At 41.8% G+C, this 144179-nt stretch overlaps 4 protein-coding genes across 4 annotated transcripts; all 4 read right to left on the reverse strand.

Moving 5' to 3' along the window:
• Positions 1-39134: 39134 nt before the first annotated feature.
• On the reverse strand, positions 39135-54975 carry OMA1 (OMA1 zinc metallopeptidase). Its single transcript, XM_054398387.1, has 8 exons — positions 54467-54975; positions 53843-54071; positions 52588-52761; positions 52360-52467; positions 50653-50781; positions 47817-47891; positions 45419-45568; positions 39135-39347 (listed from the first exon to the last, which is right to left on the reverse strand). The coding sequence occupies exons 1-8, from the start codon at positions 54973-54975 to the stop codon at positions 39135-39137; spliced, it is 1587 nt and encodes a 528-aa protein (XP_054254362.1).
• Positions 54976-71301: 16326 nt separating this feature from the next.
• MYSM1 (Myb like, SWIRM and MPN domains 1) lies at positions 71302-89082 on the reverse strand. Its single transcript, XM_054398386.1, has 20 exons — positions 89003-89082; positions 87278-87353; positions 87010-87080; positions 85483-85560; positions 85324-85350; positions 84553-84631; positions 83477-83575; positions 81636-82399; positions 80409-80539; positions 79122-79225; positions 78097-78174; positions 76972-77060; positions 76631-76685; positions 76496-76546; positions 75739-75813; positions 75266-75454; positions 74928-75060; positions 72583-72688; positions 72409-72466; positions 71302-71548 (listed from the first exon to the last, which is right to left on the reverse strand). Exons 1-20 carry the CDS (start codon positions 89080-89082, stop codon positions 71384-71386), a joined length of 2508 nt encoding a protein of 835 aa, XP_054254361.1. The 3' UTR covers positions 71302-71383.
• A 1950-nt stretch (positions 89083-91032) lies between these two features.
• LOC128979986 (CARD- and ANK-domain containing inflammasome adapter protein-like) lies at positions 91033-93294 on the reverse strand. Its single transcript, XM_054398385.1, has one exon. It carries the CDS (start codon positions 93292-93294, stop codon positions 91033-91035), a length of 2262 nt encoding a protein of 753 aa, XP_054254360.1.
• Positions 93295-112851: 19557 nt separating this feature from the next.
• On the reverse strand, positions 112852-114399 carry JUN (Jun proto-oncogene, AP-1 transcription factor subunit). The gene has a single exon (XM_054398382.1). It carries the CDS (start codon positions 114347-114349, stop codon positions 113405-113407), a length of 945 nt encoding a protein of 314 aa, XP_054254357.1. The 5' UTR covers positions 114350-114399; the 3' UTR covers positions 112852-113404.
• Positions 114400-144179: the final 29780 nt, after the last annotated feature.

Genomic DNA, 144179 nt, shown 5'->3' on the forward strand with positions numbered 1-144179 from the left:
TTTTTAAGGTTTCTGCTCCAAGGTCTTTGTTTAGAATTGAGTGGCCACACACTCAAACATCCAGGCCTGACCAGAAGTCTGTAAAACTGATTTAATTGTTTGCCCACAGATGTGAAGAAAAGTCAGACCTTGTGAACAGGAGAAAATGCAAAGGCGGCAATCTCTCCAGAGGGTAGGAGAAGCACTGCAGAAAAGTCTTCTTGTAACAGCAACATTTGTGGAGATGGATTCCCAGCCCCAGGAGAACTATTTTAGCCACTTCCCAAGAGAAGAGAAGGCATCTTCTCCCCCTGTGTGCCGAACAGAAGCCTTTGGGAGAATGCCTGTGCTAGAGATGGGAAGATGACTCATGCTAGCAGCGGGAGTGTGCTAGCAGAGAGAAAGGCTGCAGTGGAAGAGCTTTGGTAGAATGACAGCACTCCTGTGACCAGCTATCAACCTCACCTTTCAAAATAAGGAGAGGAGACATTTCTTGGTATTCAGCTACAGTGTGAGGCAACAGCAGACACAGGATCATTTCACAAAGTCCCCACATCCCTTTTGCATGTTCTCATAATGCAGGGAGACCATATCCACCAAGGTCCAGGATTAAGACTGAAATTATACTAATCAGACCCATCAAAATTGCTTTTTTTGGGTTTAATTTAGGACTGCCTTTTCAAGAACAATCACTTTATTTATGTTTCAGTTCAAAAAACATGTAAATAATTTGCATAACCTGACAACTGTTTGCAACTCATTTTTCCTTTTTTCTCTTCAGGGGAAACCTGAGAATTCAATAATTCATCTGGTTCTTGCTTTCAGAACAACAGTTCCCAGGCAGTAAAAAAAAATCCCATCACTGAGGAACATTAATCTGAAGCCTGGTACCAGAGCAGGGACATGCAAATTTCAAAAGACTGAGTCAAATTCTCATTATTATTAAGCCCTTTTTAAGAAATCTGCATCCAAGGGCTGCAAGCAGGGTGGCTGAAATAGTACAGAACATCCTGGAATTCTTCTAGTCCATCCCAAGTTACAGATAAAGATATGCCACTGAATAATACCCTACTGACCAGCTCTCAAGGCATTCAATTAGATAGCTTCAGGATAATGTCTCAATATAGATTCCACAATACAATGGCATGAACCCACTCGTTAAGTACCAGCACTACCCAACCTGACTCTAATGCAGCAAATAAGACCAAATTGGTCATAATTGCAACATAAAACTCCTGTTAAGTTGTGGTTAATTTAGTCTTCATTCATATTTGTAGCTAATGAAATTAACTTGCAGTGATGAATAATTCCTCAAAGGCTCACCCCAGTGAAGAAGAGAAGAGGCGTGGCCCATGTCCCTGGTACTTCAGTTGTCCTGGAGATGAGTTTTAATTTGCCATAAATACTTTCTGCTGCATCCTTTACTGCTGCATTATTCATTTCCTTGCAAAATGGAGGCAAGTAATCTCGTATGGGAAAAGAGAGTGGCTGGATATTAGCCAGGCCTTTTTTTTCACCTTTTCCAATCAGCCTTTTTTGGAGAGCAGGAAAGGCTGCTGTTACTGGGGGAAACTGGCAAGATTTCCAAGAAGTCTGTAGGAAATATTTTTCCTCTGCTGAGAAATACTTCAAGATTTTTTGGGTTTGCCAATCCAGATTAAAAGAGAAAGTCAAAATGTGAATGATATAAAAAAATAAATTCCCTTTCAGCCCCACGAAACATTTCATTTAGACTTCAAATATTCTTTAAATTACTCCAATAAAACTTTCAAAAGGAGTCAGTGTTTCACACTAAAAAACCCAAAACCCTATTCATTATCCATAATCTTCTATGTTAACAGCTTTGAGCTTCTCCTCTAAACTTTGCCATAAAACCAATCTTGCTGTAATAAACTGCCACGACAAAAGCTTCCAGCACATGAAATTTGTGGAAAACCAAACAAAAAAACAAACAAACATACAAACCAAAACAGAAGCCTTTAGGGTGATTTGTTAATGCCAATTGTATCTTAAAAGTGCCCCCAAACCCAACAACAATTTGAACCTCTCTCTGTTCTTCCTCAAATAATTTAACACTTTAATCTTTAGGCAGCTCATAGCACAACAGTCCCCGTGGGCAAGAGACTGATGCACTTTCTCCAGGAGAAAGTTCTTGACTTAATATTAATTTATCTTGACAAAAAGCACTTTAGACCTAGCTCAAAGCACACTGAAGTTATTTAGAGAGATTTTTTTCCCTATCTGATTATTTGGATCTAAATGGACTTCTTGAAAAAAATTTAAATTAAAATTTTAAAAAAAGAAAAAAGAAATAAAGAGAAAAATGAAAAAAAAAAAGAAAAATAAAAGGGAAAAAGAAAAAAAAGAAAAAAAGAAAAGCCACCTACTATTTCCTAACAAACAAGGATCCTTGGTCACGGGGCTCAAAAAACTCTAATTAGAGTTTAGACCTTCCAGCGTGTGCTGGGGCACACCCATCCTGGATGGGGCTGAGAAGAACCCAGCCCCAGGTGGACAAAAGAAATTTAATCTGGGGAGGGCTTGGCCCCTCCCCTGCTGGGAGAAGGTGGTCCCCTGACTCAGAGGTGGTCTATTCCACTTCCCCTTCCTGTCCAGCAAGCCTATAAAAAGGGCGGATATCTTGCTGCTCTTTCCTTTTTCCTGCCTTGTCTGCTCGAGAGGACTTCCTGTTGCTGTCGCTGTCGCTGTCTCCTGCAGCGGACCATGTGGCTGGGGCCCTTTCTCTCTCTCAACTGAATCCACCGACATCCAGGGGAACACAAGGCCATCCAGGCTTGGTTTTGTATATTTTTTCCCACTTACCCTCATCCCTCACCTCTGTGAACCCCTCCCTGTTACTGATATATATATATGTAAAAAAAATTTTTTTCCTTTCCCTTTTGTGAAAAAAATTTACTCCTCCTACTTCCAAACCGACTTCAGAATATTTCTTTCACAAATTGTTTTTTTTCCTTTTCCTTTCCCCTACCCCTTTTTTTTCTTTTTTTCCTTTCTTCTCTCTCTCCACCCTGCCAAGAAAAAAGGGAGAGGGGGCAGGGAGAGGAATTTATATCTATTATCATTTGAGCTCATAAACTCAGAGCTCAAACTACCACAATATTTCTTTAAAATCTATGCTGGTTTGAGGCCAGCCAGAACATCTCTTGCCCCGAAAGGGACAAAAGAATGACACACGCAAACGGATTGGAGAGTGATGGAAAGTTAAATGGAAAAGCAATTGGTGAAACTACAGAAAAACTACACAGCATAGTGGCAAAGAACATCCTAAAGCATACAGAGTCCCTTACATAGTACCCAGAGGTTTCCCAATCCTTCCCTCCTCCCACCTGAGGGTCTACTCAATCCCTCAGGGCTCTTTCTTCCCCCTCCCACTGCTAGGCAAGTCTCAGGCTGGCCAGGTCTGAGACTGCCCCCCCCTCCATTCTCCTCCTGGCAACCAGCACCAGAACAAGAGGACACAGTCTCAAGCTGCACCAGGGGAGGTTTAGGCTGGAGGTGAGGAGAAAGTTCTTCACAGAGAGAGTGGTTGGCCATTGGAATGTGCTGCCCAGGGAGGTGGTGGAGTCACCATCCCTGGAGGTGTTCAAGAGGGGATTGGACGTGGCACTTGGTGCCATGGTTTAGATAGGCATGAGGTGTAGGGTGACAGGTTGGACTCGATGATCCTTGAGGTCTCTTCCAACCTTCTTGATTCTTGATTAGGCCTAGTCAGGCCTAAGAGGCCTGAGATACTCCCCTGGCATTACCCGATAAGAGAGGACATCTCCCATGGGAGCAGAGAGGGAAGAAAGAGGAAGAGAATGACTCTGCAGATGGCTTTATAGGGCGCAGGATTTATGTGTAGAAATACGTCGTTTCCTGTGTCCACCCCTGTGGGTGGGCACCCAGGACACCAGAGGTGTATCTCATGCAGCAGTGGCAGGGGGCACCCAGCCCAAACTGCCACATTCCACCCCTTATTTCATACCCATAATTCCTGCACCCAAAACATATCATCAGATCAGAGACAGTTCTTAGATGACATGTCTGGCAAAGTCTAGGTCCTCATCTGGGCGTCCTTCTGAAGAGTCTCTCCCTCAGGCTCAGGTAACAGTTCCAGTTCATTCCAGCTCTTCTCCCTCATCCTGTGGAACCTCCCAGCACCGCAGAGTTCATTCTTCTGCATGGTGAACTCTTCATGGATCCGATGGACATCCTGGCCACCTGGAAACATCCTCACAACTTCTCAATCAAACATCAATCTCCATCTGCTCAAGCGGCATGTCTCCACCCCTTGGGGCAATCGAGTCAGAACAATCAGGCTCCTCGACTCAACTCCTTCCACCCCTTGCAGGCAACAACACGCTGAGACTTTCCAAAGCTGCACGGACCTTTCCCAAGCCCAGTGCTGACCGCTTCCAGCCGTGGCCTGAAGCTAATACGGATGCACACCACGCACAGGCACACCGCTCCCCCTGAGCGCACGCATGCCGAGGCATGGAGGCAGCTGGCTACACAGCCCTCCCCCGGCATTACCCGATAAGAGAGGACATCTCCCATGGGAGCAGAGAGGGAAGAAAGAGGAAGAGAATGACTCTGCAGATGGCTTTATAGGGCGTAGGATTTATGGGTAGAAATACGCCGTTTCCTGTGTCCACCCCTATTGGGCAGGCACCCAGGACACCAGAGGTGTATCTCATTCAGCAGTGGCAGGGGGCACCCAGCCCAAACTGCCACACAGAGCACTCTCCAACCTCTTGGTTTTTCTCCTGTCCTGCTCAGATCCTTCTCCTTGCTTTACTCTGACAAATATCTGTAAGAAGCCCTTGCCTACCCTTCTCAGTGTATCACAGAGTCCATCCTTGTAGCTGCTCTGCAGATTTGCACATCTCAGCCACACTGCCTTTGGAGGCAGGTCAGAAATAAACAGATACTAACAACAACAACAACAAAAGATGGAGTCCAGGAACCTACTGAAATTTGTTCCTTTTGAGCTAAGGGCACAGGTCCCCTGTATGATCTTTCGCAGAACAACTGACAAGAACAAAGCTCACAATTATTAACCTTTCCACTTGTTCCCATAGTTTATTGTGACAAGACAATGCAATAAGCTTGAAGGTAATCAAAAAGCAATTTTGTAGTAGTGAGCTTAAAATGACAAACCTTTCCTTTTCTAAATAAATCACCATTATTCCCACATGGTCCACGCTTGACAAGTTTGTTTCCTTAGTAACAGAGTACTTAAACAGGGTTTGTGTGCTAAGATTATACCTTTAGCCACACAAGTGAAAGAGGAGACAAGAAGTGGTCCTCCCACTGAAGTCTGTGATTTAAATATTTAGCAGCTGGGTAATGACAGAAGCTGTAGATGTGCAGAAGCTCAGCTCTGCCTGTTCCCTCCGTGCCTATTGTGTGCTCAGTGGAGTCGGTGGACTCTGAGGGGTTTTCAGACTATGGTGCCTAAGCTGAATTTAACACTCCCTGATGTTTGTTCAATAGCTCACCTAACGCTGGGGTCAGCTGTCTTATAAATTATTGAGCAGATTAACAGAGTTAGGACTACAATATAAATAAAGGGTGTGGACCAGACAAAGGAGACACACAGCGTGTCTGGCTCAAAGACAAAAGAGTGACCAGAGAGAAGAAAAGATTAATAAGCTATGGATACATGAAGAGCTTCCTGTTTTGTTTCATCAGTAATTAAATGAATGATTGCTTTGGAATAGTAACTGTGTTTGACTGGATACACAAAACCTGATGTGGTGTGGAGCTGGGCTCAGTCCACTGGCAGAGAAAATCTTTCTGCCCGTTCCATTTGTCGATGCCTAATAAATTCCTAGTTCTCTTCCATCAAAAGTAGACAAGTCAAGTAAACACTGGCTGGGCAGGCCTCTGAGAAATTTAACTTGCTCTGTAATTAAACAAGGACAGCTCTTCCAGCAACAAGTGAAGTCGGTGCAAAGCAGATTAAGTCTTTCAGCCATGTTTTTAATATATTTCTCCCCTTGTCAGGTGATGGGTTTCAAATTCTCCTTGATGAGCAAATGTCCTGAAAGGCTCTGCATGGCCAGCACACTGATAACTCTAAACCAGATACTACACAGCCCATCATTTTTACAGTCCTAGACTCAGCTGCCAGCCACTGATACATAAAAACACCACTGAGCCAATGTCTATAAAAACTCCCTGTGCACCCAAAATACACTTCCCTTCTGGCCTGACCATTTCAGCAGCCGTCCCAAAGAACCAAATCACAGTATGTTGTCAAGTGCCAAGCAACTTAATGTGTTGGAAGACAAAGAAAAGGGCATTTTTCTGCTTCCTGTGTCAACATCCACACTCGAAAGGTAGTGTTGCTTGCTAACTGTCAGTGGCAGAGGCCAAGATCATTTCTGCAGAGAAACTCTCTGAATGAGTTTAAGCCCATGTTCAAAACTTAATTTTGAATAAAGCTGGTGAGACTGCAGTGATGATGAATTAGATCTGTTGCTTACAAGTAACTTTTTTCAGCATACAGACACTAAACTGAGTGGCAGTGTTGATCTGCTCAAGGGTAGGAAGGCTCTGCAGAGAGATCTGGACAGGTTCAGTCAATGGGCTGAGGTCAATGGGATGAGGTATAATAAGGCCAAGTGCTGGGTCCTGCACTTTGGTCACAACAACCCCAAGCAACACTCTAGGCTTGGGACAGAGTGGCTGGAAAGCAGCCTGCTGGAAAAGGATCCGGGGGTGCTGGTGGGCAGCTGGGTGAACATGAGCCAGCAGTGTGCCCAGGTGGCCAAGAAGGCAAACTGACCTGGATCAAACCCACTGTGTCCAGCAGGAGCAGGGCAGTGATGGTGCCCCTGTGCTTGACCCTGGTGAGGCCACAGCTTGAATACTGGGTTCAGTTCTGGGCACTACAGGATAGGAAAGACGTTGAGGTGCTGGAACATGTCCAAAGAAGAGCAACGAGGCTGATGAGGGGTTTGGAGGGCACCATATGAGGAGCACTTGAGGGAGTTGGGGTTCTTTAGTCTGGAGAAAGCTGAGGGGAGGTCTTCTTGCCCTCTACAATTACATGAAAGGAGGTTGGAGTGAGGCTAGTGTTGGTCTCTTCTCCCAAGTAACCATTGACAGGACAAGAGGAAATGGGCTGAGGTTGTGCCAGGGGAGGTTTAGATTGGACATTAAGAAAAATGTTTTCACTGAGAGATTGGTGAGGAGCTGGAACAGGCTGCCCAGGGAGTGGTGGAGTCACCATGCCTGGAGGTGTTCAAGAAGCTGTGCATGTGGTGCTTCAGGACATGGTTTAGCGGTCATAGTGGTTGGGTTATGGTTGGACTTGATGATCTTAAAAGTCTTTTCCAGCCTTAGTGATTCTATAATAGAAAGGGATGTTAAATGTTAATGAATGTTAAAGGTGTGGTTTATAAAAAGGCTCTATATATTCTAGCAGAGATGGCTTATTTGAAATTCCAATCAAAAGCAGCAGACTCCAACATTCATTATGACTGGAAGTATTATGCATCAGCACTTCTAAATTACCAGGATTAACAGGATTCACCCTTTTCCTTAACACTTCCCAGCATCCATACAGCTTGCTCACAGGACTGAACAAGCTCCTCAGGATTACCAAACATGCTGCTACCACCAGTACTGCAAAATGCTGCTGGCCAGGGGAGGACAAGATGTTGAAGGTCACTTGATAGTTTGTTGTCATGAATGAGGGGATGAATACTGACAGTTAAGTTACTTTTGAGGAGAGATTTCTTCCCTTCATCAAAGTCATCTGAAGTGTAGAGGCAGGAAGGATTTCTGCAGTTCATTTTTGGTCCATCAGGAGTTTTCCCAGAGTGGCCCAGAAAACAAAGCTCACATGCTGAAAGAAGAGAGCTGCAGATGAAAAGTAAAGAGCTGCTGGCTTCATCAGTTACTTAGAATTACAAAGAACAGTGGAGACAAACCATTTTACTTTCTTATTTGCCTTCAAATAGTGACCACAATAACTGTAAGATCACTGTAAGATCTCAGTAGCCTAGTCCCACAATCACAAAGCTCTTTTCTTGTATCTCCTACCTCTTGAACCCACTCTCCCCCTTGCATATTCCAGTGTAAGCAACATTCAGTATTGAAATGTAGGAGGAAAATCAATACAGAGTTTAGCTGGTAAACCAATTTACCTCTGTGCATGGGAAATAATGAGCCCTGCTCCTTTAGCTGGGGAATCAGGCTGTCTGATTTTAAATGTACTGGAATCTAAAACTTGCTAAATCTAAATTACTGCCTTAATAATGTATTTGCCCAAACATTCTTGGATGAAATATCAATTTGGAAGAGGCGCCAGATTAGATTCATCAGGAAACATGTTGCAGAGTAATTTAGAAAATATTAAAATGTCAGCTTCTCTCCAATCCTCCCTCTGAAATGCAAGAGAGGATATTGTTCAGCTCAATAATTCTATAATGCTGGGTTGTTTTTTGGTTTTTTTTTTCCTTCCCCCACATTATGTTCCCTTCTTAATTGTTTCCTGCTACAGGAGAGGAGCAAAATGATCCATTATTAAATGTTTTTGCTGAGTGGTTTGGGAAGGTGAAAGTTGTACTTGGGAGGAAAGTTTCACTCCTGATCAGAGAGAGTAAAGACAAAGCACTCAGCAAAAACATTCAATAATGGATCATTTTGCTCAGTTCTGTTGTGCACACTCAATGAGAACTGAGGAAAATGAAAAACAGTTGCATAACTTTTAAGGAATCCCATTTTGATCTTCCATCTGGGCCAACCCAATGTGTCTCAGGTCTTTCCGTAAGAAAGCAGCATTCTGCATTACAGGACTGAAGTGGGTAGACACAAGTTCTTTACCATGAGGGTGGTGGAACACTGCAACAGGTTGCCCAGGGAGGTAGTTGAGCCTCCATCCCTAGAGGTATTCAAGGTGAGGCTTGACAGGTCTCTGGGCAACCTGATCTAGTTGAGAATGCTCCTGTTTACTGCAGGAGGGTTGGACTAGATGACCCTTGGAGGTCCCCTCCCACCCAGACCATTCTATGATTCTACGATTTGCCAAAAAAGCTTTCCTGTTTGCATCAAATACCAGAACTGCAGTGCAGATTTATGCATTCCCTACTGACAATTCGCATTAGCAATAATCAGATGAAAAAGCAGGAGCCTGCAAGAACAACATTTCCTTCTGCACTTAAGAAATCAAGTATGCGAAGGTATTTTTTTATCCCATCTATGATAGTCAAAGGTACCTGGAGACTACATATTTAACCTCTGGTTTAGAATGCTTTTTCATTAACAGTTCATCAGTTGACTTGGTTTACTTATTTACAATATTTTAGGGAACAGAATCAAATGAACAAGGACTCCAGGTTGCCATTTCTGACTCTTCTGTGGTTTTCCTGTGGGACCTTTGGTAGATTACTTACCTTATCTTTAAACATGAATATTTATACCAAGTAACTGTGCAGAGTATTCAGTAGGGAAGTGACCAGACCACCAAAGTAAATCTTTAAGCATGGAAAGGATAACCCACATTCAGATGTCAAGGTCATCAGAAAGCCTCTGAACTATACTGGCAGGATTTAACCTCTGACAGGTAGATCCTAGAACAACTGGGAAAGTGATAAACTGATTTAAAACACTCGGCCTGAATCTCTGATCTTCTGACTGCAAACGATTGATGCCAGTAACTCACAAGTGTCAGGAGAGATCTCTCATCCATGTATTGATTGAGCCTGTTCTCACCTTGCTGATAAATCCTGGGAAGGTTCTGACTCTGGGAATAAGCTATCTTTCTACCACAGCCTGTGTGCCACTCTGCCTTATTGCACCAGCAGTGCCCCTCTTTACTGTGGACTCCAAAATTTAGCCTGCACCAGACTTGTATGGTGGACACTCCTCTCCCCATCCCAGCATCACCCACCCCCACCTCTCAGCAGCCCTTTCTAATTGCCATATTGAGTCCAGCCCCGGAGCAGGAGCACAGGGCTGCTGAGGGCTTCATCTGCTCTGGGGCAGGCAGAGCTTTGCCCTAAGCAAGACCTGCTATGGAAAGGCAGCAGCTTAGTTTTCTGATACCCTTCATGGTACAAAAACAACTGTGCTGAAAGCCACTTGCACAGAAGGAAGAGCTAGCATCTGTGCTCAGGTCCTTGAACACTCATTTGCCAAGTAGCAACTTCACTGTCCCATGGTGTGTTTTCAGGCTGCTGTGGTAGGAGCCTGTCTCTCTTCAGGCAGCAAGGAATGGACTTATTGCAGATATCACTCAAAGACAGAAAAACTGCTAAGAAGCAATCCCGTTGCTTCCTAGCCACAGAGATGATAACAACTTGAAGCCTGAGTGCCCTGCTCCACCTCTCCTAAGACCACAGTGTCCTGGTTTCACTGGGCAGCCATCATCTACAGGCCTTTAGCAGTTTGGAGTCAGCCAGGACAGATGACCCTAGCTGGATACAGCTGTATCCCAGACCAGAAACATCACGCTTAGTATAGAGGGGGAGGTTTGCTGAGGACAGGGGGTTCTCCTGCTCTCCCTCCATGGAGGTATTTGCTTGCCATTCTGCTCCCCAGGACGGCTTTCCTATTTATTGTGATGGCTGTACACTTGCTGGGCTGAGTATAACTTTGTCTACTTCATATTTGGTTTAGTCTGTCTTATTAAATTCATTTGTATTTCAACCTGCAAGTCTCTTGCCCTTTCTCTGCTGGGGAGGGTTCATCAGGTGATAGAGCAACTGCTCTAGTTTAGCTCCAGATATGGGCTGAATGTAGACACACACTCAAAGTCTTCTGTTTACCCATAGAGACATCTGAGATCTTCTGCAAAGTTGTACTTTAGATCTCAGGCATCACAACTGCACTTCACAAGAAATAAGGGCTGTGACAGGAACTGAAGTTTATAGACACATCAGTGGCATCAGGCTATTAATTACCTACTGTCTGTGAGTCTCTTTGAAATGCAATGTGCAAGCTGTAAGCATTATTAATAAATTCTCAGTTACCAGGCTGATGTGTAGTTCAAATGGGTAGAAGAAACTGTTATTCTAGTCATTATTCAAATCACCAAACTGGAAGATACTAGAATAGCTTTCCTGAGTGTCTGGCTGGAATCTACCATCTTTTACAACTGCAAATAAAGTCTTCTAAATGTAGCTGATATAGTGGTGTCCATCTGAGTTTGCAGATACCTTGAGACAATAAGAGACAAAAGAGATGTGGATATCCATGGCTTCGGGACTTGTTAGTCTGAAAGCTGATCAAGAGGATTGCAAACTGCAGGAGAGCACACTGGTGACAGTGCAGCCAGCCCAACCCAAACAGACAATTTTCAGCAAGCCCTGGGTCTCCTTGCTGCTTCTGATGTCAGCTCAGTGAATGTAAACCAGAGGAAGATGCTGCAACACTGCCTCTGTTCGGGAGCACTGCAGCAGAGAAGAATCAGACTGAGGAGGGCTGAATCACGGCAAAGACCTACATGCTGTAGAATTCCTGATGCCCTGAACTGCTTTAGTCATCACTTTAGTCTCAACTACTTTTAGTGAGTGCTTCACCACTGTGTGCCAGCCTTTCTTACGCAGATATACCATTTTAGATTCATTTCTTGATTAGAAGCTTACAGTTATCCAAGTCCTATGCTCATCAGTAGTGTGACATTCACAATCTGCCAACACACCACTCTGGGAGATTAAGTAGAATAGATTTTAAATGGCATGTTATTGACATTTCAATTATTTAAGCTTTGGCAGAAAGTGACCAGATGAGGTTTAGATGATATGATCTGTTTCCCAAAGAAGTTCTGTCAGAAAGGAGGAGATGAAGACAAGGGGTAAGGGGTGGCTCAGATGGCCATGGATCATAGCTGAGGTGGAGAGTTAGAGAGATTCACTGAGGGGATAGATCCAAAGGGCTTTATAAAGTAGTCAGTGGTACAAATGCTGCTTTTAAATGCCTCAGGATGACAAAAGACATCAATGAAGAAGCATGAAACAAAAGAGCATTAGCAGCAAGCATAGCATGAAAAGGTGTTATCAGCACAACAACTGTTGGTATAAATCAGCCACCAGCAAAATTAGGAAACTCGTTAGGTGGCTTTGAATCTTGAGAAGACCATGATTCTGGGAGACTTCCACTGGAGGCAATGCAACATAGCTACCTGTGAATGGGATCTTAGGATCATAGAATTGTTTGAGTTGGAAATGACCTCTAAGATCAGTAAGTCCAACCATTGACCTAACACACCATGGCCAATAAACCAAACTGCACTATACCACCTCTCTGGGCAGCCTGTTCCAATGCCTGACCACTGTTTCAGTAAAGACATTTTTCCTAATATCCCATCTAAACCTCCCCTGGCACCATTTCAGGTCATTTCCTCTTGTTCTATCACCTGATACTAGGGAGAAGGGACCAGCCCCCACCTCACTACAACCACTCCTTTCAGGTCATTGTAGAGAGCAAGGTCTCCCCTCAGTCTCCTCCAGACTAAAGGACCTCAGTTTCTTCAGCTGCTCCTCACAGGACTTGATCTCTAGACCCTTCACCAGCACATGCTTGCCAAAATCAGCAAGAGGCAGGACTCAGGGACTCAAGGATTATCTTTTTTATCCCCATTTTTTCAAGGAATAGAGCACTACATTAAACCCACTTGTCATATTACTATTGCAAAAGTGTAAGATAGAAAACTGTAAGTGATGTAAAAAGCAAAGATTCCCTACTCATAGAAATTAACAGAGGCTATCTCAGGGTTACACAATGTTCTCTGTGACAGCACCTGCATCCTGGATGGATGGCCCTGGCACAAAATGTCAGAACCACTGAAAGTCTGTCATTATGGATCCCTGATAAAAAGTCTGCCACAGTTTGCTTTAATTCTGCAAAGGTTCTGTGCTGCAGAAAGCCAAAACAGCTGGCCAGCAACATTTATTTTCTTATTATTACTTTTATTTCCACTGAGAGAATCAGGCAGACCTTCTAAACAAGAATAAAATGTCTGAGGTTTTTGCTTTCCATCTCCTGGGGGAATCTTTCCATTTCCATATAAGTACAGACACACTGAACCTCCTGATAATGACTGCAGAGTGGGGAGGAAGCAGTCAAGTGTTTTTGTTTTGGTTTTGGGTTTTTTTGCTATTAATAATTATAATAATTAAAACTGTCACTGGTAACCACTGAAAACAGGATGCCCAAAACATTCAGCCCTGGCTCTCTTAATCCAGATATCTAAATTCAAATCCAGCCAGATAGGCAAGGGACTTTTTTTTTTTTTTGCAGCTGAGCATCTCTGGCTGATCTACTGGAACAGGTTGCTCAGGGAGGTGGTTGTGGCCCCATCCCTGGAGATATTCAAAGTGGGGCTTGACAGGGCTCTGGGCAGCCTGATCTAGTTGAGGATATCCCTGCTTACTGCAGAGGGGGTTGGGACTAGATGACCTTCTGAGGTCCCTTCCAACCCAGACCATTCTATGATTCTATTGAAGAACTTTGAGAATCACCTCATTTATGAAGTGGGAAATGAGTTGTCTTTTCAAGAAACTGCTTCAGCACGCACTCAAATGCTGATGTAAACTGGGGCATTATTTGGGAAATGAAACAGAGTTAGGTGCCTAATTTAAGCATATAAGTTAAACCACTTTTGGCATAAATGATGCATTTCTGGAAAGATACTCTCTCACATAAACAACAAATCAGGTATTTTCCTTACACTGTAAAACTTCTAGCTAAAGAGTGAAGATGAGGATATGCCTTCAATTGTTAGTGATTACCTGAGGCACATTAACTATCAGACTAGGAAGAATTCTCTGCCAAAAAAACAAAAAAGCAAAAGATTGTCCAAATTTGGTTCCTGGGGCAAAAGTTTGCCATGCTACCTGAAGCCAGGAAGAGAAAACAGTAAATACAATGAAGCATTAACACCCATCAGGCAGCATGTTTAGAGGCAATCATCTGCTTCACACACCTTGAATTGTATAATGAGACCAAGTGAGTTTTACTACCTATGAAGTAGAGTAGTCATCCTCAAATCAGCTGCCTGGAAAGTATTATTGTTGTTATGAAATGGAATTGATATGTAAAAGCAACAACAGATTTAAGTACTAAGTAGGTCCTTGCTGACATGACTGGAAACAGTGGAAGCCAACCAGAAATTGCCTGTAATTCATGACAAAAGAAAATGGCATCCAGGAAATCACCTTTTCACTCTTCTACAGAAAATACACAGACTTTTTCCCTTTTTATTTTTAACTTGAACCTTCCCTGATTCATCACCCTTAGGGCACCATGAGGTGTCCATTAGTAGCTAATTGCAAACTTGTCCCTACCTCAAAATTAGTAAATTCTTCTTTGGTCTTAGCTCAGACTGAATTCTTAGAAGCCTTAAAACAAGGTTCATAAAGCAGACAGTGAGTTGAATGACAACTACAGAGACTCAGTCTCAGAGGAGTGCAGAAAGCTCACAAAATATCCCCATCTGGAGAACCAGAAGCAGGCCACAGACAGCAGCTCACCACCAATCCAAAAATGGCAGCATTACAGGAAGGATAATGAAAGAAGAAAGTAAACCAGGCATCAGACATGAATACCAGGCAGATTTTGGCTGCAGGACTGGACATCACTTTTTACAGCTTTCTCCAGAAGGAGATCCGTGATGCAGGGATGAAAAAACGTGTGTAACAAACCAGCGGCTCAGATGTTGAAACCACTCCTCTCCTCCCCTTTTTTCCTTGGTCTTCCTCACCTGGGGCTTACCCAGTTCCCTGTTCATCCAATTCGCTTAACAAAATGGCTCCTTTCCACTTTATGGAGAGTCACAGATTGCTATCTATGAAAATTTTCAGAGGATCTAAAGAAAACCCAAGATGAATAGTTGAGGCTGTGAGAGGAAGCAATGAACCTGCAGCTAAGTGCCATACCATATATGATCCACAAGAATACAGGCTTTTCACACCTAAGGCCTTCAACTTTAGCACTAATCCCTTTCCTACCAGACTCTGGAAGATCTCTTGTTTGCACTACTGGAAAAAAAGACACTTCTAAGTTTACTGTAAAAGAAAGCCCAGACATAGATAACCATAAATGCAAGTGCAGAGGAGGGCAACAAAGCTGATGAAGGACCTACAGAGTAAATCTGATGAAGAGGAACTGAAGGAGCTGGGGATGGTTAGTTTGGAAAAGAGGAGGCTGTGGGGAGATCTCATGGCTCTCTACAACTACCTGAGAGGACACTGTGGAGATGCTGGTGCTGGTCTCTTCTCACAGGTAATTAGTGATAGAACAAGAGGGAATGGCCTCAAGCTACAATTGGGTAGGTTTAGATTGGACATTAGGAAACTTCCCAGCAAGAGTGGTTAGGGATTGGAATGTGCTGCCCAGGGAGGTGGTGGAGTCACCAACCCTGGATGTGTTTAAAGGTGGTTTGGATGTGGTGCTTGGGGATATGGTTTAGGGGTGAACCTTGTAGAGTAGGGTTGTCAGTTGGACTTGGTGATCCTGAGGTGATCCTTTTCCAGCCTGAAAGTTTGTGTGATTCTGTAAATGATTACTCAGTTGTTAATTATGGTGTAAAGATGTTATTTTCCTGCAAAATTTTCCCTTGGCAAGAACAAAGAAATAAAATTTTGTGTTGGACTGGATAACAGATGTCTGATTCCATCTTCTCTTTGGTGGGTGCACTCCAAAAAGGATTAACTAAGAAGGGCATCTCTGGTCCATACAAAAAAGTGGGTAAATGACCACATTTTGCCCCAGATGTGGCACTCTGCGCAAGTATGAATTTTCTTTATAGGAACAGCAGAGGAGGAACCCAAGTGTTGTGAGCTGGGCCAGCTGTCATATGTAAAGATGTCATACAGCCCACAGGATTTGTTTTCCTAAACAAACTTGCAATCATCTGTCTTTCTACATAAAACTTCTGTGACATGCAGAGGAAAATCAGAAAGCGATGCTGAAAGCTTTCCATGCTCTATTAATTTTATTATGTAAATCCCCTCCCCAACTGATATTTTCATTCAAAACTAGCACAAGATCCATCATTATTCCTTAATGTAAAAGGAAGCAAAACAAGCAGCATTCAAGCAAGTGCTCTCTTTTGGATTATTATTTTAATACAGCTCTATTGTCCGTAGGTAATTTTTAAAGCGTGTTTGCATAGCAGTTCCAGGCTGCTCCTTCCCAGGGGCTGTTTAGCTTTGTCAATATTTATTACTATTGCTTTTGTAAATATAAGAGAAATCAGAAATGTTTGACTTTAAGTTAATAAGCAGATTTTGAGAAATGGACAAGAAAATCACTTTTCAGCTTTTTGAGTTATCTGTCTCCATACCCAATAATGCAGCACAAAAGGGAATGAGAAAATCAGCAAGACTGAAACCCATGGAAATACCTGCAAAGCATCCTCAGGGGTTTAGCCTCAGTTCTAGTGCCATAAGTAAGCACTAAGTAGCTGGCTAAAAACTGCTTTTAAGGTAGTTAATGTAACACACACTCACCTAGGCCTTTAGACACAGACAAACATACACATTTCCTTTCATGGAATCACAGTATGATAGAGGCTGGAAGCAACCTCCAGAGATCATCAAGTCCAACACCTCTGCCAGAGCAGGATCACCTAGGGCAGGTCACACAGGAATGCATCCAGGTGTGTTTGAAAGTCTGCAGAGGAGACTCCACAATCTCTCCAGGCAGCCTGTTCCAGGGCTCTGTCACCTTCACCATTAAGATGTGTCTCCTCATGTAGAGGTAGAACCTCCTGTGTTCCAGCTCATACCTGCTGTTCCTTGTCCTATCACTGGGCACCACAAAAGAGAGCCTGGCACCTTCATCTTGACACCCACTCCTCAGATACTTATAGAGGTTGATAAGATCCCCTCTCAGCCTTTTCCTCACAGCCCCAGGTCTCTCAGTCATTCTTCATAGGAGAGATGTCCCACAATCATCCTCATAGCTCTCTGTTGGACTCTCTCCAGCAGATCCCTGTCTGTCTTGAACTGGGAAGCTCCAAAATGGACACAGTATTCCAGGTGTGGTCTCTCCAGGGCAGAGTAGAGAGGCAGGAGTATCCTTCTCTGGAGACTTTCAAACCCACCTGGCTGTGTTCCTTTGTGACCTGCCCTGGGTGATCCTGCTCTGGCAGGAGGGTTGCCTGGATGATCTCTGGAGGCCCCTTCCAGCCCCTAACATTCTGTGACTCTGTGATTCTGTGAAACTAAGACAAGGCTTTTGTTAATAACCTCAAAAGGAAGAGGAGCTTGGAAAATGAAATCTTCAACCGCAGTGCCAAGTGAGCCAAATACACTGCTTCTAATGCTGGCACTGAAACCTTACAGGACAGGTGTGCAAAACAGGAGGTGTTTGAGGCCAAACCTGAAAAAATTCTTGTATATGGGAAGGGAAAGGTTGGTTCCCTATAGAGCCTGTCAAAGCTGAATCAAAGCAAGAGCATACATCCCCATTTGGCACTGGGGAACTCAAGCCACTCATCTTTTTCTCAGCTCTGTTCTCAGCCAAGTTGTGAGTAGGAATTAGCTGCTTATGGCTGCATTTTGCTTATCCTTAAATGCTGTGAGCATGTTTTGGGTGTCTGGATTTTATGGCTCAATTATTTTACTATGGAACAACTACAACAGGGTCCACATCTTACCAAAGGAAAAAGCAAGTAAATTTTCCAATTACCAAGGCAATGTAGCACTTGTATATCATTATGAAGCTGTTAACAAAAATGTTACATTTTCATTAGCTAAAAGGCTATTTATCCCTAATGAGTTGGTAAAGACTAAGGGCAAAATTCTGCCTTCAGTTACACCAGTGTGTAAATCTGTAATCCATTCGAGTGCCTCTGGATTTATACTGGTGTCACTGAAAGCAGAATTTGCCTGAATGCTCTTGGATTTGACTTTGTAATCTGTTTCTACTTTAAGAAAGTAATTATTCACCAGTAAGGACCAATTAATAACAGTAATACTAGGGGGAAGGAGAAGTCAAAGGGACTTCTTTTTTTCCCCCTATGCATATATCAGAACACAATGCATTCATTGTAGTACAACACACAGCCTAACGTGTGTACAGCAAGAAGGTGTTTCAAGACTGCTTTGCCACCTAGGTGCTGGTGGACATCTACACCTGAATGACTCAGCAACTGAAGCTGGCCCATTTTTAGGTCTTCCTTTTTAAATTAATAGTAACTGCTAAGTCCTATTAATTGACTAATTGTCAGTCAACAGTTGAAATGCATCCTAGGACCAGTAAGAACCTTCTGAACTGTAGCCTACTGCATCAGAACACCTTTGGCACAATATTCAGTCTTATTAAACATTTGGAGAGAACTTCTGAGTTGTGGCCTTTAAATTGGACAAAGCTTGCACATGGTGAGAGTTTGTCATTGGCTTCAGTGAAGCAGGAACCTTGCCTTGCAGCATTTATACTGAACTGGTTGTACCTGGCAGATTCACCCAACACAGCACTTCACAGGTGTGTCAGGGACTCACAGGCCATAACAGCTCCATTCAAGTTAAATTTGCTGTGACACTGATGTTTAATGACTAATATACGGAAATACTTCAAGGGTCGGGATTTTGGAAAATTACTGGAAGAAAGAAATTTTAAAAGCAAATTCAGAGAATCACAGAGTGGTGGGAGTTAGAAGGGACCTGTGGAGATGATCTAGTCCAACCCCCTTGCTAAAGCAGAGGCACCCACAGCAGGTTGCACAGGATCACAATGCCCAGGCAGATTTTGAATCTCTCCAGAGAAGGAAAGTCCACAACATCTTTGGGCAGCCTGGTCCGGTGCTCTGGCACCCCCAGTGTAGACGAGTTTTTCCTTACATTTAGCTGGAGCTTCTGTGTTATAGTTTGTGCCTGTTGCCCCTTGTCCTGTCACTGGGCACCATTGACAAAGAGACTGATCCCATGCTCTTCACCCCTGCCCTTCAGATACTGATCAGCATTGATAAAATATCCTCCTAGTCTTCTCCAGGCTCAACAGCCCCAGGTCTCTCAGGCTTTCCTCTTAAGAGAGACGCTCCAGTCTCCTCACCTCCTTTGTAGCCTCCACTGGAGTCTCTCCAGTAGTTCCCTGTCTCTCTTCAACTGGGGAGCCCAGAACTGGGCACAATACTCCAGATATGGCCTCACCAGGGCAGAATAAAGGGGAAGGAGAACCTCCTTCAACCTGCTGGTTACTCTCTTCTTAATATACCCCCAGGAGATCATTTGCCCTCTTGGAAACAAAACCACACTGCTGGTTCATGGTGAACTTTGCTGTCCACCAGCACTCCCAGGTCTTTCTCTAGTCTTTCCAGCAGATCAGGCCCTCACCTGTACTGGTGCAGGGGATTATTCCTCTCCAGGTGCAGGACTCTACACTTGTTGAGCTTTATGAGGTTCACTCCCACCCAACTCTCCAGCCTGCCCAGCTCTGGCTGAATGGCAACACAGCATGACAGTGTGTCAGCCACTCCTCCTAGTTGTGCGTCATCAACAAACTGGCTGAGGGTCCACTCCCTCCCTTCATCCAGGTCATTGATGAAGATGCTGAAAAAGACTTGACCTCATACAGACCCCTGGGCAATGCCATGGGTTCTGTACAGCAGTAGCAGAGAATCTATACAAATAATCTGAGAGGAAGCAATGTCCTACCTCCTGCATAGAAGCACAGCTCTGCTAGGGGCTGACTACAGAAACCCCAGCAACAAACTCTTTATTGATAGCTACTGATATTGATAGCTAGTGACACATATAGTATCAGTAACACCATATGTGGTATGGACTCATGATCTTCACAGCAAACATTCTGGGTTTATTCTTCACCGTATTTCTTTATGTTGCTTCATAACTGTAGCATGTTATACCTGATTAGACAACTCCTACATCTGGTCCCTGAGATGAATAAATACATGACTGGTAAATGACCTTCCACAGCTGTTAGTGGTACTTCTGCATCCTATGTTTTTGTTGCAGCTCTAAAATATTTGGAGTAACAGCAAAGATTTTAAGGCAATGACTCCTTACTAATACAATAAATTTATCCATATTTTAGCATTACATATACCCAAGAAAGTCACTTGTCATTATATCTGCAGGGTAACACGTGAAAGTGCAACAGGGGTTAATATTGAGGATTGGACACAACAGACATGGGCATTAGCTGCAAGTCTGATCCTAATGTAACATTCTGGGGGGACTTTAGAACTGCCTTCCAATACCTGAAGGGACCCTACAGGAAGGCTGGAGAAGGACTTTCATAAGAATGTCTAGCAACAGAACAGGAGGAAACAGTTTTAAGCTGCGGGAGAGCAGATTTAGACTGGATCTTAGGAAGAAATTCTTCAGTACAGGGAAGTGAGACTGGAACAGGCTGCCCAAGGAGCTTGTGGATGCCTCCTCCCTGGGGATGTTCGAGGCCAGGTTGGATGAAGCCTTGAGCAGCCTAGTCTAGTTGAGAGGTGTCCCTGCTCATGGCAGGGAAGTTGGAGTAGATCTCTAAGGTCCCTTCCAACCTGAGCCATTCTGTGATTCTGTGATTTTAATGAAGATTTAATAGATGAAAGAGCAGCTGCAATGACCAAGGTTTTTAGAACCTGTAAAAAGATCAACTTTCTTGTAGTGTGAACATTTTCTTTCCCACACTACCTGTTAGGAAGTCTGATGACTCTACAGATTATTTAAACCAATGAGATTTGACCACCCTAGGATTCCAAGGTGCATGTTTGGTCAGCAGTGACTCTTGCAGAAGGCAACACAGCCTTCCCTCTCCCACCCTGACCTCCTTTCAGCTAAGCTGACAGGTCTGTTCTTCCTTTAAAAGCCAAGTTCTGCATGCTGTATTGGTTTCTTGTACAGTAACAAGTGTAACCACACAGTATCAAGTTCTTGTTTGCCCCAGTTTTAAAAAAACAGCAGATTGCTGCTAATACACATTGGGTTTTTTTCTGTCTTCCATGATTGATTCATCTATTCCTTTTATCTACTTTCATCTAGGAAAGCATTTGCCACCAGTAAACAAATAATATCAATATAATTAAATACAAAAGAGAAGGGCGATGCCTTGCATTGTGTGACTTATTACCAAGGAAAATATTATAATAAGCATTAATAAAACAATGTTTACTGTAAAAGAAGTAGAAACATGCAGCTGCATAAGCATTTCTCACTGTTAGCAAATGTATGACTTCTTACTCTCTTTTATTTAGTTGAATTTGACTCTCTAATCCCCTAAGCCACTAAACCCTGGAGAGTGTAAACAAAAGGAGAGTCACTGAAGGCTAGGATAAATTCCCATTACATGACAGAGCTACAGGTAAAATATTAATTTACAGTGGAAGAATTAATTTACAGTGGAAGAATCTTTAGGAACCAGTGAGTCAAATCTGAAGATCTGCATGACAATCTTTCAAGTTGAAATGTCCCAGCATCTTCCTCTGACATATTCTGACCTTCTCGTGTTCTGATCCACAGGACCAAAAATTTGCAAGCAAACAGCAAGGAACTAAGATAACAATGCCACCAAACACACTTTGGTTCCTGTCCACACCTATCAGCCCTGCAGATTGCAATACAAAGATTTTCACATTCTTTGGAGGAAAGAAGCAATTATGCCACTCTGCTGCTGGACTGGAGCACAACTAAAGGAACTCATGTCCCTGGGTTATGCAGGAAGCCTGTGATTAAGCAGTGAATTTAGCTTAGGACTCTTAGATGTAGTCCCTGGCCTCTGAACTATTTATTCTTCCACTCTTTGGGGTCACAGTGTGGGAAAGCAAATCTATTTCTCTGATGGTTTCTAAAGGAGAAAAAGGGAACCCAGTACACATGGTGATAAGGCTTGTTTTTGTTGTTTGTGTTACTGGATGGCCTGCAGCACACGGGTTAATCTGTTACCTGTTTTCATTCTGTGCAGAAATTCTGTTTCTTTTGTTTCCACTTGCTTGTTTCTCCATTTTTTTAAATCTTCACTCCACTCTGCATGTGGGATACGTCTTCTTTTCTTCCATTTATTCATTTTTCTCCCTTTTAGCATATTTATCACATCTTTGGATGGTGTCTCAGGGCAGCAGAAGCCAGAGGAGGAACTGTGCACCTACTGCTGATGTGTAGCACACACAGAGGACAGGATGAACCTAATTCTTCTTTACATCTTAGGTATCTGAGCAAGGAATAAACAGGGACTCCAGCAATCTCTGTCTCTCACAGCTGGCTGCCTGGTGCTTGTGTATCAGGGTTTAAAGTCCTGGGAGAATATCAGCCACTGTAGAATTTCCTTTCCAATTCAAAGTGGAAAAAAAGCAGCGTCAGTATTCTGTCTATAAGGAGAATGATGATTTGAAAGCCATAGGGCATAAAGCTCCAGCCTTGACTGTTTCCAGGTTGTGATGAATATGAATGTCACAGCAAATTAGCAGATAGTCTTTGCAAAGCATAAGTGAAGAGTCAGCCTTGAAACACAGTCCATGAAAGTGTTACTGAAGGCCATGTAAGTGAGCAAAAGTACTTTAAAATCAATGTTAAACGTCAATCATAACAAACAGATTTCAGAACTGTATTTATGGCTGACATGAGAAGTGAAGCCTGGAATCAAACAACCAAACTAACTGTTACTTACGACTTTGGAGAAGATCTGGCCCCAAGCCTCCTAAGTCAAAGCCTAGTGCAACAAATATTCAGGTCCATACATTGTTTGTCTTCCTTCCTCATGCAGTTTAACTTCCAAGTCGCATCTGCCCTTTAGAAAGCATTTCTTTCTTCATCTCTAACCTTAAATAACTTATGTGGGCTTCCAAATGCCCTCACTGCTTTATCAGACAGAAAGACTTGTTCCAAAGCACCCTCACAACCCCTTTCAGTTGCCGTCTTTTTACAATTCCTTTCCCATTAGTTTCTCGGGCAGATTAAAAAGCAGGCGCCACTGACAATACTTCTTGCAGAAGTCCATGAAATGAAACCTACTATTTCCCATAAGGATCCTAGCACATTTACTTTAAAATTTCAGAGGGAAGCTGAATCCTATTATTGATATGCCACTGATTTATATCAGGAAGGCTCAACATCCAGATATAATTTATCTTGGCCTAGTGTTTGGAAAATGAAGCATTCAATATTGTGTCCTTTGACAAATGTATACAGGCACTGGATCCCAGAGGTAGCTCTAACAAATGGTTTTACTCTTGCATCTTTCTAGAAATGCCTAAACCCAGCAGCCTCACAGAAGTGCTTTTGTAGGTTCACACTAAATAGTCTCCGTGCTTTTGTTGAGAATTAAACCCAAACCACTAACCCTCAAGCTCAAAAGCTGCAGAACTCATTTATTTTCAAGCAAAATAATTAAAAGGAAAACGCTAACCACAAAGAAGACTTCATCTTTAGAGTCAGACAGCCTGACTGAATTTGCCCCTGGAAATCCTACTGCAGCAGGGAAAGAAATGCACTTCAGTGTTTCCCTTCCAAGTTAAGGTTCCACCGTGAAGTGAGAATCTGTTTGCTTTGGATGCAGTCATGTATCTAATCCTGCCATAAATACTGCATGACTGTGTTAGACTGATTTAATGGTAGCTCTATAAATAACCCCACCTTGACTTAACGTATCAGCTCTGCTGCTGCCCTGAAGTCAAGATGCCTGCTGGAGCTGAAGGTGTGGGGTGAAGTCCCCGAGCTGTGTCCCAGCTTAGAAGATGTTATTAGCAGGAGAAACTTGGACCCCTCCTTCCCCAAGTGGCTCACACTGAGCTGGGAGAGACAGGTCTTGGAGAAATTCTCCTGTGGCAGGACACAAGTTGTGAGTTGTTTATGAGATGCAGACTGCAGACAGATGTACAGGGATTGCCATTAGGATGTTGACATTTAGAGTTGGAAGTGCTGTGTGTTACCATGGTATTCAGGGTACTTGGGGCACTGCAGTAGCTGTGCCTGCATTTTTCTCAGAGGACGCTGGGCATCTGCTCATTAAAATCTAGTTGTTCTTGGCTCCACAACAGCCAGCTGGCTGGTTACAGTCACCTATATTCCATGGTACCTGGGGAATGGACTCACCCTTCCTTACCCTTTTAAATTGGATTTTCCAGACCACAGCTTTAGTCATCAGCAGAAACCACAGAAAACTCTCTACTGGTGACAGCCATGGAGAAACAGTGACATAAGAGACCCAGCCCTGCCTGTGTCCTTCCCCAGCTGCTGCCTACCTGCACTATCAGCTTTCCCAGAGACTTTATTTCCCATGCACATGTTTCCTGCCAGCAAGACACTAAAGGGACTCAAAGGATACAAACATACATTGCATTTGCAGCCCAGAGAACAGGACTGGGCTCAGAAAGGGAAGCTGAGCTTACAGTGCAGGATGGCAATGTGTCTGGCCACCAGGCTAGCTTGGGTAGTGCTGCTTGGTTCTGGCTTGGCATTCTCACTAAATTCTCCAGACAGCCTCAATATGCCTCTGTGGAGATGACATCATGATATCAAAATGAAATGAGACTATTTAAATGCAAGACTATGGGTGGTTCTGGTAACAATGTGAAAATGAAACTAACTCTATGTAACCCCACAGGGAGCAAGTTACAGTTTGAGAAAGAAATAAAACAATGTAAATGGATGTTACACTGGACTTAAAGAGCCCACTGAGGCGAAGGTCTGTTGCTGAATTTGTTCGGGTGTTCAGCTTAATTTGAGCCATTTATTTTGAGCCCAGATGCATTGTTTTACTGAATAGCTATTAACTAAAATTAACATGCAGGAAAGTATGTTGGTGTTGAAGCAGGGTTTGACCTAAGCTGTGAAAAGCAAAGACACTTGGGAAGTCTGGCATTTCCTTCTTAGGGGGCAAATGTCACTGAAACAAGTTGGAGGCATGGAATCACACAGTTATGAGTATTCAAAGAAAGATGCTGACAAAGTCACTGAAAACTAAAATGCAAAAACATGAATGGTATGGGGATATGGGGATCCAGTCTGAATTGAGGATACCAGAGTAGGGAGGACAAAGTGAAAATGCAGTGTCATTATCAGGTGTTTGAAAGATGTGAAAGAGCAAAAAGCTGTTTTTTAGGGGAGCTGGCAACGTGTAATGGTGCAAAATTGAGAATAAGAACTATCAGTGTGATTACCAGAAATGGTCTTCCATTAGTGAAATCTGCTGGGCTGTGACAGGGTCTCCTTTGGAAACAGGAGCCTTCATCTGGAGCTCCACTAGGTGTGCTGAGAATCCTAGCACATCTTTATGTGCTGCTTAGCGTAACAGCAGTGATACACTCATGAAGCACACACATACTGCAGCTCTCCTAAGCAACAGTGACACAAAGAAATGAAAAATGGCATTACCATCACCATACTGGAGGTGATGTTACAGACAGTTCACCAAACACCTTGAAGTCTCAAGGTCTGCTTGAGCAAAACTTGCAGTCCGGCCCAGAGGAGCGCCATCCTCCCACTTCAGTGCACCCCTAGCTCAGCTTTTTCATATATTTACTAATTAAAAAAATGCAAGTAGATAATTTCCCAGATGATCATAAACCTTAAATGAATTAATAAGCAACAGGTCTGCAAGACACAAAAAGATTTTTTCATAATTTTCTGAAGAAGAACCTGAGATTTATCAGGAGTCTCATGGGAACATGAAAGAACACTAACATTTCCTCTCTGCTTACTAGTGATAAAAAGAAGGGATGGAGAGACAGACAACTGGAATTACCTAGGTCACCAGAGCTCTTTTATTGACATGCATTACTACAGCGACAGAATACAGATGCTCCCAAAGAAGTATTATAGTTCACAGGGCCCATAATGTCAGCAATACTGAGGGAATCTGTAATCCAAATAACCAGAAGTATTTCAACATGCCCTTAAAAAGCACTTAATCCATGACAGTTGGCCTCACTACAAAATCTCTGGGAAAGTTTGGCTTAGGGCTGCATGCAGCCACTATACAATTGCAGCTCTGTTGAAGTTAAATATTTCAGCTACTCATTTAATAACAATAATAAAAATCTTTAAAATATCGAAAATTAAATAGATCTCAATTAGCTTAGATTATGGATCTAAACCATGATGCATGTTAGAGTAGTTTTTAGGATATAGGAGAGTAAAATATCGTTTAAACTTATTTGCTGTCCAGCATCATCACTGACTCTGCAGAGAACTACGAAAACTACAAGGAAACACAGCAGGATCTGAAAGCACTGAATTGTGCAAAGGGGCAAAAAAAACCCCACCTTTAAGATCCAAACCAGGTACGGTTGTAAATTATCATCCTGACCATGATTAAGAAACTTACTAAGGACTAGGAAACAAGTAGGTGTAAACAGGCTTTGGAAAAGATGTATATTCTTAGCTTTCCAGGGAGCAGGAATACAAGTGAAAACAGAAGAAACCAAACCAAACCAACCAACCAAACCAAACCAACCAACCAAACCGAAAACCCAAAAATTAATATGCAGCCAACCAAAAAAACCCTGCACCCTGTACCCCTGCAGTTGTTTGGCATCTGAAAGATGGAAAAGATACAAATTCTTAGCTTTCCAGGGAGCAGGAATACAAAAGAAACCAAACTAAACCAACAATCCAAAACCCAAAAATGAACAACAGAAACCCTGCACCCTGTACCACATGCAGTTCTTTGGCATCTGAAAGAGCTTTACTTGGGGCAGGGGGTCAACTCAGGTAGCGTAGCTCTCAAAGAGCTTGTTTGTCATCCTAGATTTTGCCTAGACATTAGCTCAAATTTGTAATATGACTTACATGCCCTTCCATTGTTTTTTTTCTAAAGTAAGGTAGCAGATGATGATTCAAGAGAAACAATTCCAAAACCACTCAGCTGAAGTGACTGTCTGGTTCTCAGATAAGAACGAAAAACGAATACAAAGATTAAAAGCTCCTGTGCTGCAGGCTGTTGCCCACCAGCTGACTTCAGGACACTCAAACTCTCAATTCCACATGTAGGTTTCAGATCCAGCACCTCCCTCCTAACCGGCAAGGCCTGTTATCAGGTACAGGCAGCCTATTTCCAAGCCATCAAAGGATCACACTATGGGAAGATTCTGATCTCTGGGTGTGTGACAGTTACAAACGATCTGTGCAGGCCCTGTGACAGGCTGCTCACTTGGTAACTGATGAGCTGGTGTCCTGGAGAGCAGAGCCCATGTATTTAGCAAATGACAGAACTGCTATGTTGATCAAATCTATGTGTATAGTAAAGAAAAGCAAATACTGGCTTTACACTAAATGCCCATGATGGATAGATTCATCTTGCTGTGTGCTGCTCTGATTCCAATGTATTCATTCAAACTACATGTGTAATTCAAAATTTGCCTTGAATTTATTCATGTTTACAGGAACTCTGAAGCACTGTGCTTCCAAGTGTTTGCAAATGACAAAGTACTGCGCTCTGCTCCAGGGAAGGATTTGAGTCCATATCCTGAATTAAGTCTGCAGCACACTCTTGCTAGCTGCAATAAATAAAGGGTAGGCTTTGATTTGTCTGGGTGACAGTGTAATTCAAAAGAAGTGGAGGAAACAAACCCCCAAACACAACATCTCTGAAATAAGGAGTGGGGGAGAAGGCGATTCTGCTTCTTCCACAAAGCTCTGGCCAAAAGCTAACGGGCTTTAAGAGAGCAAAAAGCTCAAACCTCCCTCTTGGAGGGACTTCAGACACTTCACCTTTGTGTTTCACAGTGTGTAAATCAATGTGTTTTCTTTGTGGCTGGACTCTGGACTAGGCTGCCCAGGGAGGATGTGGATGTCTCTTCCTTGGGGGTGTTCAAGGCCAGGTCCTATGAGGCCTTGAGCTGCTGAGTGTAGTAGAGAGAGGCATCCCTGCCCCTGGCAGGGAAATTGGAGTAGATTATCTCTGAGGTCCCTTTGGACCTAAGCCATTCTATGTCACAATTCACCACAACACTGAGGTTTTAGGAAATGATTTACATCAAAAGAGGAAATTTTGCAAGATCTTGAGTTTCCTAGGTGACTACTTTTGAGCCTCTGAAGCCCATTTGTGGAGGATGAGAGACACAGATTCCCTTTTTTAAAAAACACTCTTTCCTTTCTACAGATCACACACAGCTTTGTGCGCCTTTGCACCAGAGCCTCTAAAGCCTCAGGAAGCCTGAATAAACTGTAGTTGTGCCAAGGGTTTGGGGGGTTGGGGGTTTTTTGTATTCTGCATTTAGGTAACTTTTATAGAAGGAAAAAGTCCTGATTAAATTATCTCAGTAGTGCCAGTTTCTTTGTCACATTTTTCCTATTACCTTTTCATCAGGTCAGCCTGATGGACTGGAGCAGACATGTGAAAATATAACCTCATTGAGTCCAGTGAGGTACCGCAGAGCGGAGGCATCACCATACTGATCTTGAAAGTGTTCTGTTCTGCAGTCAATTTGCTTTTAGAAGATGCAGGATTTCCTGTGTTAGCCTTTTAAACTAACACAGATACAGAGCGGCCTTCCCTCACTGAAAACATGAAATCGCTCCTTTCTGCTTCCAAGACTGGTTCCAGAATTTAGCTTTGCACAGGCCAACCTGCCCATCAGTCTTTGTGACCTGACAAAGGTCATTCTCTTGGTGGATGAGTTTTCTGACCTTCTAAAGATGAGAGAATCAAGTTCAATAAGCAGCTTCAACAGCAAGCCTTTCATCTCTGACCTCCAGGCTGGATTACTGCAACTCATTAGACTGTTACAGTGAAACATGCTAATAGATTGCACATTAAGAACCATTGATGTATCAGTACCTGGGGTGAAAGTCTCTATGGAAGAGTTCAAGATGTCATGCATTACTCGCAGCCACTGGAATACTCCATGGGTCAAGCCACCTCTTCTTGCCTAGGCTCTAAGCAGTCAAAGCTCTTCTTGTCATTTTAAAACAGAGGCAGAAAAAAGAGTAGTAGCTAAAGCAGCTATCTGGATTTACCCTTACATTTTTCACAAGCAACCAAGTTTAAAGTAGAAAAGCAGGGAATAAGAAAAAAGGTTAGATGGAAGAAGCTTCAGAGGAAGAGAGAGGTCACAAAGCAGCTTCATCTAGTGTTAGAGAGGAAGAGCTTCATGGCTCCTGCAGAGGCTTGAGTGTGTGGATTTTGTTCCTATAGTTCCAGGAGGCAGAACTGGGTGCAGAGTCCATAAAAATGGCACCAAATGACTCTAAAAACATTTTATCAATATAGGGAAACTTGTAAACCATCTGGTAAAGTTGTATCTGGCAAAAGTGCTTTTAGTTTAGCATACTAAAATAAAACAAAACCAGTATATTTGTGTGGGTTTTTCTTTCTCTAAAAATAGCAGTGCTTTTATTATGGCACCTTGGTGTGATCCCTCTGACCATCTGCAGTCATATCCCTCCACACTCACACCTGACACCTATGCTGGCAGCTGCTGGCAATGAGTTACAGCCTGACTCCACACCAGTGGAAATAAAAGGCAAAGTTAAAAGGCAATTGCTGGGGAAACCAGTCAGTATATCAGATATCATTGCACGAGAACCTTCTGAACACTTGTCTTTCCTAATACTGTGCTCATTTTATTAGCTGACCTTGTCATCCCCATTAAATTTCAAGGCCCTCCTTCTTGAAGTCCTAGATGTATTAGTTCATGATAGCCATTAAGAATACCCTGCAAGATGAGATGCCTCTTGTCATATATGTCCCACAGGCAGGATGAAACATTAAAAGAATAAAACTGGAAGTCCAAAGTTAAGCAATGGAGATGACTTCAGGGATAGCCTAACAGACTGGGACTTGGGTACAGAGAAGTCCATAGGTCTCAACGGCTTCCATAGCCACACAGAAAAGTAATTTGAGTGTAGCTTCTCTATGCCAACAAAGATAAAGAGATCAACATGTCAGAAGTTGCTATTAAAAACAGTTTGCCAGAGTGATAAGATACTAAACAATCAAGAAGAACTAAAGCTGGGGCACATTTAAATGCTACACCCTGAGCAGATAGCCATGGGAAGTTCTCCAATACCAGAGAGGGAGATGTTATGTTAGCTATGCCCACAAACTTTAATGACTGGAGAGTCATTAAAGCTGCAGCCAAAGCAGGAAAGAGCTATAACAGAGGTGTGGGAGCAAGAGATGATGCAGGATGAGCAGCATTCATGATAGCAGTCACTACAAAAGACAGGGTGGTACTCTTGGCACAACCCCCAGACACAATTCCCCTAGCTTCAGCTAAAATACAAGAATTGTTTCTTTTCATGCCAGCTGTCATAGCCCAGCCTATTGTCCAAGACTGTGTCCACCAGAGTTATTCACAGTAGTGAAGGCTTTAGAGAAAGCACTAAAGCCTTCCACAGACTTCTCCCAACTCTGGCTTACTGGTCAGTGTGTCATCAGGTTGTGCCATCACACCCTGAAAGAGCATGCAGTAAACAAGTCTTGGAGTACCCAGCAGCTATGATTTGGACACACAGCAGCATGCAGTCACTTCACCTTGGTTAAAAAAATAATATACATCATCTGGGGACAAGCTAGCTTCCTTGGCACCAAACCATCATAATTAATTTAACCACTATCATTACAGCTGAACTTTCCAGCCCAGGCAAATAAAGTAAGTCAATTCCTTCTGTGTACTACTTTTTTTTTTTTCTTTTGGGATGTTTTCCTTCCTCCGTGGCTAATTATTGAACACTTTTTCTAAGCCCTAATTCATGCCTCCTTCCTGCTTTCTGAAGATAAAATGTCATCTGTGCAGGAGCTCATAATCAGCTGATTCTGACAAGCAGAGGATAAAGCACAAAAGGAATAATATTGTTTTAAGGAGGGAGAAATCCAGATCTAACTACTGGGACCTTTGCCAGGGACTCCAGTGTGAACAGAATAGAGGCCTCATTGTTGACAGTGAAAATTGGACCCTGTTGCTTCTCAAGGATTTTGTTTCTTTCTGGCTTGTTGGATTAAAAAAAAAAAAAAAAAGTGAAACAGAAACCAGTGTAGCCTCATCTGTGTTATCAAAGTAATGGCAGGGTGATACAGCTAAGGATAGAGGAAAGAAGCAGGCAAAACTCTACCACACACAGTGCCAGCTGAGGTTCTGGTTGCTTTGAGAAGCATTCACCATTTAAAGTGCTTAAAGAAGACACTGAAACCTTCTCCAGGCTCAGAATTCAAAGACATTTCATTTACATGGCAGTCTCTGAAATCCAGCTGACATTCAGCCCCTCCAAACACTAAGCTCAACTACTTCCCCTCATCTTTCTTCATTCATGAAATACCTCAACATAGAACAAGGGAGAGGAAGAGAGAAAATGAAGTACTGAGAGACTACAGAACAAATCCAGAGTCCTCTCATTCCACCTGCTCTTCCACTCTCTATTATCCCCCATACTCTGAAAGCAAAAATCTAGAGAAAAATAAACCCAGCCTATTCTATTACTTTCTCCTCCCCTCAGATACATAACCATCCTGACACATCCTTGCCACCCTTGGATTTATTCTCAGATTTGTTTTTTTACAGAAACTCACACACTGAAAATCTAAATGACCCTTGGAGGTGGCATTTCCATTCCATAGCTAGGGGCTTTGCCATTAGTCCATTCTTACATGACACAGACTCTCCTGTCTCGGTATGGTTGCATCAGAGCCTAAACATGACAGCAGGCCTGAACTGCCCTGGACCAGATCTGTCACCTAGAATTCACTTGATGATCAGTGGACATTGGTCAATGGGACCCAATTCCATCACTAACTCCCTGTTGCTCACTCAGCTTGCAGGATGACTAGCCAGTACTGTGGTCTCCCTCAGCTCCCAGCTCCCTTTCCCCCTCAGGGAGCAGCCTCACTCTTGATGTTCCCTGACAGGTTCTAAAGGAATTAAAAAACCAAGTCCCAGGACATGAGACACATGTGGAAACGTATTTCCTATCTCCTTAGAGCACAAATCTTGCTTTAATCATTAGACGAGAGACAAGCACACCATCAGTACCAAAAAAAAAAAAAAAAAAGAGCTCTGTCTTCATGTGTTACACTACATGAGAAGGAATGCAAGCAAGCCAGATCTTCAAAACTGGCTACTGCAAGTGTAAATACAATGATGCATACTTAATCCTCACATGTACAATGTTTCACTCACTCAGTCACTCTTTTCCGATGATTTCTGCTCAGGAAAGTCAAGTTTCCCAGACAGCAGCTTTCTGTAAAGGTATCCATTATCTAGAAAAAGAACTGAAAGCCTTCACCAGAACCACATGAAATTCACTGGCTCACAAGGATGACTTTTTGGAGTCGACTGCAGGGAAGACTCAGCTAACACTGAAAGGAAAAATCAGCCTGGTAATTTACTAAAGCCAGACTAAAAACGAAGGGGTTGCAAGGCTTCAGTTTGCCGATGAGCTCAGGCAGCCCAGCTGCCATCATGTGGCTCACACGACACACTGCTGAATGTCTACTACATCTTTCCTTCCCCATTTACTGCATTGTTTATTCCAAGCACATATGGAATGAACCCAACAATGACATATCCCAAACAGGAATAAGGAGCTCTGCTTCTCTGGAGTCCAAATACACAATATAGATTAATGTTGCTAGAAGGGGAAAAGAGATAAATTTAATTAACTCAAGTCTTAGATTGCAGAGAGTGGTAGGAAAGAGAACAACTGGGTTGGGGCAGGAGTCATCTAAAATTGGGTAGTATTCTCTACACACTGATCTGACAAAAGGAAACCTAATTTCAATATCTAGATGAAAAAAATAATCTTTTAAAAGTTTGGGGAAGATATGTCATCTGACAGTTGGGTTAAGTACCCAATCCTCTATGCAAAAAGTAGGCAGCAAGGGAGTTAAAAACACCAGTTCCACAGCAGATTCTTGCATCTTTTTGTGGACTGATCTCAACCACCATATGAAAAGGTCAAAAGAGGTATCTGAGATTATAAAGAACCTGCAATGAAACTTGTATGAAAGCTATAGATCTTCCTAGAAAGTTTATCAAGTTTTCAGCACTCAGTATCTTCTCTTCTGTCACTTCACACCCTTTCTTCACAATGACTTGGTCTTGGTTTGGCTCACCCTGGTTCTGTGGCACTTGATGCATTTGCTACATTGGACTACAATGATATGAAGCTGTTGGAGTGAGTCCAGAAGAGGACCACAAAGATGATCCGAGGGCTGAACGCTTCTGCTAATAGGATAGGCTGAGGGAGCTGGGGTTGTTCAGCCTACACAAGGGAAGAATAGGAGGGACCTTAGAGCTGCCTTCCAGTACCTGAAGGGGTCCTACAGGAAGGCTGCAGAGTGACTTTTCATCAGGGTATCTAGCAACAGGACAAGGAGGAATGGTTTGAAACTGAGGGAGAGTACGTTTAGACTGGATCTTAGGAGGAAGCTCTTCAGTACAAGGATGGTGGGACTCTGGAACAGGTTGCCTCCTCCTGGAGGGTATTCAAGGCCAGGCTGGATGAGGTCATGAGCAAACAAATGTAGTTAAGAGGTGCCCCTGCCCATAGCAGGCAGGTTGGAGTAGATGATTTCTGATGTATCTTCCCATCTAAGCCATTCTAGGATTCTGTGAATGTGTAGAAAAGCCTTGATGAGAACCTGAGGGAACTGGAGGAAGCCCTTGACCATAGCGTCCTTCAGAAACAGGAAAACAAAACAAAACCCCAAACCAACCAACTTGTATCATTTTGATGGAACTGACTTTGGAGATCAGTCTTTGTACTTGCCACTACAAACAGAAGGCAGAATGACTACAAGGCTGTCCATAGTTTGTCTCAGTACAGTTATAGCACACACATCTTTCTCACAAAAATCTAGGTGCCAGTGAAAGCTGAAGGCAAAAGCAGGCAGGTCAGATCCTACTGCATATGCCACAAAAGCAAATTTAACTTCTACTCATTAAATGAATTGTTTCTAAGATGAGTTACCAGAGCCTATTCCTGTATGTGCCTCCACTGACTTTTCCCAGGAAGGCAGCAGCAAAATGACCAGGTTCCAAAGATTACTTTTCTCCTTGCCTGTTCCCTGCAGTTCCCACTGCAATTCCAACAGTATGAAAGAATGCATTAAGGCCATTACACAGGTGATTAAGTTCCACATCAGGTTTCTATCAACTGTTGTCCCACCAACTGTTGGCTATGATTTGCTAATTAATCCAGTGTTGTCAGAGCCCCATTTTCAATTGAAATAGTTTAGTAAGATGTAACAGAAGGATTAGGAACATCACTTTTAGAAGGTGATAGGTATCAACAAATAGATAGATACCAACAAACAGAAGACTGCTTGCTTGAAAAATGACTATGCTTAAAATATAATGACTCCTGCACATATTCTGTTCAACTGTTATGCTGTAGTCAATGTGTTATAATTGAGCTGTACTGAATTACTTTTCTAGTGGATAAATACTGTACATGCTGTAGTGTGAAGAAACATCGTGTAATGTATACTAATTAAGCCATTATATCAGTAGAGAAGATTGTATCTGAAATATCAAATTAGCAGGAATTAAACATCTCAGAGGATTAATGAAATGTTATGGAGCCATTCACTTCCAGGTCAACAGGTTCAATTTCAGCTTAGTTTAATAGTTACAAGGAATTTATGTGCTGGAGAGAACAACTCTCTGCATCCATCCATTCATAAAGCAGGGTAAGAACCCCCAGCTGGTCCCAAGCACAGCAGGCTGTACCCAGCACATCCAGAACAACATAGTGAGGAATATTCTGCTAGGCCTGTACTTGGCATGTTGCCTGAGGCTGCAGGAGATCAAACAGCACATTTACTGGAGGGCTGCAATATGTGTAGGCAGCAGTGAGGGACACCAGAGACACTCCGTCAGTTCTCTTTACAGACCTGCCAACAATTGCCAACCCCAGCAATAAAGTTATCACAGGCAGAACATTCAACTCCAGCTTTTATTTGATTCAGCTAAGAGGCCATTCTGTTCTTCCTGACTCCTCTCTCAGCAGCCTTTGCTGCTTCTAGCAGGGGCACAATAAAAAAGATGGGGTGGGGGCACAAGAAAGGAAGAATTGTAGCCAACTTTTATGCAGCATTATCTCACAGCTGAGGTGACAGTAAATAGACAACAACCCCTGAGATTTTGGGGTGGAATCATGAATGGAGGCTAAACTTTTTTTGAGATTAAATAACCACAGTGTCCATCAGCTCCTTACTGATGACAAGCAATAACCAGTTTACAGTAAGAGAAAGAAGTTAAGGAATAACTACATCAAGAAGAAACAAGTACACCCAATCCCTGCAGAGAAACACTGAATCATAGAATCGTTTGGGTTGGAAGGGGGCTCCAATGGTCATCTAGTCCAATCCCCCTGCAGTGAGCAGGGACATCCTCCACTAGAGCTGGTTGCCCAGAGCCCTGTCAAGCCTGACCTCGAACATCTCCAAGGATGGGGCCTCAACTACTTCCCTGAACAACCTGTTGCAGTGTTCCACTACCCTCATGGTAAAGAATTTGCTCCTAACATCCAACCTAACACAATCTTCTAAACGTAGCAACCACCCAAACCCTGCTATGAGGGCTTCAGACACACGGAGACTCTGCAGTGTGCTGTAGGAGGCTAAGGAATGATTCAGAACATCAGTTCTAGCCCCAGATATTCTCCCTGTCATGGGCTGAGTTAAATCTACTGCTAATATTCAATACCACACTGCCATCATGCCAGCTTCAAAATTAAAATTTAACATTTATCAGGTGCTTCAAGAGACCAGAAATACAAGTTATTGATATCAGTCCTTACTGCAGGTGACTAAACCACATTGCAATATAGATTGAAAACCTCAAGAAGCCACAGTGTACCACTGACAGGAAAGTCTTCTGTTACCTCTACTACCAACCCCACTATGGTCATCCTGTTCCTTCAAAAGCTCCAAGATCTGGAGAAACAAGGAGGATTTTCAGCAGAGAGAGTTTGGTGACATTAAAACAGCTTATGACAGATGATACCAGGAAAAGCTTTTCAGCCAGGGGTATGGAGATACCAATACCACACTGAAAAAGAGAAAGCTGTGGCAGCCTACATAATAAATGAAAAACAGCATCAAGATTGCAGGATTGTTCTCTTTTAATGACTACAAAGAATTCAACAACAAAGAGCATTCTAACAGCTGTTTGCTTTGTTTTCCTGGCACTCAGGTGTTTGGAGTTAAAAAAACAAACCAAACAAAAAACCCACCAAAAAAAAAAAAAACACAAGGAAAAGAGTAAACGTGACAACCCAAAAGTTCTAAGGAGCTGGTTTTTTTACAGGACTGCCTTGAATGCACATCCCCTGCTTAGCAAATCTATCAACACTCCCACTAGAGGAAATACATTAAGAGATTTAGTGAAATTTGTATTATGTATTTCCTCTTTCAACAGGAAGCTCTCAAGTACAGTGTGGAGTATTGGTGGTAGAAATGCAGAAGCACTTTTACTGATCATGGAATAGCTTAGATTGGAAGGGACCTTAGAGATCCTCCCCACCATGGCAGGGACCTCTCAACTAGACTTGGCTGCTCAAGGCTTCGTCCAACCTGGCCTTGAGCACTGAAGAACTTCATCCTAAGATCTAGTCTAAACCTACTCTCCCTCAGCTTGATACCATTTCCCCTTTTCCTATTCCTAGACATCCTTGGAAAAAGTCCCTTCCCAGCCTTCCTGTAGGATCTCTTCAGGTATTGGAAGGCAGCTCTAAGGTCTCCCTGGAGCCTCCTCTTCTCCAGGGCTGAACAACCTCAGCTCCCTCAGCCTATCCTCATAGCAGAGGTGCTCCAGCCCTTGGAGCATCTTTATGGCCCTCCTCTGGACTCACTCCAACAGCTCTGTGTCCTTCTTATGCTGAGGACACCAGAACAGGATGCAGTATTTGAGGTGGGGTCTCAGCAGAGCAGAGCAAAGGGGCAGAACCCCTTTCTCTTGCCCTGCTGGCCACACTCCTCTTGACGCAGCCCAACACATGGCTGCCTTCTGGGCTACATGAAGGCACTGCCAGCTCATGGTAAGCTGCTCCTCCATCAATGCACCTTTCTTCAGAGCTATTCTCAACCCACACTGCACCCAGCCTGGATTTGTGCCTGGGATTGGCCGAACCAGATGCAGGACCTTGCACTCGTTGAACCTCACACAGTTGGCACTGGTGGTATCATCTCTCTGTGTGTATGCATAATGTAAGGTTTGAAAGGAGACAGAGAGATGTTTTACTAGACCAGTACACTTAAAAAAAATTGGTCTAAAGCCAGCTACTACCTCTCCCCCCAAACCTTTTCTTTCCCATCAACACGACCATGGTTACAAGAACATTCACATACAAATTAAAAATCTTCCCTCAGTGAAGTTACAAACTTGTATCTCCAGCCTTCCACTGCAATACTGAAATCCCTTAAAACAGACAACAGAGACACGAAACTTGTGGAGTTTCAACTTCATCTTGCATGCTCTAAAAACTCTTTATGTTCTTCTCAGTCCTAACAGAGACAAGCATTAAGCTGCATGTCAAGCAGGAGCCCTGGATAACAAAACAAGCTTTGACAGTGGAGGGGGAGGCAGCAGCATTGGGGTCCTGGTGCTGCAGTGTAACCTATCGGGTCTGGAGGGAAATCTAAATGGTGTATTTTTCTGTTTACCTTGGGATGACAATGTCCAAATGCTTCAACACATCTCTGAATGTCTGTTACAAAAGCTCCTGTCACTAAGAATAAAAATAGATGAATAATGGTCAGGCAGGACCTTCTGCCTCCTGCCAGCAGTATGGAGCAGAGATTTAAAAAAACAGCTTATAAGCAATGTGCAGCCAATCTAGACCCATATATTCAGATCTAGAATCATGAACATTACAGATACATCACCTTACCTCTGAGTAGACACAAGGCAGGTTATTGCTGGTGTTTCTCACAGGACCCTGGTTCATTGACTGAAGTCAGTAAAGGAATTACTTGTTTCACATTCTTTTTTTTCCCCCAACTGTATTCACTGACAGCACTGAGGAGGTGATTTTTTACCTTTTTAAAAACTTGCATTCTGATTTTATTTAAGAAGTATGAAGAAAACTTAAGAGCAAGTACATCTTAAGATATAAAGGAATGGAATTTACTTTTTTTGTTTTAATTAACTGTCACTCCTTTCTAAATCTTCCTGCAAGATCAACATTTTGATATTTTCATCAACTGCAAAGCAAGGGTAATTCCAAGGTGCAAATAAGAGATTAATCTACTGGCACTACTGGTTAGTTCATGATGAAAGCAGAGCTTTACCTATCTTGAGCATACTGCTCTCCACGCTGTATAGTGAGTGGCTTCAGGGGGATCTGAAGGTAGGGATACTCAGCATTAGATGCCAATTTCCTGAAGAGTAGTCACCTTTTAGGATAAGGTGCAGCTGCAAAAGCCGTGCAGTCAAGAACCCTTGTGGTCTTCATCTGCTATGCAATGTATTTGCACATCTGCAATCACTTCTATCCAAATGGATACATTCAAATCAATGTCACTGCAGTGAGACTGACCTCTGATGAGGCAACCTGATCATTTAAAAAAAGGCAGCAGCCAACCTTGCAAAGCATCCTGGTGCTACAAACCCATGGTTCCTACACAATGTTTCCTTCACAAGAAAGACTTCCTTGAAAATTATTTAACTCCTTTTTTTAAATTGAACTTTGTGCAACCCTTTCAGGTTGCTTTGAAGAAAAAGTTGAATCAATCCATATTCTAAAATGCCTCAGAAAGAAGAAAAATCCCAGCAGTAAATCCACCTAATTAAGAGGGGGCGTATCTAGCCCATAGGCTATTACCACATCTCAGCTTAGTATTTTTAAACACACTGTATGTGGAGCAGGAGGTAAGTAAGCTCTCCTCATTATTTCTCAAATGAAGCTGAATAGATCTAACCCAAATTACAGCAAGATAAGCCAGACAACTTAAGTGAGGAAAAACTGTACTTTTTGCTCTGCTGTAGGGATGCTTCTGGCTCCTCTGTCCTCTGATCAAGGTGAGCCTGATAAAGCTGAAAATTACACTGTGTGACTGGATTTTATGAGATTATCTTTCCCCTGAGAAGTGATTTATTTTAGTAACTCTTGATGAATAAGAAACTTGCAGCTCCAACACGCTGCTCTTCTTGTGTGGGCATGGCTCCTTATTGCTTTGAGTGAGAGATCACATGAAAGAAACAGAATGAGTGGCTTACATCTTCTTTATGGCTCAAAGGCAAATTTGCATTATAAGATAGACCTTCAGGGACCACCAGTTTCAGAAAAAGTGAAAACTTATCACTAGTTTGTAGGTTTAATTGCAAAAGTTACTGGCATATTTTCTACTTTTTGAGGAAAATCCGGTTTTGGTTTTGAGAGCTCTTGCTTTGTAGAATTTGAGGTTTCTTGGTCTTTGGACAATTCCAGAAGATACTTTATGTTATGTTTGAAAACGAGGCGAGGATCTGGTCCAGAAAGAGATGGGCAGTTGCAGCTCTCTCTTATTTTAAGAGCCTGTGAATACATAGGAAAACAAATCAAGCTCATTTAAACAAGAAAAGCAGAAAAAGGTTTCAGTCAGTGATGGGGCTTCCCTGCAAGGTCTGCATTTGCACACAAACCTTAGTGGGTACAAAACTGAGTTGTTACTGAATGACTTTCCAATGGAAACCAAGAATTCCTGAACAGAAATGTGGCAGTATGGTTAAGACAAAGGAAAAAAAAAAAAAAGAATTAAAATCTCAGTCTCTCAAAGAATGGATACTTTAAAAGTATCACAATTAAGTGATACTTGTCCCTATCAGTACCTTCTACCAATGACTGAAGCAAGAAAAACAGGGCTGTGAATAATTTACCTGATCAGATATGTTCTGGTGAAATAACTATATGTAGATGCCTGACTTGAAAGAGGAGGGAAAATTTCCAGTATCATAACAGACATTTAACTGTTTGGCACAGAGATTCAGAAGGGTGATCAGTATAGTTAATGCCCAGTTACACAAGTGACCTTTTCTCCAATAATGAAGGACTGGAATACACAGCTTCCAAACATTCTGAAAAATAATGTCTCTAGAATATAAACCTTTATCTAGATAAAAAGATTAGCACTGAGACCAAACTTTCAGCAACTCCTGCTCACTGAGTGCCATTGTTTCCATTCGGCAGATTAGAGGCATGGAGGAACCAAAGAATTTCCCAGATAATCAAAATCCATTAGCAGAGGCACTCTTGCCCTAGATCATCCTGTCCTGTGGGCAATCTGAGAAACACATGACAATGGATTAATCTAATGTCTCAAAGGCACTGTGGGGAAATTGATATGAACCTGCATGAAGTCAGGTGTTAGAAAGGATGCTGAAGTTGAAGTTCATGTGAACAAAACTGAACTACCTTAGTTAGTCCACACAAATAGGCAGCTCACTTCAGAGGTCAAATAGATACTATACAGCTAAGTCTGATGCAGTACTTTGCTAGAGGTTGTACACACCTGTTAGCATCCAAGGACTCTCCTTACTAGAAAAATAAGATCCCATGTACCATATAGCAAAATATTAGATTTAGAATTTCAGAGGGTTCTGAATGTCCTGAATTACAGCCAGGTGCCCTCTGACCAGTACTAGGGACTCTCACCTGAAAGCTTTGGGTGATACATCTATTCTTGATGGATTGAGGAAAAAACTAATGCCCTTTCCATAGCAGTACTAGCACTGCAATTAAAAAAAAAGAGCAGGAATTTTTAACCTGCTTTATATACACTAACCTTGACTGAACTATCAAATTCAATATTTCAGTACACCTATGCTTAAGTATTTGCCTATCACATTGAAATGCTTTGGTTATCTTCCACAGGAGACATTAGAAACATCTTACTACAGCAAAATTTTAATATAGAAGAGCAGAGCTTCTTAACTCATTCCTTTGTAAAAGGAGGCAGCAAAACATATTTTCTCCCTAACTTTACTCCAGTGAACTGATGAAGAGTTTGCTGTAAATGACTAGAAAGAAACAGAATTTAAATTTAACAACTGGTTTTGGAAAAAGACATTCCAGTAACACAGCATGAGTTTACCCAGATGTTTCTTGATGAAATGTAACATTCAAATTAATGGATACACAAGTCTGGATTAGGCATGCAAATATTCCTCTTGTCTAACTTGAATAAAAACATGAATAAAGCTTTCAGTATTTGCTTTTCTGCTCTGATTGTCCATGTAGTCACCAAATGTAACTGTACTGCTGAACATTCTTCTGCTTCAGTGACCAATTAATTTCTAAACTGACATTTTTGATAACCAAGAGTTTCTCTTGTTCCTTTCCAGAACGCAAGCTGCTGCAAGACTGCATTAATGTCAAGCAGCATTATTCAAGGCAAATGAAAATATAAAGATTTAGGCTGTATTCTAGAAAGGGCAATGTAATCCTCTTTTAAACTAATTTAGCAGGTTTATATCTCTGGGTTTTGTGGCTACATGGTGCCTGGCCTATTTCCACAGTTTCACTTGTCTAAAATACTGAAGTGACAACAGCAAAGGTAAAACACAATACTTCAGAGTTAACATTTTTACCCTGTTGATGTTGCTGAGTTCTCACTAGCTGTAAAGCTGTCCAAGGGGGTAGAAGGCATCTATTCAACACCATCAACTCACATGCAGTTAAGAAGGCTACAATTACGAGAACAGAAAGCTATGCTGACATCTCATCTCATCTCACTGTGCAAGACAGCTATGACTACACACTCTGGTGAAAAAAGCTTTTGTATGTACATTTGTGACTGCCATGCAAGAGGCAACCCTAGTCAGAAAGTGATCTTTTCTTTCATTCACTTGACTGCTGCCATTTTGTTCTGTGCCAGGTTTGTATCATCATTAAGATGCCAGGGACAGGCTGAGGAACTTACAATTTAATTTTTCCTGAAAGTGCAGTCCAATGTGGTCAGATTGTACCTCTAAAATCAGTAGCAGCTTCAAATCCACTCATTTAATATTGCTCAAGTATATTGGTTTTTGACAGAAGACAAGTAAAGGCATTAATGAAGCACATAACTATTGACATTGTAAGAACATGATTCATTGGTTGTTTTTACTGAAGAGTGTTCTCAATAAGGATTGACAAATCTCAGACAAGATTAACTAAGCTAGAGCACCTAGAATCACCTGGAAAGTGAGAGTACATAAGTGCTGCTCTTTTCAAGCTAACCTTCAGAGAGAAAATACTGCTGCTCAGAGTAAAAATCATCTGCATGTTTATTGCTTCAGAGGATCTCAAACACAATATCAAAACTATTTGTTTGCAAATGAAGCTGGTTTTCTTATCAATACACCTGCAGTCACCTTCTGCAACATGCTGGGACAGGGGAATGTGTAAGAACTGGGAGGTCTGCCTCATCCTCGTTTTCATATAAAGCCTACCAAAAGAGACAAATATGGTAACAAGCAATTTGCAGCTCTTAGTATTAATCCTTCACCACTGTCACAGACACGAGGTTAACTGCTGCATCTCTACCCCCTCACAGTACCCCTCTGAAGCACACTCTACTTCTTGGCTGTCAGATCTCTCAGTATAAAAGCCACATCATCCACTGGTCCTCAAACCAGGCCAAGGGTTGTAGTCTCTTGCGTATTAACTGTGATTACCTCAGCAAGCCTGACTTATGCTCTGACCTTGCAATTCTGATGAAAACTAAGACACAGCACAAGCATGGAGGGAGGGGAAAAAAAAAAACCCTGAATATTTAAATAATTAAAAAAAGAAGCACTGAATTCCAAAATTAATTACAAAGAGCAGGCATAGGGAAGCCAACAGGTTCCACAAATGAAGTAGTGGTCAAAAAGACGATTGAAAGAATGGAGAGACCTTGTTATTTGACGGAGAATTAAACCAACTTAAATATAGTGGCAACACTTCAAATCTGATTCTGGTGGCACAGAAAAGAAAAATGGTGACAAAACATTGAAAAACTTTATGGGAATGATAGGTCAGTCATTTTCATTCTTATTTTCCTTGAAATTTTCATGTTGATAGGCCTTAATTAATATATTTTACTACTAGAACTCTCTGAAGTAATCTTCAGATCATAAGCAAAGAGCAAATATACCAACCTGGTTTTGATAAGGAATTGGAATAAATGTATATTCAATAACCCAAAGGCAGCAGACTGAGGAATAAGTAAAAACTGTTATAAGAACAATGTGGATTTGACAAGAAAAAGTCCTGCCAAAGTGAATTAACTTTTGCAGAAATTAATTGACCTGGAAAACAAAAGAGAAGCAGTACAAGTAAGGTATCCCAACTTTCTGTTACTCTTGAAAAGATCTCAACACAGCACTTCCAAAAGGAGTGAGAAGCAGGAGTCACAGTGAATCAGAAATGGGATCTAAGCCAACAACATAATGACAAAAAAAGCAAATGTCACATCAAGATGAATTTTCGTGTCACCGGCAAAGCTCAGTAGATAATCTTCTGCTTTATTCAGTATCTGTGTGGCCTGAGAAGTTCAAAAACTTGTTTCTACGTTCCCCAGCCACAGGAGCTGGCCTAATAACAGAAGTTGCATTGTCCTGAGTCATTTCAGCTTCAAAGCCATCAGTATATGACACACAACAATGCTCACAATGGTCTTAAGGAATAGAGTTTCTTCAGAGAGAGATAAAAAGGCCCTTCTCCAAATCTGGTTTGTCCCCTGGGCTCTGAATATCTAACAGCCATTCATCTATAGTAAACATCCTGTTCTAAAAGGCTTTAAGTATCTGAACAATGAAACAAAAAGGTGCTGATATTGAACAACAAGAAGGCCCTGGGATTCCCTTTAAACACCTGAGATCCACCTTCAAGAAGGCAGCTCTCAGATGAAGGGGTCAATGCTTCAGAAGTGAAGCTTCCAACAACACCTCTGCACCCCTTCTTTCATTTTGATTCCACTTCTATAGAATTAACCTCATTTAGGCAGTGAACTTCTGTTCAGAACAGGAAGCCTTCCGCTGCTGTTTTCTCATCCTAACTCAAAAGAATGTTTAAGGTAAAAGGCAAATGAAAATATCTCCTCCTCAATTATCTCTTTGGAAGATAATCTAAGCCTCCACTGCTCTTGGAAGTGAGAGTGGCTGTAAAAAAGATGAAGGTTGCTCCACTTGCTAAGTTACAAGTGCTAAGACAGAATAACTTGACTGCCACTTCTACACAGCTGCTCAGTTATTTAACTTGTTTGCTCAGTCCTGGAAGAAATAATTTATTTCATTACCACTTCCTAAGCTAGCCAATAACTGTATGAAAATCTTGAATCTTTTATGTTCAGTCTAACTAAAAACTAAGGCTCCACAACAAGTATTACTTTCCATTCAGCTGCTCTAATGCATTAGAAAAATCAAAATAGTCTCACAATCTGTTTTTAAAAAGTACAGAATTTGCATATGTTAATTTAAAATGTTCTGTCTAGCCAGTCTCCAACCTCGTATCCCTAACACTGATTCTGATTTATGCTATCATCTAGAATACTTCCTGCATTCATTCTCAAAGGATTCATGCAAACACCTCAACATTTAATACTCCCTCTGCCAATAAATCTTCAGCTGTCTGTACAATTTGGAATTTAGAAATACTTCAAGCAACTGAGAGTTTAAAAAAAAAAAAATGCCACTTGGTTATAAGAAAGGGAAATTCCAAACACAGTTTACCTAACTGAAAAACTACTGTTGTGAAGTGCTTTAACACTAAATTTTGAGAAAAAAAAAAAAAGTAGTCAAGAAACAATCTACACTATTGTTCTGTGGTTAAAACCTCTACTATTTAAAGAAACAGTAAACAAACAAAGATTACTAAACTTGGGACAGTTCTCTGTCCTTAAGCTACAGCAAAATCCCCAAGCAGCTATCATCCACTTGGCATTCCTCTAAGAAGACATCTGAAAGAACAGAGAAGACCACAGATTGATGGGTAATTGTGTGGATTAGCTCAAGTTCCTTGGAGTGGGGTAAAATTTGCTCTCTAATGTGATGAAAAAAAGCAAAATACAAACCCTACAGAGACCTATCATAAGCAGGGCGATTAAAGAATCTTTTACTGAAGATCTGACATTCTTCTGAGGCAGGATTATTTGAGGTGTACTCAATCCCATATCAGTAAGAAACAGGGTATGATGGAACATTCTTTATTTGACAGCCTAGGGCTGGCTATCAAAGCAAGAAAAGTCAAGACAGTTTAGAGATCCAGCTTAAAAAAAAAGGCTTCCAAAATGGTAAAAAAAAAAAAGGAAGAAAAAGGAAAAAAAGCTGAGATGAGATCTGTGACACTGTCGCATCTATACCAGGAAGGCCATATAAAAACAAGAATATTGCACTTCAATCAGAAATCAGAAAACATCTCTTGAATATAATTACATTTTACCTGTGGATTCTTAACTTTTCCTCATTTAATAAAAACTTTAAGGTGGAAAGCTTTGTAACAGGAAATTTCTGTAAGGCTGAAGAGAAAGATAAGCACAATGCTGAAAGACTGGGTTGTCAATCAATATCGAAGTAGCTTTTGAATCAATACCAAACTAGGCAAACCTTCCTAACAGCAAAAGACACATTTCCCCCAACGCTGCTCACCTCTGGGATAAGCCGGTCTAAGTGCTCAGCTCTGTTTTCATGAGAGGGGTGTGTAGAGAGCCACTCTGGTAACTTGGGCTCCCCTTGAATGTTTCTGGCTAATTCCATCTGTTGCCAAAACACACTGCTTGCTCGCACATCCACACAGGCCTGCGGGCAGAAAGGAAATGCAGACACCACTGTATTTTGGAAGCAATATAACGCACATTCCAACAGATACTGAGTTACAAAAGACATCTTCAATTTGTACCTTCCAAAGCATGTTTAGATGGCCCCCTTCACACCTGACAGGTAAAGGCTGCTTTAAGAGGAGCCTGAGGGGTGCCCTCATTCATGTTTATAAAGATGAAGGGCAGTGTTGGGAGGACAGAGCCAGGCTCTGCTCAGTGATGTCCAATGATAGGAGAAGGGCAGTGGGTGCAAGCTGGAGCAGAGCACGTTTCACAGGAACATAAGCAAACCTTTTTCAGTGTGAGGGTGCCAGAGCCCTGGAACAGGCTGCCCAGAAAGGTTGTGGAGTCTCCTTCTCTGGAGACATTCCTGGATGCATTCCTGTGTGACCTGCCCTGGGAGATCCTGCTCTGGCAGGGGGGTTGGACTGGATGATCTCTGGAGGTCCCTTTCAACCCCTAATATTCTGTGATTCCATGTAAACATGGTGAAAAACTAATCCAGATAAATACTGGACTTGGTCCTTCACTATCTTTGCAATTCCACTTATCTTAAAAAATTTACAGTTGAATTAAACAATTCAGAAGAAAACCAGATCCACAATTTCTGGCATTTCTTTAAAGGCTCAGCTGCTTATTCTAAGGGCTATTTGCTAGACAATGCAGAAGCAGAACAGATTAATTATCTCCACAGATTTAAGCAAATTTACAGGAAGAAATTTAGAGTCAGAAATATAAAGTGATAATAATTCAGACCAAAATATCTCTAAAAGTGAGCTGCAAAGGCTTTTCTGTAAGTGATTACTCTGCCTTTTTCAAGGCTGATCTGTGTAATCCATAATAGGTTAAAACAGTAATTCTGCAGAACTAGGACTCTCATCTCTCTCCATCCAAGTATATATTTAACCAGAGCACTCTTGCATCTCTCTCTACCCAAGTACATATTTAACCACAGAAAGTCATATAAAAATATCATTCAAAAATGGCATTTGTATATCACCTACAGACTCCTCTACTTGCATTTAAGTGGAGAGGAAAAAAAAAAAAGAACAAGATTTCTTACAGTAATTTCCATTTGTTTAAGACAAAAAGAGATGAGTGATCAGAAGGTAAGAAAATGTCTTATTTTTTCTCCTCCAGGAACACAGAAATGATGGCCTAACCTTTGAATTTATTTCTTACAATTATCTTAATAAAAAAATCATGTGCAGAAGCTAAGAAATGCTGAGATGCCACTTTGCTTGTTTCTCTCTGGCATGACCCTACATTCAAGTATTATGAAGCAGTGAGCACCCATGCAATGATGAACTATTTTTTTCACCATGGACTGCATTATTCCCTTAAATGACTTCAAACTACAAATTCAGTTTCAGCTCCAAAATCAGTTACTTTTAAAAACTCTCCCTTGAAAAAGTATTAGGAACTATTAAGAGAAGGAAATTTTCCTTATGAAATATTAACACTAGATGGTGCTGCTCTCATTGTTATATAACACTTTTCTAGCTCTATTACACTTAGCCAGCAATTAAAATGTTTTAGTTTTTCTAATTTAGAATTAAAATCCACAGGGACTTCAATGCGGGGTGGGGGGGGGGGAAGAGGGGGGAAAGAAGATAAGTAGTTTCTGACCAAATTTTTGCCTGATATTAGCAAAGCTGCTTTACTGTTATTACTGCAATTAGATTAAATCTTTAAATACTAAAAGAATATTGATATACTTTGCAATTATCAGCAAAGAAAACATAACCACAACATCAACAAGTCCTTCAGTTTTACTGAATTGTTGAGGATATTACAGATTAGAATATTCTAGGTGCACTACAATATAGTAAGAGCATTCCTCAGAACTTCTTCCAGTGAAACAAAAATCTCAAGGGTAATTTCTGTCTTTACATACAATCCCATGTACTCTGCTTATGGATACTCACTAATGGGCATTCTCTTAATAAATATATAGCTTTTTATTCTAATAGTAGTAAACTACATAGAAAGTAGACTGTGCAGTTAATAAGGCACAACTTCACAAAATTCCATTTTACTACGTATAATTCAGCCAGGATGACTTCGCAATTTCCTACAAACTGTTTCATTGCCCACTACTTTATCAGTCTACATTTCCTAAACAATTTAGGAACCCTCCCACTCACCCACAGTGTGAAACTCCTTGATTTAAATGGAAAGTGGAAAAGTCCAGAAAATTCCTAATAAAACAAACAAGTTGTAGTTACCTTTGCTGCAAGCTCAAGTCCCACTTTATCAGCTTCAGCTTCCAATATTCTGCTGTATGGTCTGGCAAACACAAACTGCAAGGAAGCACATCAAAGCTCTATTTCTTGAGTTTCAATGGATACAAAACTAGAACACTGTAGCTACTTTTCTAACCTCATAAGAAACTATGTTTAGCCATGTTCACATTGCATGGGATCAGCACAAGTTTTCTTAGTGTAACCTTTAATTCCACTATATGTAATTCATTGATCCTGTATTTGGTGGAAATTAATTCAGCTTATACATATTTCCATGGTCCATCTCAGCAGCTATTCTCACAGCATTTTGTAGCAACCAAAGAGTCAATGCCAACTTTAAATTAGAATTTGTTTACTTCACTTTTATTCACATAAAGATTTCTGATGTAGCAACAGTAACAGACATAAGCCTAAGAAGACTCTGATATGATTCCACATAGCAATTCTCATTCCAGATACTGCTTATAACCAAGCAGGGTTCCAAATTGTTATGTTCTGATTGTTACCAATATTTAACTAACATACAAGAGACTTAAAGTGTCCCCCTTCCATGTTGTAAGAATCCTGTGTGTTTCTTTTCAGATCTAAAATTAAAACCATAAGATAGTCTGAATCTCTTGAGAAAACTTGAGCTCTCCTTCAGCGTGCTTCTAGCCAACAAAGCCTCAGCAGTGGACACTTAACAGGGTCTTGAGGCGTTTAACATATAACATTACTCTTCTGCTACTGAAAAATGAATTAATTAAACGAATCATAAATGATAAATGAATTAACTAAACGAATGTGCTAGAATGAAAAATTACATTTTTTTCAACTCTGATCTAAAATTCTTGTCAGAAATTGGATATAAGACAGATTTGATTTTTCAAATCAATTTTCAGAGCTGCTTGTGTATGTTAAAGAAAATGAAGTTCCAGAAAAGCTGACTATCCAAAATTATCAGTTTCCACATGAAATTAAAAGTTCATGGTGTGAGGTGGACAAGAAACGGAATATTAAGTACTGTATCTAGTGTGTAGTGATCTAGCACCATAAGTAGGTACATACTAGTGTGCAGGACATGAAAATCATGAGGCATGCTTCGTGCTATTCCAAGAATAAAGCTCTAGTTCCCTTATAAAAAGCAAAGCCAACATGTTTTAGTTCAGAAATAGATAGCCAAAGAACAGCCACAAATGAATCCCAGAAGAGAACTTAATTTATTAATGCAAGCAAACCTCACTAGCTTTTCAGAAAGAAGGCAGAACTGGTGCTAACATGCCAAAAAACCTACAGAGGGTGACTGGAAACTGCTTATAATCAATAATAAAAAATAAACAATGGTGAGCAGATTAAAAAGTTAAGCCTCTGAGGACACAAAAGAAAACTGAAACAGGAGCAATTATTGCAATGTGGCTTACATAACCCTTTCAAAGAGTGCAATGCTAAAACTTAAAAAAAAAAAAAAAATCAAGCTCAGGAACAAGAGGAAAAGAAACATCCTGAGATGAGAAAACGTGCAGAAAGATTCATTTTCATGTAAGCACAACAGGCAAGCATTGAATGGAGGAAAGCAATACTGCACTCCTGGGGGACTAACAGAAACAAAAATTTCTCTTCAGCACCTTTTGTACATAGATGAAAGTTTTGCCAGTATTAATCACCTCTTTATTCTGCACTGCATGGATATGCTTAATGTTACTGAAGAGGAGTTTGATCAGTTTCAAACCAGGACATTACCGTATGCTACCTCTATGATAGATCTTTTGTACAGCACAGGGGACTGCATTTGCACTCTACAGCACAACTCCAATCCGTGATGCCAAAATACCAGTTGCAGTAAGCTTAGAAGAGGAGAAAAGATGCTGACAGGGAGTTAAATCTTGCTGTCTAAATTATGAGCAGTCTCAGGATTGATTCACACTTTGTTTTTTCCAAATTCAGCTCTTCAAAATGCTGGCTAGCATTCATCAATGTATTGGTTTCTTAGCTACTTGTACAAATATCCAAGCTCTTTAGAGATAATTTATGTTCAGAATCCACACATTAGCATAAGAACTACCAAAACAGATTGCTTATGTTTAATTTCATGGTTTGGAGGAACCAGGGGAAATCTCGGGAAAAGCATCAAGAGAAGTCAAAGAAAGCAAAGAGTTCTTTCACTTAAATTCAGATTCAAGTTTTATGATGTAAGCAAATTTCTTTTTTAAAAATCCTACTGAAAAAAGAAGGATTCTTAACTGTCAGGAGACAGTAAATTAGACTGCTTTAGAAAACTGGCACAACAAAGCCTCTGAATTTTACTTTAGTGGAATATAGGCTGTCTGAAAGAATTCTCAGGCAAGTTTTATTATAGCATCACTTATACTTTAGAAGTGGTTAGTCTCAATTTTCTGATCTTGGAGACCATGATTACTACTAACAATGTATTTACAGAAGTCATCCACATACTTTATTTGGTTTAGAAATTATTTAAGAACTACTAAAAACAAAATCATGGCATTTCAACATAACTTTAAAAGGTGAGATCTATTTCTAGCTAACAACTATGTAGCTTAATTTATAGGCAGATTATCAGAGCATGCCCAGCTAAATCCAGTCATTTAAGGAGATCTAAAGTTCTTCAAGATAACAAATGAAAATCCAGGTAAGCTAAAGCAGATGCAGAATAACAAAAGTGTATTTCGTTAAAAAACTTACTCAAACACTACTTTTTGCTTATAATACTTCTCCTCTTACCTTTTTTCCCCAAACATACTATTTAATGGCACTACCTCCTAAAGACAAACTGTGTTTTAACATGGAACTCAAGAAAGATAATATGAAACATCACTCTCACCTCCTTCAGCTTGCTCTGAATCCACTGGCCAACAACTGCCAGACTATCACGAGGACAGATGGCCCAAATCAGAGTGAGAAAGATGAGTGACAGAAAATCCAAGAAGTGAACCAGGCTGGCTTTCTCTGCCTGTAAATAGAAATTGTCCAGTTTTCATTTCCTTCTGTTAGACATTTCTTTACAATATAACAGAATTTGCAAACACTTGAAAAATCATTTGGGTTTTTTCTTTGTTACACTTCCTATGAAGCCACGGAAGAAAGCAAGCACAAGCTCCTCTGCTTGCACAAAAAAACCCAATACAGTTGGATACAAGGTACTTTCAGTCTAGAATCCACACCAACTGCATAAATACAGATGGAACAAATACATTTTGACTATTGAGAGATTCAAAGCTCGAGCTAAGATGATGGCAGAATGCAGACAGTTCTTTAGTAAAAAGGCGATGAAACATCTCAGTTGGGATGAAAAAAAAAAATCTACAGAAAGACCTACAAGACTGTTCTTAATATTAACTTGAGAAAAGATAGGTATCATTTAGACAGGAACACTAATGGGATACGGGGACTCTAGGCATAGTATTTTTTTTTTCTGTTGCACCCATTTTATTTCAGAAATTGAGCGATCTTGGAGAAAGAAACTGACATGCTTTCGATTTTCAGAGCTCGCTCTGACATGAAACTTGAGCACTTAGAAGCCAGATCATACAATGTTTCCCTATGTCAGTTGGGTGACACAGGTTCCACACAAACAAGGTAAGTTCTTTTATACTATTGAAATGTTTTTTATTTTTGTTTAGAAATTTAACACATTAGTTGGCTCATCTGAGCCCAAGAAACCATGATATGATCTGTTGCTCATCCAAAAATCACGCAACATGCAGTAAAATAACTCTCCTATATTTCCACTGCCTTTACAACATATTTCCCATTCCCAGATGAGGTTTGCAATTTCAGCAGGGTCTTTGTGTTTACAAGCTACTCAAGCTGATGGATAGGTAATAAATACAATTTTTTAAATTACTTGCCCAGAAAGAAATCAATTTGGAGGCAAAGAAGCACTTGCTAGTTAATCACTCATTCTAGAACATTATAAGCCATATTTCTACACCTTTTCTTTTTCCATAGTTGCAACTACAAAGCGCAACAAAATTAATACATCCGTTCTGTTAAAATGCTGACAAACTACCAAGTTCAACACATCCATGTCAAGATATGAAAAAAATCAAGTCTGTGAAAGCAATCATCTGTAAACACAGATCCAAGTTCCAGGCATTCCAGAATTAGGCATTCTAATGCTGGTGTGCTACTATAATAAAAATATTATGTATTTTAGAATAATTTATTAAAATATATCCAACTTCTGTAGGTACTAACAAGTGTAGTAGTAGCAAACTGAGTTGCTGAGTGTCTGTAGTTCCTTCTGTGTGTACTCCACGAAGAGAGGCACCTGCAGACCACCTTCTAAATGACTGTTAATATCAAGTCATAATCCATCTGTAGAGCTACGAAAAAAGCCCTGGCAGATTTAACTAACACTATTACAGGACTTCCAACAGTTACTGAGAACATGAGTAATACTGTAGCAGAACACTCCCATTTCAAAGTCAGTTTTTCTTAAGGGCCACACTCAAACTTTGATTGGTAGCAACAGGAAAAATCTTAATTAGAATTTAAGAATTGTAGACAGCTTTCTTCAAATGCTTACTGCATGCTCCAGCACAGCATGAGCTATTTCATGTCCCAGAATGAAAGACAGCTGATGAACATCAGAAACTGCATCTAGCAACCCCGTGAAAACAAACACTTGACCATTCTAGGAATAAAGAGAGAGTAAAAATTAAGTATATGACACAAATAAAATGCTGTTTAAACATTACACAAATAAAATGCTGTTAAAACATTACTAATGATTTCTGTATTGGGTTCAACTTACTGGAAGCACAAAAGCATTTATATCTGGTTCATCTACGACATGGATAACCCACTGGAGGGCCGAGATCTGTGGGATGTCCTTATTGCTTTCAGATAAGTGCCCCAAAACCGTCTCCACCACCTGATAGCGTGCATCTGTCTCAGGTAACATTTTACTTTGGAATTCTTCCATCCACTAAAAAAAAATACCCAAATAAATAATTTATTGATTGCCATGAAGCACAAACACAGTAAATTACTATTTGGTAAACTAATTTAGTGGCTACACACAACTTAGTTGAATCTAGGTTTTAATATATCTTTCTTTCATATAATCTAAGCTAATATATTGCAATTCAGGTTTTCAGACCCACAAGTTAAGGATTAACAAACTGAAAAAAAATTAAACTAACAACATATCAAACCCAAGTCAGCATAAAATTAGTCATACAGCCCCCTGTATCTGGCATTTTCTTAAAATACAGTTAAGCCTGGCATCGCCATTTGGCAAATCTTTCTATACCTTTCTGGATTCCCATCTGAATTTATTGCTTTTCTGTAGAGTTCTGTTGTAATTTGTAAGGTGGACAAATTCATACAAAAGATTTAATTCGAATATAACTTTGTACTACTTCTGATCTTATCCCCCATTCTCTGTCAGACAAGAATACAGTGACATTTGGATATGGATTATCAAGTTTTACCAGCTTTAGAACAGAAAGTCACAGAACTCAAAGTTAAAGAAATTAGTTCACTGGACAGTTTAAAAGAAAGCAATTAAAGAAAAATGAGCTGATCCAATGACTAAAAAAAGGAAGAAACAGAATTGAATCCAAGTGGAGAGTATTACCTTACAAAGTAACAATTTAAGAGCAAGGACCTTAAACAAGTGCCAAAGAGTGCTCAAATCAACACAGAAAATGAGACAGAGCGCAGCATATTCCTATTAACTGTGCTTTTACTGCCTCTGCCAGATTTCTATATCTCTTGTTATATTACAGTGTCACAGTTATAAACCTGTGCTACACCCATGGAATGTGCTCTTTATCTACCCTGGGTCCCTGAGCAGTTTGCTGATGGAAAAGGAACTCTTGAAGGGGGTGAAGACAAGAGGAGGAGGTAACTGATGGGGATGCTCTGCAGGGTTCTGTGCATGAAGTTCAAAACTTAGCAAGAATACCACAAGGTTGGTATGCCCATCTCATTAACTGGACTACAAAAAACCCTCCAAACATTAACAGTTTTAGAGTATTTTGAATTTGTCTTTAAACTCTTACCATATCATACTCCATCTGTGACAGCTCCCTAAAATGCTCTTTTCCAAACACCAACAGTCGAGGACGCCCAGTCATGGGTGTCTCCTCTAAGTGAGTAAAATAAAATACGACAAATAAAACTCCTAAGCTACTGACACCCAGGAGTATCTTCCACTTATTTTTTCTTGCTCTTTCTTTTAAAAGTTCCCGTTTATTAGAAGGAAGTGCCTTCCACCAATTTCTTATGCTCCTGTAAGATACAAACAGTGTTAACTTAGGACATTCTCCGTTACAGCCTCTCCTCATGTAAGATCTTATGGAAGGTTATAGGTGCAATTGGCTTCTACTCCATTTTTCCCCTCCCACAGGAGAGTAAGGAATGCCCTTTTAGTGTCTTTGTTCATGTCTCTAGCACATGTAAATGAGAACGAGAAGAGTAGAGGACACATTTAACACCTCCGAAAATGGAAGCAACCTTTTGTTGAGCAAATTATCAATCTAGGTAGGCCCCAGTGCTTCAAAACTTTGCACAGATATCGAAATGACAACACTACTACAAACACGCTACTATTCTCTACAAACTCACACATACATCTTTCCATAACAAAATCTTACACTCAGAGAAGAGGCAATACTGTATTTTACCTGCCAAGAATGATAGCAAGCAACTTTTGAGCTGGCTTAATAATAATCCAGAAAAGAGAAACTGGTGCAGCCTGAAACGATGGTGATATGTGAAAACACCTGAAGATATGAATGTTCCAAGCTGAAAAAGGATGTGGGTGCTGCCCTGCAGAACTGATGTGGAAGAATGGGGCCTTCTCCTGCTGTGTCCGAGAAGACTGGAAGCAAAATCTTCTCCAACTGTGGTGTGCATTCTTGTGTACTTCTGTATTTGAGGCATTCAAAAGCCATCTCTGTCCTTTACTGATTAAGTCTTTATAGTAGTTAGGGCTTCCAGTCAAAGCAGAGTTTCTAGCAATTCCACTCAAATCCAGCCTTTGACGTATGTCTTGTGTAAAAGGGACCTGAGTTCGGCAATGTCCTGCATGGGATCTGTAGAGATTATTGCACTTCCCCTGCTTGGTCAAAGAAGCCAGATGAAAGAAAATACAGTTCCTGCAGGGCAACTTTAGACCCCAGATGATATTCATAACTTCTTTGGTTGGTCACCCTGAAACAAATGGGAAAAGAATAGCATAGAAGCAGTAAGAAATCCAGCTCGGGTTAGTGCAAAGCTTTGAAACATTTTTTGATCTGAACAGGTATCAGGTGTTTGCTTGCCAACAACTGAACTGCATGATTTTTTTCTCTTTCACTTTTATTACCACCAGATCAGGCCGACTGCAAGTGCCCCTTATTGAAGGTGTATGTCTATCATCACCCTTCCGTGCTGTGCTCCTTACCCCAGTGTCATTCCTACACACTGAGGAAAACCAGGATCTGTTCAGGGTGTTGCGAATAGTTCGCAGCTGAACGCAGAGTACGCAACTGCTGCACGAGGCCTAGAAACAAAACTCCACAGCGAAACACTGTGTGTCTCTGCCGGTATCCTCTCACTGCCGGGGCACGCAAACCCCCTCCCGCCCGCCAGGGCCCGGCACTCAGCCTCCCGCGGCGGTCATCCACCAACGGCCTCCACTCCTCCCCCTCCACTGCAAGCATTGCTACCCTCTGAGAAAAGCCGCACTCGCCTTTTGCTTGCGGCCCCTTTCTGGCAGCGGCCTGAAGCCCCGAGCCGCCGTTCCTGACCTCTCCTGTCGCCCTCAGAGCCTGGCATCCCGCATGCGAGCAACACCCTCCCGACCTCGATGCTTAGCACAACTATCGTGAGGGGCAGGCGTGAGGAGGCGGGGGAAGAAGGAGAGACGTGTCACTGAGGCCGCCTTGTGATCTGCTCCGGGCAAGACCTCCTCCAGCGGGCTCCCCTACTCACCACCCCGAGAGGCGGCGGAGGAGGGAACAGAGCAGGCCGAGGCGGAGACGCCGTGACACCGGTTCGCGATGGACAGCGGGAAGAGACCACCACAGCCCCAGCAAGCGCCCAGGCTCCGTGCCCCTTTCTTCAGGCAGCGGCGGCGGCCACCGCTCCCGCCACGGCCCTCGCGCAGGCTCCGCCCCGCGCCTCAAACCCCGCGCGTGCCGTGAGGGGGCGGCGGCGGGGGCCCGTGCGCCTCCATTTTGTTAGTCAGCAGTCTGGGCCGCCGGTGGTGGCTTAGGGTGCAGTAAGAAGATAGTGACCAGCAGATTGATGAACGTTCTTACCCTTTATTCTGTCTTGGTGAGGCCACATCTGGAGTCTTGTGCCTAGTACTGGGCTCCCCAGTTCAAAAGAGACAGGGAACTAGCGGGGAGACTCCAGTAGAGACTACAAAGGTGCTGAGGGGACTGGAGCATCTCTGACAAAGGCTGAGAGACCTGGCGCTGTTTAGCTTGCGGAAGAGAAAACTAAGAGGGGATTTTATGCTGATCAGTATCTAAAGGGCAAGTGCCAAGAGCATAGGATCAGTCTCTTTCTCAGTGGTGCCCAGTGACAGGAGAAGGGGCAGTGGGCTCAGACCAGAACACAGAGGGTTCGACCTAAACATAAGGAAAAACTTTAACTGTGAGGGTGCCAGAGCACTGGAACAGACTGCCCAGAGAGGTTGTGGAGGCTCCTTCCTATGTGACCTGCCCTAGATCCTGCTGGCAGGGGGGCTGAACTGGATGATCTTTCAAGGTCTCTTCCCAACCCCCTGTGTGATTCACATAAGCAAATGTCAAGTCCAATTGAAGTGCAGAAAAATGTTTAACTGTAAAGACAAAAAATACTTTCTTGTATAGTCAAGTTGAAACAATTTGGTACTAAAGTCTCTCTGCTACCAATTTTGATCATCACAATTAAAAAGTTGCCAGATAAAATGTACGGTCTTCAGCTTCAAATGAAAAAGCTTACTGTAAGAGAGTAAAACGTTGGGCTTTTACATAAATCTAAGTAAAATTATTAGGTTTGTGAAAATTTCAGTGCAATTCACTTCAGCTGTAGTGTTGGGCTAAAGTCTTGGCAGAACGAATTAGTGTTTTCCAAGTCAGAAATTGGATTTAAAGCCACTTAGCCTGTTTGGACAGTTGAAATCTCAGGAGTTAAAAGACTAGGTGATACTTTTCATAAATACCAAGATTTTTCTGAATCTTCTTCACTAGAACACCGAGTCTTGATCCTCTGAGTGTACTGTATTGTGTGCCAACTTGTCCTTTGCCCCACTGACATACCAGTTAGTAGATAGCATTTAAGAAATTAGTAGCTAATAATTATTACTGCTTATTATCTATGTTGTTAATGTAAAAAAAAAAAAAGTAGATTCAGTATCCCAAAGGTGAAGTTACTCAAGCAAACAAAATTTTACTGCAAACTGTTCCTGTAGAGGTTGTTATAAAATTCAAGACGCTCATTTCTTTCCAAAACACGTCTGAGGAAGTTGTAAGAAAGGAGTGCTCTTTGCTTTATATGCTGCTTTACAGTATTTTAATGAAAGACTCTCAAAAGACTGTTGGATCTCTTCCTATTGAGGAACTGATTTGGATATCTCAGACGACCTGTTTGTTAGTGCCATTTATTCAGCATGGGCATTTCTAAGAATCGCTTAATGCTGCCAGTCTTAACATTGACTTGCTACCAGTGTTGAGCAGCTTGCTGGCCTAGGGTGCTAGCAATCCAGAGTTAAGTGCCTTAGCTATTCTTCTCCTTCTCTGGGGTTAGATAAATATATACGAGATACTGAGAGTTAAGGAACTAAATTTTCAGATCAAATGCATTTCTGGAACTTCTGGTATTGAGGGCCTTAATAATGAAAATGCATCAGATATTGCTTTCAGCTTGCTGGAACTCACAATCTCTTGGATGCATAATAGTTGCAAACCCAGCAGAAATTCTGAGAATCTACCACTTAATTATCTTTATTCTTCTGGCTTCTAATTCTTGTACATACCTGTAAACTGCTCTTAGAGCAGGTGACCTGCATTAAAGCATCAGTGAAAATAGTATCACAGAGTTTTTCTGCTTGCTCTCAAAACCACAGAAATTATTTGGAGTGATTGAAAAAAGGGAACATTCATTAACTTCTTATAGTCAAGAGATTTTGCTTAAGTCCTTCAGCAGAATTGAGACAATTATAAAGCTACCTTCTTTCCAACAAGACAGAAGAGCATGTAAGGATAGGGGAAAAAAAAGGAGAGCTCAACAGGCCTGTGCTAAAAAATGAGCATGTCTGTGCTGCAGTGTAGTGGCCAGGATATAGCCACATCCAATTACTTTCTAGTTCCACTTAGCTTTTCTGGGTGCAACCAGGCTAGCAAAAGTGCTGAGATGTCTCATTTCAAGCCTTCCAAGAACAGGTGTTTATTTAAAAAAAAAAAAAAACAAAAGCTGAAAAAGATTGGGTCATCTGCCAGCAGGACTATTTTACCCACACGTTAAAATCTCAGTGGAAAATTCAAATTGCAATCTCATTCCATCTTTCATTTGGATAATACAAAGTCTCCGTAATTGTTTCTGTGGTGCTTGATTTGTAGTGGAGTAGGACTGTGAGACTGTCATCCCTCAGGGAATAGGGATCCTCATGAAAATGAGATGTGAATCTTGTGAGGCTGCCTGGTGCACATGAAATTTTAACTAGATAAATCCTGGTTCAAGGAATTTTGTTAGAACTGCTGAAGAATAATTGCAAAAGTTCTGGAAGTTGATTTTTCTTGCTCTGAGAGTAATTGTAATGACTTAAGATTAATTTTATCTTAAAAAAAATAATTGCAGTACTTAAAACCCTGAGGCAAATCAGCTGAAATGCTTTGGAAAGGATAATTACACCTGCATGACTGTCTGTTTAATAGTATTAACTGGTCCAATTAAGGAGAAGTGGAAGAAGGGCCAATTTGTTACTTCTGTAACTATTCTCTGAAAAAGTGAGTTTGATTTGCAAGCAATAGAAAATTATTTGATTTTTCTAAGGTTTAAACACTTTAAGGACTACTGGGGGGGTCTTGTCTGGTTGTCATTAAGTGCTTAACATCACCAAGGTGTTGGTGTTTTACCAGCTAAACAAGAAGAGGGTGTGCATAGACACACATCCTTAATCTAATCTGGCCATAGTCTTAGTCTAAACAGCTGTAAAGAGATTATTCTTCAGTTGGGGAAGATAGGACAAGAAGAAGATTCTTTGTTTTTCCAAAACAGCAGCAGGTTTGGGCTATTTTGCCACTGATAAGAGCTCCAGCTGCAGGCTGGTTGAATGCAGTGTAGGATCTGTTACCACAAAGATTTCCCTAGGGCTTGCCTGTTGTAACATCTAAATGGAGATGTGTCTTTAAGTATAGGTGGGAGAATGGATGTGTGCACACACCCCAGTCATTTATAACTGTTGCAGGGATTTGGGGTCAAGGAGTTTGAGGACACATACTTGCATATATAAGCAGGCATGGATTTTACCAGTGGGAGTAGAAGGAACAGAGTTTAAAAGGGGCTTAATCCTTCTGTGAATCCTTATCTTTCATTTCCTCGCTGTAGTGCTGCCATTGCTTCTGTCGCCGTCCTCAGATCTCAAGTGGTTAAAAAAAAGTTTTAACTAGAAGTAAACAGCAAAGGCTAAAATTTGGTTGGTACAGTCATACAAAGGCAGTAGCACTGCATGGAAAAGGTAGCATTATCCTCTTCAGAGCTGTAACACAGCAACAGGATTTTTTTCTCTGCCAGTGGTCATTTTGACTTTCTAAGGCAGTTCTCCCACCAGCTGGAACTGCAGAACAGAACTTGGGCAGCAGACAGTTCTACTTTTCTTAAAGCAAGCATGCCCTCAATTACATAATCCAGTTAAGTAACAGCACCAAGGCACCTCTTCATACCAGCTGTGGGTTTATTTCAGTATCTACCAAAGAGTAGATGCTTAAATATGTATTAGAATATAAGAAGAGCATTCCAAAACAAACCAATCCCCTGAATACATTTATGCCTGAGCAGACCCCCCCAGAAAATGATACATGATTGATATTAATCACCTTGTTCAGAGCACTGCTTGAGAGCTGTTACCCAGTGCCAACTGGAATGTAAATCTACCGTGGCTTTCACCATGCTGCTACTCACAGAACCCACTGCACAGGGTAGAGAGCCTAACTGCTTACATACAGTGAACATTAAAACAGGATCATAGAATAACGGAAGGGTCTGGGTTGGAAGGGACCTCCAGGGGTCATTTAGTCTAAACCCCTCTGCAGTGAGCAGGGGCCTCCTCCACTACATCAGGTTGCCCAGAACCCTGTTGAACCTCACCTTGAATATCTCCAGGGATGGGGACCCAACCACCTCCCTGGGCAACCTGTTCCAGTGTTCCACTACCCTCACGGTGCAGAACTAATTCCTAACATCCAATCTAAATCTACTCTTCTCTAGTTAGAAGCTATTGCCCCTCGTCTTATCACTACAAGCTTTTGTAAACAGGATGATGTAAGCAGGAGAAGAGTAATTGGACACTTCAGAGAGAGAAATTTCTAAACTAGAGTAATAAAAAACATTTACATTTTGCAAAATTTAAAGCTGATTATTTTTTTCCTTTTCAGTAAGGACATCAGTGGACACAAATAAGCTGAATATCATGGACTGCTCCTTGATCTACCACATGCAAAAAAGATATCAATATATAGCCTTAGCCTGACAGGTGGTATGACTGGAGCAGCAGGAGAGAAATGAGTGTTTAGCAGGAGCAATGGGTATGTTTGGTTCATTAAAGTTCAGAGCCCACAGTAGCTTTATATAGCTTTATTCAAGCAGAAAGATCTAGTCCAAAGAGAGGTTCTCTGAGCTCTGTGCTGCAATTAATCTTCCCGTTCTTTTGATTAATTGCAGACATGCACCTTATTAAATGACCCCAGTGTGTTTCTAGTCCCCTAGCAGCATGCAGTCTACTGGTGCTTGATGACTAGCAAGGAAATAACTGACCACAGCACGTCATTTTCATGGGGCAGTCTTTTAATGATTAATAAAACCATAAATGGCACCACAACAGCTTCTCTTCTCAATCTCAGCTTTGAAAAAGAAAAGCAGGAGCCACAGAAAGATGCTGAAGCTGTCCCCTGTTAAGATGTTTTCAACAATTAGTTACTTTTGCCTCACCCCATCAAAATTATGCCCACATGTTTATATTCTATTTTAATAGAATATAATTTTTTTCTTATAACAGAAATGAGACAAATGCAGTGATTTTGCAAGAATGTTGAAACCTCCCTTTAGATACCCAGAAATTATTGCACATCTCTTGATCTCTGATGAAAGGACAGCACCAGCCTCTCAGACACTTAGCTTGTGTCAGCTTTGCATAAGGTAAGGAAGTGGTTAAGCAACATACTTGGAAGAAATTTATATTTCTTCAGCACTGAGTGCTGTTCAGCTCCTGATTTTAAATGTAATCAATTTTATAAAAGCCCAATTGCAAAATTGTGTGGAATCAGGCTACGTTCTGAATTTTCCTAAGACTTGGTAAAATACATCCTAGATATTGAAGTCTCACTTCATCTTCTATCAGTACTAATGTAGATGCTTGACTGAAAAAGAAGCAGCTTGGATACATATTGCCATAAGGCACATACTAAATTATAGACCCTGCTCTAAAACTTTATGAATGTATTAATACTGCTGATGCAGTTTTTTCCTTTTTTGGGAGGGAAACATGATGCATCTGCCCCATTCTATGCTCCAAAGCCCACTTTTTTCCAGTGGTGAATAAGAAGGTGGTTAAATGGAAACGGGGTAGGTTGAGCCAAAAAACATTGAACAAACAACCCCTCCCACCCCCAAAACAGCAGATCTCTTCCTTTTCTATATAAGCAAAAGCAGAAACAGAATCCAAGCATCTTCCCTTTTTCCTGGTATGGTTTTCTCTCAGCAGAAGCAGAGATGCATGTTTATCAGTTTGCCTTAGAAGTAGCAAATTACTGACAGTTCCTAGAATTACAAACTAGTAACAGTGAGCCTAATAAAAGAGCTGACCGTGCTGCAGTGCCTGGGTGCAGCAGCCTGGTTCTGGGCCTAAATAGATTAGACTGATGGGACTTCAGATGTCCACATGCAGTACAGAGAGTGCAAGTGACAATGTTTCAACAGTCAGCAACTAGCGTTATTTTCTTCAAAACGCCCTTCATGGTGGATACAACCTCCTGAACAAAGAGGCACAGCAGATGAGTAGGTAGCAAAGAAGTCCAGTTCTAGTGTCTTGGCCCAATTTCAACCAGTACTTCACTCTACTCCTAAATTCCTCTTGCAGCTCTGCTAGAATAAAGCTGTTTCAGCTTGTCCTGAAGCATTGTGTAGTACTTCTGTGAAGCTATACAACACTAAAAAATATCTCCTCCCATTAAGATTGCAAGGGAAATTTAGGTAGACAGAAAGCTATTACCAGGGTTTGAATTTGGGCAGAGCACCAAGGTTAACATACACTTGCACTGGGGTCAAGGGATCGTGGCTGACTAGGATTGTCAAACCCTTCTTAAAGAGCACAGGCAGCAGTAGCTCACTGTGCTGCCTGAATACAGACTCAGAAACCTGGGAGCTCCACACCTGGAAGTGACTGCAGGAATATTTCCTTGAAAATCACTCTGTATGAAACCTTCTGGTGCTGTAGAGCATCTTATCACAACCTTAGTCAGTTATTTGGGAATACTTCTGAAATTATTTGCTGATTAAAAAAATGTTCCAGGAATGTTAAATAGAACAACCCACCTTCACCAAAGTCTTTACCAAGAGAAAAGCAGAAATCATACCAAGTACTTGGATCTCAAGAACCACTCGAGGTGTACTTAAGCAGGCTGCACCAGGCCTGGGGTGCTACTGTTATGCTAAACAGACTGCTGTAAGTTTTCTTAGTCTATATTTGGGTAACTGACTCCCAAATTAGCTTACACCCAATCCCAAAAAAGTCATTCTTGCTAAACTAGAATAATTTAGAACAATCATTGTACAAATTCCTGTAGAAAGGACAAAGGTCTCTCCAAGTCCATCCACATACACTGAGTCTGTTGTAGCCTTTCTTTTTTTCAGGGTAGAGCAGCTGAAATCTTGGTAGACTTATTTCACCCATTTCAGTCTCACCTCTGTGCCCTGTAAGATCATGGAGCAGATCCTCCTGGAGGCACTACTGAGACAGAAGAATAGTGAAGAGGTGATTTGGTACAGTCAGCATGGGTTTACCAAGGGCAAATCCTGCCTGACAAACCTGGTGGCCTTCTATGAACAGGTGACAACATTAATAAATGAGGGGAGAGCAACTGATGGCATTGACCTGGACCTGAGCAAAGCCTTCCACACTGTCCCACACCACATCCTGGTCTCCAAACTGATGACACATGGGTTTGATGGGTGGACCACGAGATGGATAAAGAACTGGCTTGATGGCCACACCCAAAGAGTGGCTGTCAATGGGTCCATGGCCCAGTGGAGGCCAGTGACAAGCAGAGTCCCTCAGGGCTCAGTCCTGGGACCAGGCTTGTTCAACATCTTTGTTGGTGCCATGGACAGTGGCATTGAGTGCACCCTCAGCAAGTCTGCTGATGACACCAAGCTGTGTGGTGCAGCAGACATGCTGGAGGGAAGGGATCCATCCAGAGGGACCTGGACAGGCTGGAGAGGTGGGCACAAGCCAACCTCATGAGGTTCAACAAGACCAAGTGCAGGGTCCTGCATCTGGGTCAAGGCAATCCCAAGCACAAATACAGGCTGGGCAGTGAGTGGCTAGAAAGCAGCCCTGAGGAGAGGGACTTGGGGGTGCTGGTGGATGAGAAGCTCAACATGAGCTGTCAATGTGCACTTGCAGCCCAGAAAGCCAACCAGAGCCTGGGCTGCAGCAAGAGAAGTGTGGCCAGCAGGTCAAGGGAGGTGATTCTGCCCCTCTGCTCAGCTCTGGGGAGACCCCACCTGGAATACTGTGTCCAGTTCTGGAGCCCCTGTTACAAGAGGGATATGGACATGCTGGAAGGTGTCCAGAGAAGGGCCACCATGATGATCAGAGGGCTGGAGCACCTCTCCTATGAGGACAGACTGAAAGAGTTGGGGCTGTTCAGTCTGGAGAAGAGAAGGCTCTGAAGAGACCTTCTTGTGGCCTTTCAGTATCTGAAGGGGGCTACAAGAAAGCTGGGGAGGGACTTTTTAGGCTATCAGGTAGTGACAGGACTAGGGGGAATGGAATAAAGCTGGAAGTGGGGAGATTCAGACTGGACATGAGGAAGAAGTTCTTCCCCATGAGAGTGGTGAGAGCCTGGAATGGGTTGTCCAGGGAGGTGGTTGAGGCCCCATCCCTGGAGGTGTTTAAGGCCAGGCTGGGTGAGGCTCTGGCCAGACTGCTCTAGTGTGAGGTGTCCCTGCCCATGGCAGAGGGGTTGGAACTGGCTGATCCTTGTGGTCCCTTCCAACCCTGACTGATTCTGTGACTCTGTGATTTCTTCAGTCTCAAATTTCAACCCTTTCCTTCTCTGCAGCCACTTCAGCAGCAGCAGCAGCATAGCGATGCCAAAGCCAGCAGTGTTACTGCTGTCCCCACAGCACTAATGCCAGCACCCTGGAGAACTCCTGTGGCTTTTCATCAACATGATAAATACGTAGATTTTCACTATCCAGAGCATCTCCATTGACAGTGAATGCACTGCTCCAATTAGACATGGAGTCACCTTTTACAACCTTCATCAGCAAGCACTTTGCTGTCAGTGTTGCTGTTTGAACCTCACAGCATGCAGGTGCAGTTCCCAAGTGTGTTCTGGGTACACACTGTCCAGTGTTGGTCACACAGGTGCAGTTCTGCACTGGTGAAGCTACCACCAGAAGCAAAACCAGCAAATCCAGAGAGGCTCCATGTTGCAGGTGAAAAGCATGGATGAAGTCCTGAGTAATGGTGGGCAGTGTCTGAATTCATTAGAGTCTACTCTTTTCTACAGGCTGGTGTGCTGCTGTCTTTATGAAGAGCCAAACCAGACCCACCAAACAGCTGCACTTTCATCCCTTACTTAATAGGGAGTGAAACCAGATGCCTGCCTCTAGCTGCCTGCTCTCTCTCTTAACTTCATGAAGAAAGAACCTGAGGCATAGCTCCTACCTTGGCTTTCCCTTGAGAATAAAGCACAGGCAGCTTGGGGTTGTTCACCCTGGAGAAGACAAGGCTGCAGGGAGACCTCAGAGCAGCCTTTCAGTATTCAAATGGACCTACAGGATAGTGGGAGAGGGACTTTTGACAAAGGTGTGTAGTGACAGGATGAGGGATGATGGCTTCTACCTGGAAGAATCTCAGTTTAGACATAAGGAAGAAAATTCTTCATCATGAGGACAGTGAGGCACTGGCACAGGCTGCCCAGGGAAGTTGCAGGTGCTTCATTCCTGGAAGGATTCAAAGCCAGGCTGGATGGGGCCTTGAGCAACCTCCTCTTGTAGGAGGTGTCCTTGCCCATGGCAGGGGGCTGGAACTAGATGATTTGTAAGGTCCCTTTCAACCCATTGTACGATTCTGTGATTCTTATCAGTAAAGGACTTCTTCCTCTCTGCTTTCATACGCTGGTAACATAAAGCTTTTTGGAGATTTATGTATGCTGCCTGGAGCAGCTGCCAATTCAGGAGGAATGACTTCATCACTTTGATGGCTGCTCTCCTACTTGGAGAGCACAGAAAGCTTCTCTTCCCCCTCTCATTTGGCACACACTCATCCCAAGGCAGCACTAGAAATTATGATTTTCACACTTACATAACCTTTACCAAGTTGTTAGCTGCTTCTGAAGAAATTTTTCAATCTGAACTTTTGAGTAATGCCCTTTGAGAAGCACTCCAGTAGCTCCCCAGTGTCCCAGTGATCTACAAGCATGAGTTAAACATTTCCATGTGTTTTGGCAGCAGCTGAAAGATATCTTGCAGTTTGCACGAAGCAAATCCCATTCATCTGATTTGTCAACCACCACCAAACACTTTATAGGTTGTTATTTTGGGATCTGTAAGGATCACAGAACAGTGTGTATGCCATTCTCCCAGCCACACAACCTGCATGCAGCCTTGCAGTCAGCTCCTACCTGTGCTGTGCTTTCCTGAGGACCTCCCTGCTTCAGATCAGTGTGAGCTCAATGACTTGTAATGATGGCTCATGCCTGTGTGAGCAGTGGGCACTCACCCCAGCTGCCAGTCAGTATTTGTAATGAGGTCTGAATGAGAGCTTCAGGTGTAAATACCCACTACCACTAAGGAAGGGCACAGGCTGGAGTTGAACTTTGCAGTCAGATCTATTTCCAAATAAGGCACAGAAACACAAGCTACTTGAGGGAGCAAAGATGAGACCATGGTTGCTCTACAGCACAGGATCACACTGCTCCATTTCTGCTTCCTTCAGGTAAAGTAACAGTACAGAATCATAGAATAGTTTGGGTTGGAAGGCACCTTTAAAGATCATCTAGTCCAGTCCTTTGCAGTGATCAGGGATGTCTTCAACTACCTCAGGTTCCTCATAGCTCTGTCCAACCTGACCTGCAATGTTGCCAGGGATGGGGCTTCTACCACCTCTCTGGGCAATCTCTGCCAGTGTTTCACCACCCTTAGTGTAAAAAATGTCTCACTTCAATCTAGTCTAAATCTTTCTTAAAGGGGCCTCTAAGAAAGGTGGGGACAATCTTTTTAGCAGGGTCTGTTGTGAGAGGACAAGGGATGATGGCTTTAAACTAGAAGAGATTCAGACTAGAGAGAAGGAAGAAACATTTTATAATGAGGGTGATGAAACACCAGCAGAGGTTGCCCAGAGAGATGGTGAAAGCCCCATCCCTGGAACCATTTCAGGTCAGGTTGTTTGGGACTCTGAGCAATCTGCTCTCGTTGCCGATCTCCCTGCTGACTGCAGGAGGTTGGACTTCATGACCTTTAAAGGCACCTTCCAACTCAACCCATTCTATGTGTCTATGACATTTACAGCTCTTGCTTGGTCTCAGCCTGTTAGCGTTTGAGTTTCCCCTCTTGCAAACACAGTAGAGAAAAAGGGGTTTGTCAAAAGTAATGGATGAAAGAAAAATCATGGGAACTGAATGAGATGGTCTGTTCTCCCTTCTGGTGGAAGACTCACTGCTGTTACCTTAATTTAAAACTGCATTCATTGTCTCTTCCCTCACAGGTGCCCAGAAGCATGATGACAGTTTTATGATACACCCCTCACCAAGCAGCAAGTGTAGAATATTGGCAAGAGAAGGGGAAAGGATTAATTGTGAGTTTCCCTGACACAGCTGCATAAAGTGCCCAGATAAAAGTGCACTTTTCCATTGACTTTTTTGTCCTGTTGTTTTTTTTTTACCTCTCTGTAAATAAGGAGCCAACAGACTTCAAGAAAAAGTCCTTCCAAATATCAATATAGATACACATGTCATGGCTCTATGACACCAACAAAATAAGCAGTGTTATTTCGTTTAATCCACACTAAGCTGTAACAGCACTACAAGAGTTAATTATTTAGAACAGCAGGCTGTAAAAGGAATAATCCTGCAGGAAATGTGGAGTTGCATTATTTCTTTAGTGATCTCTGCTTCCATGGAAACAATTTCTCGGTACAATTCTAAATCTCATAAAAATAGGGCAGTAGGTCTATGTAAACCAGCAAGACATTTCCAATTAAACAGGCAGAATGCTTTTATCTAGGCAATTAAATACTTTGTTCAGTATCAAATATGATTATGGTGTTCACTGGGATGTTAACAACCAGCTCCTTCCCCTGTGCTGGCTCTGTGGGGTGGGATGAAGTCCCCCTGCACACATCCTGCCATCCCTTGCTGCTCGGCGGGTTCCCAGCAGCAGGCTTCCTTCCCCTGCACTGCTCTGCCACACCAGGCCTTCCTCCCGAGGTGTGCTCTGCACCTCCCTGCTGCTTGCTTTCCACTACCATGACGCCTCTTCCCCCTTCACGTCACCATGTCCTCCTAGCTCAGTCATGCCCAGCAGACCAAGTGTTCTGCTAGCACAGCAGGAAAGAGTTCATGTGGATCCCGCTGCTGCCCAAACTAGAACTAGAACCAACACACTTGAATCAAAAGTGGGTGATAAATATAGTTGCTTGAAAGACAATCTGATGATCACCTTAAGAATTCACTGGAGCTGCCCATGAAAACAAACCCATTACACTGCTTCAGTGATCCTACAGCCAGGATGCTCCCTGTGAAAGCAGTGTGGGAAATACTCATCTGCCATCCTTGCCACAAGGTACCACTGGATAATTTTCTGAAGGACACTAAAGCAGTGGATTTGTAAAAACAAACGAAGGAATCAAATCTATACCAAAGTAGGTGGCTACTGCCCATAACATTTAATCACTAGCCCGAAGTTTACACGCAGTGGCAAGAACAGTTTTGCTCTTCTTTCAAACCCTTCTTTGCATCAGCTGTGGCAACGCTCCCTCTAGTGGTATCACACCTCCTGGAACCCCTTGGTATTGGCACTGACCTGGAGAAAATGCCTGATCTGCCCTCAGGAAACACGGAGCTCTTACAAACATGAACACATCTTTCAAGGTACTGCATATACAGCCTTTATTAGTAGACTCTTGTACACCATCAGTCAGGAGTATTGAAGCAGCAAGCAAAAGGAAGAAAGTACTTAACAGCAATGGCAGCAGCCTTCACTTATTTTGTTTGGCTGGGTTGGTTTGTTTTAGTTTTCCTCAACTGAACTGCTGTTAGAAAGTTACTTATTTAAAAAACCACCTGGGCATTCCTCTCTCCTAGGGCTCAAGGTGTGCATTGCTGTGAAGAAGCACGTCTGGCAGCTGGGATGGCAAAACTTGACTCAGCCAGCAAGTACCCATAAAGGATATTTGCCAAAAGATGCATCTTATGGGTTTGGTTTAGTTTAGTTTTAAACTGTTAACTCCTCCAGTTCAAGTTGTACCATTCTAGTTGCTACTCAACCATTTACCATCTCCTGAGCAGCAAGCTGGCAAGGCATAACAGCTGGTCTTAGGTGCAGAAACAGTGTAACAGTCCACGATAGGTACACTAAAAGAAAGCTGGGATAAAAACAATTGCTGGATGGGGGAAAAAAAAACAACAAAACAAAAACCCCAACAAACAAACAAAAAAGAGCTTCCCAATAAAACTATATATGTGCTGCCTTACATGTGTTTGGCAGCAGAACTGGTAGTATCAGTAACACAGATTTTTATCTCCTTAGAAACATGCAACTGCCAAATTCCTATTACTGACCACACAGTCAAAATAACTGTTGAAAGGCAGATTAGCTACTGTCTTACCATGGCTCCTGCCAACTGAATCATTACTGAGCAGCACAATGTTGTGTGGTAACATTGGGTGAGTATGGTACTAGCAGTTCTATTTCCGCCCACACCACCCTGCTAACAGACTCTGAGAACATCTGGAGTTTGTGTGCAGATCAAAGGCTCAATACTGCACCATCTCCTCAAGAGGTGAACTGCTTCAAACATGAATGTTGTATTCAGAACTCTTCCTATGTAACATCACTGTTAAAACCAGTGACCACAACCACATTACTTTAGCTCAATTGTTACACGGAGCAGCAGCCAGCACTGGTTACCACTACCTGGGTAAAACCAACATCCATCCTTAAATGGCTGGAAACAGCATGTGGGCAAGGAACACTGTCCATTTCATACTGCTGTTACACCAGTGGTTCAAAATTCTCTTCCTACAAATCAGAACTAATTACAGCTGTTAGTACAAACAATTCTACTGTGGGACTGTTCTAGAGAGTAACCTACCCAAAATTGCAAAAGAACACCTTACACCACAGAGTGCTGCACAGCTGAGTAGGGAAGGAATGTGCTCTCACCAAGAACATGGAATTTCAACTAGAAATACCAAAAGACATGCAGTAGTTTTAATTAGGAGGTTCCAAAGATGACATGTTAGAATATATGCAGACTGAGTCAGCATGCCTTAGAGAGACAGAAACACCAAGTTTGCAAACTACACACAGCAGTGGGATCAAAAGCTGCATACCAGCAGATCTGAGCAGAGAGAAGAGAACAGAACCTTCACCACTATTTTTTTCAGTATCAAGGGCTTGCATGTTCATGTGATCAGGTTCTGCACCTTCCACTTAGCAACAGAGAGAGACAAACGTTTCACAAAGCATGATATAAGTAATGTTAACTCCTGTACAGGAATTCCCTTCTTGGGATGCAACTCTGCAATTTTAAAGCTTTTCAAAAATCTTTGTACAAATGAAAAGCTGAGTTAAAAACGTAAATATATAAAATCTTAAAGTCCCATTTCTGCTGTGAAGAACTAGAGCTATACACAAATATATATATATCTTTAAAATAAGAGCTGAGTCTGTGGCCACCCCTCTCGATACAAATTCAAGGTCTCACCTGCTTCATGTTTTCAAATACATTTTAGATCTCTGAGAAACTTTCCCCAGGATAAATCTAGGCAAATAGCAATACCATATACAAGTCAAGTTTCCTTGTGATTCAGAAAGAAAAATTTAAAGCCCATTTTGTATCTAAAGATTCACAGTGATGCAGCTTGTGAAATATTTCCAAGTGGCAATCAAGAAATTTCTCCATCAAGATCAATCTGTTTATGACTAATTTATCTGACTACAATTGTATGATATTTTAACTGAAGAACTGATACAAACCACAATGTTTTCTTACTGAAGTAGAGATTACAGAGAAGACTGAATATAAAAGTTGGTGGGTTTTTCACTTTAAAAAGAGATACTTTTCTACTTAGTTTGCCATCAATCAAGAGCTCGTTTCCACAGGAAACAGTAGCAATTAGAAGAGGACAAATCACAATGATCTGGCAGAACAACATAAAATCTCCCTGTAGAATGGAAGATCAGAAAGACTGCAACCCGTAAGAAGACAGGATTTATCATTTCCACTGGAAACAAGAACAACCACTACTGAGAAGTCATGAAATGCCAGCTTTTTCTCCCAAATATAGAAGCAAGATGGCAAAGAACATGCCAAAAAGCTACCTGACCATAGGGATCAATGGGGAGAAAAAAATAACCATAAACCCCCTCAGATGATGCATTACACTACAGCTGAATACAACTTCAGACTGGAAACCAGGAATGTCTGAAATCAGTGAGCTACAAAACTTTCATTTCAGTCAAGTTTGTCTTCTGTGAATTCATTCAAATTTACAATCTCTAAAGCATTAAAGGAACAAAGTCGATCTGAGTCAGCTGTGTACCTGCAGAGAGAAAGTAAAGAGAACATTCCCAAACTGAAAGACTGGAGAAAGGACAAACTCTCCTTGGAGACCCAAGTGCAATACTCTTGCCAGGCTGTCCTCCTTCCCCAGCAGCAGGCTGATGGTCAATCAATTCATTCTGTGGCATGTCACAAAGTGTTAGTATGAAGCATCCCTCAGGTAGTCACATGATAAAGTTTTCAAAGGATGTTTAAACCATAACAGTAAGATGACAGAGAATTCTTTAACACTTACTATTAACATGGATAATAATTCTGAAAGAGTTGGTATAATGGGGAGGAGGGGAAGAAAAATGAAACAACAACCTCCAGATTCCAACACTTTGTTTTGTTAGAGCCATCACATTGGCAGTTCCTTTGAACAGTCATTCTCATTTTCTCCCACATCATTCTTTTTCTCACTCTTGTATGTGGACAGGAATAAGTTTTCTATCTGAGTCAAGAACTCTTCAGCAATGAAGCAGTTTGTTACTTTGCCCAAGGTCTTCCTCATGCACTCCAAAAGCTAGTCAAAAGAAAAGGGAGATTTTTTAAAGCTAGATGACCTTTGGAGGTCCCTTCCACCCCAGATCATTCTGTGATTCTGTGTAAAAACTGCCATTTTATCCTAGTTTATTTTTTCCCCTTTCTAGCTGGCAAGTATTCCAAAGAGCTGTTTATTTATTTATTTAGGATTACCTCTACAGAAAGTGTTCAGTTGTACAATACACACCTTAAGTCACACAGGAACACAAGTGATTTAAACCCAGTTCTTTAAAACCAATTCCAAAACAGTTAAATTCAAGAGAACCCTGCCAACTCAATTTTAGATGCAAGCTGTTTATAAACAAAGTCATATTGAGAGGGAAAAAGGAAATAAATGAGCTGTATGTAATCGTTGTGTCTGTGTTTGGGCAGACTTTGTGTCTTGTCTGCGCCATTCATATTCCAGCTGTAGCTGTTGAGAACCTCACAGCAAGGACTACATTGACAAGGAAATTAAAGTCCCCACTTATGTGTGACAGACATGCACAGCATTGCCTTGCAAATTGAACAAAGGACTAGGAAGTCCAAACAGCTCTGGAAACGTGGAGCTCTCACCACTGAAAGCACAGTACACACTGAGCAGAGATTAATTCGACATTTTTCTCCAAAGTGAGGTTAGAACTTGGTATCTGCACCTCACCCTCATCCCCAGTGCTCAGATGAACACCCTTATTTTCAGTGTGCTTGTAAGGAAATAGGCTGTTCCACACGAGTCACGTCTTGAGTTTACATCTCTCATTTGTACAAATGTGACTTCAGGTGACTTCTGATGATACAAAACTGATTTGTGTTTAAAAAATAAATAATTACACTTTAAAAAGCTCAAAGAAGAAAACTTACTTTCTGCAAACAAGTCAGGTCAGAATCTCTATGAAAAATTTTATCCATGGGGACACTGCTGTTAAAGAAAAACAAACAATGATGTAGAAAGCAGGGACATGTCCTTGTGAAACACTAATAATTACCATGCACAAATGCTGACCTGGCTATTCTTGATACCAAGCAGACACATACCTGTGGCAGAATCTGTATTTTTCAATGATCCACCGCGTTTTTTCAAATATTAGTTCCCACTGGGGTTCCTCCAACATCTGCTGCACTTCAAATTTGTAGGGCAGGCCTGTCGTCAATTGAACAGGATTATTCTATGTGTCCAGTACACTCAACTCTTTCTTCTCTTCCCCTTTTCACTCGTTGGCACAATTCCTTCCTTCCCCAGAACTGTTGTAATTTATTAGAATCACAAGAATGGCTCAGGTTGGAAAGCACCTCAGAGATCATCTATTCCAGCCTCCCCACTATGGGCAGGGATGCCTCTCAACTAGACTCTGTTGTTCAAGGTTTCATCCAACCTGGCCATGAAAACTCCGAGGAAGGAGGCATCCACAACCTCCCTGGGCAACCTATTCCAGAGCCTCACCACCCTCAGACTGAAGAACTTCTTCCTAAGATCCAGTCTAAACCTACTCTCTCTCAGCTTCAAACCATTCCCCCTTGTCCTGTCTCTGGACACCCTGATGAAAAGTCCCTCTGCAGCCTTCCTGTAACACGCCTTCAGGAATTGGAAGGCAGCTCTAAGGCTCCCTCAGAGTCTTCTCTGACTGCAGAAGCTTACAGTCCTCTTACTTGCCGACATTAAGGAGGTTAAAGTGATAGTATGACATATTTTGGATTCCAAATTGAGGAGGGAACAAACCTCTTCTCCTCCCTGCCCTCACCAGTTCCTCACATGATGTCGAAGCATGCAGAACTACACAATGTGGCAGAAAAATGGCAAAATGAATTTTCATAACTTAGCATCAATTTTATGGGCTCAAGAGCTATGTGGTTATTAAGTGAATAAAAAAAAGGTTTGTTTTTCATGTATGAACTGGCTGATGATGTGGCTGGCTATTGTTCTAGATTTCAGAGGAATTTTGTTGCTAAAAGAAGAAAACCTTCCAGTTTATTGCAGGTGGGGGTTAGGGAGAGGAATCTAGGAAATATCCGCAAGAAACACCAGAAATTACTTGCTGAACACAATTCAGGCAGAAAGAGAGAGAGACTGTAAATTTCAGTAAATCATTAAAAAAGCCTTGCCAAGATCCTAAAGATGTAACAAGATGGTGTTTTCCAGCTAGATCTCAGAGCAAGTGAAATGAAAGCAATAAATACAATCTGCTATTTGAGCACATCTCCAGTGGAAAATGTTCAGTGCAGAATACATTTCCAAGAGCAAGAATTAATCCACACAAATAGTTAAGGCTTACAGGAATTACTAACTTGAGTTTATCTACACAGTACTTAGTGCTACAGCCAACTTTTCCAAAGAGCTAGAGGAGATCTCATTTTGCAAACAGCTGATTTCAGGAGATAAATGTGAAGCCCTATCAAACAGAAAATGTATGTGACTCAAAAAATGTATACTCTTAAGGGCAAAGAAAGTTAACTTCCCACCAGAAAGTTGGGATGCATGGGAAATGAGGATAAAATTCCTGTACTATCAGCATGGTAAACAGGAACTGCTGCACAGATGTGGCCAACACTTCCCTTGCCCTAGGGCTATGAAGCAAATCTCCAGGCAGATGGTGTCCCTTGCTTTCTTCCACAGGAAAAAACAGAGGGGGAACTAACGGCTCACATTGGCCTCTGCCAAGAAAACTGTAAACTTTGGAGTTTGGACACAAGAACCAGGACTTGCACAGGGGGAAGGAAGTGGAGAGAGAAAGGACAGCTACCACAGCCATATACTGGTATCATGGCAATTCTCCTCAAATTAATGTCAGGGAATGAGCAGAAAATGTGATCACCACTTGAAATATGTTAATTTTATATGGTATGTTCTTAACTCTTCAGGAAAGGAAAAGATCCCCTTTGCATGAAATGCCAACGGCATCAAGACTTAGTTCTCTCAGGCTGGGATTTGTGCCAGCACACCAGTTCAGCTTTCCTGTCTTGTGCTTTCCTGGACAGCTGGCAAGTTTAATTCTTTGACCTTCTGAATGCTAAGTTAATCAAACAAGAAGTTCTGTGATATAGTGACCTCCTCTTTGCTGTTATAATTCTGTCTCCTCCACCAGAGGATCTCTTTGGAGTTTTGTTAACACAAAAAAGTCTAAGGAACACAGAGAGAGGAGTTTCTCAGCTATTCATATCAACACTGAGATATAAATACTGGATATATTCATATGGCTGAGAGACCTGGGGCTGTTCAGCCTGGAGAAGAGCAGAGAGAGGGGATCTGATCAATGCTATCAATAGCTAAAGGATGAGGGGCAAGAGGATAGGGCCAAATATTTTTCAAGAACAGACAACATTTTGCCCCTTAGTATCCAAAAGGAAAGAAAAATTAAGAGAAGGGATAAAATATTGGTACTTACGGTAGGAGCCATCCGAGCTGATCTCATCACTAATTACAAGACACGTCATCTCCGAATATGGAAGGGGATTGTTACGGTTGTAAGGACTTATAATCATTCCAATGAACATGGCACCACCTCTGGAGAAATAACTCTGAAAAACACATAAGGAAATACATCCTTCTTCAGAACATTCTAAAATAAAATAAATACAGTTTATGGCGATTCATGAACAAACTGATTTTAGAATGCATTAGAGCAATAAGGTGAATTAACACTGTAAATACCAGGGAGGCTTTAGGGTTATTTGGGTTTTTTTTTGCTCTTTGTTTATTTGTGATGTACAGAGGAGCAAGTACCTGGTATTTAGCCTGGGTGTCAATATCTCGTATGGAGGGGTTAGGGTCAAAGGCTGGGTGGGAGTGGTACCAGCCAATAACACTGAAGCCTCTGGCAGCCAGCGCTTCCGAGGCCTGCGTCTGGGACACCGGGTCCATCTCACACTGCAGTCCTGTACTGAGGCTGTTGCATGGCTCTGCTGCACACACCTGTTAAAAAAGTCTCCAGATGGATAAATGCAAGAAATCTCCATCAGTTAAAGAAAATTTAAAGAACTGGAAATCTCATTACCAGGTCTTCTTCATGATAGAGCTACAGGACAACACATGAACATCAGCGTAACTCCAACATTTCAAGGCTACGCTAATTAACTCCAACTTCAATCTATTTATGTAGTTGTCCCTCAGAAAGAGCATATACATCTATTTGAATTACAGAAATTATCAGAATGGTTTTAATATTTTAGAGAGAATGTAAAAAGACAAACACTTACTTCTACAATTTTATCAGCTTCAGAATATCTTCCACCTAGCAGCCCTATTACTTCTGCCATAGACACATGAGAGTGCTAAAACAATTAAACATATTAAACAATTATTAAAGTCCAAGCTGTATCATGTCTCATCACATTGGTAGATCATACATTGGCTTCACAGCCATAACACAGCAATTTTTCAATGATATATAGAAGGAAAACTTGGGAAAGCTAAAGATTCTTAAATACTCAGCATTTCCATTCAGAGCAAACAGAAGAGATTGTGTTTTCTTACTCCATACACACCTACAGAGTGCATTTCTATCTCACTTCCACACATGAAGCAATGCCAGCTTCCAAAACTGAAGCCTGTGCAATGCTGTGCAGTGCTGAACCACTGCACCAATATTCATGCTGTAATTAAAGAAAAAAAAAAAACCAAAACACACCTTGCATTATAAACACAAACCCAATGCCTAGACTAGTAGAAGATGAACCCACAAAGATCTCCAAATGCCAATCTATTGTAGGAAGTAGCTTTACTCAAATTAAAGTATGACAGACAGAAGTAGTAACATTCTTATTGTTCTTCTAGAAGGTAAATGGTTGTACACTAAGCACAACATAAAAAAAAAAAAATCTTTAGGGGCTTTATCTAACATTAGATTCTCATTTGTATGTCCAAATGAAAAGAACCACTGCATCTCTTAGTCTTCTTATGGTGCCCATTAAAAAATACTGCATAGCTTTTTAAAAATTTAAAATCAATGCTCACCAAATCCATTATTAAAAGTGCTTCAGAAGACACTTTCACCTGGAAAGGTTCCTGAAATGATAAATGCAATAATGAGTCTAAGAAAAGCAACCCAAGTAGAAAAGGATTCTGGAGTGTTCACTCACAGGTACATACCTGCTTCTCTTCAGTGAACACAGAGCAGGGTATCAGCTGAAAGGGATCAAAGGAACTATAAAATGAAAGAAAATTTCTCTAAAGTTGTCAGACAGTCAGGAAACTTTTCCAAGTTTCCCTCTGTCTCCTTGGCAGAGGAGGAACAACCATGTTTTCTTTACTGGATTTTGACATCCCCACACTAGGATGACTCCCACCAAATAAAGACAACTTCACTACATTTGAAATGCACACAACTTATCTCTGACCATGATTTGCAGCACTCCAGACTGAAGCTACACAAGACATTTGTTTCACTTCTAGAAGACTTAGGTCTGAATATGCTGTACATCAAGCAATACCTTTTAATCTGTCTTGAACCTTTAGAAGATTTTGCAGGTTTCAGTTTTTCTTCCTCTCTTCTTCTTGCCAATTCTTCAGCAGATAGGTGCTAAAAAAATAATTTAAAAAGTTAAATGTGTCTTAATGCTTTAAGTGCTCTCTCAGCAGTGAATACAAAACCATCTCAGAATAAATTCTTAACATCAGTGTCCTGTTGACATGCTGTCAATTTGTGTGTCTTACAGGACTACTCAGGACAGAGGGCAATAGCCATGACAGAATCAAGCAGTATGAGTGATGGCAATCAGATATCTAGGCCACGAGGTACCCAATGAGAGAATTCTGACTTCCTCCAAGTCCATCAAATTCAGTAAAATCAGAGCCCGTATCACAAAGCATGGCATCCGTGTGACAGCGAAGAGGAACATCTGCCATTACAATCTCTGATCAAAATTTACCATGACACCTTTTTCAACCTTTATTTCCATCCAAATATGTATTTTTGCAAAGAGTGCTGGAATTATTAATCCCAGATACTCAAAATAGGTACAGCCTTGTAACATTATGGAAGGGATTGCCACAGATACTTCCTACTGAAGCTTGCAAATGGACAAGTGGGTATTTTCTTTCCAAATCTTCTATAAAATATTTCAACTTGTATGGCTGTCTCTGAGCACTTCATAAAGCATAGTATTTCTGGGAATGTTGCTAGTAGCAGAATTCTTATTAGGAATTCACATCACCTGCATTGTAAGCAGAGACCATATGGGACTGAAAAAAGTCACACTGAAATCTTATTCTCCTATCCCCTACTGTTAGCTTTAGGAAGGCAGTTAACAGAAAACAAAGGGTCATGAAATCTCCTGCAAAACAAAACAAAGAGCTTTCTAGGCATAGAACAGTGTAGGGGACACATGCTCACAACAGGATCACCTCTGTAAGCACCAAAGCGCAGTTGTATTTATCAGCTGCATAAAGATCTAACAGCTGCTACATTACTGTGGAATTACTGCTTCCACCAAGAGAGGTTAAGTACCTGCTACACTGTTACACAACTGCTTCCCTGGTCTAGTTGATGCAATACCATCTGCCAGCAATTAGCAAGGATTCATTCTGTAAGGGAAGTTTAAACACAGAAGGGTTACCTCAAAAGTCTGTCCTTCCAAATCCTTTGCATCACACCAGTTTCCCCAAGGGTCTCGCACTCGCCGTCGTCTTGTACGCTGCAGCAAGCAAATCAACACAAGTCAAGAATCTTACTCCTGAAAAAGCTGCGTTCACATCATCTCATCAGCCATAAGAACACTGTCCAAAAGGTCACTGCCACATGAATGTTACTTATGCTCTGTTCCCAGAAAAGAAAGAATATCCTGGAGCTGTGTAGAATTCAGTAGTTCACAGACTGTCGCGACTCAGCAGTGAAATTTTCAGGTTTTCAGGCTAGCAAACAGAACACGTAGCTGATGTTCCATGGATCATCAACATCTCCAACAGCAACACTGCAACATCAACCTGCTCCAGATTAGAGCTCAGACAATATAAAAAGCTGTAAACCCACTGTGTTTACACCTCGTGAAGGCTACACTTCTTTACATTTCAATCTATTATTTTTTTAGTGGGATTGACTTAGTTTTCCTCAACTAACTTATTTTGGTATGAAGTACTTAAAAACTGCTATATTAAATGTGAAAACAAAAGTTAAATCTGGCAAGCCTTGGTAATTCATGTTATAATCTTATAAATGAATTAATACTGTCCTGAATTGTGTGGATAAGGCTCTCAGTATGCTGAATCATAGAGCTACTATGAGCAACAGTTAAAATGCAAGCACTTAATCACACACTCCCAACACACTCCACTATTTTCTGCCTAATAAATTACGAAGAGGTGGGTAGGCAGGGGCCAGGGCCTCAGGAAAAAGCCTGAAACACAGTTGTAGTTCAGTCCCTGAACAGAAATCAAATGCGTAAGACAGAAGTTAGGGCAGACACCTATCAGAGAGCAGAACTTGTACCTAAATGGACACTGGAATTAAAGGGCATCCTCAAGAAACCACAAACTGAACAGAGGAGAAGTTCTCTGAGATGCCCCAGCCTGAGAATGAAGACTGAAAAGACCTTCTCCATGCTGAATGGTTTTTGCTGCCCCCAGCCCCCTCACCAGCACATACCATGGACTGCAGGCGCTGAGCAAGCTGGTAAGCTTCCACTGTGTCTCTGCCTTCCTTGGACCGTGCCTTGTCAGCTGGCTGGGGGCGGTTATAGACAGCCTGTTCTACAGGGTACAGGAGAGAGACACTGGACTTCAGTAAGTTACAAAGCTACTCACTGCTACTACAGAGCAGAATGCCACAGGTAAGTGGTAATGACAAATGCCATAAAGAAAAAAGCAGTAACAACAGAACCTGCAGTGAAAAGAGATCTCTTGATGGCGAAACTACTGACTGATGATACAGCCCTCTCCCACTACTGCAGCATTTTTAAGACAGGAGTATTTCCTTCTTTATTGTTAATTAATTTTTAATAACCTTTACCTCAGACTAGATGTATTTGCAGCACACTCCTCCTCTCCTCAGGGACTGTCATTCAGCTTTGGACCAAAATCAATCCCAAACTCTAAACCAATGTTAAGCTATAGGTGTCCTTTTAACCTGTCACCTAATATTAACATTTAAATCTTGTGAAAACTAGCCCTGAGGACGAGGACTTTGGGCTTTATTTATGAAACAGTTGCCATTCACTAAGGAAAAAGAAACATGAACTTGAATTCTGTCTCATGCAGACTGAGGGCAAAATTTCAGATGGAGTAGGTATCAGGAAAAAAACAAATCCAACGCTTGACACTCAGAAAAGCACAAAAGGAAACACGCCACCAGCTGGTGGGGGTAAGCATGAGGGAGGGAGGTAAAAAAAAAAAGGCAGAAAAAAAGCAAAGGTCTTATGTAAACCCCAAAATCCATAATCCTGTAAGAAGGATAGAAACTCCTCTAGATTGTCAAAGGTCATGAGAGACAATCTGCTCTGAAGGTCCTTCCTAGTGAGGATTAAGGTGCATCCTTACGTGGGAACAGTATTACATTACTGACATTACCCAGTCTTTCAACATGAATTCAAAAAGAGGCTACAGCCATAGAGGCTGCAACACAGCTATGGTAAACAGTCCAAAGCTTCCTCTTCCACAGAGCTTAAATGTAACAACAGTTACTGTTTAAGACATTAAGAGCATGGAGCGGTTGGAAGATTATCCACATGAATGCTTGATTCTGACTAAGTTCAGTCATCCATGCTTCAATGAAATCAACTTACAACTTTTCTCTGAAAGACACATTTACTAAGCTTTATGTTTAGCCTTCAGGTGAAAACAGTCATTTTAATACAAAAAGCAGACAAACCACAATAGATGTGTTCAACAAGAGCCAGTTACAATTCTGAACTGATGCCAACAAAAAAATCTTTACCACAGCCAAAGTTAATTGCTCCTATCAATTCCAAGTACGTGTGGATGCGCCCGATGCAGTTAACGTCACCACAATTCTTAAGGCCTGGACGTACTGAAGTCTTATTCAGGTACTTGGGTTTACATCTCTCCCTAAAATAAAGGGCAACACATTGTTAAAAGTAAACTGAGTCCTGTGGGGAGGAAGGAATTGTGTGACTTGAGCTGAGGTTAAGATGAGCCATGAGCCACTGAAGTTTTCCCTCCATGTTGCCCACACTCCACATTACTGTGCAGAAGTAGGAACTTCACAAACCACATACTATTAATTTTTGGGTTATTCATACCTAGGCAGAATGAAACTTAGGTTCCATGTGTTAAAACAAACTCTTCAACATGACTGTTGCCAGGAAGCTATGAAATTACTCAGAAGTACTGTGATACTGTTAAAGTCTGAGGTAGATTAGTCTACTCCTATAACCAAAGGGCTTCCCTGGGGTAACAAATAAAAGCCTCTTCTAACTCTCTGTGCACTTATTACTTCCTTTTGAACTCTTAATGAATTGTTTCTGTTCCAGACTGATATTGAATCATTTCAGTTCATCACTTAAGAGTTGCTGTCAAAGCACAAAACAACTGAAAGGTAACAGAGTTCAACTTAGCAATTCCTTCTGCTAACCAACACACCAAGCAACAAAAGCTGTTAACAGAACAAACTGTGTATGGAGCCTGCTACTACAAATCCCTGAGGATCCCTGAAGTGGATGAAGAAATATAAAATATTCACATGTACAAGCATTCTGAATTTGAAGTAATTTTTTCAGGCAACATTATGTGCTCTAGCACAGAGCACGTCTTCTAGCTGTCCTTCTGCAAATGCCTATGATGCAACAGACCTCTGAATGTAATCAGTTATTTTGAGGAACCATTTATTAAAACCATTCTTAAATATAGGATGACAAAACAGGAAGAAAACGTAACCAAAACAGATGCAGCTTGTTCCGATATAGGACACTCATTTTCATAATGCTTCTCAGCTTCCAGAATGCCAGCAAAGAAGCTGGCAAGATGTGAAAGAAGCATTAATAATCAGTACTGTTCACTGGCAATCTTTATAACGCTACCATAAAATTAATTTTACTCTCTTCAGGAGTAAGCTATTGGTACTAAGTAATGCTCTAACAAAAACAAAGCAGGACACAAGTAATCTCAGTCTTTCATTTCAGCAAATGAAATTAATGCATCTTACCACTGATCCAAAATATAGTTCCTGATTTTCAGATAGCGCTCTGGAGTTTTGGCCTGACGCCCTTCAAAAAATTCAGGAATAGCTTGTTTTTCTTCTTCTAGAATGACATTTCTGTCAACCTCCACTTCTTGATCAGGAGGCTTAAGCTCATCTGCTTCTTCTTGATGATCTTCGTCTGCTTGGCAGGCAGAAAGAAAAAACAATCCATTATCAGCTGGATCTCTCTGTTCGACATTATGCTCCTGATCAGTTACTTGTGCAGTACCAGGAGATGTTACCAGTCTGCCTTGTTCAGCCTTCTCAGTACAATTATTGTATTGTTGGTAATCTAAGTTCACAGATTTATCACCATTCAGGTGCTGAGCACATGTTGCTGCAACTGCTGGAAATACTAACGCATCCACTGGATCTTGCTTGGTGTGTGTACGATCTTCTTTAGGCAACGAAACTGCAGAACTGTGTCCAGCAGATGACAAACTGTGTTCCGTTCCTCTCGATTCTTCAACTGGCCTTTCTGAGGGAACAGATAATTCAGATTTCCCAGTTTCCTGGTGGGAGGCAGGAGAAAGTAGTTCATCCATGTCATCAGTTATGTCTACTTCTTCATCATCTGACAGCTTTTCTATTTTCACTGCATTCAGATTGGGGTCTGCACGGCCTCTCAAGTTCCCAGACGACCACTCTTCTACCTTAATTCCATCTTCAACAGGAAGAGTGCTCCCACACTGACTTTGCTCTTCTTTCTCAGAAGCACCATTTTTTGCCTTGGGAAAGCATAAAATACTTTCAGGAAGGACAACCAAAACAATCCCCTCTGCCTCCCAAAAGGTCAGAACTATTTTACTTGACCAGCAGATATTCTGAAGTGTTTCTTCCTCATTTTACCTTTTATAAACATTTTAATCCATTCTAGTCCATTGCAACTGACTTTTGCACAGCATTACAGGTACACTTCTAGTCCTAGTGTAAATGAACATGTATTTCCATTCCATTAAAAGTAAAAATTAATTTCTAGTTTTTAATTACTACTCAGAGCAGTAATTTCTGCTTAAATGCCCCTCAAGTCTCAAAGGAGGGTAAAACTAAACCACAACACACAGCTGAAACAGCTGCACAGTGGGAAACAATTATTTTCAGACTAACAACCAACAGAGATCACCATTATACCACATTTATTGTGTAGTTATACCAGCAACAACAATACTGAACTCATTCTAAGATGATCCAAGGGCTGGAACACCTCTGCTGTGAGGATAGGCTGAGGGAGCTGGGGTTGTTCATCCTAGAGAGGACTCCCGGGGAGTCCTCAGAGCTGCCTTCCAATACCTGAAGGGAGCCTACAGGAAGGCTGGAGAAGGATTTTTCATAAGGGTGTCTAGCAATAGGACAAGGGGGAATGGTTTGGAACCGAGGAAGAGTAGGTTTAGACTGAATCTTACAAAGAAATTCTTCAGTACAAGGGTGCTGAGATTCCAGAATAGGCTGCCCAGGGAGATTGTGGATGCCTCCTCCCTGGGGGTGTTCATGGCCAGGTTGGATGAGGCCTTGAGCAGCCAAGTCTAGTTGCGAGGTATCCCTGGGCATAACAGGGAGGTTGGAGTAGATGATCTGTAAGGTCCCTTCCAAGCTAAGCCATTCTAAGATTCTATGATTCTATGAATTCAAAATCAGGTCTGACTTCGTATTTACATCTGCGTATCTCCATTTTTCTGAACATGGGAATAAACAGAGTATGTACTTTAATAGCAGTACCCTGAAAAGACAGATTAAAATCAGGCTGTGTGCACAACAGCATGCTTGTCAAACAGCCTTGTTGCTACCTACAGAGGCACTCTGTTTACCTTGTTCTTAAAATACTGCCGAGCGTAGCTCTTGACTTGTAGAACTGTACGGCTTCCAATCAGCTTGGCAATTTTTGTCCACCGGCGGCCAAACTTCACCTAGGACAATGAAGCACATTTACATTACCCAAACTCTAACACTCCAGGCACTGGAGTTTAAAAATCTCAAGTATTCATTATAAACGCACAAACGGTGCCGCAAACTCACAGTAAAGAGCCTTGGTGTTCATTCTATCAAGAATAAAACTGCTCCAAAGAATAAGAACTATTGCTCTTCTTAACTATGAGGACCTTCTTCCACCCAATCCAGGCAATTCTGCTGCCTACTAACCCCAGGAATTTGTACTTGGTGAGGCAAACCCTATTATACCCAGCACTGTACAACCATATAATCCCTGAAGACCCTACAACAGTAGCTAAAGGATTTCACTTTATTAGCTGATTTGCCTTTAAGGATATGCTACATTTCCTGTAATTAACCACAGCATTTTGATTGTACAATTTCCCAAGCTGTATATTTCAGATATCATCTGATTTCAAATTGCCATCAGCCTCACATGAACAAAATCTGGTAAACAAAATAATTTCGAGGGATTCATTACTATGGAATCATAGAATGACTTGGGTTGGAAGAGTCCTTCTAGGTCACCTTGTTTCAACCACTCTGACACGGGAATACCTTCCACTAGACCAGGTTGCTCAAGGACCCATCCAATCTGGCCTTCACTTCCAGAGAGGGGGCATTCATGACCTCCCTGGGCAACCTGTTCCAGTGTCTCATCACCCTCACTGCAAAGAATTTCTTCCTAATCTCCAGTCTAAATCTCCCCTCTTCCAGCTTCAATCCATTCCCCCTCTTCCTATCACTACAATCCCTTGTAAAAAGTCCCACCCCAGCATTCTTGTAGGCCCCTTTGGGTACTAAATAAATCTACAGTGTCATTATGCCCTTAGTAGATGACAATCATTTTTAACACACTACAGAAGCTGAAGCAGATAACATGCTTATTAACTATTACAACTTTGTTATTTAAGATAAACTAATAACTCCTACTCCAAATATTACATAAACTTACAAGTCCCTGTTCAAACAGTTCCTTTTCTTCTGAAGTCCACTTCAATGAGTAGCTAGCTGGCTTTGTAGGTGATCGCATCCTAGGAAAAGAGGAAACAGAAGTCAGTGCTTTCTTAAAAATATATATTGTCAAGTTCCACTAATGAAGGCAACTTCTGAGGGGAGGACTAGTCCCTGTCTTCAGTAAAATTCAAGGTCTTGTTTTAAACATGAATGCAACTGATAAATAAAACGGTTGAGAATCATGTTAACAAACATTGGCACAGGCTCCCCCTGTCGGTGGTTGCATCTCCATCCCTGGAAGTGTTTAGAAGATGCAGACACATGGTCCTGAGTGCCATGATTTAGCACTGCACTTGGTAGAGTTAAAGAATGGTTGGAACTTCATAATCTTAAAGGTCTTTTCCAACCAAAATGTTTCTGTGTCAGCTTCTCCATCATAAAGGAATATTCAAGGCACACAATACTCATCAGTAGCCAGCTGTACAGAAATAGAGAAGCAAACAGAAAAATTCAGGCAGGAAAGCCAACTGGAATCAAGGGGGGCTTTCTTTCATAAGGAGCACTACACTCCAAAAAACCCTAGTTTATTACAGTCCTACTATTACACAAAACAACATTTCTTTGTGTTGAAAGACCTATTAAGTAATTTTGTACAGCCAAACAAAAAGAACTAAGGAACTACAGCTTTTTTTTTTTAAAGTGTCTGATAACATAACAAAAATCAGACACCAGACTTCAAATTGCAACTCAATCATTAAAATGTACGTACATGACTTTCCCAGCTTTCTTATGCGGGCTGCAAATAAAAAAGTGAAAATAAAAATTAATAATTATGATGCTGTTGCAGGTCTCAGCAAATCACCTTATTTTGGGAGGATTTCTCATTTCTTCTCATCTAACTGAGAATTTCTCCCAGAACACAGTTTACCTTTTCAGAGATCTTTTCTCTGCTTCCTTCTGATTGAGCCATATTTTTTCAGAGAGTGATTTATTAGATAAATAATATCTGAAATTGTTACTAAGGAAGTTTTCAAGCATCAGAGATACTTTAATGGGTGGTAATTCCCCTCTTACAAGGAGAGACTGAGGGAACTGGATCTCTTTAGCTTGGAGAGGAGGAAACTAAGGGGTGACCTCATTCATGCTGATATAGATGTAAAGGGTGAGTGCCAAGAGGATGGAGCCAGGCTTTGCTTGGTGATGCCCAATGACAGCACAAGGGGCAATGAGTGGAAGTTGAGGCATAGGAAGTTCCATGGAAACATGAGGAAAAAAACATTTCATTGTGAGGGTGACAGAACACTGGAACAGGCTATCCAGGGGGGTTGTGGAGTCTCCCGCTCTGGAGATATTCAAAATCCACCTGGATGTGTTCCTGTGTGATCTGATATAGGTGATCCTGCTTTAGCAGGGGGGTTGAACCTGATGATCTTTCAGGGTCCCTTTCAACCCCTAACATTCTATGATTCTGTGAATTCTAATAATCATCTAAATTAGACATGTAATTACATTCATCTGTAGAAGCAACTACTGCACTGTTGTCAAAACTGAAATAAACACAATTTTATACACTCTAACTAGTTTAACACACAAGGAAGTGACATTTGAGTTGTGAAGCTCAATGTTCACTTTATTTACAGCACACTAAGTATTCTATTTCTACAACAGCATTTTTTTCCTATTTTTGACTTAGAAACCATACTAAAATAATTGTCATTACTGATACTTTATTTTCAAATTAAGCCTCAAGAATTCATTCTGCTAGGAAAACTTTCCTTGTTTTACTTTCTTGTTCTTCTGTTACTGTACATTACTACACTCAATCACAAAAAGAACATGAAAGTAAAATCTGCCTGTGATTATTGCTGCTATAATCTAGTCCGTAATAGGTCCACTTATGCCAGAAACACTACTACCAGTAAGACTATTTAAGCCAATACTGCTTAAAAATAGAAGCATTTTTAAAAAGGAGGGGGAAAAAGAGCAGAAGCTGTTCCTTCCCATTTTCATCTTTCATGCTGGCAGAAGTATGAATGTAGGCAGACAAAAATCAGACAGTAAGCCAGTCCAAATAAAGAACAACTCATCAAAAAGAACTAGCTATTCTTAGCCAGATCAGCTGTTTGATCAGGTTCACTATAAAGCCACACAAACAGCTACATCAGCACAATGCTGGAGGTGGCACTGAACAAGCAGCTGAAGTGGGGACAAATGGTGCTATTTTTGGTATCAGTGCCAGCTTAAATCCAATAAGCTTTGAAGGCATTCTCTGAAGAATCGGAATCACCAGAGGAAGCTGCAGGCAGCTGGATGGGGTCCTCCTTGATTTCTGCAACAACCTACAAGATTACAGTGCTTTAGTCACATTAAAAAGAAAAGATTTGCCCAGTTCCTTTGGAAACAGGAAGTCTTCTGCTCTACAAGAAAACACAGAAGCAAATCAGCAAAAGGATACTCTTCTTCCAGCAACATTTTCTCAATCACAGCCCTGTTTTCTTCACTAATGCTGCTGTCCAGTGTCCATGGCTGCAAACAATACAAAGACATTTTAATATATGAATTCTGTCATACTGTTACTTGACTGTCAAGAATATATAATAGTTTCTAAGAGTAAACAAAAACCACTTGTTACAACCATAAAAGAGCATGTGCACAGAGGGAAGAGAATGGAGAAAAGATCTGAGAACCTTGCTAGAAGCACCACTAATTAAAAAAACACTTACGAGACTATTATCAGTTCTCCAAGAAGAATCAAGATAGTGATCCTGAAGCAAGCTTGAAGCTGTGTTTTCATGATCTCTGAAAAAGATTCCAGTGTTCAAAACAATGCAAACACATTCCAAGAAAATTAACGCTTTCAAGAGTTAAAGTAATGTACAGACAGAAATCAGTACAACTCTTGCTGCTTTTGGAGCAAATCAGGTGTGGGATGACTGCCTAGCTTACTGTGGGACAGAAAGGCAAGTTGATTTAGTACCCTTGCGATCAAGGTTATTTACAGTCAGGAACTGTTTGTGGTAAATGAAGATCAGTGAATCTGGCTTGCCAAAGAGCTGAAGGAGGGAGTCTTATGAACATAAGACAGCCCTGTTTTAGCTAAAACTGGTGAAACAAGGCTAAAATAATATAAACAACCAACTTCAGAACAGATTTTGATGGTCAGGGTGCCCAAGTGAAGGCTTTTGCCTAATTAACTACAATTTTAATATTCAACTTAACATCCCTTGCTATTCTAATGAGCAAAACTGAGTACATGCTAAACATATATGACTATGTTAACTCAACTCTCCTCCCAAATCATGCTAAATGTCACCTAGAAGGTAAGGACAGCAACCTACAAGAGGAACATCTCTCAGTGTGCAGGGGCATGGCAACAGCACCAGTGGTGAGAGTGCATCACGGGCCAGTACCAATGCCAGCTGTAGCAGTCAGGAGGGATAGACAGACAAGGATGGTCAATGCACTGCACAACTTTTCCTCCACCCATGACAAGGACATCTTTCTTGATGAAAACTGCATCTTCACCTTAACATTTGCTAGCATTTCTATTGTATATTAGAGCTACTGCAAAGGTTTGCATCTCTGACTGTCAGATGTTTGCCAAGATTTATCAACCTGAAACCATCTTGCAGTCAGTGCATTTATCACCAGCAATCCTAAATTTGTTGTATCTGTTGTTTTAATAAATTAAACCATTTGATTGTTTTAACTTTCTGAACTTGTCTCAGAACAAGTCCTTCTTGGGGCACTTGAAAGAGACACAAACTTCAATTCTGCCAAATAGTTCTAGTAAGAGTCCTGAGCCCTGGGTCTGACAGACATTAGGATCTTACCCTTAACATGACATCAAGAGATGGGACAGAACAATAGCCCCCACTGTCCAGTATTCTGTGCCCAGCAGTGACAAGTGCTACCCTATGACAGCATGTGAGTCCAGCCACTGCCTCTGACACAAACCTCTCATGCTCTCCCAGCATCTGCAGGCGGTAGATCTGTTGTACTAGAATTGCTGCCCACCCACTCCAGCATGTTTACAGATCCATTACCCGTGAGTCTGTTGAATCAGCTTTTTGACTCTATGTTGTTTTCCAAACCTATCTGCCTCTGCAAGTTCACTACTACTTATGCAACAAGGCACCTTCTTCCTATACATTTTGAAGGAGGAACTCGGCAGTCTCACCACCAAGTGAGTTCCCGTCCAGCTGCATCCGATGACAGCCGTTCCGCGGTCACCTCGCTTTAACGATTTCACAAGGCCCGTTCTCTGTGCCCGGCCCGATGATGCTCAGCACTGGCGCTTCCCTCCCGCTCCACAGGCCCTCAACGGGACTACCAAGGTCTCTCCCGAGGCACTGTGAAGCACTCACAAGTCCTGCCCTTCGCGGGGCGAAGGGACACACTCCGCGGCACGAATACAGCCGCCAGCCCTCAGCGCGGCCGTCACTCACCCTGACGCTGCCTCTCCAGGCTCAGCCACCGGGTCCCCTTCGATATCCACCTCTAGGTCCAGCTCCTCCGCCGCCGCCATGACAGCGGCCGCGCCGATCTCGCGGGAAAAGGCGGGAGCGGCGCGTGCGACTGAGCCTGCGCGCGGCCTGAGCGGCGGCCGCAGTGAAGCTGCGCCCTGAGGAGAAGCCGGGGTGGAGGTGGAGAGATGGCGCTGGGGTAGGCGGGGCGCGTAGGGGCAGCTGAGGGCGAGCCGGGCTCTGAGGGGAGAGTTCCAGGGTGCGAGCGGAGGGGAAGGCGGGCAGTGACAGGCAGGGATGGGGGAACGCGGGGGCTAAGGGGAAAGCAGAGCGGGCTGCGGCAGAGGGAGGCTGGAGCCTGCCCAGGCCGCACTTCCCGGTCCGTACAGCTCTGCGCTGCCCCGCGCGCTGCGGGGTGGGAGCGCTCTGAGGAGAAACCGGCCTCAAGGTGGTGGTTCGTCTTCCCTCCTTGCGCCTGCTGGGGGAGCGGTGGACTGCGAGCTGGCCGGGGTGAGCCCGGGCCCTGCTGAAGGATGACGGGCTGGCCGAAGAAGGACGCGGTTTCGGTGCATCGTGCTGCAGGTGTCCGGTTTGCTGGCCTCGGTGTGCTTCAAAACAGGCAGTCGTGTCTTTTCATTCCTTTAGAAGATGACAGCCGCTGGGTGGTTCAGCGGGTCAAGTTAAAGTGCTTCTCTGTGATTATAAAAGTCACAGGTATAGGTCCATGTATTCTTAAATCTGTTCGGTTTCACAAGAAGTGTCTATCCCTTTGTGATAGTTGAGCATTTAATTCCGTACTGAAGGGAAATGTGAAGAGCCACGATGGTTTGTTGTCATTATATAGAAAATTACCTCGGAGAACTATCTATAGACTTAAGAAAGTGTTTCCTATTTTAAGAGGTGACAATATAAATATTTTGAACCAATAAACTCTGTTGCAACCTGTTTTATTCTGAACATTTCATCTTTGTGCTGGAATTGATTTGAAAGTGAAATTAATAAACAGCAAGTATGATTGTTTTCATTATCACTACTTTAAAATGCAAAAAACAAATGATAGAAAAAATGGAAGAAAAATCATTGTTATAGTTTCAGCATCTGCCAACGCCATGTCATAGGGTATAGTATTGAAAGTCTAAAGAGGATCCAGCCCAATGATGAATGTCAGTGTAGCATATAATAGTGTCCTGAAAACAGCATGGTGTTAGCAAAGTTTTGGGCACACACTACTCTGGGTGGATTTATTAGCACAGGGAATGATCTGAGTAAATCTAGGGTAGAGCAACCACACACTGGTAAATTTCCCTATTAATCTCCAGTTAGCTCAAAACGCAATACTGTAATCAACATAAACCAAGCTAATACTACATTATCCTCAGGAGAGCCAGTGCTGTTCAGCCCTTTGCTACACAGCTTCTCCCCTTTGTTCAGTTGTAGCTGTGGAACAAGTTGGACCAGCTCACACATACAACCAAGAGTAGGCATGCATGGCTGGACTGAAAGGGAGGGCCAAATCCATTTCTTTTGACAGCCCTCTGTAGTTAGGTCTGCCCAAGCTAAACAAAGATAGTGTTATCTACTCCAAAATCTCTATGCGTAATATCCTCAGGGATACAAATGTCTCCTTATTCATATTAAATGGCCTTTTCTTAAATGTGTTTTTAACAAACAGTGCTTAACTAAGCTGTCCATGCAGGCTAATACTTAGAGATGAAAGATTATTTTCTATGTATTTCTTTAAGTCTTCTAAGCCTTATCCTAGAGGAGGTCACACCCAACATATTAAAGACTGATTTTTTTTAATGGATTCCAATTATGAGATTTGTGAGAGACCCGAAAGACTTATCAATACTTAGAAGTTTACTGGTCTTTAAGATACATTTTCTATGGCCACCTTTGTATGCTTACTTGATTCTGCCTGCCCTGACATAATTCTCAATCATACTGGCACTATCCAAATGACATTAAAAGAGAATTATGTAGTTAAATTCAGAAGCTTTTGCTTCACATCTTCATTTTGTTAGTAACATTTTCTTTCTCAGAAGTGCTACAATTTGAGCCTGGCTTTCTGTTTTATTAAGTTCTGCTACTTGTAACGGGGTCTTTTTGAGACTATTAGCAGCTAGTAAATTTGCTTTTTCTCCTTGTGACCAGTTTATGAGGGAATACACCGCGTTGAAGTGGCCAGCCTTGCACGCACAGTGCAGTGGAGTGTCCTTGCTGTTGTCCAAGGCATTAATGGCTGCCCCCTGGCTCAGTAACAGATTTATCAAGTCACTGTGTCCATGTTCTGCTGCAATATGCAGTGCAGTCTTTCTCCAGATATTTCTGTCGTTAATATTTGTATGTTTCCCTGATGTCAGAAGAGTTTGGATGATTGCTGTGTTTCCTCTGGTTGCTGCACAGTGCATTGGAGTGCATCCATCCATGTCCTTTGCTCCACATCTTCCTTTTTTAGCTAACAGAACTTTCACGACACTGAGATGTCCCCTTGCAGCTGCAGTGTGTAGGGGAGTTTTTTTCTCCCTGTCTTGTGCATTGGGATCAGCATTAGCATTCAGAAACATCTCCACCATTGTTATGTCTCCTCTTTCAGCAGCAAGATGTAAAGGTGATTTTGACTGTTTGTCCTTAGCATTAACGTTGGCTTTGTGGTGCAACAGCTGCTGGGCAACATCAGTGTTACCTCTTTGACTTGCAATATGCAGGGGAGTAACAAACTCTTTAGTGACAGCATTAATTTTGGCCCCAGCATTAATTAGGAGGCCGACTAAAGCTCCTTTGTTATGAAGAGCAGCAACATGGAGTGGAGTTTCCTCAGCTTGGTTCACAAGATTAATTTCCATCCCTTTGCGCAGAAGCAGACTGGCAGTGGAAGCAGCGCCAGCTTGAACTGCAAGGTGCAAAGCTGTGTCTGAAGCAAGAGTGGTTATTCCAAAGTCTGCTCCCTTTTCAATGAGGACTTCTGCTGATTCAGCTTGGCCTGTTTCACATGCCAGCAGTAAAGGAGTATACTGCACTTCATTGTAGGCATTTATGTTTGTACCTCTGTCAATTAAAGCTGCCACAATGCCATGCAGATTTTTCTGTACAGCTCTAAAAAGAGCTGACTCCATTATGTCAGAAGACAAATCTTTAGAATATTCTAGCAGTATTTTGAAGGTGGACAAGTGGTTGCTGTTGAAGGCTCTTTCGGCCATGCTGTAATCAACACTGGCTCCAGCTTCTAGCAGGACTTTTGCAGTATTTTCAGACCCCTGAGAAACAGCATAATCGAGAGCAGTCTGTCCTCTTTCATCTCTTCCGTCAATGCAGGCACCAGACCTTAAAAGCATTTTTGCCAGTCTGCTTTCATCTTTACGAGCTGCCAGGTGCAAAAAGTTGCACTGGTTCCTGTAGCTTCTTGCCTCTTCTTTCAGCAGCATCTTCAGGATGTGACTGTGGTCATTCTGTGCAGCCAAATGAAGTGGTGTCTTGCCTTTCGTATCCAAACTGTACATGTAAGCACCACATTGGAGAAGCGCTTTCAGTGCATCTGCATGTCCTTTCTCAGCAGCCCTGTGCAGAGCAGTTCTTCCTTTCTTGTCCTTCATGTCTGTCTTTGCACCTTTGCTGATCAGATATTCCAGTATCTTTAGATGTCCACTAGCAGCTGCAACATGCAGAAGTGTTTCTCCTGAAGAGTTTAGTTTGTTGATATCAACGTCTTCCAATGTTTTCAATAACTCAGAAAGATGGCCTTTAGCAACTGTGTCAAAGATTCCAGCATCAGCATGATCTTTGCTAGGCTTTGCTACCCTTGAAAGTTGAGTTTGTTTTCCTTTCCTCTTAATAGCCCATTCTTGTTTTTTTCTTCTAGGACTGCCTTTTTTTTCCTGGTGCCCTTTACCGCTAATTTCAAACCAAACCTTGTCTTTTTCAAGTAAATATCCTACTAGCTGTCTTCTAGCATCTCGAATGCTTTCATTTACTTCACTGATGTATTTTCGCATCTTGCTATAAAGTTTTGGCTCCACTTGCTTCAAGCATGGATAAAAGAAGAGCCTGCATGCTCGTTCACCTTGAGAAATCAGTATGTCTAAAACTCGGGAGTTCTTTTCTGTTCGTGTCCTGTAGAAACTCATGACCACCTTTTTTTCTGGGGTAAAAATACCATGTTCTATCAGCCAGTTCAGGAGATGGTCTGGGTCATTTATGCCTTCTACTAGCTCTTCTTTTTTAGTCCTTAGGACTTCAATTGCATAGGGGTTTGTGAACAGGCTGGTTGAGTGCATGATCATGTTGATGATCAAAAAGTGAATTGAGCTGTTGTTTGATGTTTGAAATTAAATCTGAAATAGCAAAACAGGCTCAGATCATTTCACACATTCTTTTCATAGAACTACGAACCAACAACCATTACAATTCAGTGATAAAACTTTAAAGAAGGAGAAAGAAATCAAAACTCCCTCACCTTTGGTTTTCTAGTTGTTAGAAGTCCTTTCATCTTCTCTGTTCTTCCTTAGCAACAAGTGAAGTTTAATAACAAAACAAAAGTCTGTGATATGGAAAGACATTCCGCTTGGAAGTCTTCTTCCAAACTTTTTACACACAATCAGGAAGAAAAAATAGCTTTTGTGAATCTGATGCTTGAATAGAAGATAGTTGTTTATGGACTTTCTCTGTTCTGCTGGCCATGCTGGTTTTTGTAGGTGCCTAAATGACCAGTCTATTAAATATGACAAAAGAAAATGCACGGCATAGTTACTGTTGCCATGATTACATGCCTTCTGTGATCTTAAATGAAAGAGTACACATTGCTAGCTATGTAGGTGAAAGCTCTGTAATGTAATGAAATGAAAACATAAAGACCTAGATAAAAATAAACTCCATGTGTGGCTAGTTAGGAAAAGTGATCCAGCCTTTCTAATATGAATTACAACTGCAGTCTGTCAGCTATAGTTAACCATAGCTTGTCATTCCTGCATTAACCTGGAGTCTGTCTGGAACTTATGAGGTGGATCAAGGTGTGTGATTCAGGATCAACGTTTAAGGTATAATTAAATAGATCTTCAAATCTGTGAATCTGTATAGTCTTCAGTATGAGTGTGGGACCTTTGAATCTAGCTGTAATTAATTTGACTTGTTGGTGTTAGAATTCCTCATGGAGAGAAGGAAACTGAATTGTAATCTTCTCCACATTTTGAAACCAGTTGACAGAGAAATGGAGATTATGGAGTTCTGCAAAAGCTAGAAGTAAAATGAGCTGCAAAGCTGAAAGCTTGACTTTACTTGAGCAAATGGGAAATTTTGCCTTTATAAGTTAAATCACAAAGCTTATTCTATTAAAAAAGAGAAAAAAAAGGATTTATTGAAGAAATACCTGGGAAAGGCAAGACTTTTAATAGGTATTTTGAAAGCCAGCCAGCTACCAAGTCAGCAAATTTGACAGCCAATTTAAGAGCCCAATAATTCCTCTGAAATGCAGAGAAGGGCACTATACCAAGAATAGCAAAACCTTTGTCATTTAGTTAATGATTGTTAACACATAAGGTGGAAAACTCTGGTCTGTTGGAGTGAGCTAGGTCTGAATTCAGTGTTCCCAACTCTGCTAATGACTTGGTCTGTGATCTGCTAATTATTTAGTCTTTAGATTTGACTTAATAGAGTACTGAAGATTCATCTGTGTTTTGTGTAAATTAATAGTCCTTACTTAAAGCTTGGTGAAATGGGATCTTTATCTCTTCATTATTATTGTTCCCATGCAAAACAGAGTTAGCAATACTTGGTTACCCTCACAAGAAAGTTTTGAGCTCTGCCAGTGGAAAATGTTAGGTGAGTGCTGGACAGTATCATTAATACAGGCAGCACAAGGATTTTTGAAACTCCTGAAAAAGTTAAAAGCAGAAATGGTGATATTGTATCAGAGTCTATAGTACAGCAGGAATCTCCTGAAGTTCAGAATACAGAGATTTTACTAGTAAACAGCACAACTGAAAGGTGCAGTACTCCTAACTGGCCTTGAGGAGGAACATTTGAACAGTATATGCAGGCAGCAGCTCTTTCAGAGCCACTCTGGGACTTTTTTCTGGGAAAGGAATATACAGCAAATTACTTGTTACTAGGTGCAATTCATAAGCTTCAAAATAGAATTATACATTAATTAAAAATCTTCATTATAGATATGTGACTTCTGAGGAATTTGATGAGAAAAATGTGGAAGCTTGTTGCATGAATTTGTTTTCAGAAATTTTGTTTTAAAAGCCTTTATAGTTCAATTAGTATTTTAACTACTTTTAGGATTGTCCCAACAATAACTTCATAAAAAGATTAAATCCCAAAACAGTTGAGAAGAGATTCAGAATTGGCTACTTGAAGCATACTTTTTGTTTATATCTTTTTAATATCTCTATTTATTTGACATATAAATGTTTTAGGAAAGGGAACAATTTAAGCTTCCACACCTCTTCTCCTTTAATTAAGTGCATGAGATCACAAACTCAGGAAGCTCTTCATTAAAAATAAGAATAACAAAATCTAATATCTAAGAAAAGAAATAACTTGGAGAGAGGAAGAGGCAAACCTTTGACCTTTACTATCTTTTACATGTATTTCTTGTTTAAGGACATAAAGTGATTATTTTTTATTCTTGTAAAATACTTCCCAGGCCACTTTTAGTTCTGGTGGCTTCTTTAGCTCCAAGTATCCATGGACTGTTCTTTATTAGGATGTTTTGAAAAGAAAATGATGGGGTTTCCTCCTATCTTGTTTGTCAGACAGCACTTAAGGATCTTTGTGTTCAGCAGAATGGGTATATGGCAGAGCTACATAGCAGATCAGCTATATGTATGTTACGTATTACTCTAGAGGGAGGTAGTGAAAAATTCTGGTTGGTACTATTGTGCTGTCAGTGTGTTGTGAAGAAGCCTGCAGTGAGTAGATTGTCGTGACACAGAAACACTGGAAGCCTTCACACAGACTGCATAAGCCCTAACATTGTTAAATGCAGAAGTAAGACTTGTATATGTAAGGTTCCCTTAATTCGGTTGTATCTAGGTGTACTCTGTGGGAGGATATTCAGCTGAAAACAACTTGGTGAAGTTTAGAGCAGGCTTTTAAAAAGGCAGGTGCTATTGATAGGAAAGATCTCTGGTTTGACTTCTGCTAAGTCTGTATAGGGAACTGTTTTAACCTAGCTGTACTGGGAGTTTTGAGCCAGTTATTTCTGACATGCAGCCTCAACTTTGCTACTAATTTGTGTCCTTGGGCAAATCGCTTAATCTCTGTGCCCTGTTTACACAAGCATTAAAAAAGGAAATTTTTTTCTACCTCACAGACATATCCTAAGTCTTTATTAATGTTGATGCAGGGCTTTGAAGTTATAGAGTGCTTTGATGTTTTGGTCCTTTGAAGTATTGTTTTCTGACTTCTCAAAGATGAACATTTATTTCTTAAATTAACGCATGCCTATGTTCTCTAGCTTATTTTATGTTGGTATGTCATCATCAAATCTACATTTAATTTTCCCTATTTTAATTTCTCAAAGATGAAAGCAAGCCAAACTACACATTGCATGCTGCTAAATGAAGATGTGAAGAGCTGTGGCCCTTGGAGTGAGGAGCCTGAAGAGGTCACCATTTCTCCACCGAGGCATTCCCACTCCCTCCTGGAGCTCTGGTGACTGCCTTCTGCTTTCCAAACTGCATGTAATGCAACTGAATGCCTTCCTGTAACTCCTGATGTTCTCCAGGGCATTTTCTTGACAAAACTGATGGAAAGCCAAACATTAATAACACAGTTTCACTCACCATGATATTTTTATGTTTTCCAATGTGTGCTTTCATTTCACGGAAATCAGTTGTTTGCAATAATGCCAGCTGTTTCTTGGGAACGTATCTGGCTGTAGAATAACTAGTCTGTAAGAGAAAATAATGCCAACATCATTATCTAAACATCATGAAGGATGGACAATTATCTCTGCAAAGCATTTCATTAATAAACATGGCTCATGAATAAAGCTTTTGTTTGGATAACCAGGAATCCCAGCTGGTTGAACTATATTTAGGTGTAGCTAGATTGAGAAACAGCAGTGTTAGAAATGTTCATGATGATGATTAGAGTGTACTTGACATATAACACTGGAAGAAAAGGTGACTAGTCAGAATGTCTGCAAGAGAGACAAAATGAAGTGCTGAGTTTTGCCTAAAGATTAACTGCAGTAAATTAGGGAAGTCGAAAGTGAAGCTGGAGCAAAGGGAAGGCTGATCCATCCAGCTTCATGTTTTGCATCTCAGACTTGCACACCGGGCTCCCATCATACCCTCTCTGCACCTTGGCCATTGGCAGGGCATAGCCACCCCTGCAGAGCCCTGTGCCAGGTCCTGTACTTGAAAGAGGCACTGTGCAGAAGGCACAGCTTCCCAGCTTTGCCCCCTATTCATGGGTGCTTTCAAAATATGAGGTCGTAAGACAACAGCTTGACTAAATCTGGACACTGATACTGATTTTACTAATGAGGAAACACCATTCTGCAATTCATTGGCTTAAAGTTGAGTCAGTGTCATGATTTTTGTCTTAGAATTTTAGAAATTTAAATGTATCCTTTCAGACCAACACCAACAGAATCAGTTACAGTAAAATGCTAACCCTTGTATCATTAGCATAAAATGTAAATGATGGAAAAGTATTAAATTACTAAATGCTGAGGCAGCTTCAAGGATTAGCAAAACTAACCAGATAGAGTCCAAGGTTTTTCTCCAAAATGGGCAGATTTTTTTTTCCATTTTAAACCAAACAAGCCCTTGTGGTTTTGAGTCAGGAACGTACACTTTGTCAGTGAAATCCTACAGAAGGAAATAATTTCTAGAAGTTCTTTAACTGTTAAAGACCAAGATCGCCCTCACACCACCTGGACTGATTGGGCTAGCCTTACTGGCAGCATGACTCCCAGAAGGAGGATATGGCAGTGTCATGAAATCTCCCATGGAAGCCTTTTGGCCAAATTTGCTTTGTAGATGTAATGTGAAGGGTGAAGAACTATTCTGAGCTCTAAGCACTACACAAGCAGAATTTTGTTCTTAGTGATTATAAAATGCTGTAGATATGACTAGAGACTAATGTGACTTTGGAAGGAAATAATGTTTTGCCACATCATAAACCAGTTTTAATTGCTATTAAGTTATTACAGTTCATGTCAAGCGTCAGACATAGTACAGACATTTACCTAAACAATGGCTTGCTAATGAAGTCTCCACACACACACTTTGAAATTTTGTCCTCTCTGAGGACTCCATTTACAGTAAAATGTATATAAATTGTATTTATTATGTCAGGAGAATTTTCAAATCCATTTATCCCACAGCTGTTTTTTCCCCTGAACTTGAAGGAATCTGAAACTCACTTCAATTTAGTAGGGAAAACAAATTTTTATTAATTTTGGTAAGAAAAATTATAATTATTGTGTAAAAAATGGAATATGTTTTCTGAGTTAGTGGTGGTAGGCTTCAGTTTCTAATAATGCCACCAGCAGCAAAAAGGTGCTGCAGTCTTGCAAGGGGGAGAGCAGGTAACAGAAAATGAGGCCAACTGAAACAGTTGGGGTCTGGCTGAGTCTGTTTGGTCTTCCTGATAGACTTCTTATGATACATCAGAAAAGATTCCTTGCATCTGTTGCCTTCTCCACAGCTGCCATTTCAGGCCATAACCTTTTCTATTTTTTTTTTCCTGAATATTTTAGCCTTGTTTCTTTTTTCTCTGTTTACCTTAAAAATGGTTCCTGTACTCCCTGCTCTTTGAGCTTGACAAAGTGTCTATTACATTGTCAGTCCCTTAAGTTTTTCTTATTGACATAGTTTTACAAAAGACTAATAATAATTAGAACCATTAAAAAGATAATTTTGCAAGCTTATTTGTGACCCTTGAGTGCCTGTAATTCCTACGTGTCTTGCTTCTCAGTTTCTCAGTGGCATTGTTCACTGCTGTATGGAAAACAAGGCAACTCAGGATTAAGAATGATTCCCTGGCGGTAGTGGTTTAGTTTGTCTTAATTACTTTGTCTAGAATTCTGTATTTTGAGAAGTAAGTTGATTTTGAAAGATACAGAAGCATTAAATTACTTTTTAATGATTTTTTTTTCTGATTACCTTTCTTACCATTCAGTTGCACTCCACCCTCATCAACTCGTTAAAATCCTGGATTATAAAATGCATTCAGTTTGTGTTTGTTGTACAGCAAAATGAAGTTTAAACTTTCCTGGTTAACAAAGCTAGAAGACCACAGGCATGTAATTGTTTCCTTCTTACTGGTGTTTGATTTTGTACAAAATTCTGTAATTTGGTGAGTACCTTTTGTTCAGTTTCACAGTGTTTCTAATTGCTGGATGGTTTCTGAGGCATATAGAGTTGATCTTTCCCATGTTATCTTTTTTCAGTTCTGACAGTCTCCCATGTCTTCTGTTCAAGTCCCCTGGCTTTGACTATTTTGGTTCCCCCAGCATGTTTATGTCTTCTTGTATGTCAGGATCTGGATTCCTGCACCTCAGATTAATTCCCATCCAGCAAAGTGTATATTTACACATCAAACTGTAGAGATGTGCCTCGGCAGAGTGTAAGTTTGACTCCCAGAAACTTAGGATGGCATCAGTACCTCCCTTTTTCTGAATTCTGCTTTAACATGAAGGAATTGATTAACTGAGTGAGGACCTCAGCTATTCTCTCTGTTTGACTCTGAGAAATGCCCTTGTTGATTTGGATAGCTCCCTAAATCAAAATCCTGACAACTCCTCTAGATTCATGGTGTTTGCTTTCCTTGGCATATCCCAAAACATCCTTCTCCGTTCAGCTGCACCTGTGATATTCCAGCAGCTCTCTTTGTTCCCAAGCCATTATGTCTTCCTACTCAAATTTCCATTCAAAGAGTGATTCATGCAGCAGGGGAAAGGCATGACCTAGCTGCCCCCTCAATTTCCATCGCTTTGCAAATCATGTGCAGTCTCATATGAACTGGAGCTTTCATTTTGGACTTCTCTATTCCCATTCCTGGAACTAATTATTTTATTCCTTTCTCCTGCATTCTGTACTGGGAGCAGAGGAATGTTTGCTGCATGAAGAAGCTTTTTTTTTAGTAACTATCTTTGCTCACAAGGAACCATGAAAAGCATGGATTTTCTTTCCCCTGAGAATGCCTCTTGTCACCACAGATAAATACACATGGTTGTTACCTATGCTATAGCTACTCTGTGGACAAAGCACAAGCTTGACTCATTATACCAGCATCTTTTTTTTTTTTTTTTTAATAATAGCTTTCATACTCGGAATGTTTGGTTCTGATGTCCAGCTGGAGAGAATTGCACACCTCCACGAGCAATCTTTAAATGAGCTGCATGCTCTAATGCTTTTGATGTCTTCCATTGTCCCCTGTACTGTTCTTTGATTATTATTACTAGCTTATGCCTTTTTGACTGTCCACTTCTACCACTATTTCTGTATCATCAAACCCAATCATTAAGTTCTGTCTCCTTTACTGTACAGTAGAAGAATCCCCTATTTAAGAAAGTTTTTAAGGTTTGAGGGTTTTGTTTGGTTTGTTTTTTTCCCTTACCAAAACAGCACTTCCAGGTTTAGATGACTTTCGGAGTTAAATTGTGCTCTCTGAGACTTCTGGAACTCCTGCCAGGTGATGTGGTAGATGATGAGGAGGCATCTACACCCATTGTAGTCTACCTGTAGGTATATTTTCTACTGTTATGGTTCCCAGTGAAGCAAACCCTTTGGCTCAATATGGATAGTGTGATAGTGCATAGAATAGTAATAAGCCTGCTAGGGATTTTAGAAGAGCCAGATTAAGGAAAGACAAGTACTAGCATGGTGAATTAGCTACAATAAGTAAAGAGATGAGCTAGAGAATCAACCTTCTTTTTCCCTTGTGTCACAAGACATATGGAAAGTTTAGTTTCAGCTAAAAATGAATACAACGTCATGAAAATGGGATCAACATGACAGTAAGAAATGAAAGGAAGGATATTTTAGTGACAGCTCAACCTATATTAGTAACTTCATGTTTAATTCAATGTAATATCACTATTTTAAAGCCAGAGCTTGCAACAGATTTCAGAGCAAACTTACTAGAGAATATACACAGCCTTGGCTTGCTCATTAGGAATTATGGCAAGTTTAGTTTAATTGTAGCAGATTACATCTCCCATTTGCACTTTCCACACTCTTTTGGTTTGATACCTCTCTTAGTTTCTTTTTGAATATTTAAAAAACCCAACTTAATTTTTTTTTTGCACTCAGTAAGCTTGTTTTTCGTTAGTTCATTTTACAACAGGTTGCATTAATGTTCTCTAGATGTGACTTCCAGTTTTGCATGGATTGGCACCAAAACCACTAGGATGGTCGTTTGTTCCCCCTTCCCCTCTTTTACTCACTGGCATAATTTCCATCCAACAAAGCTTTTCAAAAATAAAGAAGGAAATGGCCTTCCTGTACAAGCTTCCTGTGAATCCCATCCAGATATAAAGGACTTGTGTAAAAGCTTGGCAGGCAATCCCAGCATATGCCACTCAGTGACTTCCTTATTTCATGGTATCATTCCACATAGAGCAAATGAATCTGAAAATCAGAATAATTTTCATTCATTTTCAAGTAAGAAATTTGAAATGGTAAATTTCCTATCTGTGTATAACGCCCACATTTCAAATTAAAAGTTTTGAATGCTGACAGCATTAGTCATAGGAAATCCTGTATGAACATCCAGCACTTAAGTTGGACCTTCCCCTAGATCATGCCATAGAAGGAGTTTACAGGAAAACATTCTGTTACTCTTAAATGCTGCATTGATTTTTAACCCTTTATATGCTGTTGCCTCTGGTATGACATTATTTTGTTTTCAGAGCCCATTTCCCATTTTTTTGTGATCAAAATGGCATTGAAAAACTGTATTTCAATGCTATTTTTTTCTGCCCTTAAATAACATACCAATAGCATTCTGTAGGTACTTATGTGTACATATACATCCTTCCCCATGAATACTAATAGTCTTCAGTGTGTGCTACTCACAAGAGAATTCATTTGAATAAAAATTATTGTTTTGGAATATTATATTGGATATAAAGGAACCAAGTGCTTCTAATATCAGGATGTAAAATTTCTTTACAGTTGTATATTTATGGTTAATTCCCATGCCAATATTTTTCATAAAATATTAATTAAAAAAAAGGAAAAAAAGAAAAATAGAAAAAGAAAAAGGAAAAAGAAAAACACCCAACAAAAAATGTAGACATGGCACTTAGGGACACGGTTTAACGGCTGTGGTGGTGCTAGGTTGATGATTGGACTCAAAGGTCTTTTCCAAGTAAAACAATTACATGAGTCTATGAATCTCTATACAGTATATTGTAAAATACTTGGTGAAAAAAACCCCACAAGACATGAATGTTGACAGAAGCATACTAAGAGTTTTGATACATGAGCTTTGCTGCCTGCAGTTAGGCTGAGTAGCTGTTTTCTTTCCCACCCATCTGCCCCTACTGCTCCTAGAGATGGGACACAGGCTAGAATAGGGCACAGGGCACTGCTACCAGTGTGTGGCCTTGTGGAGGGGATAGTAGAGACCTGTCACCCACCTTCTTCAGTAGCTGTCCTTAGAAAGGTGGCCATTGCTGTCAAGCAGCGTAGCAAGCAGGTGAAATTGTAAGATAGGTGTTTCATCATCATCCTCCATCCTCACACATACTGTCTGGGGTTGAAGTGAGGCAAAAGATGAGGTTACCACAGGCAGCAATTCGTGTGGACCTTAGATGTTGTGGTACTAGCCTGTGAATGGCAGTGGGACTAGAACTGCTCAGAAGAGGATTGACTGGACACGAGGTTCAGTGTCAGCAGTGTGTTACTGCCTTGAAGACAGACTCATACAACGATGCTGAGAGGGCAAATACGTTAATACACACATGGTAATCACCAGCTTCCAACAAAACTGTATAGCTCAGGACAAACAGCTAAAAAAGCCAACCTGACTAGGTAAATGAAACCCTAATGTGGACAAGATGTGACAGTAACATACACATCTCTGTTGCTCAGGATCATTTTCAAATCAGATGGCTGAACCAGCTTTGATAGTTTCTTTGTATTTAAAATGAGCCATCCCACAAGGGACATTTTATCTCTTAAGAAAAAAAAACTATAATTTTCCTTTAGTGGGAAAATCCCACACATGTAGAGTTACTGTGGAACAGCTGGCTTAAATTAAGGCTTCAGACTTAAGGAAGGCGTTCCAGAGCATAAAGTATCAAATAATAGCTAAATTCAAGATTAAGATGAGGCTTGTGATGTTAGGCATGGCAAGTATATATTAAGCAAATAAATGTAAGAAATCATAGGGTTTTATAATGCTGTGAATCACAGTACTCCAATTTTAGATTAATAGCAGCAGTTAAATATAGGTTAATATAGTTCAATAACTGAATCAAAATCTGTTTTAATATAGCATTGTTCATAGGTGGAGGAGGCTTTAGATAATGCAAATATTGATGATGACAACAAAAGAAATACAAAGCCATTAAAAATTCTCAGTATTTGAGAGCTCTGAGCTTATTCTGCCTCTTCTTATGACTTGCAAGTGCCTTTCATATATTTTTAGAACTTCATTATAAATAATAATTTTTAGTTGCAGAGGCAAAAGTGATACTTTTTACTGGCTAGATGGGGAGTTTCTGTTTGTTTCAAACCTATACTTTTAAAACTTCTGTTTTATAACTCATAGACTCATGGAGTCATAGAGTCATTTAAATCAGGGTGTAGATCTCCATGAAGTGAACTTTTTTCTGAGGATCCAAACCAAAGGAAGGGTTTAGGCCAAGAATTAGTTCTTTGGTTTGCTTTTTTGGTTTTGTTTTTTTAAGCCAAGACCTGGACTTCCTGGAAAAAAGGAGAATTAAGCTCAGTACTTCTGTCCTGCAGATCTCCATTATGCTTCATATACCTAGCAGTTATTGAAAGTCATATGTAGGACTATGACATAGCTCCTCCTGTAAAGCTGTTGGTGGAATTTGAACTCAATGTCATTACTTACTGTGTTGTCTGGTATCAGCTGAATCCTAGGAACTCTGAGGAATCTGGGCTTATTTTTGTATGTTAATTACAAGGTCTTGCTTGTTCCCATTTCTATACAGTTGAACAAGACAAGGAGTTTTCTTTCACCTTAATGTCCTTAGATGACTACTGCCACCACAGAATCTAGACCTTCCTAAAGAGGCAGGGAAAGCCTCAGATCCTTAGTAGTGTGCTTTCAGAGGTTGATAGGCCTGTACTTGTATGCTGTATTGGGCACTGTATTCCCAAAGGAATAACATCGGCTTTTCCTTCCTAGATGTGACTCTAGACATGCAAAAACGCTTAGAACTGAATTTCAGGAGAGAATACCCTAAGAAAGGTGACAGAAAATCAGGCAGCACTGTTCACCTAGGGAGTTGCTGGTGTTCCTAATTTGCAGCAGATTTGGGAATTGAGCTGTTTCTAACATAAAAAAAGAGGAACTTTGTAAGGTCTTTCTTTCCCTGCGCCCATTATTTTGTTGCTTTTGTCACCATACTTTGTTATTGTTACCTTCAGCGTTTGATCAGAGGTGTAACTGGTTTTCCTAGTAGCAAATAGATGTTCGTGGTACTAACTGTGAGAGCGTTTTGTTACCCAAGTTGCCACATTTCACCCAAGGGAACACATCCATGGAAGCAACCACAGCTAATATGAAGTTAAACCCCAAGCCTTTCTTGTATTGCCAGTGCAGTACTTCCTGTCCAGTGAAAAACACAGAAGCAATTTCTGCAGATAAGAATGATAACATAGTCAACAGAGGGGGGCAAAGGAAATAGGTCGAAACTAATTTTGGATGTGCTGGTGTGTTTTGTAAGTAAATTCAAACCAGACATGGAAGCCAATATCAGGAACATGTGCAAGAAATTCCATTTATAAGACTTTGAATACTAACCTCACTGCCCTCTTCAATAATTTGAAATATATATGCATAAAGTTAGTCATCTAACAAAAACAGTTTCATAGGTGGGTAGAGCAAGGACTCACCTTCTCCTTTGAGTTAAGGGGTGCAGGAAAATATTCACTGTGAAAGTCAAACCATGTTTTATAGGTTTGTCCATATGGGAAGTTGAGCTTGTTTAACCAAAAGTGTGAATTCAAATTAAGTTAGTAAAACGGGTGCAAAATCTGCCTGGGCATTTTTGTAGTGTAATTGAAAGTGGGAAGGATAGATTTAAGAGCTGTGACTCAGTTTCTGGCAGTTTGAAGGTTGCCGGTGAGCATTTCTTTCAGGAGATGCTACATCTTTACTGCTTGTACCTGTGTTGATGTTCTGCCTTCCCTACTGTCCCCCATCATTTCAGGTGTCTGTAGGCTGTGTGGTTAACAGAATAAGGGAAGTAATGCAGATTAAAATAAGTATTCTTCAATATTCCCAAAAGCACTACCAGCACAGGTGAGGGAATGCAAAAGAAGAGGCAAAGGAGGAGAAAGGTGGCTGCTCAGGCTGGCACTGATGTGGGGAAAAAAAAAAAAAAAGCTAACGCACATCAAAGCTGAGCTCTCTAAGGCCAAGAGGTGGATCTGTCAGTGCTTGCCTGGCAGCAGCAGCCCTTGTAGCAGCAGTGGCCAACTGTTCAGTTACTGCAGTCCACACACCAGTGTATAAACCTAAACTGCTTTATTGGTGGCTTCTTAAAACACCACACCTAAAGGTACCTGAGGTCATAGGATCATAGAATCATTTTGGTTGAAAAAGACCTTTAATATCATTGAGTCCAACCATTATCAAACTCTGACAAGCCTGGTACGAAACCATGTCCCTTAGCACCCCATCTTTGTGTCTTTTAAACCCTTCCAGGGATGGGGATTCAACTACCCCATGCAGCAAGGCCCCAGGATATATTTCAGTCAAGAAAGACTGTGAAATACTTGTGAACCAGGTTGAAACAATCCATTTTTAAAAAGTTAGAGCCGTGTAACTTTCTTAAGAAAAGTCTGGTCTGAGGTTTAGCAAATTTACGGTAAGAAGAAAAAAGGTCTCTTTGGACAAAACGTTTTGCCCTTGCTCATTATCTTTCTTACTTTCTTTCTGCTCTGGAAATTCTGACATCCTTGTTTCCCAACATAAGATACTATGATTTTAAAACATGTTTTCTTTCCAATATTTGTCAGTGGCCTGCTTTGCAGATGTGGTATTTTCACCATCTTTAGGACTTGTGCTGCTTTTTGGTAACTGCCAATCAAGTATTTTGAGAAATAATCAAATTGGTTAATTTTATTGTTAACTTTCACAAAAATTACACAGAAGCAAAATCTGTCAGTAGCTGTGAAGCTTAGTCAGGGTCACTTCTCTAAATATGCTGCATTTAGGAGGTTTGGAGAGTGCAGAAGTGGGAAATAAAATTCAGAAGTCCCTAACCAAGCTCATGTATTAAAAGCATAGATTAATGAGCAGAGGGAAAAGCAGCGCTGAAATCTGACAAAGGTGCTGCTGTCTGCAGTGCTGCACTGGAAAGATACTGGCTAGAAATCTCAGCTTCAAGGAGAAAGAACCTATGCAAAACCCATTAAATTCACATGTTCCATCATTTGAAGGAGACTTTGCTGTTAACTTTTCAAGTGCTAGCTCTGGGCAGTAACCTCGCTGTAGACCAACTGTAAATGCTTGTTCTGTGAGATCTGATGTCAGCTAGACCTACTGCATGGCTTTGCATAGTTTTTCTGTGATTTTTTTATGTAAAACCACCTTATTATAAATACTTCATCTGGTTCAGTTAGGAAACAGGGAGAATGGACAGTCTGTATGATAGCAAAGCCAAACAAGGAAACTAGAGATGGATTTTGCCTTGAGAATTTGGGTTCTTTTTCTCCCCTGCAAGTATTTGGGTAAGACGCTTGGTGATTATTTGGCATGATAAGGATTGTGTCTTGAGTGGGGCCCAGAGACATCACTGGAGGGTTGATACTAAGTCTTGTTTTTAGTGATGTCTTGTAAAGAGTTTTGACAGTGTATGTTTGGGGGTGCTTTAGTGTTTCAGGTGAAAATTAGCCTACGTTGTATATATGGTACTGGAGAGTAAAATTTTTGCATATGGAAATTTGTTCTTCACTAACATGTAGTGGATGTTTGCAGAACATCTTTGCTCAGTAAAAGGAAGTGTCTTCTGATTCTAATCAGATAATCATTATGCTCTGATTTCATCCTAGAGGATGCTGGGTTAAAAGAATAAGATTGTTGAGACATAGATGCTTCCAATTAGCAAATACTAAATCACTCTCTGAAGAGGCCTGTGCTTTTCTGTTAACTGTGAGGAGAAGCTGTGGTGCCTCCTAACCTACATAACCCAGAGTTAGGTGTCAGAAGTTAAAATTAATAAAACCTGAGCTGTATCTCTAAAGTGTTATGGCCTCATTTAAAAAGGAACCTTTTGTCTTCCACTTCTCAAGGCAAAAATAAAACGACCGGAGCTTGCAGTATTGGTGCACAGCTTACAGGTTTTACTGCTGTTAAAAATTCTGTAACTACCTTTGGACACAAATGAAAATGAACTTTTTCTAGTTGCCAAGGTGCTTGATTTGTGGTCACATAATGGTCAGCAAGTTTGAGATAGGTCAGCACTTGAAATAGGTAGGCTCCAAGTGTGGTAGTGCTAGACCATGCTTTTAAACTGACATTCAGTGGAGATCTAAAAATTCTTAAGATCTCTCTTTTCAACATGAGTGCTATGTGAATGGCTTGGTGAGTTTGGATAGCGACATTCACTGTATTATGCTTGTGTCCTGCATGTTTTCATGACTTGTTATCTGAGACATAAAAGACACGATGACAGCAGACTTCCAAAAGTCATGCCCACTAATCATCATTGTGGATGAGAATTCAGAAGAATAGCCATGGATGCTCAGTTTTGAACTCATAGTGTCTTCTGAAGTGTAGTTATTCCATTATTAAAATGATGCAGGACCTCCCTACTTGTTGCAGGGATTACTTTAAAAATCCAGGAAAACCGTTAAATATTTTTTTTCAATGCATTTGCATGATAGCAGATTTCATCTGCTGCCTTTCCTGGCTACCACACCATCTGAGCAGAGGCTCCTGTTGCAGGCATCTATGCAGCTCATTCCAGGACGGTTTCTTTTGAGCTCCATCTGCTGGAACTGTGTCCCATTTCCCACATTTTTGGTGTTATGCTACCAGGTTTCACAGGAATTTGCTTTAATTTAAAAGAGAATAAAGAACAAAGTTCATAGGTCAGAAGAAGTTTCAGCAAGTTGCTAGTCCTTTTGTTTAAGCAATCAGCCTAAAGATCACTTGGAGAATACAAGGCTCAAAACACAACATAATTGTGAGACTGAGAAAAATAATAGTTCTTTCTCCACTTCTGTTTACAGAGTCAGTTTCTAAATATTTTATAGAGATTTGGATTAATCAGGTCAAGTTTTGTAAGAGATTTGAAAAATAGGTTACTCACTGTACTCATTTTTCTGAATTGAATTTTTGTTTTGTTTTCCCCTGATGTCTGTTGTTACTCTATAACTAAGATAATTAGCAGTGTTTTCAATATTTAATTAGCTTCTAAAAAAGCCATTCTTCCCCATTGTAACTATGTTTCTAATATTTCAAAATATTTAAGGACAGAAGGGACTGTGATGAACATCTAATTTGATTTTTGTAGTTCCATTGTTCCCTAACAAAAATGTACTGCAAAGAATAATGTGCAAAATTGGAAAAGAGGCTCCCGCTGTGCCAAGTCACTCTAAAACTGTTTAAGTAGTCAGAGGATTTCATGGTACATTATATGATGACTTTCTGCACCATTCTCTGCTCAGAGGATGTATTGAAATATTCATGTCAACAATAAGGTATATGTGTAGAATTAGGATTGCCACCAGCCCTTGGGTGCAGACACTGGTGTTGACAGTGTGTCCAAGTCTAGAGAACAAGTTCTCCTCTGGAAGAACTGCCTTCTCAAAAAGCAAAACACCTATATTTTGAATTTGCTTTAGTTGCAAGGCTAATACTGGCTCCCTTCTTCCTGTCTCTAAAGCTAGATGTTACCATTTATATTCTGTTTAATAATGGGTTTGTGTATATGGTAATTTCAGTATTCTTTCCTTGCTGTCCATCTGCCTGTTAGCAATACTTTGGCTTATGATGTTTGCAACTATTTTTTTTTTCTACACAGCAAACTTTGCCTGAACTGGTTTTAGTTTCTTGATGTGGGTAACTATACCTAAGTCTTGGGAATAAGGGTAGAGAGGAGGAGATGGAGAACAGAGAAAGCACTGGGCTTGATATTAAAGATAAGGGTTCTTTTTTTTTTTTTCTTTCCCACTTCTGCCTTTTACTTCTCATGGCCATGGTGTGCCACGCTCCATAGTGTGTTCTACAGGCGCCCAAGCTTGTTGCAGTCTGAACTGGTCCATCTGCCTCCACAGTCTATTCAGTAATGCTGCCTGAGCCCATAACCCCAGAGCCTCAGTCAGGGCTGCTCAGGCAGGACATTGTGCTGCTCCAGCTCCGTGCAGTGCCCCTATATGCTGCATGATACTATATATCACAGACGGCATCAAAGAATCATTTGGGTTGGAAAAGACCTTTAAGATGTAAGCCTGCTCTGCATTAACCTGAGTGCTTGCAAGTTAGATTCTTTGCTTCCTGCAGAGTTGTGGGGATAAGGTTATTAACATGTATGCAGCAATGTACTTCACTTAAAAGCCTATTTACTTGGTCTGAAAATAATAATTGTAATTGATTTCTTAGGCTTCTGCATGGGACAAAACTGATAGTTATTTTTCACATAGATTTGAAGGGATGTTGTCTGTGTTTCCTGACAGCTTCCTATAAAATAGAAAGGTAGCTGCGGTGTCTCTTGGTCAACAGACTTAAGTGTCAAGTGGGTATGCTCTGTCTTATGCTGATATTAAAGTGTCACGTCTCAAGGTCAGTGTTTTTTACACCTACAGAAATGGAAGGATTTGGACTCTTAGTAGCTGCTACTGTGTGCTGAAATTGAAATGGCTGCTATGTAACTCCCATCTGCAGAGTAAGTTAGATTATCAGTGTTATTTCTGTAATGACAAGCGCTTGGGATTTGAAATTAATCAGCGAGTAATCATGGTCAAACCCCCCTCGTAGCTCTTTTCTGTTCATGGGATAAAAGTGTGAGGGTTTGTTTGTTTTAGTATAGACCCAAATTCTAATTAATATTCCTGTGTCCCAAACATGTTGTTCTGATTAGAAGATCTTTGCCTAGGCATTTCTGTGTAGCCTGCCCTGTTTGAAACCCTGCCTTTTTCTGACTTCACTTCCTGAATCCGTTGACAGCACTCACAGCCAAACAAAATACATGTTCACAATGCTGTTATTTGCAAAATATTCCCTTGTGAGTACAGCTGGGGCAACAAAAAGAGAGTTTCTCTCTGGATCTCAAAGAGAACCGACTATTCCTTATAGAAGTGAGGCACATAGTGCATTAGGCAATTTCAATCCCAGCACTTAAGTAAGTGTTAAAACTTTGCATTTCACCACATACAAATGCAGGCACAGCCTTCATTACAGATGTGCTTATTGATCACCCAGTGATCCAGTAATATACCAAGAGCGCTGAATTTTAATCTGTGCTGAAGTGAACCAGATAGCAACAGGCTCGTAGCCCACCACACTGTTTACAAAACAGATGGAGGGAACAGAACTTCACTTTGCCCTTAGGCCTGACCCTCAAACAAGATGTGGGACCAAAGAAAGGGTTCATCTAAATAACTCATCTCCTTGTGAAACTACATAACTTGCACTAAAATCTACCTACCTTTCCTGGCAAGAGATTCTCTGGCTGGACACCAGTACTTCGTGAGCTGGACTAAGTAAAGTGACTCATATCACAGAAACCAACCTCAGACAATGCCCACTTTAATGAGCAGTGCCAGTACTCAGTAACTTTTCTACCTGTGCTACAGAACATGGTACTTGAGAAAGCAAACGCACAATTGCCATGCTAAGTGTCTGTGTGTGTGTGTATGAGGACAGGGTGGAGCAGACTGTCACTCAGCTGTATTTAATTAACATAGTATTTTATATAATGTATTTATTTTTTACGTAATTAGGTGATTAAGCAAAATGTTCGCTTGTAACATCTATTCCATAACCCAGCACTGTTGAGAGTTAAACATGCACCTTTGCAGGTAATTAATCTCCTTGCCCTGCTTATTTTGCTAGTTGGCACTTGCTAAATCCCTGTAAAACCACACCCAGCAGTGCTGTGTATTATCCCTCTGCTGTCTATTCCTACATATGGTCAAAATCAACTTACCTTCCGGGTTGCTGACATCAGCAAAATGTACTCTTGGCAAACTCCAGTATCCTCCTAGTAACCCTTTGTTTGGTTGGTGTTGTTACAGTTGTATTCCTCTGACAGCAGCAAACACCATCTGAACAGTGCCCACCTTGACACTTGGATTGTGATGTGGAAGATTACCATATTATCATATTTTAAACATTACTACAACCCCTAATGATAAAATCCATATAATAAGAACGGTGGGGGGGAAGTTGGAGGAAAGATACTATGATTCCTGTAAGGAACTTATATTAGTTAGTAGTTCCAGAGTCTCATTTTGGTAACAGTAAAGTTGTATATCAATCTTAATACCTAGTCAGTTTATGAAGTGACCTTAGACAAGATTGTCCCATCAATTAAAAGTATAGTTATTCCTATTTTAAGGAAAAAAAAAGACATTTTTAAGACTGCCTGCTCTAAGTTAGCATTCACTAATAATTCGTTTCTAATATTATCTGTCTGTCTTTTGATAGCATCTCTTGCCTTTTAGCTGTTTGGCTCTAAACGGAAAGGAAGAGGGCATCTGCTCTCCCTTCAGACAGATGTTTATTAAACTAATTGAATTTAGTACAGCATTGAAAATCCTGGTAGAGTAGTTGTTCCTGCACTCTAAGGTACATATTTATATTGACACCAGACTAAACCCTAAGATTATTTTATGAAAAATGGGAAATGCCAGAGAAGTTTTTTTTTCAGCAAGTTGCTGCAAAGAAGCAATATACAAGTTGCTGTTTTTCAGCAGGTTGCTTTTTTCATTTCACACTCGGTTCAGTTTTTCCAACTCTTCTATTCCTGAGAAGTTCAGAACCCATAGCAACCCCACAAGGGTAAGGATGTCAAGATGAGGAAAAAGGTTATAAAACTGATTTACTGTTGATAGCAGCATTGTCATAAACACAAACAAGGGCCACCCCCTGCTTAGGAAGGAATACAGAAATAAGGGTGAACTTTTCTATTTTGAAGTCTGGAGCACATTTTGTTTTTTGAAATACAACCACTTGCCTTGATTTTCTTGAGGGCATCAATTTAATAAAAAGCATGTCACATCAAGCAGCCAGTTACGGAGCAGCTTCACACACAGGCTTTCTACCCCTCTCCCAGCTGTTTAAAGTTAGCTGTTTGAACTGGGCCACCACAATACAGTAGACAAGCTAATCAGGTTACAATTGGGACCTACAACTTCATGACAGCTCCAGAAGTTGTACTAATTTAGCCATCAGGATCTAGCTTTTCCCTCTTCTCCTCACCTGCTCTCCAGGACATGCCTGTAGCTACAGAGGAAGTTTACCACAATCCCTAAAGTTCAGCATAAAGGGCATTTTCCCAACTCAGGTACTATAAAAAAAAAAGTGTAAGGGGGAAATGCATTTTAATTATTTTATTTTTCTTAAATATAATAGAACCCTCTAGAATTTTTCCAGAAACAGAGACATTAAAAAAATTATACTTTATTACAAATGGTAAACTCAAGAGTGCTAAAAAAACAAAACAAAACAACCTCTTATTTACAAACAATGCTGGGCTGTGCCCAAATAAACAACATAAAAATAACTTACAAAGTCATGAAGTAGTTTATTGACATTAATCAACTTTCATAAAATAAAATAAAAAAAAGATATGTACATACACAATTTACTTGAAGGCAGGCAGAATAGTTCTGGTTTATCAGCCTCCCACAAACTTCCCCCCCACCTTTTTTTTTTTTTTTTTAAAGTAATACTACATAAAGCAACCTACAATTTCTATTGCAGTTTAACCTTTAATACTGAATGATCATCGAATGTTAGGTCCATGCAGGTCTTGGTCAATGTTAAACAAAGATCTGACATCTCATCTGAGCAGGAACAGCACTTCTCAGAGCAGTGCTGGCCGCTCCACTGACTCAAGCTGAAGGCTTGCCAGTCTTTCCACACATGCGCTTTGCAGAGCACAGGCAGGACTCAGCCTTTCAGCTTTTACCATTAGCTTTATGCATCTGCCACTTCTGGGGTTTTGTTTTAGTTATACCACATCATCACAGTTCTTTTAAGACAGTCTCTTCAAAACGTTTGCAACTGTTGTGTTAGCATTAGCTGGCATCCGCTGTTGACATGGTTCATGACCTTCTGCTTAAGCTGTGCAACCTGTTCTCTGAGCATGTTGGCAGTGGATGCCAGCTCTGAGTTCTGAGCTTTCAAAGTTTTCACTTTTTCTTCCAACCTGGCAATCCTTTCCAACTTCCTTTTCCGGCATTTGGATGCTGCGATTCTGTTTCTCATGCGTTTTCTTTCGGCTTTGATTCTCTCCTGTGATTCCATGTCAATAGGGGACAGGGGAGGAGTTTCCCCTGGCATTTCAGGTACAGTCTGAGGCTCTTCTTTCAGAGCCTGAAGCCTGGGATGCTGTACTGGCATCTGGGGATTTATGTGATGCTGGGTTGCGTAGCCCATGTTGTTTGCGTTGTAGTTGGGTGCAGAGTTGAGCGCATTGGGGTTGAAGTTGCTGAGATTAGCATACACCGGCGGCTCGCTGTGCAAATTTGCGTTGAAACTGCTGTTGCCGGCCATAGAGGACACAGGTGCCATGCCACTGTTAACAGGTTGTGCGGCGGAGGTCACGCTGGGCATGGTGTTCTGGTTGTGCAGTTCCGCCAAGGCTCTCACAAAGCCTTCCGCGAACCCCTCTTGCTCGTCGGTGACATTTTTGGGGCAAAGGAACTGCGTCGGGGTCGGCGTGGTGGTGATTAACCCGTTGCTGGACTGGATGATGAGCCGCTCCAGTTCAGGCGAAGCCAGTTTCAGGAGTCCCACGTCGGGGGAGGTGAGGATGTCGGCGTTCTTGTTCCTCAGGTGCGGCTTCAGGTTGCTGGATGGGTCGGACAGGTTCAGCGTCATGTTCTGCTTTAGCACTTTGGCGTTATTATATCCATACCCGCCGCTTTCCGGCGGCACGAAGCTGGCGTTCAGGGCATCCTCGTAGAAAGTAGGCTCCATCTTTGCACTCATAGAAGAGAGTCCGCGGAGTGGCGCCGGGAGCTGCGGCAGCGCGGAGAAGCTGCCCGGCTGCCGCTTGCGCCCCGCTCCGCAAGGCCACCCAAACCCTCCCGGCCGCGCAGGGACGGGGGAAGGCAAAAGCCGAGCCTTACTTCTCGCCGGAGCGCGGAGGGTCCTCCCGGCGCGGGCCGGGCCCGCGGTCCCTGCTTCCGCTGCACTGAGAGTCCGCCTAGCCTGGCGGAGCTGCGCGGAGCTTCGACGGAACGCCTCACAAGCCCGCCTCTCCTCCTTCTAGTGCCGCTGTGGGGCCGGGACGCTGCTCCACAGCCACAAGTTGCCGCAAGTACTTTTCCCCGCCTTCGTACGCGCCCTCCCCAGCTCCGCGCTGCTGTGCCGGCCGCGCTCTGCCCGCTCCGCTCGCCTCCACCCGGCGGCCGGAGATCGCGCTGCCGCCTTACCCCGCGCTCTGAGCTCGCTCCCGGCGTGGAGCCCTTCACTTATCAGCGACCGGGAGCCCGCTAAAAATAGCCCATGATGTCACCCCGCGGGCTCCCCATTGGCTGCCGCCGCCTCTCCCGGGGGAGGCGGGCCGCTGGCCCGGCCCGGTGCATATCAGCCGGTCGCCATGGTCACCCCGCCCCTAGAAGCTTCTCAGCGCCGGCGCAGGGCCTTGTGGGATGAGGTAATGCTGGCGGCTGCTCGGGGCATTGTGGGCTGACGTCTTGTTTTTGAATATCTGGTTACCGCGTCCAGAGCGCCACTGGGGTTGGCCGCCGCCGGCGCCTCCTTAACGGCCACGTACCAACCGCTCGCTGGGGGGCGGGAGCGCCGCCATCGCCTGCAAACAGTCGCCTCTCCCTGTTTAGTTTTCGCGGCCGGTTGGTCGTTTGACAGCCGGCTTCCGCGGCGGGCTGGAGGAGGCGGGCCGCGCTGGTTCCGCGCGACCGTTTCGGCCTCTCGTTTTCCCTCCGCACCCCCACGCAGTGGTACGGCCCTTCAGGTGGCGCTTCGGGGGAGGCCTCACGTGATTTCCCTTCCGCGCCGCCCCCTCCGCGGCTTCCAGGCAGCGACGGGGGCGGGGCTCAGGCCGCGCGCGGGGCCAGGGCGGGCACCAACTGCCGCGGGGCGGCCCCCGCCCACGCGCCTGCGGCGCTCCCCGGCGGGGACGCTCCCGCCCCGCCGAGAGGCCCCAGCGTGTCTCCGCCCCTCCCCGCGGCCTCCCCCGCTCTTCCAGCTGGGGACGGCGGCTGTCTCGGGAGAGCCCCGTCAGGCGGGAAGCTTGTCCCGGTTCCCCGAGCGCCGCCAACGCTGCCGGCCGTGCGGAGGGCGCTCAGCCGTTCTGCGGCGGGGGCTGGGGGCCATATGGGCCCCCCGCACAAGCCCCGCGGGTGATGTGAGTTTCGGCCGATACCGCCAGATCGTTGTGGGGGTGTACGCAAGGGCACGGCTTTGCTGTTGCGGTGATCGGGACTGTTGATTCCCGGTCTCCAAGACGTGCCGGGATAACGACGCGGGGAGATAAAACCTGACGGGAAAAAGCCTGGTTCCAGATGGGCTTTTCTAAACTCGTTCTGTAAGGGGAGGGGACAGCGACGGCCTAATTTTACAAAGAGTGCCCTAGCGTTACTGTGGAAGTACAGGTTATTCGGGAGAGAGAATAAAGCAGCGCTGGAGCTGAGGGATCCTAGCTGAGGAGGAAACTCTGCTGGCAAGTGCACCTCAGAGCAACAGATAGGTGATCTCTGCCTGCTCGAACTGCTGAGCGCATCGGTGCGGTGCCTGTCTCTAATAAAGGATGTGCCTGATGCTTGCAATTATTTCTCTTACCTTCCCCCACCTCACCTTGCCCCGCACACACCCTTTGCTCTGGGAGGTGAGAGTTTGTAAATGCTGACGGGCAGCTACCTCTCGAATAAAGTGCAACAGCTATTTCAGGACAGGCGGTGATAATATAGGGTAGAACAGGGGCTGAAGGGGTGTACTCCTGTATCGTGTTGCCAACCGTGCGACAAGTGCTCCTTAGGCTTGCTACACAGAGCTGTCACCTGCTGCTGAAGGGTTGTCCTGCTTTTTATGTCAGGAAAGAACTCGGTCTGTCGGGTTCAATCACTTCTTAGAATAAGTGAAGCTGACCAACTTATGTCCAGGTTTGAAAATGCACTTTCAAATTCTCCAGTGCTATTTTTTCCTAGACATAATGACATAATTACCAGTTACAGTGTAGGAAACAACAATGAAGCAAACAGAAACACGAGCAGCTGTGAAAGAAAAGCGAAGACCTAGCTCCCCTCTGTGAAGCCGCTTTATTTTCCTTCTCTATTTTTCCCTGGTGTTCCCACCTGGCTTTGTTTGACCACGTGGTGGGCGCTGGTGTTACTTTGTATGCTGACTGGAATTAAACACATAGTACATGCACTTCTTTGTAGGTTTGTCTGAACAGTCTGTAAGTCGAAATACAAAGTTTTTGCTAGGAAGTGAGGGCTCACAGTGTGCTGCTGGTATACACACAACCTTAAGATGGGCAGCATTTGTCTGCGTTGCAGGTAACTCAGACTACTCCACTGCTGCTGTACCTTATCTGTGAATAGTGCAGCCAAACAGCAAGTTTTTGCATATGCATAGGAAAATCTCTGAAACTCATTAAAGCAGTGAATGCTGGAAGCAGTTATTTAACTCCCTTTTTGCGTACAAGATAAAATGGAAGCCAGAGACTGACTCTTCTGGCAGAAGAGCCAAGGGGCATCAAAGAAAACTGTCAAGTTCGGAATAAACCAGAGAAATGTCTTTGCTGAATTGTAGTTAAGCCGTGGAACTCTTTGGCAAGAGTGTTGTATGGACTGAGGGATTTTAAAGTGATTAGGTGAATTCACAGCAGAGAAATTACTTAAGGGCTCTTGAATGCAGTGCTTCTCTGGCTCTGGGCATGCCAAAGCTGCACATGTCTTGTGCCTGGGAGAGCATCCTGAGGCAAAACTGCTGCATGAATGCCCTGTTTTTGTGTGTCTCTCCAAGTATCTGCTCTCCACACCTGTCAGAGGTGGGGTGTCTGGTCTGACCTGATGTGACCATCCTTGCTCCCCTGAGATGGTCCACAGATGATCTCTCTGTTGTGTCAGCCTGCAGTTTTGATGTTTGTAAAGGGCTTCACTATGCAAAGAAGATATCCCAGAGAAATGTAAGACATGAATTTTAAGCAGTTTGCTGTATAGAGATTATTATTGTGAAATAAGAATTATTTTTAAATTAAGCTAAAAAAAATTGTGGGTGTTTTTTTCCCTTTCTGTTACATAGGAAACCATGCAAATAATTTGCTTTAATCAGTTTTCTGTATAGACAAGTAATACTAATCAAGTTTGTTCTGATTAACTGTTGACATGTGTAGAGTTTAGTTGTTTTGTTTTATCTTTGGGGGAGGCAGGGGAGGTTCTGCATGTTTCTTTTGTCCTAGAGAGCCAAGTTCTGACTACCAGGAACACAGTCAGTGTAGCTTCAACCACTCAGTTTAATATATATTTGTATAACCTGGAAAACTGTCTTTATAATACATCCAGTTCAGCCCCACTGATACCAGTACAAGTTTTCCATGAGCTTCAGTGAGTGCTGGATCAAGCTGGAGGGATTCATTTAATGTTTGTGTTTTTTTTTTTTAAATCCTCCCTCTTTTTAGTTTTCTACTTCCTTCCTTTTACAGAGGTGGAGTTTCAGGACTAGACATTCCAGTTTGCTGGAGACGTGTTGCTGCTGAGGCCTGTAGCTATGGGGGGACACCCATCAGTCCACTCATTACGTTAATTGCTACTCTTTTAGAGGTTATTTGGTCCAGGCTGGCAATAGACAGTCAAGCTGGTCATAAGGGTTGTGTGTAGCAGGAGAGCTCTGAAATCAAAGGCAAATGCTCCTTGGTGCTCTGAGAGGATTTTCTATCTAATTTGGGCCCAACTGATGCATGTGCACTTATGGAGGTCGGAGCCCCAAGCTCACCACCCAAGACTTGGTGTGCTGCAGATCACGAGTGGGCCCTGGGAATAGAGAGACCATGATCTGTCATAGGCATTAGCCAAGGAGCTGGGAATTTCGTTACTCATACCCTGATTTATTAAGCAGCTTTTTGCCCCCTTTCCTGATGCCCTTACGTAATGATTCCTTTAGCAGATGAAGGAACACTTACCAACCTGTTTATGAACCATAGCCATTTGCATGTCTCCATAAACTAACTTGTGGGTAGGGACTGGAACAAACTACCTACCTCTGCTGCTGTGAGAGCAGCAGTAATGCAGATTTTGATTTATCAAGTTCTCTAATCAATCAATACAAGACTGACTGAAGGAATCAGATAATCTGAATAATTAAATGGCTTTCAGGGACAAATTATAATTTCTTATACATACCACATCCGTCTAAATTATGTTTGGTGTCCAGGAATAAATGGGTTTGTTGCTTTGTTTCATTTCTGTATCACAAATGCTTTTGGTTTATTTCTAGAGTATCTGTAAAAAAATACAAAAAATAAAGAAAAAAAAGGCTAAATGGCAGGTTCTGCACTTTTCTATTGGAAACAGTGCTGTCAGAAAGAAAATGCTGGTTTCCATACAGTTTTTTCTTTAAACTTAGCAATATGACACTGTCTCTAGAGTCTCTAGAGACTTTCAAGACCAATCTAGACGCATTCCCGTGTGACCTGCCCTAGGTGATCCTGCTATGGCAGAGGGGTTGGATTCAATGATCTCTGGAGGTCTCTTTCAACCCCTACCATCGTCTGGTTCTGTGATCTTACTTTCCCCCTCATCAGAGATGTTTCCACAATATTTTTATTATACAGGCAGGTTTTTTTATTTTGTAGATATTTTCTTTGTTTTCACTCCAGGCTTTCAGATGGGATATCCTGATTCACTTCTGTGTGAGAAGTGGGAATTAATGGATCTTACTTTTCACTTGCTTAAGGAATTTTTATATAGCAGATTTCTTCAACTGAGGGAGACATGAGTTTGAAGTCAGGAGGAGCAAGTATTTTTCTTTTATTTACTACATCTAAGCATAGTAAAAGAAGCTGTGAATGAGAGGACATAAGGAAGAGAGTTTCCTTAGACTAAGTGGAAGTAAAATAATTCACAGATGTTCCTGCTCCCAGTTCCTCCCCAGTTCCTCATGGTGTGTTTTCATAGGTGGTTGAAGTCCACCCAAGTCTGCAGTGCAGCAGAGGTGTGGCAGAGAGATGCCATCTCATCCACCCCCAGCTTCCATGGCCTCTCCTTTTGCTCTTTGCTCCCAGTAGTGCTCATGTGGCCAGGTAGAGATCCAAGAACTAAATCTGTCTGAAAGCTGAGATGAAATAAAAAAAAGAAATTTTTTTTGAAGACACAAGGGAGGGGTGAGAGTGCAGAGGCTGGGGGAAGAGTGGGACTCACAGCCTGAAGTAAAGGACCCTGGAAGCAGATCTGTACAACAAGACCGAAAGAAAGCTTGTCTTGAGTTCACCTTCAGTTTGCACATGAAAAATGCTCCTCAGAACTACAGGCACTTGTAAATGAATATCATGTCCATCTCCTCCACCCTCAATTAGTCATCGCATAACCAAGCCATACGCATTTAGTCCTTTTCATCTTTCTTCTTGTCAAGCCCTTTAGCCTGTCCCCCTCACCTACTCATCCCACCAATCATTTTAATTAATCTCTGAATTTCTTTGAAACTAATGGTTTGTGGAATGGAGGAAAATGAGTAGGTTAGAGAGACAAGATTGTGAATGATGGAGGTGGGGCAAAGTTAGAAGACTTTGCAAGACCTGTTGGGTTACCTCTGGGGCAGGACAGCAACACTGTAAACACCAAGAAAGACTGCAGAAGTAAGGGAGGAACCACTAAAAACATTTTCCATTTTCTTAAGAATGCTGCCTGAGCAATTCAAACCCTGGATGTTTATGTGCAGCAGCATATGAATGAAAGATTGGATATGATTGTCTCTGTAGTGCAAAGGGTCATCTTTTCTTCACCCAGTAGCTGGGTTTCTCACTATTATTTTCACTAAATTGCTTACTGTTATTTTTCATGTTCCCAGCTGGTTTTATAGAGGATTTCAGTGGTCACTGCGAGTATTCAGAAATGTATTTTCAAATAAATAATAATCTCTATATATTTTTTTAATTAGAGAAACCTATGTATTTTGTAATTTTCTGATAAAAAACCTGCTTTGTCTTGAGATGAGTCTGAAAGGAACCCTGGGGCCTTGCCTCACTCCTCTTGCTTTTTAGGATGTTACAATTCTGAATGTTGTACCATTAATGTCTCTGTTCATTATTTCTATACCATAGCATGGCCGGTGCTCAGAGAAACAGGGAACTGGGCAGAGTTCCCATCCCGTGGAGCTTACAGTTGGAATAATCCTCTCCACACAAAAAGGCTGGCAGAATAGCAGCTAATCCACAGTGGGAGCCCAGAGAGTGAAGGTAAGCAGTAGAGGAGGCACCAGAGGACATGTGGCATATGGGAAGCAGACGGCTGCGCTCAGTGTTGTGAACTGGCAGCATGGAAGAATTTACCTTACAAATAGAAACAAAGTAATGGTGAATGGTGAGGAGACAGAGGAGCACCTCTGAAAAGATATTTACTGTGTTTGGGGGCACAGATCCTGCTGGAAGCTTGCATTTGTTCATATGTTACTGAGGTGTGCTCTCACTGTGGAGAACTAAAGTTTTGATGTTTCAATAAGCACATTTTAAAGTAGTGGCAACAGAATGCATTGATTAATGGTTGCCAATTGAGAGTGAAAGCCTCAGAACAAGTGGATTTAACCACTCAGAGGCTTTGCTAAAATAGCTCAGCTTTGATTAGGGGCTCAGAATGGATACAAAATGCTTGGACTTATAATTAATAAACAATCTGGCATCCTGTCAAAGCTGACACCTCACTCTATCTTAGCAGCTGTTGGAACAGTAGGCTCCTGGCAACCTAGGATAAAGCAGTGTGTGCAACAGGAGAAGGAAAGGAGGTGAGATCAAAAATGCTTTGTATAAAGCACCACGGAGCTCAGGGATTTCCAGTGAGCAGTCCAGCTTTCTTCTCTGTGCTGTGGAAATGGGCAGGGAGGTTAAGTTACTGAACGTCACCAGAAGCTGGTGGCTACCAGATGTAAGGACACCCATCTGAACTGAAGTTGTGTCTCTGACTGTAGTAGCAATAAACAGAGAAAGCATTCGACAGTGAAAGTAGGTCCTGCAGGTTGCTCCTTCCCAGGGATTATAGTGGTGGAGCCTGTGGGGAAGTTTACAGAGTGCCTGCTCATGTAATTCAACTGGGAACACTCACTCTGGATGACAGTCACTTGTGTTGGAGTCATGCTGTGGGAGCAGTTAAGGTTGCCAAATAGCCAAGGAAGGCATTGAAGGGAGGAAAGGGCATGGCCTGGGTAGGACAGTACCCAAAAGCACAAGCAGAGCTAAAGACTTCAGTTATGGAGAAGATGCTAGTAAACTGCTGCTCTTCCTCAGTCCCATCTGATTAATAATAAACCTGATCTCTGATCACAGCTGACACATCACATAGTGACTGCATAGCTGCTCCTCACTGGTCTGCGCAGCCCTGTCCCCTCATGTGATGGGAATGTCCATGAGTTATCCACAGCTGCCCCATAGGACTTCTGTTGGAGAATAACCAGAATACTCAAAACCTTCAAAATTGCTGTTCTTTCCTCATTTCTTTAGCAAAAATTGTATGCAGTCGCCAACACAGCCAACATCTCTGTGTTCCCTTTTTTGGCAAGGAAGCAGAGATGGAAAATTTAGTCCAGAGTTAGTATTGATCCCTATTGGAGATCTTGTTTAGGAGCACTATTCACATATGCTGGAGGAAGTAGTGCATGAACAGCCAGCAGTGTGTCTGGCAGACACATTGGTCAGCTCCCGGGACTGTCCACACAGTCTGTGAGAACATAGGAAACATCAAAAGCCATAATAGTTGAATATACCAGAAACAAGTTTGTAAGGAAAATATTGAGGCCAAAAGGACAATACTAAAGCAAAGACCTAAGGGCTGTGGTGGCAGCTAATTGAAAGTCAGATTTCTTTCAATTTTACTTTTATCTTTAATTGTTTGTTTTGGTTTTTTTAGGGAGCACTACTAGAAAGTCATTCCAAAACTGTTGTATGGTGTTTAGAGCTCTGGGTACCAGCAGCAGTGTGCACATATGTGCAGAGGCTTCTGTTCAGCTAAGAATGGGGCTGTGGACTCAGGTAAGTCATGTGAGAGAGGGTAAGCAGGCATTTTGTAAGAGCTAATGTGACAACGTAGCCTTCTTCTATATAAGCATGTTTTGTGCTGATGTTTTCCAGTTCTTGCGTTCCTTACAATCAGGGTAGGAAAAGGTGTGTGGCTGGCAAAACAACAAGCCCAGGCAAAGCAGTTCTGGGTGTGGGTGCTGACAGCCTATTGCCAGGTGCTTCAAATAGGCATTTATGTCAGAGATCTGAGGTCAGTTTAACAATAGCCAATTTCAGGGCTGGATTAGGATGTAAATATTAATAAGAACTGTGGTATATTTGAGTTATTTGTCTGCTAAGGATTTACCTAACCCTGTAGCAGTAGTGGTGGGGAATCTACATCTCCTCAAGACAATCAAGAGAATTTACAAAATGAAGCCAAAATTTGCTTACCTCTTTAATGTAACTTTGTGAGTTTAGTAAGAAGTAATCTCATTTTCTGTGTACCAGTAGAGAAAAATCAAAAGAACGGAGTAAACTCAACTGGGATACACCTGCAATCTTTTCTGGTTTTGCCTTCCTGTTCAATGACCCTTAATCAGTTTGTGCATCTCCATGGCTTGGTTTCCCTGCCTGTAAATTGGGCATAATGAGAATGAAGGTGTGCAGATCTGTGGGGAATAAAAGCTGTACAAGTGGTCTGAACTGTTTTTTATTTTTAAAAGTACATTAAGGAAAAAGGTACAGAAAAGGAATGGAATTTCATCTGGAAGAAGATCTAAGATTATCTTAGTGGTACAAAATATTTGTGGCTGGCCCCATTTGCTTTTAGTATGTCAACCATTTATATTTTTATTGGTTCACCAGCCTCATAATGCATTTTGAATCTGACCGAGGACTGGGGTCTGGCACTTAGATTTATGCCATTTTCACTCTCAGGTCACTCTCTGACATTTTGACCAAATATCTTCCATGTACTCTGTTCCTGCTTTTTTGGAGGGGTCTTGTTGGTTTGCTTGTTTGTTTTTATTTCCTTTACATTTAAAGTCCCTTCTGTGAGAGGCTCTGACAATGATCTGGAGTTGTTAATGTCAAAACTGTTGTGTAGGAGGAAGTATTACATGTCAGCTTCCCAGAAGTGGGGGACACAGTGACCTCACACAGATAGTTTCTTTAAAGAAAAAGCCTTCACACTTAGTCCAAAGCTTTGACAAGATGACCACGTGAAACACAGAAACCCCCTGGGGAAGAAGGTGAGTGCAACAACCACTCCCTCCTTGCAGGAATGGGTATTGCTACTCCTGGGGAGGTGAAGCTTATCAGCCTCCTTGGAGACACTTCCACCCAATAAATCTGCCTGTTTTTCACACAGATGTTCAGTTTTAAAATGCCGTGCATATATAGCAGTCATTTTAAAGGAAATCTAAGGAATGCTTTTTAGCAGCTGTAAATCAGCCCAATTTACAATGTCATTGGTTCCCCAAGTGCTCTCAGCCAGCACTGCTGACAAAAGAGGCAGTTCTGCCCTCTTCCTGCTCCCACGCTGTCCCCTCCCTTGCGTTGCTGACACAGCCATGAGGTGAAGTGTGTTGGGAAATACATCCCGTTCAGATCTATCCCAGCAAAAACCTGAATGGCCTTTGCTGCTTTGCATGATGTCACCAGCATATCCCAGATTAAAATCCTTGTGGAAGCACTGTGTTAGTGCCATTCACTGGTCTCTGAGCAAGCCAGGAGCTTCCCTAGTTTGTCCCAACAGCTTCTGGCTAAAAGTGAAGTGTGCTGCAGCTGGAAACTTAATCAAACAAGTTTCAAAACATTTCATTCATCCGTGGTCCTCAGTTGCTGCTTAATACACCTTTGCTATAGTCGGGAGCACTTCATGAGCCTTGTCAACATTGCAGTGGAACAAAGGCTGGACTCAAGACTTTGTGTTGTGTAAATAAACCTTGTTCCTAGCAGGGTGTCACTGAGTTAATGTAAAGCCTGAAAAGGGGAGGGCGTGGGAGCAGCATGCCAGCGTTAACATTCTGTTTTCTGCTCAGGATTGCAACAGGATTGCAACAGCCCAGCCTATCTGAGCTGCTGCACGTACCCTAAACATGTCTCTGCACTTGACTTTGATATGGGTGGTGATAGAGCAATATACCTTTCTGGGAAATGGCAATGGACAGCAAGGTTTTGTTTTAAGGAAATTCCAAATAAACAATAGCAGCTCTCTTCTCGGAGCGCTGATGCTTTCCAGGTGGCCCACCAGGCAGCCAAACAGAGGAAATATATGGCAACGTTCACTCGAGGGTTAAAGCTTCAGGGTGAGGAAAGGGAATGCTGAAAAGCCCATTAACTTTAGTAGTTATCCTTATGTCTTTGTGATAGTCCTGACTCCCTTTTAAAAATTTATTTTTATTTTTCTTCTCACAGATCAGTAATCAGGGGACAATTAACAGGAATAACCCCCCTGGTAAAAATATACAGCCGGTTTTGAAACAAACAGCCTTTCATATGCAAAGCTGTCTGGTGAAGTGGGTGCCCAAGGTGCTTTTTCAGGCCTCATGGGAAGTCCTACAAAGAGCAAGTGTTATTTTTCTGTTACTTTCAAAAACCTCTGCTGCCTTTTTTTGTTTTGTTTTAGAATGATTTTCCCACAAAAGGTGATAGAACCATTAAGAAAGTCTTAGAGCTTACTTCTCCTCTTACCCCTTTGACAGAATGTTAGGGTTTTGGAAGGGACTTCCAGAGATAATTTGGTCCAAGCCCCTTTCTCTCTTTCCATCCTCTCCCAACCACTGGGAGCTCTCAAAAGTATTGTAGTATCCTAGAGATTAAGCCCAGTGTCTGTAATTTGTATTTGTCTTGCAATAGCTCTGACTTTCACCTCCCTGTCCTCCCCTTTATTGGGAGAGTATGTGTGAGCACTCCCCCTAATGCTGTTTATACATTCAGTTGTCAGGTTCAATAAGGAGTTCCTTAGCAGGGCACCTTCCCACATGAAGGAAATGTTTCCAGTTCTTGTCTTAGCTCCTGCTTCCTCCATGTCCAGTGTCTTGACAGTGCATAATGGAGAACAGCAGAACTGAATCAGTAAATCTTAGCTGATAAATTAACTGCAGAACCCCACAAATCTACTGGCATCTTAGTGGTAAGGCAGCTGTTTACAAGGCATTTTCTAGGTGTTCCAGTTATGTGAGTTTTACGTGGTGCCTATTTTAAGTGTAGGCATTTTATTAATAGCAGATCTGGAAAATTTTAGAACTGTAGTACGTATCAGTGCACCTCTTAGGTAACACTGAAAAGAATGTGCTAATCTGTTTAAGGACTCTCTGTGTAAATAGGGATACAGCTAGATAACATGCAAATGTGAATAATTGCTCCTAAGATGAAGAAAAACTGACAAGCAGCCTTGTAGGCATTAGAAGTTTAACTAGTTTCATACCACGGGTACTAAATCTTACTGATTACTATTATAATCTCAGGTCTAGTCAGGTGACTAGCAAACCCACAGCTAACTTGTAGGACCAAGGATTTCCCCTTCATGAATGGATGCAGATATGTAAAATTTCCCAGAGCAGAGGAACGTGCTACAGAAGTGGCCAGATTTTCAGCTTTGAAGTCGAAGAGATACTTTCATTTTCAGTATCTCTCTTACAGCTTCTTTTTGTAAGACCAGGAGTGTTAACTCTTGTGCCTGAGCCAAAATTCCAACCTAAGCAGAATGTACTCATCTAAATTTCCCTTTTGGTTTCAGTTGGACAAGGTATTCTTTGGTGTAGTGTTGCTGTGTACTGTTACAGCAGTTGCTGTGTTGGGAGCTTGGGAAGGCGCCCTCCTGGAAGAGGTTATATAAAAACTAGACCATTATAAGCTCAGAGAAACCCCTGAGTGTGATGATTAAAAAGAAAAAACGATTAGGGAAAACACATCAAAGAGTCTCAGTGAGAGTCCTAAAAGGAAAAATACTGATTATATTTGTTTTGATTGTGTCTTACATGAGGTAAAAGATGTGTGGTGTGTCCTGGGTCTCCACCCTAAGGGGTGTGTACCTAAAGACAACAGAATCAGACTGCAAGGCTTCAGTGTAGTTTATTTTGGTTGCAGGGCTGGGAAGATAAGATATAACTGTACCATATACATAGTGGTGCTATCAATCCGATAGATTGTACTTCCCAAACACCCCTGACCACCTTGCTCACCCTCTGCCTGCTGATCTGTTTCTAGCAGGATAACTCTTAGCTTTCTGACCTTCCAAGAAACTATCAAGTTTGATTCTTACAACAGTCACAAAGATGTTTTTCTTTCTCCAAATGTTCAATTCTTCTTTCTGATGAAAGCAGTCAGAGGTTTGGGATGGGTAATATTGATTGCTGAAGCTAGTGTGCCAGTTCAGGTTCAATAAATTGTGTATCTGAGGGGCTTAAAATTGTTTAGAATTCCATCCTGGGTCTAGGAATAAGAATAGATGTTTATTGATAGTCTTGTTATTCACACTCCACCAGATTCTTATACTCTTAGAACAATGCTAGGTTCATTTTTAAAAGTTTGGTAGACTTGGTCTGCCCTGGGAATCATCTTAGAAAAGGTTTGAAATAATGAAGTATGCAAAGTGTGGTTTTAGGGCTCTTCTTTCATGTGGAAAGGGGAAGAGACATTGTAGTTAACCAACCAACCAACAGCAGATCGAGTAAGGGGACTGTTTATTTAGTGCTCTCACAGGTTTTTCTATTTTAATGTGCCTTTCAGATTTCCAGAGCTTTTCAGATGGGTTTAGTTCGTGGGAACTTGCATATTAAATAATATTTTATTCTGATCTGTATTCATCAGTTACTCTGACTTCAGCAGTTACAGCATGCTGGTATAGTAGATCCCAAAAATCTAAAGGCAACTGAAGAGGATTTGAGGGAAATGAGTGAATATAAAATATAATCCCTATAGACTTAGAATTTAGGTAGGAAGATTGCATCTGAATTTATTTTCCCATGATTATATTTAGCATATATAAATAAATGTGCCATTAAGGATGCTACAGATTCTTGTTTGATTTGGCTTGTACACATTGTGGGACTTCTTTACCTGAGTGATGCAGCCATCCTAAGAAAATAGAAGGCAACCTGGTGTTTACACTGACCTGTGGAGAATGTTGTCTCTCTTCTCAGGTCTGTGTGGTACTTGGGTGGATAAAAACACATCCAATAAGTGCCTGTATCTGAAAAAGGCTGAAAGTGTGTTACTTTCCATCTCAGTAGTTCCAGAGTTCCCCTAGCTGCCTCATGTTGATGATCTTTAAGGTCCCTTCCAACCCAAGCCATTCTATGATTCTGTGATTGTTTTTTTTCACATGGGAAAACCCCCAGCAAAATTCAACATTATTTTCCTACAACAAAAAAAAAAAAAAAAAAGTGCAGGGGGTATGAGCAGACTCTGTGTGCCAGTTAGCTGATACACTGACTTTGCTGGTTAGGCCTTTGGCCTTTTTAGAGCTTTCCTGAGTTTGGGTCCAAGCTGCTGAAGGAATTGTCTTGTGCTTTATGCTTTTGCATATACGCGAGAGGCTGCTCAGAACAAAACGTTCTAGGTGAAAGATTCTTGCATTTTCCTGATAGCCTTCTGCTATCTTGATTTGGTGGCATGCTGTAAAATCCACCTGTTTTCCTGGCTCATTTGGGACTCTGGAGAGCAGATGAATAAGCCAGGTGTGAGAAACAGGGTGGAGAATGGATGTGGACAGCAAAACTTTCCTTCAGCCCTTAAAGGCTAGGAGATTTTTTTCTATGTCTGGGACATCCTGCTCTTGTGCATTAGGTAGGTTGACTTTTTCTTCAGATCAGGAGTCTAATCTTTTCTACTTCTTAAAAAAAAAAAAAAAAGTCACTCTGCTTACATCAACAGAGGACCTGGATTTGTTTAGTTTTGATCTGATCCTCACAGAACATTAGATGTGTTTGCAGAGCTTTGCCTTTTCCCTTGCCTTTTCCCTTCCTTGCGCCTCTTTGATATCAAAGCTAAAAATGTGCTCATGCTTTACTGCAGGCTCCATGCACTGTTAACACTATACAACAATACATCTGAAGCCTGGCACAGTTAATAAATACACAAAACATGTAACTTAATAGTTACTTGTGCTGAATCTTTTCTTCCCCAGTCCTACCTTTGTTACTTAGGGCATTAATGTTGCATTAATGTGAGCAACAAACTGCTGCATTTATCTTCATTTTACCTTTCCAAGTCACAACAACATGCTGGAACAAAAGCCATTGTCTAGAGCAAACCTTCTTAATTCTTCTAAGGGCATCCATCTGGATGGTCTTTGTGGTTAGAGAAGGGCTGATGCTCTAAGTATTCATTCCACTAATGGGCTCATTGATTTTTATTGACACCCTTTGCAGGTTGCAGAGAGTCTCAGTTTGAGTAAGAACCGCAGAACAAGTGCTGGATTCAAAAACTCCAGGTGTGTGTTACTCTAAAAGAAGGTTTCTGTATCTGTCTTTAGGATGCTTAATCAAAGTGGTAGCTCAAGAGCTCTGAAGTAGAGTGTTGAGTCTGCAGCCAAGCGCGAGGAGTGCAGTTGGTAAGCACTGTTAAAAACCAGGTGCATAAATTTGAAAATGTTGATCCAAATCACATTATTATAAGTAGTAGGGAAATGTCATGACTTACTGAGATTAAACAAAGACCTGCTTAGAATCTTGTGACTTCAGCTCATAAATGGATTTCATCACTCATTACAGCTGCATAAACAAATGCATGTGGTATATATGCCTGTTTTGGTTTTGGAAGCTGTTTTTAAAATCCCCTCAGAGTTTTTATTTTTATTTTTGTTGTTGTTGTTTTGTTTTGTTTTTAATTGCTCCTAATGAGCCAAAGTTCCCTAATTCTGGAGTCATGCCTCATGTACCTGAGCAGCATAGCACAGCCATTGCTTTTAAGGGAATAGTTTCCTTGCTTTTCTCCCTTTCTGGCAGCTGAACTGCTTTGGCAACAAGTTACTTTAAAGGAGAAATTTATAATATGAAACCCAGTGTCAAAACTTGTATTCCTTTTATGAAAGTAGTCTTACCCTAGTGCTCCTTTGGAGCTATAGAGATGTAATCCCAGCCCAATCAACAACTGGAGAGAATCCTAACTCAATGTCTGAGTTCATACTGAATAGGTTTGTCACCTATCTAGACGTTTTTCACTTGTTTAATGTAACTTTTCATGTTGTCTGTGACCTCATTTCTCCTGATGGGCCTGTGAGGGAATCTTAGAAACATGTGCCCTGTGATTATCCCTAGGTAATTAGTACTTCCCCCATGTTTTCTTGCCAATATGTTGCAAGTGGGATGTGGCAAGATTAACCAAAGTTTTGGTCTTCCTGTTGCAATGGTTACCTGAAGGCACTAATGATGGCACTAGGTTGTGATGCAGAGCAGACACTTGTCTGTGCATTTAAAAAGTAGTACAGATCAAAACTGTCAGAGCATTCTCCTATCTCTAGGTTAAAAGTTGCTGCTTTCAGCTAAACCTATACTGTTCAGCATCAAAAGGCAGGCAGTCACCAAAGTTTAACCTCAAGATTATCAAACTTTAACCTCAAGATTACCAAGGTTTAACCTCAAGAATCAAAGATGGCAAAATGTATGGGTAATTCTTTGAATTACAGTGTATCATTTCATATTCAGAACTGGGATGCTGTGTTATTCCTGGATGGGTAATGTCTCATTTGAACGTTATACTTAACGTTTTTTTTAACCATATCTAAAGGAAAATTATTTTTTTTCCCCCAAAGAAAATATTCAAGGTCACTTTTGTGACCATTTTCTAAGAAAGCTTTAAAAATAAAATTTTAAAAAATGGATGGTTTTAGGGTGGAAATGTACTCCCCCTCCCCCCCCCCCCTTTTGTTTACTCACAGCCTTCTCTTTTGACTTCTGGAAACTAGAGTCAGGAAAGTGAAAAGAACAATAACATAGGACAGGTCATGGTCAGGGGTGCTTACACGTATATTCTACATAGATGGATTTGGTCTGAAGTGGTTTAGCTTGTTTTTCTCCCTGGAAAAATAAAACAGGTAATTAAAAAAAATGTAACTGAAAGGAATGAAGCTGGAATCTTTTTGCTTTTCTGTCAAGCAGCCTTAACTTTTAGGCAACTGGGGAGGAGTCTTAATGACGTGTGTTCCTAAAGCTTGCTTAACCAAATTGCTGAGTGTTTGAGGCTTCAAGTGTCCTGCCCCTTCTGTTAAAGTCTTCAGAAAATCCAGTTGCTCATCATCTCTAAAAACTTGCCCTCTTATGTAGGTAGCTGAAAAGATGCCTGACTTGAGAGACTGGCACTCCACCACGTTGCCTCCAATGCCTCAAAATGTCACATTAAAATCAAGTACAGTTCACCCACAAACCATCTGGCTTTATAGATCTGAAAACCATCTTTCAATTAATTAAGCATCTTTGCTTCCTAATACGACCCATTTCAAATCTTTGGAAGATGAAGACAGCGGGGCTGTAGGTCTGCACTGTGCCAGGAGTATGGCTAGGGCCAGTGGTGGGCCAGGGCTTGCTGGGGAGCCCAGCCTCGCCTTACCTCGCCGGGCTGGCTGCGGAGCTGCCAGCAGGGCTCTGGGAGATACCTGCCGTTCTCCTTATAAGGCCAGCCAGCTGCTGCGGGAGCCCTGCTCCTGCCCCAGGCTTCCCGGCTCTGCTCTGCCACAGCCCTAAAAAGGCAGTTCCTTGCTCCCGCTTCCCACAGCTCAGCTCCCCGGGGAGCGCAGCCCTCCCAAGGCAGGCGTTTCGCTTACAAGGAGAGCCGGACTTGGGGATTTGGCCGCTGCTTCTCAAGGAAGCCGTTGTGTTTACAAACACTGCCGGGGTTATCTTCTCGCGCGTAATAAAAAGTATAATGGAGTGCAGTGTCTGAGCCTGCAAACCCCTCCACACAGGCCCATTTCTGCAGCCCTGTAGGGCCCTGTTCTAGGGAAGGAGGTGCACCCTGTGAAGCAGCTCAGAGCCCTAGTCTTGGAAGCATATTAGGTTATGGTTTTATAATAGAAAATCCTCAGCAGCAATATGAGCTCAAAGCAATCCTCGTCCTTTATCCTCCCTCCCCTGGCTGCCATGTCTCTGATGCCTCTGCTTGTGCTCAGTCCTTTGTGGGGGCCACGCTCTGTTCTTGTTCTGAAAGCCAGAAAAGAGGTTTCTGCTCAGTTTTACAGTGTAGCTTCACAAAACATTGTGCTACTGTAACTGAGTGAGTGGTGCACAGGAAAGGTGGGGGGGTGGAGGAGGAACTTTGTAATGAATGCCCCATGCTCTTCCTAACATGAGACCAAAGCTGCTCTTCTCCTCACTCTTCAAATGCTGAATGTTTTATTAAGTATTTTTAGGTATTTAATGGAACATTTCTGAGGGATCTGATTACTGGCTTATTTATTTCACATGCCAAATTACAAGCTTAGTTACAGTCTGATAGATTTTTAAGGACAAGTTCTTCACTGGAGCCAGGTTTTGGAAAGGCTTCAATATGCTAATTCAGAAGGGGTTTTATACTGGGTTTTGTTGCTTGGATGTTTGGGTTTTTTTTGGTTTTTTGTTTTTTTTTGTTTTTCCCTTATTCAATTAACAGATTGTCCCAGCTTGATCTCAAATTCTGGCATGCGCAGTGCACAGAGTGGTCACATACTTGTTTCAGAAAGTGGCTTAAAATAATTCTTCTTCCAGGGGGCTGCTTGGGAAGTGTCCCTGGCTGGTGGTGTTCTCCGGAGCGTGTGAGACGTTGGGGTGCAGCTTGTGCTGTCTGAACATCTTGTTCTCAGGCACAGCAGTTTGTCTCTTCAGAGCCACATGCTTCCTTAGTTTATCAGGCTGCTCCTGGCAATTCTGTTCAACCTTTGGACTTTATGGCCTCTCTCAGGATGTAGCATTGGTTCCCTAATATCTCTTCTCTTGTCTTCTGCCAAGTTTCCAGCAGGCAATGAGGCTGTGACAAGCAGGGTCACAGGTGTTGAAGGAAGTCAGAAGCACAAACTATTATTACAAAACCATATTCCACAGTTACAAGGGTGAAATGCTTCTTTGTTTCTTTTTTAAATGAAAATGGTATTATGAGGTGTTTTGTAGCTCATTTTCCTTTTGTACCAATGCTAGGGGTGTGCCTGTGGATTTAGTAGGTGGGGTTAACAGCATTGATGGTATAGATTAAAAAAGAGACTATGCCATAAACTCATTTAATGCATGTTGTTAAGTGTTATGTGTTTTCTAATGTTGTTTATATACTGCTGGGTCCTTAAATATATCTATCATAAGCCATGATAAAACAAGTTACTCCCATGTTTGAATTCTAGGAAAGGAGATACTAAAGAAGAAACAGAGATCAGACAGTAAAGAAAAGGGTGATTAGACAGAGAAGTTGGATCAGATATTAAGGAAGAGGGTGATGGTAGCTCTGGTATGATAAGGCAGGAGATGGTGTGTCTGACAAACAGCTATGGAATTTGATAATTCAGGAGGAAAAACCACTTACAGCTCTAGGCTTTGGACACTAAATAAAGCAGAGGAGTGTTTAACGAAGTCCTGGTTGGCAAGGATGCTCCTGCCTCTGTCAGACAAGGTAGGGGCCAGTCAGGAGAGGTAGTGTTGGAATATGGGAAATGCCACTCACTGAAGAAATTCTTGTCCTTAGCATTTTTGGCCAGCTGCTGGTAGTGGTCCCAACAGACACCGTGTGTCACGTTTTGTGACTCAGAGCTTTGGAGGATGTGTGTTGTTGGGAAGACACACACATGAAGTGGTAGTGGGAGGACTGCCAGAAGAGTGCTAGTTAGTCTGAATTCAGAAAGTGCCCACATGTAGTTTTAAAGTGAAAAACAACTTTCCTCCAAAGCATCCTCTCTTCCATGTGAAAGCAGACTAAACTGTGGAAACCAAGGATGTCTTCTCCTTCCATTAGCTGAATTGTAGAATCACATTTCAGAACACAGAAACCTACCTATCTGAGAAGGTTCTACTGCTTTAGCCATACTGATAAAACAGTGAAAACTTGTGAATCTTTTGAAGGTGAAATATAGAAAACCTGGGGAAATTTAGAAAACTGGAGAATAACCTCTCCTGTTATTCTCCTGTTAGCCCTGTGTGCAGTCTGAGCTCTTTGTTCATTCTCTAATCATCAATCTCCAGTTAATTCAGTGAGACTTGTTGTGGAAAAAGGTGACTAAAGGTATCTGAATTTGCCCTTTAACCATGTGAGGAACTGAACTGCAATTCTGATAAGGCAGGTTAAAGCACACTCTAGAACAGAGTACCGTTGTTAAACCATGCATGTGAAATGCAATCTGTGTTTGGAAATGGGACCATTATCAGGAAACGTCACTAAGAATCTAAGGAATCTTTAACAGATAGCTTATTATTTCCAGGGATGGGCTCTGGAGGTAGTTTATGTAAAGCTAACATTTCAGTGGCAGTGTATTTGCTCAGTAAGCAAGCACACTTTCATATTAAGTGGTTTTCAGCATAAACAGTAGGAAGTCATGTGTTCTGAGCTGTCAATGTCATTGCCACTTGTGAAAATCAAACTTAGAGAATCAACCATCACAGCTCAGCTCACTTTTTGTTGCTTTAACATAGTAAGTTGGAAATCAGAACAGAGGAGTTAGTACTGGGCAAACATTCATTGTTAATGGACTCCTGGTAGCCTGTGGATCATGTTCATTGACATTTCTAAGGCTGTTATTGTTTCTTTTTCACTCATTGTAAATCCATCTGTTTTAATACAAAGCTAAACTCTTCAATGCTTGCAATAGACATCCTAAACACAAATGGACCAGATAAAGCCCTGAGTAACCTAGTCTGGCCTCAGAGCTGACCATGCTTTGAGTATGAGGTTGAACTAGATGTCCTTTGAGGCCCCTTTCAAAAAGAATTATTCTATTGTCATGTGATTTGTGAAAATGATTAATGCTGGGTTTGTTTCTCCTTTTGGGGTATCATACTTTGATCCTTTTTGAGATGGTTGCTTTTCAGAAAAGGCTGTAACCCTGGGCACTGCCATCTGCTTAACTCTAATCACAAAGTCAGTCCCACTGAAGTGAAATTTTAAGTAGGTGTCATGTTATCCTTTAAATATGGTTACTCAACCAAGTGTGCCACTTTGCATACAAGGTAGTGCTAGTCACAGGTCCAGGTGTTCAGTGTGTGGCAGGAGCTAAAACCACATGTATGTTACCCACTTTTAACTAAGATCTAATGAAGAATACCTGGTCTGGCCTGCCAAAAACTTGACAGTGTCTGATTAGGCTTTTTAAAATATAGTTTAAGGATTTATTTGGGCTGGAAAGGAAAATATAGTCTGTTGTCTCCAGGCCCGTGAGATACTTTCTCTGTATTCTCCAGGTTGTACAATTTATATAGTGGTAGTAGTGAAATAGTGTCAGAGTGCTTAATACAACTCATGTGGCCTGATTTTTTTTTTTTGTGGGCCTTAAGAGCAACTAAAGGTGATACTAAAGGAGTTTACCAAAAGGAAGGTGGCGTTTTCTAGGGCTTTCATCACAAACAGGTACAGCCCAGCTTTTAAAGGTACTAACCAGAAACACCTTGAAGTGCTGGGCTGTAAACTGCAGGAAAGCAGCAGGTATTGTGCAAGCTGTTTGATTCTTGTGGTGAGACTGGGAACTTTAAAAACTGGGTAGGGTAGAGAGCAGGAAATGGGAGCCATTACAGCTGTCCCAAGGGAAGTGGTTCCACTCGTGAATCACAGTCCTGGTTTTGCTGTGCTGCGTGGGAGTGACGTCCTGTCCCAGGCGGATGTTGCCAGCTTCAGGGACCTGGCAGATCTAATTGCTGCAGGGGAAAAAAAGCAGGAGGCTCTCAGTCCCACCACTATCACTCCTCTGCAGCCTGCAACCATTGCTTGGGCAGCTGGAGCAGGGGAGAATCAGGACACATCAAGTCCTCTTTGCAGCATGAATTGAGTGATGTGGCCCCATTGCTATGACAAAGATGAGCATGAGGTGACAGGGACTGCAGTTCTTTACTGAAGAGTTTGACCACATAGGCCTTGGGTTATCCAGTGGAGAACAAAACCTGGTACTGTGTGAGACAGCCCAGGTTGCCAAGTCTTGCCTTTTTCTCCCCCCCTCCATGAGTCACACGGCTTTGGCAGGGGCTGGAGCCTGTTTCACAGTGCACAGGAACCTTCTGCCCTGGCTCATACTCCAGCCTATCCTAGAGGAAATCCTCTGTGCAGGCCTCTGGGCCCTCTCTTGCTGTGCCAAGGAGCTGCCACACCTCAGTTTCTTAAGGCCATCTTGTCAGGGCACCACTGGCTTACTCATAACGGATACAGACATCGAAACCAAGCAGCCCCTCCTCTGCTCCACGTGCTCTGTGGCTCCCACAGGCTTTTTCAGTGCTGGAAGGAACATGCCCCTTCCCTTTGTTCTGTCTGCTCAAAAGCCTCCTGCAGGAGCTGTTTCCATCTGTTCTGGGGAAGAGAAGGCAGAAATAAAACAGATCCTGGCAGCTGAGCTTTGCTGTTATTTGTCCTTCCTAAGGCAAATAACGAGATAGCCACTCTTTATCCAAGGCTGGCTTGTGTTTTCTGTAGGAGTACTGCAGGGACTCTACGTAGGTGGCACAAGTCTGCTGTTTGTGGTTTGAGAGACCCTGAGTGTGCACACTGGGTGATGTGGAGAAAGGGCAGAGCTGGGTCTTCCACTTGTGTATATTTCTGCACTGATTCAGTTCATCTTCCATCTCTGATGCGCAGGTGCACAGAGCTGTACCACAGCTCACTCACCGATGAGCAGATGGTTTAGAGGTTTCTGTTGTTCATAATCATGGTGGGGAGAAACTAACATCTGAGTCCCCAAGGCTTCTTCTGGTAATGCTGTGGCTCACCAAAGATCTTTCATCTCAGCCCTTATTTCTTGCCTAATCATGGAGCTAGAGGTGCAGCAGCACCAATAGTTTTGGGAACTTGGGTCTTTGATATAAATTCGAGTTAATTTTATGATATTAGGAAGCTGATACAATGGAATTTTTGTATCATGGGATGTCTTTGCAGCAATAAAGTCTGTCATTAAATCTTACCGGCAATCCGTGAAGGTGCTCACAGTTTTGGATGAAAGGTGGCACTTACCTAGTAACGTTAACAAGGGAGTGAGAATCTCTAGACCTAATAGGAGTGACTTAGGGCAGGTCTGTTGGTCTTTTGTGGATGCTCAGACATCGTTAGCCAGTTGTAAACTGTTTCTGTTAGAGAAATTAAATGCTCACGCTCAAGTAGCTTGTGTCCTGAAACAATGACTCCTGCTAAGGGCCTGAGTTTGTTAGGTCAGTAATTACCTTTTGAGGCATAGGGCTCTGTCTGTAGGTTTGGGGATTTCATGTTCCATCTGGCCTGCATCCAGTGAGCTCAGTTTAGTTGGTAGAAGATAGGTGATGTATACTGTGAAGGGGCTGTAAAAAAAGATTTAAGAAACAAAATGGGAAACCTTACATAGGAAGTCTCAGGCTATGTGGGAGGGGAGAAGAGATGGATGTACTTTTCCCACAGAGGGAGGTTTAGGTGAAGGGCCAGTCTAGTTCATAGAGACCAAGCTGGTCTGAACGAGCTGTGTGGTTCATAAAGAGAGGCATTTGCCTAGATCCTGTATTTTCCCCGAGGACCTAATGTAACCCAGAGAATCTGCTAGAGCTGTAAGGAAGCTGAAACAAGGTAATCTGAATACAGCTGATACAATTCTGGGTTTTCAAGAGAAACTGCACATCTGAACTCACTATTGGTCTGATGTGCTGTGTTTTCACTATCACATAACCCACCAGGATTACAGTGAGCTGGGCTCCTCCATCTGGGGCTACAGGAGAGAGTGTGTGAGAATTACAGGGGAATCATCAAGGGCAGCTAAAGGCCCTTGGATAAAACAATTGGACTCTACATTCCAAGGGATGAGTACTGGGAAGAGAATCCACACTGTACTTAGAAAAGCCAAACTAGATTGGTGCTTGGACTTTGTTCACTCCACAGAGGCTCACCACGTGTTGTACCATGTGGGTTCAGAAGTCAATTACAAGTTCAAATAGATAAGGATGATCAGGTCTATTGGCTAGAGACAGTGGTCATCTCTCTTCTCACTAGCATCTGAAGAACAATGCTTTCAGGGTGAATTCCTCACTCACCTGTAAGCTTAGGAAAGAGAAAACAGGCACATGGTAGGGTCTTAATGAAAGGAAGATTCAAAAAATCTTATAGAGAACTGGAAAGCTTGGAAGGGATTTCAGGAGTGGATGTGTGTTATCTTCTAAAAGATAGAAAAATACTTACCAAAATTGTATCTGTTCTGCTGGAAACAGTTTATTTTAGGGACATCTGATAATAATTCCTGCATTGTTTTACTTTAAAAAGTGTGAAGAGATTCTTCTGCTTTAGGGTAGACTAAAAGCATCTCAACCCCCTGACTATCCCTCAGTAACTGCCATTTCCTGAAGCATCTTGGAAGTTTGTCCTCGGTGATAAAAGAGCCTTTGAATTTCTGTATAATAAAACAGTCATCCCAAACTCATAGGAGGATTGCACAATGTGGTGAATCAAACTCTGCACCTGAGCACAAACCCCACCAATCATACAACTTGTTTTGTGTTTATTACTTTATGATTTTAACAAGACAAAACAGTGAATTTGAGAGGGGAAGTGCAATTGCTTGCTACTACATTTTAATTGTTTCTTTTTAACATAACAGTACCCCAGTCCTGGATGGGGAATATGCACGAGGTGACAGGTAGATGCAGATGGAGCACGAGGAAATCAGGAAGTCAGGTCAGGCCACTAACATCAGGAATTGAACAAGGTCTCAGGCTAAGATTCCTAGTTAAACCTTCAATTAGATATTCAAGCTAATGAAAGAGAGGCTTAACCTTAAAGACATCCTCTTCCTGGTGGATTCTTGTAGTCCTGGATGCCAAAGCTTGTGGTGTTATGCACACAGATCTGCACCAGCAGCCTTAATGAAAGCAGTGTATACAGTGCAGATATCTGTTCCATATCACTGGAGCTTTGGAGTGCAAGTGGGCTGGATTAGCTTTGCTGATTAATCTCTGCTTTTTCATAGAATCATAGGAGGGTAGGGGTCAGAAGGGACCTCTGGACATCATTGAGTCCAACCCGCCTGCCAGAGTAGGGTCACCTAGGGCAGGTCACATACAATGCATCCAGGTGGGTCTTGAAAGTCTCCAGAGAAGGAGACTCCATAACCTCTCTGGGCAGCCTGCTCCAGGACCCTGTCACCCTTACAGTAAAGAAGTTTTTCCTGATACTGAGGTGGAGCTTCCTGTGTTCCATTTCGTACCACTGCCTCTCATCCTATCACAGGGCACCACTGAAACAGACTGGCCCCTTCTTCTTGACACCCACCCTGCAGATATTTATCAAGATTAATAAGATCCTCTCTTAGTCTTCTCCAGGCTAAACAGCCTCAGGTCTCTCAGCCTTTTCTCATAAGAGAGATGTCCCTTAATCATCCTCACAGCCCTTCACTGGACTCTCTCTAGTAGTTTCCTGTATCTCTTGAACTGGGAAGCCCAGAACTGGACACAATCCTCCAGATGCAGTCTCAGCAGGAACAGTAGAGGGAGAGGAGAACTTCCCCTGACCTGCTGGACATACTCATCTTAATGCACCCCAGGATACCATTGGTCTTCTTGACCACAAGGGCACATTGCTGTCCCATGGATAACTTCTTGTCCACCAGGACTTGCAGGTCATTCTCCATGGAGCTGCTTTCTAGCTGGTCAACCCCTTACCTCTACTGGTATGGGGTGTTGTTCCTTCCCAGGTGCAGAACTCTACACTTTGACTGATAGGCTCAACCCAACTTGGTCTGATACTTTTCAAGCAAGAGATGTGCTCAATTGGTCAGCTTGAACCTCGTGCTTTGTCTTCCAAAAGAGTTTTTACAGTCCTTAGTTATATGCTTCAAAAATAGGTCTGGAGTCTCCTTCTCTGGAGTCATTCCAAACCCACCTGGATGCATTTCTGTGTGACCTGCCCTGGGTGACCCTGCTCTGGCAAGGGGGTTGGACTGGGTGATCTCTGGAGGTCCCTTCCAATCCCTGCCATTCTGTGATTCTGTGCTGTGGATGAAGAAAGGTTTGCGTGCAGCTGTTGGTGTCACACACTGGTGTCACACACTGGTGTCACGTAAAGCAGAGCTGGAGGCTGGTGCATTATAGTTGGCTTTTAGGGATACCAGCACCTTAAGAAACTTTCTGTCTCTCCTGCTTATTCTTTGTAACTCTTTGTAATGCTTCCAGTGACTACAATGATACAGTTAGATAGAAGAGCTGATCTCCTGAAGCCTTACCCTAGAAATGAACTCCACTAATCAACTGCTCATGACTCCCACAGATGTTTCTGGTTTCCAGACAATTGGAACCGCATGTTTTACTAGATTATTTTTTTTTCTTCTTCTCCTTCTTTTCATACTAGCAGCCAATGCCCCATTACACATGAGAGCTTCAAAAACTTGTCACATGATACCAGGAACAAATTGTTAAGCCGATCAGCAAAGTTCAGGTTTGAAGTGGTGGTCCACTGAAGGCAACTGAGTCTTAGAAGCCAGAGGAATGGTTTAGGGAGCCACCGCACTGCGGTTTTGTTGTAAAGGCCAGTACTCTATTTCAGCCTCTTCTATGCAATTTGGAAATGTCGGATGAACTCTGGTCACAGCTTTTAGACTGAATCACTTTAGGATGTGGAGATAAAGCGAAGCGATACTTGTGAGGATATGAGTATTGAAACCACAGAAAGGGGCTGAGGATTGTTTATGTGATGTTGTTCTAGAAGGACTTATCTCCTGTGGCAGGTCACAATCACTGTGTTTTCAGACATAGGAGAAATACAGATGTGAAGGATTTACTTTTTGCTTTGATTTGTTTAGTCTGTTGCATTTAACTTAACCACTCCAGGTTATTCTAATTGATAAGTGACAGCTGGATCTTTGATCAATCAGTATGTTTGTATGATTTGGGCAGAAGGAAAAATAATGTGGGTAGAAGGGATGATATGTTGTCACTCCACAAAGATGCAGCCTCCTCTGCTGTCAGCAGAAGCAGAACTACTTAGTGGAAGCAAAACACCTGTTTGCAGAGTACAGTGGAACCATTACAAATTGTAGACACCCTTCTTTGGGATTAACACAACTCATTCACAAACCATTTTTCTGTTAACAGTGAGCAATTAACCATGAACCCACAGCTCACCCATGCTGGATTAATTCAGGAGCCGTGGCAGAGCAGGGCTAAATAGGCATGACCAGGAAGTTTATCAGTAGTTACATTTTATTAGCCAAGCAGTCTCCTGACCAAATGTGGGATACCATACCCAACTTGCTGCAGTTGCTAGACTTGATTGTCATCATAAACCCAAGTGCAAAGAGCAGTGTGAGCTAGAAACTGTTTCCTTAAGTGAATGGAAAAAGGTGGTATGATGGTTTGAATCGGAACAAAACGGGTCAAACCGAACCAGTGGGTTAGCCTGGCTGTTTTCCCAACACAGAAGTGAGGGAAAAGTAACACAAAAAAGCTTGGGATTAAAAAAAAAAAAAAAAAGTGAAATAAGAATAGAGTTTACTGATCAAAAATCAGATCAACATGGTACAAAATGCATAATTACCTTAGCCTATTTGCAGAAGAAGCGTGGCACAAAGCAGCAACAAGCAGAAGCAAGCAAGCCAAAAGCCCAAGCCAGAAAACTACTCCCCCATTCCTCCTTGTCCCCCTGCTATCCCAGCAGAAAAGACCAAGACCAAAAAAAAAAAAAAAAGAAAAAAAAAGGAGAAAAATAACCCCACACAAAACCAAAAACAACCAGAACCCAGAAGCAGCAACTAGAACAGGAAGTCTCCCATGTTGCAATCTGAACTTCAAGCCCCATAATACTTTGCTCCAGTGAGCACTCTCATTTTTGAAGCTGTCATGCCTGCAGCATGGTATGAGTAACATTAGCAGGTTCAATTCAATCCTTGACAGGTGGGAAGAAAGTTTAGAGGGGGACATTGACTGCCTCTGCAGCCACTCTTAGGATACTAGGTACTTCAGAAACATTTCTCTGCTCACAAAGATTTAATAAATTTAATCAGAATATGGTCAAAAATGTGCACTGGGCATCTTCATTGTTGTTTTCAAGCTGGTGACATGCTCTCTTTGAACATCACATTCCTTCCTCTTGTTTTAACTCTCCTCCTGGTGCACTTTGCATGTATTTGATGGAACTTGAACTTGGGTTGAAAGTCTGGAGTGCAGAAGGATTTCTGTTGGCATTGAGATGCTCTGTTTTTTTTAATGGATGAGATGGCTGAGGGTGAGATTTCTTCTTTGCTTCTGCTCTCTGTGTAGAGAAGGAAAGTGAGAAGCCCATAAAAGATGGGTAACAGAAAGCCAGTGGATGATCCTTGTAACAAACATGCACAGAGTGATGGGACTGGAAGAAGAAGAATAATTTAAAAATCATATAAATTTAAGCCAAGGGATGACCAGACTTCTAGAGGAGCTTGATTAGTAGTGCTGAAGTTGACTGACAAGCCATCGATAGAAAAGACAGTCTTGATTTGAAACTTTGGCAAATGCCTTTTGAAACTGAGAGAAGTATTATTTTTGTGGAACAAAGGAGCAGGAAGTGGACTGAATAGAGTCTGGCATGACCATAGAAGAGGAGAAATCACAGTGTTGTTGCAAATGGTGAGCTCAGCGATCTTAGAAATAAAAGGAAGAGGTGAGAGATGGGGGACTCTTGAGTGGACAGTACTGAAAAAGGCAAAGCTGGGCAAAGAATGGATTTGAGTCCTTTTAAGTTAGCAGAAATTTAAACAAGCACAGGCATGTACTGTAGAGAGAAAGAAAAGAAGCACTAGGGCAGAAGAAAAGGGTGAATAAAAGAAAACAAGGTTGATTTGTGGATCAGTGGAGAGGTTAGAGGGAAAGCAGATAAAGGGGTTCTTTTTGGGATGAAAGAACTTTCTTACTGGCAGACAAGAAGAACACATTGTACGCTATCACTTTATCTCTTGGAAGCGATAAGCCAGGTCCAATGCAGAGAGAGAAGTGGGGATAGAAGCAAGGGAATATTTGGGCAGAAAATTTTGAGAGCAGGTCAAAGTTGCTGAAAAGACTACTAAGATCATGAATAGTATGGGTTACAGTTAAATCAGAGGTGGTTTTCTAGTGCTAGAAGAATGGCAGCACAGAAATGGATGGAAATTAGTTTCCTGAGGTAGACTTTTATCAGGAAATTTCCTTTGCTTTTGAAAAGAATCAAGTATGGGAAAACAATAAAAGGGATTAATGGAGAAAAATAAAACATGCAGAGAATCAAGCTTGTTGATGGGAGAGGGGAAGATTAGAGGGAGAAAGATTGAGGCTGGGCAAGATGATGCTAATGGGAAAGAGCAGACACAAGATCATCATCAAGCAATGCTGGAAGGGGCTTAGGCAATGACTGAAGTAGGAAGCTCAGCAGGAGAGCAGTGGAAGGTACAGAAAACTTTCATAAAGTCAGGTCAGGCTGTCAGAATGGTACTGCAGCTTCTTCCTTCTGATCTATCTGAAGGAACATGTCAAGAGGTAATACCAGTGAATAGAGTTGGTGCTGAGTAAATCTTTTGGACTTAACAACTTCTACAGTGATGGTTTCATATCTGGAGATTGTAATCAGTGTTCTACATTTCATAGAATTGTTTTGGTTGGAAGAGACCTTTAAGATCATGGAATTCAACCAGCATCTAACTCTACCATGTGTGGGACTAAACCATGTCCCTTAGCACCAGATCTGTGAGTCTTTTAAACACCTCTAGGGGTGGTGATTCAACCACCCCCTTGGGGAACCTGCTCCAGTGTTTGATAACCCTTGCAGTGAAGAAGTATCTAGAGAAGATAGCTTGTTATCATGTTTACCTTACCTTTGAAAACAGACCTGGACTGTATATAGAGAAAAAAATTCTGAATGGTTGGTCAGAAGAATTTCAAGTGGTTTCCTAGACTCAAGGCAGCTTGGTTCCAATAATTGCCAGTCATACAGAGATGAGAGTGAGGATACATGGTCACCCTAATAGAAGCATTTGCACTCCCCATTCTGGGGCAAGAGGAGTCAGTAAACCAAAGCCAGCTTTGCCTGTAACCTGAGTTAAAGAGCTCCTGTAGATTTTGGAGGGGTGTAAGAAAATGTTACCTTCTGCCCTGCTTCCAGCCTTGAGACCAGGGAGGTGGAGTCACTCCTCCTTCTGGGAAGGATTTCCAAAAGTCTTACATCTGCTGTAGGGTGGACTCGTAGTAATCTTGTCAGTGCCTAAAGCACATGACCTGGATGAACAGATCCCCTTGCAAGGGAGATCTTCTCTGCTGTCAGGCAGTCAAAGGGGTGTCTGTGTGGGCTCCCTGGGGGATTTCTGTCCCTGGCACCTCACACTGCCGCGTTCATGCTCTCACTCACATACACACTGTGCCACCCAGGAGGAGTCATCTGCCAGCTGCACGCCCACAGCGCACATCAGGAAGGAAACGGCTGGTCTCTCAAAGTCAGGAGTTATTTAAATCAAATAATAACAAAAAAATTAACAACAACCACAACAAAAAAATAGGCAGCCCCTGCACTGTGCCGATCGCTCCGGACTGGAGGAATCCTTGGCCCCATGATTCA

The sequence above is a fragment of the Indicator indicator genome, unplaced genomic scaffold (genome assembly GCF_027791375.1).
Source record: "Indicator indicator isolate 239-I01 unplaced genomic scaffold, UM_Iind_1.1 iindUn_scaffold_38, whole genome shotgun sequence".
In the NCBI taxonomy this organism is placed as follows: Eukaryota; Metazoa; Chordata; class Aves; order Piciformes; family Indicatoridae; genus Indicator; species Indicator indicator.

Coding starts and splice junctions, on each gene's coding strand:
- OMA1 (XM_054398387.1), bottom strand. CDS start 54,975: ATGAATATCATCTGGGGTCTAAAGTTGCCCTGCAGGAACTGTATTTTC. Junction 54,072..54,466: donor CTTGCTATCATTCTTGGCAG/GTAAAATACAGT, acceptor TGTATCTTACAG/GAGCATAAGAAATTGGTGGA. Junction 50,782..52,359: donor ATGCTGTGCTGGAGCATGCA/GTAAGCATTTGA, acceptor TTCTATTTACAG/GCAGAGAAAGCCAGCCTGGT.
- MYSM1 (XM_054398386.1), bottom strand. CDS start 89,082: ATGGCGGCGGCGGAGGAGCTGGACCTAGAGGTGGATATCGAAGGGGAC. Junction 80,540..81,635: donor AACTATATTTTGGATCAGTG/GTAAGATGCATT, acceptor CCTTTATTTTAG/GGAGAGATGTAAACCCAAGT. Junction 76,686..76,971: donor GGTTCAAGACAGATTAAAAG/GTATTGCTTGAT, acceptor TTCATTTTATAG/TTCCTTTGATCCCTTTCAGC.
- LOC128979986 (XM_054398385.1), bottom strand. CDS start 93,294: ATGCACTCAACCAGCCTGTTCACAAACCCCTATGCAATTGAAGTCCTA.
- JUN (XM_054398382.1), bottom strand. CDS start 114,349: ATGAGTGCAAAGATGGAGCCTACTTTCTACGAGGATGCCCTGAACGCC.